General features: G+C 39.8%; 4 protein-coding genes across 6 annotated transcripts; 1 reads left to right on the top strand and 3 right to left on the bottom strand.

The window, feature by feature from the left end:
* The first annotated feature begins 8836 nt into the window (after window positions 1-8836).
* LOC138607265 (zinc finger BED domain-containing protein 4-like) lies at window positions 8837-9621 on the top strand. The gene is made up of 2 exons (XM_069679847.1): window positions 8837-9089; window positions 9361-9621. The coding sequence occupies exons 1-2, from the start codon at window positions 8838-8840 to the stop codon at window positions 9619-9621; spliced, it is 513 nt and encodes a 170-aa protein (XP_069535948.1). The 5' UTR covers window position 8837.
* Window positions 9622-12129: 2508 nt separating this feature from the next.
* On the bottom strand, window positions 12130-19076 carry rsph4a (radial spoke head component 4A). 2 transcript variants are annotated; one of them, XM_069680137.1, is made up of 8 exons: window positions 18077-19076; window positions 17693-17855; window positions 16746-16968; window positions 16037-16318; window positions 14639-15088; window positions 14397-14541; window positions 12856-12973; window positions 12130-12769 (listed from the first exon to the last, which is right to left on the bottom strand). In XM_069680137.1, the coding sequence occupies exons 2-8, from the start codon at window positions 17797-17799 to the stop codon at window positions 12544-12546; spliced, it is 1551 nt and encodes a 516-aa protein (XP_069536238.1). In that variant the 5' UTR covers window positions 17800-17855; window positions 18077-19076; the 3' UTR covers window positions 12130-12543. The 2 variants fall into 2 exon arrangements, with proteins under 2 accessions (XP_069536238.1, XP_069536239.1); XM_069680138.1 differs by having other exon boundaries at window positions 18602-19076.
* Window positions 19077-21948: 2872 nt separating this feature from the next.
* On the bottom strand, window positions 21949-51942 carry dohh (deoxyhypusine hydroxylase/monooxygenase). Its single transcript, XM_069680122.1, has 6 exons — window positions 51862-51942; window positions 34985-35094; window positions 34030-34197; window positions 32968-33044; window positions 25588-25843; window positions 21949-24536 (listed from the first exon to the last, which is right to left on the bottom strand). The coding sequence occupies exons 2-6, from the start codon at window positions 35088-35090 to the stop codon at window positions 24226-24228; spliced, it is 918 nt and encodes a 305-aa protein (XP_069536223.1). The 5' UTR covers window positions 35091-35094; window positions 51862-51942; the 3' UTR covers window positions 21949-24225.
* Window positions 51943-66884: 14942 nt separating this feature from the next.
* Window positions 66885-115210, bottom strand: cherp (calcium homeostasis endoplasmic reticulum protein). Of its 2 annotated transcripts, XM_069680176.1 has the most exons (20): window positions 115036-115210; window positions 114109-114282; window positions 110383-110421; window positions 109655-109824; window positions 108983-109120; window positions 108735-108886; window positions 88029-88140; window positions 87506-87595; window positions 86583-86778; window positions 84789-84946; window positions 79600-79854; window positions 79226-79421; window positions 78873-79114; window positions 78607-78740; window positions 75237-75323; window positions 74803-74955; window positions 69659-69772; window positions 69460-69554; window positions 69091-69276; window positions 66885-68824 (listed from the first exon to the last, which is right to left on the bottom strand). In XM_069680176.1, the coding sequence occupies exons 1-20, from the start codon at window positions 115058-115060 to the stop codon at window positions 68787-68789; spliced, it is 2754 nt and encodes a 917-aa protein (XP_069536277.1). In that variant the 5' UTR covers window positions 115061-115210; the 3' UTR covers window positions 66885-68786. The 2 variants fall into 2 exon arrangements, with proteins under 2 accessions (XP_069536277.1, XP_069536278.1); XM_069680177.1 differs by lacking the exon at window positions 110383-110421.
* Between the last annotated feature and the right edge of the window lie 12794 nt (window positions 115211-128004).

Below are 128004 nucleotides of genomic sequence, written 5' to 3'. Positions count from 1 at the left end.
ATTGTACAGATTATTACAAAGTTGAATTATTGCAGAAGTGGCTCAAGGTGGTTTTAACACCACCATCAGAGAGTCCAGCTCCACTCCACCCAAAGTCACTGGCCTTGCCTTAGCCTGCTGCCCCAGCACATAACAGCAAAAAGGATAGCACTAGCCACACAGACTCATAGAACACCCTCAGCATCGTCCTGCATATGTTAAAGGACCTCAGTCTCCTCAGGAAGTAGAGGCGGCTCAGGCCCTTCTTGTACATAGATATAGAAACATAGATACTGCGTTTGAGATTACGATGTATGTCTGCATGGGCGCCATATTGGGGCTGTCAACTGTAAGAGTCTAGGGAGAGTAGACCATATATATATATAGATGTTGGTTAGCTGCCTTTTATTCTTTTCTATTCCCAGAAACGCAGAGATTCTTGAAAGTTATGCGTTAGTGTTCATCTAGCAATGAATTAACTTGTCAAGCTTACACAAACATACTGTGTTCACTTACAAGCTGAGCAATAAAACATAATAGCAAGTCGTGTCATCTTAGAAATTATGACAAAAGTATCAAGAGTAATTATTAAAATCAACCTTAAAATGTTGTGATATGAGAATGATGTCTCTCATACTGCACACACAAACACACACTCACAATGGAGGGAGGGTCGAGAAGACACTGCTATTGAACAGGTTCTGTGTTATGATAACAGGGAGACACCATCAATAACAAAAAAAACTCGTCAATACTGACTCCGCTGATGCTGCAAATATTGTCAAGTACTATTGTAAATCTTTAATTCAGTTACACAGAGCCCAGTGTCTTCACAACCCTCCCATGTGAGTGTGTGTTTGGCAGTATGAGAGACAGACAGCGTTCTCATATCACAGCATTTTAAGGCTGATTTTAATAATTACTCTTGATACTTTTGTCATAATTTAAGATGTCACAACTTATTTTCCTTTATTGCTCAGCTTGTACGTGAACACAGTATGTTTCTTCATATATTTGATTAGAGTATTTAAAAAATATGTTTACAATGTTTATACCGTGAACTATTTACATCTTTGAATATTTTCTTCAGTATCTTTAGCTCTTGATCCTGTAGCTTTCCAGGTTTGTGCACACTGAACTAAAATTCACCCAATCGAGTGTCTAACTCGAGCCCCCCACCTCTGATATATATATACTCACAACAGAAGAGGATTACATTGTTTTATTCTTCACTGTTAAAAAGGCAAAATGACCTTTTGAGACTTTTTAATTTCTTATATTATTGCAACAGTAAAACCCCATCAGGCTTCACAAGGTCAAATTTCAGATGGGTGGACTTCTCGCAGGCAAACCAATAGGAAGGTTCAGTTTATGCCCATTTCCCTCCTACTAATTAGCATTAACTGCAACTAGTGTAACTAGTGAGTATTTTGGCTTTCTCTAGTTATCTAGTAAACATTTTGAGCCTTACTAGTCAACTAGTACAGTCAATAAGACCCTGACTAGTATTAGTAATGACATTTTTGCCCCTACTAGTTAACTACTGTCTCATTTTGAACCTCAGTAAAGTAAAAAAAAAAGACTTACTAGTTGACTAGTAAAGGTTAAATTGTTTACTAGTTAACTAGTTAGGTCCATAAAGTCACCACTAGTGTAACTAGTGAAGATTCGGCTCTTACTACACTGCTCAAAAAAATTAAGGGAACACTTAATTGTCACAGTATAACACCGAGTCAGTTAAACTTCAGGGATATCAATCTGTCCATTTAGGAAGCACAAGTGATTGTGAATCAATTGCAAATTAAAGGGACAACAGGTGCAAGGGAGAGGCAAAAGCAAGACAACCCCCAAAAAGGGAATGGTTTTGCATGTGGTGGCCACAGACAGTTGCTCTCTCCCGATACTTCCTGACTGATTCTTCTTTAGTTTTTTTGCTCTGCTAGTGTCCTTGTCACTACTGGTAGCATGAGGCCGCACCTGCAGCCTAATCAGGTTGCACAGGTAGTCCAGCTCCTCAAGGATAGCACATCCATACGTGCGGTCCCAAGACGGTTTGCTGTGTCTCCCAGCACAGTCTCAAGAGCATGGAGGAGGTACCAGGAGACCAGTTGTTACACAAGGAGAGCTGGACAGGGCCGTAGAAGGGCATCAACCCAGCAGCAGGATCGATATTTGCTACTTTGAGGCGAGGAGGAACAGGAGGAGCAACAGGAGGAGCACTGCCAGAGCCCTACAGAGTGACCTCCAGCAGGCTACTAGCTTGCATGTTTCTGACCAAACTGTCAGAAACAGACTCCACGAAGGTGGCATGAGGGTAAACATTTTTAACCTCACCAGTGAACTACACTGCTCAAAAAAATAAAGGGAACACATAAACAGTACAATGTAACTCCAAGTCAATCACACTTCTGGGATATCAACCTGTCCAGTTAGGAAGCAACACTGATCAACTGTGAATCAATTCCACCTGCTGTTGTGCAAATGGAACATACAACAGGTGGACATGAGAGGCAATTAGCAAGACAACCCCTATAAAGGAATGGTTCTGCAGGTGGTGGCCACAGACCATTTCCCTGTCCTCATCCTTTCTGGCTGATCTTTGGTCACTTTTGCATTTTGCCAGTGCCCTCACCCCTAGAGGCAGTATGAGGCGGTGTCTGCAACTCACAGAAGTTGCTTAGGTAGTGCAACTCATCCAGGATGGCACATCAATGCACGCTTTGGCAAGAAGGTTTGCTGTGCCTCCCAGCACAGTGTCAAGAGCATGGAGGAGATACCAGGAGACAGGCCAGTACACCAGGAGGCGTGGAAGGGGCCATAGGAGGACAACAACCCAACAGCAGGACCGCTATCTGCTCCTTTGTGAAAGGAGGAACAGGAGGAGCACTGCCAGAACCCTACAAAATGACCTCCAGAAGGCCACGAATGTGCATGTTTCTGCTCAAACTGTCAGAAAAAGACTCCATGAGGGTGGTATGAGGGCTCGACGTCCACAAGTGGGGCCTGTGCTCACAGCCCAGCACCTTGCAGTCCGATTGGCATTTGCCAGAGAACACAAGGATTGGCGCCCTGTGCTCTTCACGGACGAGAGCAGGTTCACAATGAGCACATGTCACAGACGTGACAGAGTCTGGAGACACCATGGAGAACGTTCTGCTGCCTGTAACATCCTTCAGCATGACCAGTTTGGCGGTTGGTCACTGATGGTCTGGGGAGGCATATCCTTGGAGGGCCGCACAGACCTCCATGTGCTAGCCAGAGGTACCCTGACTGCCATTAGGTACCAGGATGAGATCCTCAGACCTATTGTCAGACCATATGCTGGTGCAGTGGGCCCTGGGTTCCTTCTGATGCATGACAATGCTCTGCCTCATGTGGCTGGAGTGTGTCAGCATTTCCTGCATGACGAGGGCATTGATGGTATGGACTGGCCTGCCCGTTCCCCAGACCTGAATCCAATCGAGCACCTCTGGGACATCATGTCTCGTTCCATCTACCGACGCCACGTCGCACCACAGACTGTCCAGGAGTTGACTGATGCCTTGATCCAGGTCTGGGAGGAGATCCCTCAGGAGAACATCCGTCGTCTCATCAGGAGCATGCCCAGACGTTGTAGGGAGTGCATACAGGCAGGTGGAGGCCACACACACTACTGAGCCTAATTTTGAATTGTCTTGAGGAATTTCCAAAGAAGTTGGATCAGCCTGTGATCTGATTTTTCCACTTTTATTTTGAGTATGATTCTGAATCCAGACCTCCATGGGTTGATGATTTTGATTTCCATTAATCATTCTTATGTTACTTTGTTCTCATCGCATTCCTCTATGTAATGAATAAATATGTGTTTCCTTTATTTTTCTGAGCAGTGTAGTAAAGTCAAAAAGACCCTAACTAGTGTTACCAGTAAACATTTAAAACCTCACAAGTTAACTAGTAAGGTCAAAAGGTCTTCCACTGGTATAACTAATGGATATTTTGGCCCTTACTTTGGCTATTTTCATTTCCAAACAAAATGAAAATAGCCAAAGTCATTCCGCTGTACAAAACTGGTAACAAACATAATTTCACCAACTACAGACCTGTCTCCTTACTTCCACAATTTTCAAAAATATTAGAAAAACTCTTCAATAATAGACTGCATACCTTCATAGCATAACTACTCTCTGATAGTCAAATGGTTTCAGACCAAACAGGTCAACATCACTAGCAATAAAAGAAGCAATTGCAGAAATTACAAATGCTATGGAGCAAAATAAATTTGCAATTGGAATTTTTATTGATATTAAGAAAACCTTTGATACGATCAACCATGACATATTACTAAAAAAGCTGGAAAGATACGGCATCAGAGGTATTGTGTCAGACTGAATTAAAAGCTATCCACAGAAGAGACAGCAGTTTGTTGTGCTGGGTGATGCTTGTTCTTCATGTTTAGATATTGTTTGTGGTGTCCCCCAGGGGTCAGTGTTGGGCCCTAAACTATTTATTTTGTATATAAATGATATTTGTAGGGTGTCACAGGTATTGAAGCTGGTATTATTTGCTGATGATACAACATTTTCTGTTCTGGGGAGAATTTGAAATAAATACTGGAGGAAGTCACTAAAGAAATGAGTAAATTGAAAATATGACAGAAACAAATGATCATTAAACTTAAATAAAACAAAAATAATGTTATTTGGGAATTGCAGAATTAACGAACAAGTACAAATACAGATAGATTGGGTACAGATTGAAAGGGTTCGTGAGAATAAATTCCTTGGGGTGATAATAGATGAGAACATTAGTTGGAAACCACACATCAAATATGTTCAAAGTAAACTATCAAGCATTTCAGTTCTAAATAAAGCAAAACAGGTTCTGGATCATAAATCACTATACATCCTGTACTGTTCCATTGTCTTACCATATTTCAATTACTGTGTAGAGATCTGGGGCAATAATTACATGAGTTCAATCAATTCACCAACTATTCTAGAAAAAAGGGCAATACGGGTCATTCATAATGTCGGCTATCAGGATCATACTCACTCACTCTTCATACAGTCAAAATTATTAAAATTTATAGCGAAATTTCAAACGGCACAAATCATGTACAAAGCTAATAACTTTTTGCCACAAAATATACAAAAATTGTTTAAGAATCGTGAGGGGGGATATCAATTAAGAGGAAAATAAAACTTCAAAATTAACAAAATCTGTACAAATAGAAAAAGATTTTGCATTTCATTCTGTGGGGTGAGACTGTGGAACAGTATAGGTGAGGAGATTAAGCAATGTCCAAACATGCAACAGTTTAAAACAAAATATAAAGAAAATGTTTTCACGGGATACAGGGATGAAGTGGGGGTGTGACAGTCACTAGGTGTGCACAGGATACTGTTATTGATTATTTATTTCTTTAATTATTGTTTTTTATACTTATTTATGTTCATTATTAGTTGGTTCTTTTCTTTTATGTTGTGTTTTGTTATCATTAGGTCCTTTTGTCTTAGTCTTTTTCTATTAATGTAGATGGATATATTGTTGTATATTTAGTATAAATCATGTTTATTATTATTATTGTTGTTATTATTATGATTGTTATAAATAGTAGTATTTCTAAGGAAAGATAGATTTATAAATCATTGTGCAGGGAGAAGGGCTGCGATTAGATAAGTTTCGACTTCTTCCCCCTTTTTATCATATCACTAGTTCACCTAATTGCACACACCTGCCAACTGGTAAGCAGTTTTGTTAGTACCTAGTAAACTTGTGAGACACAATGTCTTGAACTAGTTAACTAGTTTAGTCAAAAATGCTCTCACTAGCGTTACTAGTTGACATTTTGGCTCTTAGTTTTGAGCCTCACTAGTGAACTAGTAAGGCCAAATATGCCTTTACTAGTGCAAAAAGTGGTAGTCTGGGTTCTTGCTAGTTAACTAGTCAACATTTTTGATCCTCACTAGTTAACTAATATGGTTAAAAAGACCCCAACTATTGTAACTAGTGGTTATTTTGGTCCTCACTAGTGTCACTAGTGAACATCTTGTCTCCAACTAGTTAACTATGGCTTACTAGGACAACACCACCTTGGGAATTGCACCCAAGGAATTAAAACAGGCACTCAGGTACGTTAAACTAAGGGGCAAGAGACATGGTTCCAGTTGAAAAAAGGTAAAACAACGTTTATTAAGCAATATAAAATTGACAACCAATAAAATCTATAAAAATAGGGGGACTTGAGAAAAGAGGGGAAGGGAACCAATCAGTTGCTGAGGCTTACCACTAGTGAGGAGCTGATGCCAGGTGAGGGGGAAATCCCAGGGAACCAAGGAAAACAAAAAGTAAATCAACCCCAATCACACGTGCCAGTGCCATGCACACATTCGTGAGGTAGCCCAAACCAGACACAGCACACAGAAGGGGACACCGCCACCAGGACACCAACACCTCCAACCGTTGCTCTCAGCAACTGAAATGACAAAAAGGAAAATTAGTGGGGTCACACTCAAAACAACAAAACTATCATGTACCAAAAAGAACATAACAAAGATATCGAAACTGGCAGCCACCAATACACAAACTAAACTAATGAACCAATGTTACATGCTGCCAAAATGAGTTATAAAGAAAGGAAACAAAACTAAAGAGAACAAATTATATTAATTAAGGGGACTAACTGATCACCTCAACTAAGTACCAAATTTAATTAAACCAAAAAAAGAAATATCAGTTGCGGAAAAGAAGACATAACTTAAGGCAACTGATAACTAACAATCAATAAATTGATAAAGAAAATTCAAAAGGCAAATCACTAGGGATGCACAATATTATCGGCACGTTGTCGGTATCGGCCGATATTGGCTTAAAAATGAACTATCGGACATCGGCCAATATGCCGATATCCGCCGATATAATTAACCAATAAAATAATGGGGTGCTGCATACTTGATTAAATACCCGACCTCGGCGCAATGTCCCCTGCGCGAAGAATACCTGTGCGGCGCAGCGTGATGACGTCACGTGTGTCTGTCTACCTGCAGCATGAGAGAGTAGAAGCCAAAATGTCCGTGGTGTGGAAGTTTTTCAAAGTGTCCGAAATAGATAGCAAAACTGCTATTTGCAATGACTGCTCAGCTTCGGTGATGCGAGGAGGAGCCAAGGCAAAGTCTTTCAACACTTCAAACTTGATTAACCATCTCAAGACCCGTCACCCCAACCGTTACGACCAGTTTGTGGCAGCAAATAAGGAAAAGGTGAAACAAGTAACCGGTGTGCAAGATTAACTGGTGGTTGGATTGACTGGTGATAGTACGGCAGATGTGTTGTGGGCGTGGCCTTTTAGGACCCCACGTCTACTAACCAGGAAATAAAGGTATTGATAACTACAGTCTTTTCGCTGTATCTTTAGACATGAAAGGATTTATTTCAACATTCATGGTGGTCTCGACCAGAATACATGAACCATCAGCTGTATTCATTTCGACAATAACCGTCATCAGTCCGCATAGAAAAGCAAAACTACGAACGCTGGAGTCGTACTCGGAAACGCCAGAATTCAGCTGTCACTATTAATTTCAATACTCATTTTTCACAAAACCACCACAGAGACATCGGGGACACAAGAGAATACGATTCCCAGTGCCAGAATTTGTCTTTTGTAAATGCTTCAATAAAACCCTTCTGCATCTAAGGTGAGCGATTCGTAGCATTTTACATTGTAGCCAAACAATAAAGTAGCTTTACAATATATTGACAAAACAGGCTACTTTTTCTACCCATCATCATTTAGACCCACAGAAAATATTGCAGATACTGTGACATATATTATGTGATAGATTTGACTTTATTTGTCGCAGGCTTTGCTTTGCTTCCTCTGTAGATAAAGTGTGTGGTACCACATGTTGGCGGGTTCACGTCGCTCATCCAAAGTACGATGCACAATGAAATAGTAATTAAAAATATTGTTTGGCTTTGTGTCTGGTATTTTTCTGATGTGGCCTTACCTGAGTTGCAAGCAGTCATTTACAAAAACATTGAGAAGCCCACTGCCGATGTCACTTGGGTGAGTTGTACCACAGACATTTGGACGTCAAGTGTTAGCCCTGTTAGCATGCTCAGTCTCACGGCACAATGGGTGACGAAAACTTTGAGCTTAAAAAAGGCTGTCATTCACAAGATTGCCGAGGATCTCACACTGCAGTTGTAATCGCAACTGCTTTTGACGGCATGTTTGGAAAGTGGAAAATCCCAAAGGGCAAAGCGCATGTCGTGGTGAGAGACAACGCACGCAACATGGCCAAAGCTGTGATGGAGTTAGGCGTGCCAAGTTTGCCGTGCATGGCGCACAGCTTGCAGCTTGCAGTCAATGAAGGTGTGCTGTCTCAGCGCAGCGTCGCAGATGTTGTGGCCGTGGGAAAGAAAATAATCGGACACTTCAAACATTCGCAACTTGCATGCAGTCGACTTTAAGATGTACAGAATGAGCTCGGGATGCCCATTAAAAGGCTACAACAAGATATCTCAACCAGGTGGAATTCAACTTTCTATATGATGCAGAGCCTGGTGGAGCAGAAGAGGGCTTTGGGTGCTTATGCTGCTGATTTTGATCTCCCAGTGACACTGACAGCAAATCAATGGGGAATTCTTGAAAATATGATCACCCTTCTCGCCCCCTTCGAGCAGCTGACCAGAGAAATCAGTTTTGCACAGGCCTCTGCTGCAGATGTCATCCCAGCGGTGGTGGCACTGACACGGCTGCTTAGCAGGAGAAGCGAATCAGACAGCGGTGTGCAAACTGCCAAATTACCTTACAGGAAGCTGTCCGTACTCGCTTTAACGGTGTGCAAAGCGAAGCTCTTTATTCAATTGCAACCATGCTTGATGCACGCTACAAAGATCATTATTTCGACACAGATAAGAAGGAGGGAGCACGCAACCTGCTCCTGAATGCCGTCAATGAAATGGCCAGCGGCATCAGCAATGATGGTGAGCACGCAGATGCCAATACGGTAGATCAACCACCAAAGAAGAAAGCCCGTAGTGGAACACTGCTGGACATGTATCACGAAATCATAGAGGAGAATGTTTTCCCGGAACATGCATCCACAAGCGAGACAGCATCACAGGTGAGTAATAATAATAAACGTTATTTGTATAGTACCATTCAAGAAATGCAACTTTAAGTGCCTTATAAAACAGTTACTGGATGTAAGTCACTAGTTCTATCAGCAGTGCATGCACCTACTGCTTAACATTAAACACATATTCAAAATAAGATTTATATAAATAAAAACGGGTCCAAGGCAGAATAAGAAAGCTTTGCTGTCTGTTGTGCTGTTAGAGCTTACAGGGAAATTTCATATGCTACTGTTTTGTTTTTGATGTTTGTTTTTTTAGGTACACGTATACCTAGGTGAAGCCACCATTCCCCGAGCTGCCAGTCCTTTGGAGTACTGGAAGTCTAACCAGGCCCGCTTCCCTGCTCTTGCCCGTGTAGCACGCAAGTACCTCAGTGCGCCTAGCAATAGTGTTGACAGCGAACGGCTGTTCAGTGCTGTCGCCCATGTCATAGACAAGAAGAAAAACCGCATAGATTGCAAAAAGGCAGAGATGCTAATTTTTGTCCAAAAAAACCTGCCTCTCACACTGGACTTATAGGCAAGGCCTGTATCTGTCAGTCTTTCAGCCTTGTTCATTGGACTTTAAAAAGAGGCTGTGTTCTCACTGAGAACTGAAGCTGCTGCTAATATGTGTTGTACTTTTTTTATTGTTTGCACATCACCTCTCTGTTACATATTGTTTGTAGCTCATAGAATTGTGCAGTGTGGACTGAGCCCACCTATTTATTTATGTTCTGATTATGGACTGAAGCTGCATATATTTTTTGCACTTTTTGTGATTTTGTTTGCACAGTGCAGATTGAGTAGTCATGTTGGGCTCATGTTTTAAGTTAAATTTGAATTTAAGCAGCAGTCTGTAAGGTACATGTAGCTGACTAATTTAGGCCCATTTACTGTCAAAGAGTAAACCATTTTATTTAATTTGGGTTTAATTGTTGTACAGTTGCACTTTTCACATGTACCCTGTGAACAGAGGTGTGTATGTTTACTGACTATGTCAATTGTGAAATTGGCCAAATTTGCCCTGGTTGTGGGTATTGTTATGATTGTCTCAGGGAGAGCATCATCCAAGTTTTAAGTAGGATGTATCTTTTTTTATGAATTTTGTTTGTTTGAAAGCAGTTAACAAATAAATATGCTGTTTTACAGAAGTATTAAGTATTTCTCTTATTTTGCACAATAAATTAATATTACATAACAAATGTGATAAAAGTATCACCATTATACTGTACGCTAATTCCAATACAGAAGAGAGTTGATGATCTCTGCAATTAGGTGTGCGTAAAAATATCGGTATTGGTAATCGGCTAAATGAGTTGTCAAATATCGGCATATCGGATATCGGCAAAAAATCCAATATCATGCATCCCTACAAATCACAAAACAATTGCTAATTCCATTTTTTTTTTAAAAACTACAAAGGAAACAATTGCTATTACAAGTAATGAATAAATAGACAATTGCTGTTACAAAGAAATAGACTAGCTATTAAAGAGAACTCAAAGCAATCAACAAATTCAAAGTAATAAACCAAAATACAAATAATCACCAACTCAAGGAAATAAACAGCAAAAGGAGAAAAAGACAAGAAACTCAAACAAACAGATCAACGAAATGCAAATCTACACCAAATTAAGCCCAACAGATCTCCCAATCCCCATGCAGTCATTAAAAGTTAACCCAGTGCTAATGGGAGGCTGGTGGTTAACAAAGGATACACACCAAAAAAAGAAATTAAGATGCAAAGCCACACAAAGCAGAGCGAGGCGAAATCACATGGGGCGAAGCAAGCAGTAGGTCAAATTTTCAAACAGAAATTAAAAAATATGGCGCTTTATGGGATATGTGATGTTAACAAGAAGGTTCAGAGACATCATAAAGGGAGCAGTTTTAAACTTTCCCCACAGAAGAAGAATAAATTAATACTACACATGCCCAGGTACTTGGGCTTTGCAGCTCTGACTATGAAGGCAGAACCAGTAATATGTGTGCGACTGTGTGATGAATCTAGTAATAGAAGCAGGTGAAATCTGGTCTAAACATAAACTTTTAATCAACATCTTCAAATAGTCAGTAAAAAAAACTTTCACTTTTGAACCAGTTTTGAATGTCTTTTCAACAGTGGCCATAGTCATCTTTTAAACGGAAAAATGCTCACTGGGTAATGTGACGATTAAGTATTGACCTTGTTGATGTTGTTGATGATGATTTAAAAAAAACCAAACACACATCCCCTGTCCTGTTGGCGCCTGTGTCTGATTGCACTTGAAGCTGTTAGTTAGCACTTACTGACACTTTGTTCCTTCCTGCCTTGATCGTTGCTTGTGTTGTATTAACTCTCAGATGAACTTCGCTTTGGACAAAAGCGTCTGCTAAATGAAATTGTAACATTGCAATTGTAGTGACTAAATCCCACATTTGGTCACTACTGGCTGCTAATCAGAGGTGGCAAAATTACACACATTCTATACTAAAGTAGAAGTACAGATGTAAAAAAAGATTTTGGTAAAAGTAGAAGTACTGATTCAACTCCTTTACTCAAGGAAAAGTAAGAAAGTACAGGCTCTAAAATGTACTTCAGTAAAAAAGTTAAAAGTATTCCTCTGTTGGGATTCACTGCATCTCCAATATTGGAATGTGTTCATTTATGGACTTTAAACTGACTCTTCAAAATGGCAGCTGAACTTAACACTCAAACTCCCAGCAGCCTCTAGGTTTTCACACCTTCATGTGAAAACCCCTCCCCCTGGCCAGGTCTGTAAAACCTGAAGACCTCCATTGTTTAGTCCGGTCCCAACACCCCTGAAGGACATTTTAACGACCATTTCTGTGCAAAGCTAACTAAACCTCACAATAACAATAATAATGATAATAATTCAAAGACGATTAAACTTAAACATTCTAGCTTACAATAAAATAAAACTATATACTGCCAATAATGAACATTAACTTTGTTCTAGAGTTGTAACAACACTAGAATTTTTAACTTCAGCAATACATGATACCTCTTTTGATAACTGGGCAAAACAAAAAACGTCCTTGGCACACTAGTATAGTTTTCTTTGTTTATTATCATTGCACACTGTCAGGTTTTGCTGCAAGCCAAATTTCAGACTAATAAAGACTGAACCGAACTGAGGTCCCAAATGAGTACCTAATGTTGGGAAGGCAGCATGCAGAGATCAAAATAAAAATAACCGATAATTCCCCTCACATGCATTAAAACTAAAGTAACGAGCGTGTTTCGAGAATATAAGGAGTCGAATGTACAGATTTTTGTGTTCAAATGTAGGGAGTAAATGCCCCCTGGTGGTCAGAGAAACAAAACACAAACACAACCGATACATGGCTCCTACACCTACAGTATCTTGACAAGTTGCTGACTTAAACTGATTTATTTGGATATTGAATTAAAAATAAATACTAAAAAGATTAAACAAAGAGATTAAGTGGGGTTTTTTCAGTCATCTTCCTCCTCTTCATCTGAGTCCCCCATCTCCTCCTGGGCAGCTTGCTGTTCCTCAAAAGCTTCTTTCAGTGCCTGTTCTTCCTCCAGTGATGGGTCCATGGCCTCAGTGATTTCTGGTCCACTTGGATATTCTTTCTGTGGTAGTGAGGGAACAGGTGGGCTGTACCCTTCCCCTGCATACTTCAGACCCCATCCAACATATATGTTGTCAAACTTCCTAAATAAGGAGACAGCAGGTTACTTTCAGGATACTGTGACAAAATTAAACAGAAAGTCATAATACTTCTAGATCTATTTACTTACTTTCCACAAGCATATGCATATGCCCCTGGCCAGAGATTAGAACGCAGAACAGCTATTGCATGCTGACTGGTAAGAGTGGACGACACCTTGGAGCTCCAGGGAGGTGTATTGAACATTTCTGAGACACAGATATTAAAAAGACTTAGCTGCCTTTAAGGACACAGGTTTGGTTTCAGAATTAGGGGCACAACCATGTCATGGATTCATCAACCAAAAAAGAAACTGTGCACATTATGTATCTTATATACATTTGTATAATTACAGCAAATACTGCATTATGATGAAATTAGTTAGGTTTTTGTAATAAAAGTTATTGTACTTTCCCTAATAGTGTTGATACAAACAAATATGCAAATTGCTGTATTGTTTTAGTGCATCAACCCTACCTAAAATGTCACTAACAATGTTATATTTTAACTTTTTTTTTTTTACAAAGAGCACTCTCGTTTGCTTTAGGACAAGAAGTGGTTGCCACAGCTGACATTGTCTCAAATTTAAACATGACTTCAGTAAGCAGATAGAGGGCAGACACCACTCTTGAATTCACACAGCTATTTGCCACTTATGCCTGAGATGTTAATGTTTATCCTTTTGTAAAGTTCCACTTCATGATGACAGCAATAGAAGCTACACTGCTCTATTTGGCTGCATGGTAACAGGAGAGAGGTGGGCAGCAGCCTGTAATGTATGGTACATGTTGTTCATGGACAAGAGCCTCTTATCAGAATCAGAATCAAGTTTATTGCCAAGTAGGTTTACACCAATGACTGTATATTTAGATGGATGACGCGTCTCATTCTGCTCCCATTGTACAAAAGTGATGCCAAAATAGCCCAGTGATTGGTGCTGCCATCTTGCGATGGTGACGTCATTTGGAGCCAGAGTCTGCGCAGTAGAGATGGCGGGTGAAGCGGCCGTAGCCACTTCCGCTAACCAAAACTTGCTGAAAAAACAGCAAGGATCCTGCATGCCGTCGTGTTTAACAGCAGAAACAGCTTATTTGTGTTGGTCTGAGGTTAATGTTCACAGGTATGGAAACTTCAATGACTATAGTGATTGTTTTAGCTACGTCTCCTCCCGCCGTTGGTCCTCCACTCTGCTAATCCGGAACTGATCGGCTGCAGGAGCCGTATTTGTCAACAGAGCTGTCAATCATCATTTTGACAGCATCAAATAACTAATTAAAAATAATCTTGTCAGAAAAATGAACACTTGGACGTAAATCAGCATGATAATAACCAGCTATAATAACAGAAACCATGTTTGAGAAAAATGTATTTGGTGTGTATTTTGATTTTAGAATTTGACTCATGTCCCACCTGTTAACATGGAGGAGGCGGGCTATTTTATCTGCATTTTGTCAGCTGAACACAGAGATTTAATCAAGTTTATATCATGATCACAAAAAGCATGGATTTTTTAAAATTTCAAACACAAAAAGTGAAAGCAACAAATCCCCTCCCACAGGAAACTAAATCCTAGGTTATCTTTCAAGCCCATTACTGTTGTAAGTAGTAAATTGTCCAAAATCAAAGACTGACCTGCATCTTGGGAGAGGGGAGCGAGCAGAGGGGGTCCAACTTCTGGCTCAGGCTCATCAGGCTCCTCTTCCCTGTCCTCAGCCTCTTCTCCCTCGTGAGATTCTTCTTCTGGTTTCACAGCCAGGTTCACCCAAGTGCAGCGGCCCTAAAACAGTGCATATTCATTGTGTTCACATTCAAACATTTAATAATCACATTTACCCATCAGCTGAGAATAGGTCAATCACCTGCTTGATTTGTACCTGCTGCAGGATGTGCTGAACATGATGAACCCAAGTGGACAAAGACTCAGCCATCTCAGCAACTGGAATGCCCTCATAGTCAGGATTTATTTCATAGCTGTTTCGGGGTGCCTCTTCCTCCTCATCACCCTCCTCCTCCCCCACCTGGAAGTAGCCCTGGGGGCTGACTTGTGTTCCAGAAGAGATTCGAGCAATCTGTGCTCTCAGATAGTTGGTTTCATTGCCTGGAAAAGGTGGGTAGCTCACAACTGGAGTGTCCAACCTCCCAGTGAAAAATTTACAGATCTTGCGTGCAACAGTGATCTGTGCAGGACTGACTGAAGGGAGCTTTACCCAGGGAAGACCAGGTGCATTGGACACATAGTACACAAACTTGTTAGAACCTGTTCCTATGGCCTCCTTTGGAACTACTGGTGGGGGGCTATTGGTCAGCTGAGGTAGTGGATCCACCTGTTAACAAAATAAGAAAAAGTGTTGTGCTGCTCAATAAATTAGATGTACAAATTTAATTACATTAATTTCAAATTAATTTTAGTTTAATTTAAACAAGTGTATGAACTGTGGTTCATAGAAAATGGACAAATATGATGGACAAAAAATATTTGTAAACAAATATAATTCATTAAAAAAAGAAAAGCTAGATAGATAGACCAGACAGTTATGTCATTCTAACTTTATGTTGGACCCCTTCCCAGGAAAGGCAGGCATTATTTCATCTGAAACACGTGTTAGAAATGGTGGGTTTCATTTACAGTAGATGCGACTGGAAATAATCACTGAATAAGAACAGGGTTTGTGTTAAAAAGAAAAAATGAAATAGGCAAGTACTGGTAGAATTTATGCATTTTAGATCAACATTTAACTGAGTTTATCAGTATGATGGTTTTCCGAATTCAGGACAAGCTGCACTCCCTTGCGAAGTTGGTTTGGTAATGGAAACAGCTACTTCATTGAAAGAATCAAATAAAAACAGACAACGGGAGTGCTGTAGGGCAGATATGTAGATCATCTATTTAGAGCACCAAACTTTTGGCCCCAAGAACCCAGTTTTGTAAGGAAATGTAGTTTATTAATTTTAAATTTAAGATGAAACCATTCCTAATGTCATTGCAATTTCCCATTACACATAAACATAATACCTTGAAAGTTGTGATATTTTGTTTTTGTGGTTGTTGCAGATGTTGTAAAATGGACATTATGTACTGTCTTGCAATAGTGTTTTTATAACAAAGTGTTTCTTAACAGAAATCGTTTCTTTTTTATTCCTATTCCTAGTATTCCTACTAGTATTCCTAGTATTTTTGGTATTTAATTGTATTAACATGCTTTGCCACCATCTATTAAACCAAACAAAAAAATACCAAGAAAAACTAATTGAAAAACTATATGCTTCCTAACCACATTCTCCTGAGTCCTGGCCTCTCTCTCCTCTTCCTCAGCTGCATTCTCAGTGCTCTGCTCTTCTTCTTCCTCTCCCTCTTGGTACTCAGCTTCAGCAATGATATAGCTGCTCTCTGTTCCCAGAATCTTGCCCCAGAGTCGGCAACGCAGCAGTGCCTGCGAGTCAGCAAGCTGCTTGAGTGAAAGGAAGACTCTCTGCATCTCCTCTCTGCCCAGACCCACTCCAGCCTGCTCCAGGCAGAAGCCAATCTCATTCAAATTGGGAAAAGGTGTTTCCACCTGATGGAGAAAAAAAAGAAAAGAAAAATTATTCTGAAAATAATGTAACTCCCTCCCCCAGTATATAAATAATACCAAGAACATTTTGTTTTTTGTTTAAGATAAAGGGCCATGTAGGCAATGGTTTAAAGATTTTATAAAAAATCTCTTCTGGTACACTAAATGAGTGTATATAATGAATGATCAAAACAAAAGACTGAATGCATTATGTCATGATCTGTCCATATACAAATAGCAGTACAAGAATTTTGCCTATAAAATGGGGTCTACAGTCAGTTAACTGCTGTTTAAATAACAGAAAAATATAAAATGGCTGCATTAGATAATGAAAGAGAGCCGTTTTAATTTTAAATCAAAATACCCATATGCCTTTTCCCCTACAAATCACAGAAACAAAATGTATTGTGTTGGTCTATGTGGCCAATACCAGTTCCTCCTCCTGTTCAGCCCCTTCTAGCCAAGAAAACAGCAGGCACTGCTGATCAGCAAGCAGCTCAGCAGCTGTGGTCTGTGGAAGGTCTCGCAGGGTGCTCTGATAGTCTTCAAATAAACCACGTTTCATATCATGGCTCATATCTTCAAATAAATCCACCACATTCTTTGGACGTTCATCCATCACCTTTATCAGCAACCGAGTGAGGTAGTCATAGCTGGAACATTTTAGAACACTGTTATATTAAAAATAATACACCCTGTGTATTCTTACATATGAGCAGATGCCTTAAATACCAATTTACCCAGCACAAGTTATTTTCCTTAAGTGGAAGCATTTGTTCTTTTTAATAGGTATATTATTGTTGAATGATTTTGTATTATGACTGTTTTTGTTTTAATGTGTGGTAAAAACCGAGTAAACAAAATGGTGAATAAGATACAATGCTGGCATCGCTTATTTGTCAAGTCTATTTATGTTTACAGCCTAACTTTAATGAAAATATTTACTTATAATTAGAAGGCAAAAAATAATACATTAAAAAATCAATTCTTACTTATGAGAAAATAAACAATGTTGTTATTAATCTTTTGAAGCCATTGAATTTGAACAATGTCTCTGTTTTCAATGTTAGGAGTTTAAGTTAAGTAGGTTTAAGTAAATTTACTCAGCATAGTAGCTAATCGAGTTACCTCAGTAAACTCAGGAGGGCATAAACTTGCATCTTGGAACAGGCTATTTGCTAAATTTATATTAGTGGTGTGGGCTGAACTAAATCAGTTGTTCAGGCATTTATTGCTTCTTATCTCTCGTTTTGAATTGATGAGCAAACGTGAACGTTTCTCTTTTGCTTTGTTTGGAAGCTTAATTAGACCACATATTATACTTAATTAGACCATTTAACATGATTCTGCAGCCATGTATCATCACAGGTTACTCACAGGTTCAGGTTGCTTTCCGTGCTGTTTTTCAACATGAAGGCCTTAAACGAGGCAGCTGACTGCAGTCTTTGTTCATTTCTGTCTTGGTTTCCATCCATTCTGTTCATCTTTACTCACCTCGGCTTTTTTCATTCGACTTTTTAACTTTCAGGATCCTGTCAATCTGAGAAAGACAGAGGAGAGGCAGCTACAATACGTTTAAAACTTATAAATAGCTAGAATTAAAAGATGTCGGTCAAACAGTGTCGGTGTTGACCAAAACTTCACTTGTTGCTATGATAACTGTAACTACGCCCGCGGCCGCACCGCGCCTCCTGGAGGACAAATATGGGAGAATATTTTTTAAAACAGAAAAGAATAATTATCTTTACCGTTCTTACATACCTGCGGTGAATGGGTTACATTGGATGTGCTATAACCTTTCATCTACCAGTCACGTCTAAGAAAAAACGAATAAGTTATACATCATCAAACCATCAAATAGTCGTGTGTGTAGGTATTGGCATTGAAAGTTTGATCCCCAGGGTGTCACTCAGAAAATATCAGGTCATTCTGATGTGAAACTTCAAAATTAAAGCCCTCTGAAATGGCTTACATGAACTAATTTGCCCCTGATTTCAGATGAGGATTAAAAGGAAACCTTCTGTTATCACACACTAATTTCACTTCAGAGTGATAGCACAACACCCCAGCGGGTCACTCAGATATCAGATAAATATCAGAATATTGTCATGTCTCGTCATTTTTATTCAGTTAAGCTACCATTTTTGTCTGTTTTTTTTCATGTTTTGTCATTTCCTGTTTTATTTTGAAAGTAACCCTGTTCCCTCTCGTTTCAGACTGCTTTACTTCCTGCCCCTGTGTTTCCCACGTCTGGTGATTGTCTGGCCCCTCTCTAATCGTTTTCACCTGTGATCCCCTTCCTCATGTTTAAATAGTGGCGTCTCCCTTTGTCCTGTGCCAGTTCGTACTTGTCTCCATGTCAGTTGTTCCAGCGTTTTCCATGTTCCATGTTCCTCGTTCCTACTTCAAGTTCCAAGTAAGAATAGTGAGAGTTTAGTTTAGAAAGGATTTTGTTTTTGCATTCTTTAGATAGTTTTTCTTGTTTCTTTGTTCAGATCAGGTTTCCTTGTTTAGAGTGATTTTCTTTTCTAGTTCAGGTTTTGACCTTTTTGTTTCTAGTTTTCAGGTTCCTCTTGTAGAGTGATTTTTCTTTTCTTATTATTCTCTGAGAATAATAACTGAGAATATAGTCTGAGTAGATAGGCTTTTCGGGTTAGTATAAGTTAGGAGGGTGTTCAGGGTAAGTTCAGGGATTTCCTCTTGCCCTTTTTGTTTATTGAATTGTTGGATTTATTTCTTAAATAAATCGTACTTATTTACTTTGTATCCTTGTCTGTTGTCGTGCTTTTGGGTTCAACTGTCCAGGCAGATCGTTACAAATATCACTCATAGAAAATCCCTTCAATCCATTATCAGTGATATGATAGATATCAGTGACCTGACGTAAGCTCTCCCGCCGACCTCCCTCACTGACTGCGTCTCTGAAATAAAAACCTGGTTCACCCTAAACTTTTCTTAAATTAAACAGTGACAAAACCAAGGTTCTCCTCATTGGCACCAAATCTACTCTATCCAAAACCAACAGCTTCTCCCTCACTATTGATAACTCCTCCGTTACCCCCTCCACCCAGGTTAAGAGTCTGGGTGTCATCCTTGACAGCACACTATCCTTTCAATCCCACATCAATAACATTACCCGGTCTGCCTACTTCCACCTACGAAACATCAATCGTCTTCGCCCCTCCCTCACCCCTCACACTGCCGCCATCCTTGTCCACAGTCTCGTCACTTCCCGTCTGGATTACTGTAACTCCCTCCTCTTTGGCCTCCCTCACAAATCCATCCATAAACTTCAACTGGTCCAGAATTCAGCTGCCCGTATCATCACTTGGACCCCCTCCATCCACCACATCACTCCTGTCCTGCAACAGCTCCTGCACTATGGGCCCATCACAAAACGGAGAGGAGAGAAAATAGAGAGTTTCAGTGTGTTATGTTTGTTTTTAAATGAATGAAGCGCGCGTTTGTCTGTGTAAACGGACACCAATCTACACTAATCTAACTTCCTGTAATTAATCACGTGAGCTACACAAGCTGCAGCATTGGCTGGCTGCCCACAGTGACGTTTTCACAGCACATGCCATGCATCATAACGGAGACCCAACTAATCGATGATGAAATTCGTTGACAACTATTTTAATCATTGATTTTAATCGATTAATTGTTGCAGCCATGTCATCATCACTGTCATCATCTCTGTATATATATATAAATACCATAGACTGCATAAAAAGATGGATGACATGACAGCTCCCTAAAAGTGAAGCCAAAACATTTTGGGCGCACCCTGCTGACTGGCTGCAGTATAGGTCATAAAGCCCGCCTCCTCCATGTTAACAGGTGGGACATGGGTCAAACTATAAAATCAAAATACACGCCCGATAATTTTTTCTCAAACATCGTCTCTGTCATTATAGCTAGTTATTATCATGCTGATTTACGTCCAAGTGTTCATTTTTCTGACAAGTTTATTTTTAATTAGTTATTTGATGCTGTCAAAATGATGATTGACAGCTCTGTTGACAAATTTGTCTCCTGCATCCAATCAGTTCCGGGTGAGCAGAGTGGAGGACAATCCGCGAGTGAAAACGTAACTAAAACACTCACTACAGTCATTAAAGTTTCCATACCTGTGAACGTTAACCTAAGACCAACACAGAGAAGCTGTTCTGCTGTTAAACATGCCAGTGTGCAGGATCCTTGCTGTTTTTTCGGTTAGTTAAGTGTGTGTTTGGGTTAGCGGAAGTGGCTACGGCCGCTTTACTCGCCGATTTCTACTGCGCAGACTCTGGCTCCATATGACGTCATCATCGCAAGATGGCAGGGGCTATTTTGGCATCAATCACGTACAATGGGAGCAGATGGAGACGCGTTGTCCATCTATATATACAGTCATTGATAAATACCCACACACACATAGTGAGAGAGAAAGAGAGAGAGAGAGAGAGACACAGAACAAGCAAGTTGTCACTGTTCCTTTTAGTCAAAACAATAAAATGGGGTAAGATTTTGAATGTAAATTAATCTGACATTTTCACATTTTTCAAGTTTTAATACACCAAACTTAAAAACACTCTCAGTCAATTCCTGATGCCAATTAATTTTGTCAGAAATCCTAGATGGCTGCAAAAATGGCTGCCAAACGGACCCTTGGGACAATATTTCGAGTTGGGAACATCTAAATTAGTTTACTAGACACCATGAGGATTACAACAAACTAAGTAAGAAAAATATATCCATGGGGTGCATGGAGACCCTATCTTCCTACTAGACTAATAACTGTGGGAGTCTTTTTTTCCTACACTCCCTTTTACAAATATACTTTTTTTGTAGCTATCTTGTTTGACAGCCAAATTTGAAGTTTAGCAATGTAACCTAGGGTATTCTCAGTATTACGAAGGTTGTGCTTTTTTTAACCAGGGTACATCACCAAGGTAACTTAACAAGCCTAACAATTCCCCCATATAAACTCCAGAGCAGGCTGTTCAAGATAAGCCTCAACCTTCCTAAAAGTACCACCTACTGACTGACTATCGTGATCCTGGTACCCCTGGAATGAAAGATTCAATTGTGCGCTGGTTTAAGTCAGTGGTTAGATCAGAGGATAATTTATTAACAGAGGTCTGAGACCTTCATGCGGTTGATCCTGGTTCGATTCCTGCTATCCCCACTTTCTGCCCCGTTTCATTATAAAGAAATTTAAAACTCTGTGATGTCATTTGAGGTTTTTGCTCAACAGCCATCATCATCATATTACACCCCTCCTTTCCTTGCTCCTGAGGTAATGTGTTGATTGGCTTGGAAAGTGTAGGCCAGTGGTCCCCAAACGGCTGACCTATTTACAGTTTTGACAAGCGCATCTATTTAAACCTGCGCAGCTTTTTTTGTCTTTGCGGTAGTGATTTGGGGGTCCAAGAAACTCACAGACCAATGCATTCTTGGTGCTCCCCGGCTAAATGTTGCAATTGATTGGTTGAAATTGTTTGGTGCCAACTTCCGTAAGCATGCTTGAAATTTTTTTTGGCCTATATTGTCAAATAGATGCACAATTTTACCGGGGATGTGATCTAAAAGGATTAAAATGACATTTTTCATTTCACCCCGACTTTAAACATTTTTAATGAATCCCCGATGTTAAATTCAAGCCTCCTGCAGGACTGACACCTTCACTCCCTACCTTTCTCTCTGCTCCGCTCGCATGTACAGTCACTCTGCCGCTCTCTTTCTCTCTTACTTTCTTGACCACTCACTCAGTGCGCACTTCCTAATTGTTCCTGACACAAGCTGCAAGAGAGGAGAGGAAAGCGTTCAGGTCCATTTTGAAAAACTCAAACTCGATCTTTCAATAGAGGAGGGTAAGAGATGTTCTTTTGACATACATATAATGTACATCTGCTGTTTAATTAGCTGTTTAATGTTCCTGTTGTAGTTTTACAAAAAATGGTAAGATTCACCGCTTCCATACACAGATCGCCCATAACATTTATGACCTAATGTGTAGGTCCCCCCTTTTCCTGTAATTTGTGAGGTAGTGCCTCCATGGATTGGACTTGTTTGTCCCGCATATCCCATTTGGGGGTCAAGTCAACACCTTGAATTCATATTACTAAAACCATTGCAGGACCATTTTTGCAGTGTGGCAGGGCACATTATCCTGCTGAAAGAGGCCACTGCCATTGTTCTGTTGTCTGCAACAATGTTTAGGTAGGCGTTACGTATAAAATAACATCCACATGAATGGCAGGACCCAAGGTTTCCCAGCAGAACATTGCCCAAAGCATCACCGCTGCCACATTTTCCCCAGGTAAGCGATGCACTTGCACTCAGCCATCCACATGACCAGGCCACCTTTTTCCATTGCTCCGCGGTCCAGTTCTGATGCTTGTGTGCCCATTGTAGGTACTTTCGGCAGTGGACAGGGGTCAGCATGGGCACCCTGACTGGTCTGTGGCTATGCTGTGACACCTTTCTATCAGAATCAGCATCAATGTTTTCAGCAATTCGTGCTACAGAAGCTCTTCTGTTTAACTGGACCACACGGGCCTGCCTTTGCTCCCCAAGCACATCAGTGAGCCTTGGTCGCTAGTTCACCAGTTTTCCTTCCTTGGAACACTCTTGGTAGGTACTGAACAGTGCAGACCAGGAAGACCCCACATGAGCCGCAGTTTTGGAAATGCTCTTACCCAGTCATCTAGCTGTCAACATTTGGCCCCCCACAAAGTCACTCACATCCTTTACACCTTTACATCCTACATGTTATGGCTGATCGGTGTATCGTTATTCTTCCAAATGATATTCTCATTTGGTGTTTCGATGGTAATGGTGGAAAGCTCTCTCTTTATCCGTGGCTAAAATCAAACAGGGGTTCAAATTGGCTTTGATCTGTTGGCTGTGAATGCTATAGAATCAAATGTTTATTCAATGTTGATATTCGTATCAAAAGGTAATGCAGGTATACTGCATCTTAATTCTATTAATTCTCCACCAATTTATTCAGGTTTTTCCTGAATGAGACACCTCTCTAAGTAAATGTACAGAATTAATTCAATATAAACAGTTACCTCAGGTAAGAAAAGAATAATTGCCATTGTAAAAAATAAAATCTTTGCTGAATTAAGTTCTCTGAGTAGCAATGCGGCAAACATTGTATACCTGGATATGAAAGATAAAAGATACATTATATTTATGATCTGTCTGTCAATAGTAACTTAGTGACATAGAAACCACAAACGCATGGGAGATTAGGTCTTGTAATTATAACTCTACATACATGTTAATCTCTAAAGCAGATTACAGTTTGGAGGGGACATTCCCTACAATAAATGCTCTCTGCTTCCCTACATACTGTAAATGTAAAACAGAGAATCTGATAGATCTTTGGTCTTGTCTTTTTCTATTAGTTACAGCAGAATTTACTGAAATGAGGCCTGATAGACTTTGGTCAGAACAAATGCATTACTTCAGAACCAGTTCTTACAGCGCTGTCCAAGCCTCCTTCCATTGGCATCCATGACAACACAGCTCCCAGGCACAAAAAAACAAGCAGCAATAAGAGAAAACAAATAAATACCCCTGCAGAGTAGAAGCCCTTAAGATAAAATTGTCACACCCATCTCTCAGACCTTTATCCCCTCAGCTAAAAACAAAGATTTCAATTTGTGTCTTGGAAGGGGAAAAGAAATTAAGAGCTCACCAAATCCTGTCCGGTTTGTTTGGACTTTTAAAGTTTTGTTTTGTATTTTATGTGTCAGTAGCTTTGTAGTGTAAAGCTTTTTCCCCACAAGACTCAATTTTGTTTTATTGAAGCAGCACAGCGTTGTCCAGCTGTCTCTGCTTTATGAGGTCATAAAATAGTAAGCGAGTACTGAATGAGCGTAAAAGTGTCAAAGAGATTTGTGTGACAGTGGCCTTTAACCTTGTAACCTGACTAATCCATCTGCATATTGGAACTGGTCATTGTTTTCATACTCCAGCATGTCCAGAGCAACCTCACAGCTCTCCTTTACCACACGTTCTGTGTCTTCACGGTAAAGCTGTAGTACAGCCAGACACTCCTCTTTGCCGATGGACCCAAGAGCCTCCGCTGCCTCGTGTCGGACCATGGGGTTCTCACCAGAACGCTCCAAAGCTGCACGTAGGGCTGGGACTGCTGCAGGGTGTTGCATCTGGCCAAGGACATAGCCTATCTCATGACGGAACAGAGCACTGGAGCACTGCAGACCTGGAGAACAAGACATGAAAAGGTTTATGCAGTTGTCAAACTAGCAAAACACTGCTCTTCTCTTCACAGAGCTGCTTCAATGAGAAGCTGATGCCATCATCTGTCCACTAGTGCACTCAAAGTCAGAAAATTAGACCCAGTTGAAAGTAATTTGTCAGAGAGTCATGAAGGAGTTATTTTCAGCGTGTAATTCTTCTTCTCACTGTCTGGTGAACAAATTAGGAGAAAATGAAACAGTTTTTTAAAGTATATTTCGGACATTTGTACCGCTTGTACAATGACTCTGCGTGAATGCTACATGCTTCACCTGGTGAATCAGCAGCAAACCCCTTCAACTGTATAAGTGCATTAGCTCATACAGACTGATTTAATGTCGGCCCAATTAATCACTCAAGCTCTAAACCTAATTCAAATTTTAATGAACCTTTTCTTAATGAACTGCATTCAGGCACCCATTATTTTCACAATTTTAAGCAAAACTTCAAGACAAAATTAATGATGACAATTATTTACACATGCTAATTTACTTTTTAAATCATAGGCTTTTTTTTTTTTACGAAGGATGTATGATTGATGGAATAGTCCTCTAGTGCAAAGTAACAAAGAACATTCCCTTCCACTCGAGCTGGAAGATCTACAGGGAGAACTACTTTACAGTATAGTGCTAGCTTCTATATATAATATAGCATCCCAGAAAGTAAAGTGCATCATCGTTATTTCCACATGGTTTGATCTGGCTTTTCTTAGTAAACGTTTTTGCGCCGGCTAGGCAAGTTTTTTACTTTAATTATTTTTCGAATGATGAGTTGCTCAGAAAATGAAATAGATGTCAGCCCAGGACCCAGGAGGATGTGTAGAATCATTGTATTATTTGTCAATGTTGTGTGAAAATAACAAATGATAAAATGTATTTGAAAACTTGTGTTTCAATTCACATAGAAATTAAACCTGAGGTAAAGACATGAGCATGACCATAGATAACCAGATCTTGAGTTCCTATTGACTACAGTGATAGATAGATAAAACAATATGCTACAGTTTTATATCCTACCGTCACCCAGTGCCAGCACAGCCTCCTCGGTGCCTAGGTTACGCAGAGCAAACATGGCACGGTAACGTTCAAAGAGTGGCAGGCCCTCATCCAACAGAATGGAGCGCAGCTCGGATACACTCTTCCTCTCTGCTGGAGGGGCCGGATCTACAGAGCAGTATGGGTTTTTATCTGTACTTGGATCATCCAAATGCTTCTCTTCTCGACTCTGCAGCCACTCCATCCGACGAACAGCCAACTGACATGTCTCTGCAACCTGCAGGGAGGCAGGGGGGAGTTGAAATTTAAAACAGGTATTATGCTTTATACACAATTCGTTACTAATGACAGACACGTGTCTTGGATTCAGTGTAAGGTCCTCATGGCAACAAAGTCCAAAGTACACACCACCCAAAGGAAGGGGATGATGATATGCATCTGGCTATATCGTTGGTGCAGCATTGAATTGCATTTTTTATATTAAAATTGTGATTTTGATACAAGCTGTGATCTTAACAAGGGTTTAGCACTGAGGTCAAAATACCTAAAGCACAACTCCAACAGACTACAACAGGGGTGTCAAAGATGTGACAGGAACCCTTAGGCAAATTGGAGTGTATCGCAGTCGCAGAGCAACATGCAGCCCTGGTATGATTTTCAAACACAGAACGGTGAAAACGGCTCTAAATTCTCATGTCTTCTGTAGAAGTGTTGGCAATACATTGTAAATTCTATAGTAAGTGGAGGAAATTTTGCTCCAGCCATGGTGTGTTTAACAGACACAAAAAAGTGAAAACAACTCTGAATTCTTATGTGAGTTGAACACAACATCAGGTGTAGACAAAACAGTGACAATACCAGTCAAACAAAGGATGCATGTCACACTACCTTGTACCAGTGGGTGGCGCTCTGACAAAGGCTGATTTTCAACATGTGTTCAGGCAGGGACATATATCAAACATAAAGTTTAAGGCAGATAAGACCCTGTATGATTGGCTTAAAGCAACTTCCTGTTTCATGGCGAGACATGGAATTTTCAAAGCCGCCATGGCCACGCAGTTTGAGCTTTGTACTAAGCATTCATTGTTAATATCTCCTCTGTATACTGGACAAATTTGAGGTGGATCGGATGACAGCCCTAGGATTAGTTTGTTAAAGTATGAGCCCTGGAAATGGCACAAAATACACAGATTTTAAATGGCAGACTTCCTGTTGGTTTTACAGTATGGTTGCGAAAGGCTTTTTTGTAGTTCTAGGCATGATGCATATGTGTAGCAAATTTCATAAATCTTTGTTAAACGTGTTGGGGGGCAAGGAAAGACGGAGCGAAGGAAGGAAAGAAACAAGATATAAAGGAAACAAGGAAGGATGGAAGGAAACGAGGACAAATGGAAAGAAAATACAAACAACTTAAAATAAAATTAGAGAGGATGTAAGGAAAGAATCAAGAAAAGAAAAAAGAATGGAGAAAAAGAAGGAATACGAGAGTGAATGATGCATGGAAGGAAAGAATGCATGAAGAAAAGAAGGAAGAATGGAAGGAAAGATGGAAGGAATCAAGGAATAACTGAAGGAAGTATTCAAGGGAACAAGGAATAAAGGAAACAAACAAGAATAGAAGAAAACTAGGAATAAAGGAAACAAGGAAGGGTGGAGGAAAATATAGGAAATAAAAGGAAGGAGGAAGGAAGGAAACAAGGAATAAACAAAACAAGTAAAGAAGAAAGGAAGGAAGAAAACAAGGCGGGATGGAAGGAAACTAGAAATAAAGGAAACAAGGAAGGACAGAGGGAAAAAAGGAATAAACCAGTGATTCCCAAACCAGTCAAATCTTAGACTTTTCTTTTCTTCTTAAGTTTTGCCCTGCAAGAAAGCCCAGAGCCTGTGTGCGCCTTGCGAATAGACATTGCTCCAGCATTAAACTCAGAGCTGTTCAAACTGAAGAAAACAGCTCTTTTTGCTCCAATCCTTGCGCTCTGACAAGCCTTAAACTCAGAGCCCAGAAGACGCACTCAGTCATCCATCCAGCTCCGGTCACAACACAGAGTGACCTGCACAACGCCATCAAGAGACCGAACCTGCTGTGCGGTGGCGCCCCGAGGGATTTTACCCGTTACCAGGAGGTCCGTGTCCGACAAATATTTCAAGGGTAAAAAAAAAATATAATTTGCGAGTACTCGAATACTCGTTCATAAGGTAATTAGATTACTTGAATATTGAGACTGGAATTGCCCATCCCTAATCTATACCAAACGTCACAACTACTAAAACAAAGACAATGAAATATGAAGAATCATCTCTCTCCCTCGGCTTCACCGTCCCACACTGGCTGTGAGTGCGCCGTAGGTGAAGCTGTTAAAAGTAAACACTCGGCGGCACGTCCGCCCCGTGAATCCTCTGTTCCAGTGGCCACAGTGTTGACCAGCACCAGGACATGTGTTGCTGATAACGGGAATACACTCACTGAAAAGCAACCTAGCGTAACTGAAAGCCTCGATCATCCAGCCAACATTGCGTGTGACAGTAGCAGCAGCATTGGGCGCTTGTTTACAGTTTACAGGCAGGTGACACACAGAATGCTGTACAGTGGTCAGTTCTCTGTGTATTCTGGTGAAGACTGAATTTTTTGGATAATCAACCTCTATTTTATGCACTCTGGACACCTTATTTACATTCAAAGCACATGCCTTAATCATGTAAAATAATTTGAGATGTGTAGGCTACCTCAAATTTGATGCACAGCTGCTATCATTAAACTCTTATTGATTTGGAGAATAAGTTAAATGCATTTATGTTTCCCTGACTGTATTATTCTCTCTCTCTCAGTCTAACTCTTATCCTTACTACTGAATGCAGACATGATCGCTGCGACATCTCTCTTCTCATCGTGCTTTAACTTGTGTGTGTGTGTGTGTGTGTGGGGGGGGGGGCATATTGATTGAGTGGTTAAGCGAGAGAGAGAGAGAGATTGTTAATGTGAAGCTGCACCGGGCGGAGCAGAGGAAAAGGGGAAGGGAAGTTAACAATATTCTTCTTTGAGGTTTTTATGCCAGTTGGCGTCCACAATGTTGCATTACTGCCACCATCAGTGTTTAACCTATCAGTTTCTGTACATTGAAAGCCCTATTTTCAGTTAAAAATCCACACTCATTAGACAAACAAATGTCTCCCGAGTAAGTAGAAGTAACGAGTAACGAAGATTCTTTCAAGAAATGTATTGGAGTAAAAGTACACATTTTACTCAGGAAATTTAGTGGAGTAAAAGTAGAAGTTGTCAGAAATGTTAAAAATTCAAGTATAGTACAGATACTGCCAGAAAATACTTACCGAAGTACTAATATTTTGTTACTTTACACCACTGGTTTCAGCCCTATACTCAACTGTCATGCCAAACAGTGGCTTTACTAAAGTTGCATCTGTGCCCTCAAATGCTCAACTTACCTCTTATAAAGTAGCTTACAGAGTTGCTTCATGTAAAAAGCTGCACACCATAGCTGAGGAATTAATAGCCTAATACCCTTGGCTTATGTTATATGGTAAGAAACAGCTTTTGTTAAGTAAAATTACCTTGGCAAAGTTAGGCTAAAGTTACCATAACTGATAGCGGTGCTGTGGTGTCACGTTACTCGGTGCGCCCTTTTTCCCCATTGCCCAACATTATCTAGCTGTCCTATGAGGTCTGTCAATAGGCTTGTAAAGTGATGAATATATCAATTATTAGGCTGTGCCGTAATGTTTTTCAGGAGAGTTGGTAATATGCTTGGTTTGCGCAACTGCGCCTGATCAAAGTACGTCCACTAAAAGTGCTTGATTTTGCCACTGACAGGCTCACATTGTTACTCCAGGTGTCCGACAACATTACGGAAATTATCCCTACAAAGATCGTCCTTTTTTGTTTAACCATCAATCAATCAATCAATCAAATTTTATTGTTAAAGCGCCAAATCATAACCAGAGTTATCTCTTTACAAAAAGAGCAGGTCTAGACCGACTCTTTGTTATGTTATTTAAAGAGAGGCCCAACATGAATCCCCATGAGTAGCACCTAGTGGTACACTAGTGTGAAAATTAGCAAAAAATAAATTAGCACGAGAATCAGAGTGACCAGAGTAATCAGAAACAGAAGTCTCGCTCAAAGACAAGTCTTGCTCTAAAATCCCGCGTGAGTTTTAGTTGGAGAGAGGCCGCGAAACCCAATAGATGTCTGTGACATTCCAAACATACACGGAGTCAGAGCCGTTGCATGGGTTGTGTTAAGTGTGCAACCGCACAGGGCCTCGCGGCTCTAAAGACACTTCAAAAGTAGCCCAATTCAGCTGGAAAAACTACAGACCTGACAACCATGGCTTCGCACCCCATCAAACTTTGATCATGAAGCCTGATGCCCTTCTAAAGCTCTGTGTTTATCAGTGAAATACAATTGCAAATAAAAGTATGTGAACCCTTGGGAATTACCTGGACTTCTGCATAAATTGGTCAAAAAATGTGTTCTGAGCTTCATCTAAGTCACGACAATAGACAAACACAGTCTGCTTAAACTAATACCACACAAACAATTATATGTGTTCATGTTTTTATTGAACACACCATGTAAGCATTCACATTGCAATGTGGAAAAAGTATGTGAACCCTTGGATCTAATAACTGGTTGACCCTCCTTTGGGAGCAATAACCTTTCCTATAGTTGCATATCAGACCTGAACAACGGTCAATTCTGGACCATTCCTCTTTACAAAACTGTTTCAGTTCAGCAATATTCTTGGGATGACTGGTGTGAATCGCTCTCTTGAGGTCATGCCACAGTATCTTAATCGGGTTGAGGTCAGGACTCTGACTGTGCCACTCCAGAAGGCGTATTTTCTTCTGTTGAAGATTTACTTTGATAATTTTTTGCCGTTGTCCTGCTGCATCACGCATCTTCTGTTGAGCTTCAATTGGTGGACAGATGGCCATAAGTTCCCCTACAAAATGTCTTGATAAACTTGCGAATTCAGAGATTTCTGTAAGTCTTTAGCTGATCCTCTTGGATTCTTCTTCACCTCATTGCAAGAGCACAGCGCAGAATGCTCAGTCATCTTTACAGGACGGCCACTCCTAGGGAGAGTAGCAACAGTGCTGAACTTTCTCCATTTATACACAATTTGTCTTACCGTGGACTGATTAACATCAAGGCTTTTAGAGATACTTTTGTAACCCTTTCCAGCTTTATCCAAGTCAACAATTCTTAATCGTAGGTCTTCTGAGAGCTCTTTTGTGCAAGGCATGGTTCACATCAGGCAATGCTTCTTGAGAATAGCAAACTCAAAACTGGTGTGTTTTTTATAGGGCAGGGCATCTTTAACCAACACCTCCAATCTCGTCTCATTGATTGGACTCCAGGTAGGCTGACTCCTTACTCCAATTAGGTCTTGGAGAAGTCATTAGCCAAGGGGTTCACATACTTTTTCCACCCTGCACAGTGATTGTTTACATGGCTTGTTCAACAAAAACATGAAAACATATAATTGTTTGTGTGGTATTAGTTTCAGCAGACTGTGTTTGTCTATTGTTGTGACTTAGATGAAGTTTAGAATACATTTTATGACCAATTTATGCAGAAATGCAGGTAATTCCAAAGGGTTCACATACTTTTTCTTCCAATTGTATATAAACTACACAGCATATGGGCATCTGACAGCCTGTGGAGACAAAGTTTATACTTTAACTGTGTGCAGAAATACGGACGGATTGCAACATTATTGATTCAGGTATGAGCAGCAAAACACACAGGTCCGCGTCATATATGCTCCTCTCCTAACGTCTTTCTCCTCGCCACGCGGCATGATAACTCTGATAAACCGAGTGTGGATCACCTCCGGCTCATCTCAATCACAGCGTATGAAGACATATTTTATGCTTTATAAAAGGTTTTCACGGAAATACGGGACCGAACGCTACTAAGTCAGGAGCACAGCGAGAAACACACAGATCAGTTTGCTGCATGATTATAAACTGCTCACTGCTGGATCACATTATAAATTCAGATAAACTGCTAGGATCACACTATGGATCATCCATCTCTTACCCGTGCCGTCCCTCTTGTCGTCCTGTATTAAAAACTTAGATGCAGTCTCCTCACTGAATAAATACAGACACAATCTGTCTGTATTTTCGTGTGTGTGACTGTGATTTATGAGCATGCATGTCAGTGAGCAGAGCTGATTCCCAAGGATCAGTAAGAATACCTAGAACTTGCCTCAAGATATTGATTTGTTGCCAAACTTTTTACACTTCAGTTCTTAAGTGTCCATCGGATATAACATTAGTGCAGCTCCTCATCAGAGAATAGAGTCTGTGTGTCACCTGCCTGTAAACTGTAAACAAGCATGCAACGTAATGTTGGAGGGATGATCAGGCTTGCTTTTGAAGTGGGCTTTTAATAACGCGTTACCGTCACCGTGCTGAAGACGCTGATTAATATTGATTTAAACATGGTAGACGACATAATGTATACGTAACACAACTGCAGGCCACACGTCTATTTGTATACTTTTACAGCCTAAAGAAACGTGTCGATCCACCCAAACTCTCTCTACTTTTTAATGGGGGTGTCAGAGTCACCGAACCAAATGTGATAAAGGGGGAGGGGGGGTTGTTAGAGGAAAATAGACTTTAAAAAAAATAGACGTTTGCTATGTCATTGCATTGATATCTATACAACCAATTGATTTACAAGAGCACACATTTCTAGCCTTTTGGTCTCAAAGTGCACCATATTGTTCGATTTCACTTGCTTCTGGGGGACCATGCCCCTGGACCCCCCTACAAGGTTCGGAGTCCACCCACCATAGTTTCAAAGAATCCTGTGGGAAACACTGCAACCCTTAAACATCAAGTTGGCTTGAAGCTATTGCCACTGTTAACAGACCCTCCAGTGTGCAGTTTAATGTGTAATCTTCCCTGATAAACAGAATTAAAGTGTAATGTCATGGTTCATTTCTACAGCTTCTGACAGCTGTGCAAAGAGAATAAAATTGAGACTGAGCTGCAGCACATTCTTACACAATACACAAAACTCAAACCAGTCAAAACAAAATATCAACCTTCATTTGACAACAAGCATCCTGAATTTGAACACAAAAACAACATTAACAAAAGACCTACTCTGTTGGGAGAGCACAGAGAGCAGCAGTGTAGCAGCAGAGTATGTCTTTCCTGGCCACAATTGGAGGAACAGTGAGTCAACCTCTCCTACTTTACATAACGATTCCATAAGTTGGCTTATGTGAAAGCTTGCATGAGGTACTCTTCTCCAGGTGGCTCATCTGCTGTTGCGCAAATGGAATCACAAGTCACCCAACACCACAAGTAATTTCTCAGTCTGTTGGAAACACTGATGAGGTATAAGTGTTTTTTTCCTACCTCTATGACAGGATCCTGACTGTACTCTTTCAGAAGGTCCAGAACCACAGGATCACCAATGGCTCCAAGAGCCTCCCCTGAAGACAAAGATATAGACAAGATATATTCTTATTTTTAGCCTTTAGTTTTCAATTGTTAGCATGAGTGCTACTAAACTCAAATTCGGTTGTAGTAATGAAGACACAGATAGCGGACCATTACTCCTAGTTCTGGTGAAGTATTTTTATCCTATGCTGTTGAATTTGAATTTGAAACATTTGATACAATACTGGTATAAAAAAAAAAAATCTCTACCTCTTCCAATACCATGGCAAAAAAGTCTAAGGCTAACCAAATACTGCACACATGTGGTTGTACAGAACAGATCATTGAAGACAATAGAAGATAAAAGAAATATACAGAGCAATAGAAAAAAAAAAAAATCACTCAATCATCACTAATGACCACTTATGAAGTGTGTGGTTGTCTGTTTATGCAAAGAATTTACCCACTATCTGCCTTATTAATGAGAATTGTTTGTTGTGTCATGGCTGTATAAAGAACTGCAGGTGTGACAGAGCAGAGCGGGGGACACACACAGCTGGCAGGATGAAGGGAGGCTTTAGCTGAATCCAAACTAAATCTTGCAGGGTTTTTCCAGACGTGTAGATCGGTTGATTTGATCTTAAAAATGCGAACACTGTGAAACTATCCAGAATTAACATTACATTTCGCGGTTTCACCTCTTTGTTCACAATAATGCAGCTCACTCTCCTCAATATCTCTATCTGTCGGTCTACCTACATTCCTCTCTGTCTTTGGCTCACGGAAGCTTTGGGTTCAAATCTGATTTAAGGTCTGTTCATTTAATAGATTTGGTACTTTTCGATTCAATCGATAATAGAATTAACAGAGATTTTAAAATATTGGAAAAAGTATTAGTATTAGGTGTCCTAGGAGTATTGCAAGAAACATGAGCATATACAGGCATGTTTACTTTTAGTACACGGACAAATGTTTGTGTGTTTGGTAGTGAGCTGGCTCTTTTCACCTTCCGTAGTGTGCACTTGAATACATGTTTACCTGCTTCATGCCTGACCATCGGTTCCTGCTGTGTATCTTTCAGTACAGAAGTCAGAGTTGGTATGGCCCGTCTGTCCTGCATCTGTCCCAGGCAGTAGGCTAGCTCATGCTTCAGCAGGGCAGATTCATCGCTGAAGGCCTTACTGATCCATTCTACAGCCTCAGCACCTGTCACAAGTTTCAACTAAAGTCGAGTCACCCAAAACAAGAGGAGCAATACACAAGCACATGCAAACTATTACAGTCAGTCATACACTGTGGCTCAGAGGTAGAGTCGGTCGTCTTTCAATCTGAGGGTCGGATGTTCGATCCTCAGCTCCCTCAGTCAACATGTCAAAGTGTCCTTGGGCAAGACACCGAACCCCAAACACTTTAGGTAGCAGCCTCTGCCATCAGTGTGTGAATGTGACATGTAGTGAAAAAGCAGCTTTGAGTGGTTGCAAAGACTAGAAAAGCACTATATAAAGTACAGTCCATTTACCACTTACACATAAAGAATGAGTTATCAATATATTAATTGTTTAACTGCCACAATGCCTGAACTTACTTGTCTCAACTCGTAAACAGGCACCACAGATGGTTTACCACTGATATGTTGAACAGAACAAAGTTAAAAATATTAAGAACGCTAGAAACGATTTAGAAAATCTTACGGTGCAGCGCTTTTCATAAGCTCCAGCTTCCGGCCAAACAGCCAAAATTATACATTATAGTCAGCTCCTTTTTTCTATTGTTTATTCTAATAAAATAGTTTTGACCAACAAGTTGTGCTTCACTTTTCTTGTACATTTTAGAAACACTCACCTCCGCTTCAAATCAACACAAGCATGAGAATGATGCATGTCTGTGTCAACCTCGCCCCTGCATGCTCTGAGTACTTGAGTGTAGGGAGGCGAGGGCTTTTAATTTGTATTATATTTCTTATTTTTCTGTGTCTGTGATAAATGTGTTTTACCTCCAATGTTCTTCAGTGTGAATAAGGCTCTGAACCGCCGGGTAAGGTCCAATCCTGGGTCCACCAAAACATTTCCTACTGCTTCCACCTGCTCGCCACTGGCCATAATGCTAAACAGAGAGACAGACAGCTGTATTAGGTTAACTGATGTAAATAGGTCAATATCAAACTGGTGTGCTGATTAAAAAACTATAGTTGCAAAAATAGGTATATATTAAAAAAGAGAAAAAAAATCAGCAGCTATTTTGATAATGATTTATCATTACTTATTTTCAAATTATTCAAATACATTTTCTGCAGATCATTTGCATTCTGCACTATTGTCTTTTGTAGGCTTGTAGATACTGGTTTAATATTTAATGTGTAATGTAGGCTTGTACATATTGGTTAATACTTAATGTTTAAGTGTACATAGAGACTAAAGTTAAACCGGAGTCAAATTCCTTGTATGTGTATATACCTGGCAAATTAATTAATTAATTGAAGCTGTCTGCTGAATTGAGCATCTACACTGCTAAAAGAGCTGATGCTAAACTGCTAATATAATGCTGTGCTTGAAAGTTACATGAATATAAGTATGAAAGATAAGGAATATGTTGTTGAAGAGCTTTTGCTTAACTGCGAATGCTGTGGTTAAATGTTGAATGAATATAAGCAATGTATGAAAGGGGTTGAAAGAAGCTGAAGCTGACTGAATTGCTGTGTTGAATAACAGATGCTGAATAATTCTTTGTATGTTGAACAGCTGAGGCTAAACTTAATAGACATGTTTAATGTCTTGGGAGCAGATGGATGAAATGATGAAGATGACCGAGGAGGAGGAGTTTAAAATGGAAGACCAGCCTTTAAAAATGCTTGAGATATGCCGTGTTCGAAATGCCATACTTTACTGGCAGTATGTACTGACTTGACCAAAATGTAGTATGTATTATGCAGTATGCAAACAAAAGCAAAATGTGCAGAATGCCAAAAATACCCGTAGGCATCGGACCAGTCTACCTCGCCAATTGCACAATAGCTAAAGAAGCGGCGGTTATTGTTTACTTCCGCATGGTGTAGCATACTGCAAAATGAATTTGAAAAGCTCCTCCATACTACCACCGAACGCAATATGCAGTATATAGAATGTAATATATAGTATGTAGTATATAGTACGGCATTTCGAACACAGCTTTAGTGTTAAAATGTCTGTCCTGTGTGTGTGTGTGTGTGTGTGTGTGTGTGTGTCAGTTGAGCTCCAACTGAACTCAGATGTTGTCGTGGTGATGTAATTCATAACAGCCGTGCGACTCCTTGGCTCCGTGGTTGATTTAAACTGAGATTTTAGCTGAAAACACCCTCTATCACTTCTGGCGTTGTGCCAAGACCGTAAATGCTATCAACATGCTACACGCCAAGGCGGTGAAATACAAAAGGGCATCTATTTGGAGTTCTCCAGAAATGTTTAACATTACAAGTTGATAAAATGATGAAGATGACTGAGGAGGTAATAAAGGTTAGGTTACCGGTGATGAGAGTCAGTCTGGAGGTGAGGAAGATGACTGAGGAGGTGATGAGGACGATGGAGGAGTTTAAAATGGAAGACCAGCATTGAAAAATGCTTGAGAGTGTTTAAATGTATATCCTGTGTGTATGAGTGTCAACTGAGCTGCAGCTGAACTCAAGTGACCTCCTGCTGAACTCAGCTGTTGAAGTGGTGATGGTTAATTCATAACAGCTGTGTGACTCTTTGGCTGGGCAGTTGATTTTAACTGAGATTTTAGCTGAAAGCACCCTCTATAACTTCTGCCATAGTGCCAAGACTGTAAATGCTATCAACACACAAAAGTTCTCCAGAAATGTTTAACATGAGAGCTGGTCTATTTTTTGCAGGAGCCGCGAGCGTCACACATGAAACAACGACAGAATCCGGTCAATTTTCAAAATTAAAACAATTTTCAAAATAAAATACCGCGATTGACAAATGCGGTTATATTTGTGTGCTTTTATATATTTTTCAGTATCTAAACAGAGCGCGAGAGAGATGAAGATACACACAGACACAGTCACACAGACACACAGACATAGACACAAACAGACATAGACACACACACAGACACACAGGCACACACAAGAAAGAGAGAGACACAAAGTGGACTGGCTATAGGGGGTGCGGGCGGGGTGTCAAAACACAGACGCAAACAGAGAGAGATCATGATGAAAACATGAAAACAGCTCCAAATGTGAGTAAACGACAGCTGAGGAGCAGAGTCGCTTGTCGACCGGCGTGGAGAAATGCGCGTCTGGTGTGAACGGAAGTGCTCCGGCTCGCACACGATTTTCGTTGCACGGCGCTTCGCAGCGCTTCGGCATCCGGTGTGTTCCCGGCGTTAGCCGGCACGATCCATTCAGCTACCTGGGCGCTGTGTTCACTCCAATTTCGCTTCATTACAGCAGTGTGGTATGACTGGGAGCTGTCCCGTGGAGTCTGTGTGGGCACAGTGCGTTTCCTGCAGGTAAGGCGCTAAGTTGTCTGCCTTTTTTTTTTTTTTTTTTACATTCAGCTGTTGATGGTCTGGTGGGGGAATTCATTATTATTCTCTCTCAGCCATCACTAGCAGAGTCTGGACTGCATGCTTTCCTCCTGCTGCTGCCTGACACCGAAGCGCCGCGAATGGCCGCAGAGTGGAGCCCTTTTCCTTTCGGCGCCCCTGTTAACCGATTGTGTCGTTCACACCAGAGGCGCCGTGGCGCGCACCTCCGCGGCCGGCTCGCGCCCTGCAGCGATCGTTTCGGCGTCTGGTCTATTTTTTGCGCGAGCCGCGAGCGATCGCGTCAATCCTGGCAGGAAGTCACACATGAAACAATGAGAGAATCCAGTCAATTTTCAAAATTAGAACAATTTTCAAAATAAAACACCGCGATTGACAAATGCGATTTTATATTTGTGTGCTTTTTATACATTTGTCAGTATCTAAACAGAGCGCGAGAGAGATGAAGATACACACAGACACAGTCACACAGACACACAGGCACACACAAGAAAGAGAGAGAGACACAAAGTGTGTTAGTTCTGGTTAATTTGTTTATTTTCAGGATTAGATGTTGATTGATTTATTTGTTTATTTTCCAGTGTGCGGCCGCCATCTGCCACTGTTTCTGAGCCCATGCTGCTGTCTTGGCTCTCTTTTGTAAAAATACTACTCGGCGAAACTTTGCCAAAGTTGGCTGGACAAGCGTGTCCTGGCCTCCTCGTGGACACTGTGCCCGCTGTATTTTATCTGGTTCCGGTTTTAAATGTACAGATGATTAATTAGTTACTTTGTTTAGTTTTAGTTCATTTTCTTTTCTTTCGCTTTTTCATTTCCTGAATTATTATTGAGTTTATATTTTGATTATATTTGCCTTATTGTTTATAAATTGTTTTGTTTCCCATTGTGATAATTTGTTGCTTAGTGACTGGTTATTTTGGTTTGGGCGAGTGTTTTACAATTTGTTTATAAAATGCTGTGTTTCCTCTTGTGATCATTTGTTGTTTAGTTATGGGTTCTTTTGCTTTGGGTGAGTGTGTTTTATATTTTGTTTATAGTGGTATGAGGGCTGCCATCATTGCATGTTTTTCATTGTGTTTTTTCCTTTTGTTTGACAGGTGCTGGTGCAGCGGTTCCCTGGTGGTGGTGTTCCTTTTTTCACTTTTGGTTTGCCGTTTCACGGGTGCTGTGTAGTTTTGGATCCTCCCCCCTTTGTTACCGCATGGTAACAAAGGGGTACCGTCATGGTAAGCCCCAGCCCTGTCCTTGTTTTCCTTTTAGCAGGCCCCATACCACTGTTTACTCTTTATTTAGTCTGCTGTTAATTTTAATCATATTTGTTTAATAAAGTATTGCAACATTTTGAAATCACGTTCTCTCGTCCCGTGGATTTTATAATTCGAACTGCGTGCCCCTTTTGTTGTGTATTTAATTTAATTAGCTTACTTATATCCTGGGGTCTAAGTCCCCAGGTGGCGTTGCCTTTTTTACACTCCACTGCTTGCCTTGCCACAGTATGAATGGTTTGAAAAAGGTGAAATGATCTGAAGATAGACATATGAATATTTTAAAAGTAGAATGGAGTTTCTGGGTGAATGTATGAATGAGCTGTGAAGTCTTGAAAAAGGTTGAAATATGCTGAAAAAGGTTGAAAATGTTGAATTTTTGAACATTCCACCATTCATTTGAATAGGAAAAATGGCCTGGAAAAACGGCAACGATCTCTCGGAAGCGATGAATGGTATGAATGACAAAAGTCATAGCACACCGATCCCGAATGCGCTGAATGTTTTGATGCTTGAATGGTTTGATGCTTGAATGGTTTGTATCGGTTGAAAAATGTGGAAGGAGAAGCAGCGGGAAAAAATGTGGCGGAATAATAAGGAAAAGTATAACATTAAAGAATTCCGTGAATAGAAGAACATATGCCTTCAGCATTCACACCAATGAATTGCAGCCCCATTAATTGTAGCATAGGGTTAAGATACAGTTCAAACTGTCGATAGTCCACAGCTCCAACTTACATAACAGCAGCAAGGAGGGATAGGCCATGAATTTTAAATTTTTTAATACTCAATTTATAAATAATTGTAACATTATTGCGACTATTCTCATCTTAAAAATGTATTTTTTCCATTGTTTTTACCAGCTCCTGGTTGAAATGCACCACACAGTGGCTGTAGCACATCTGCAAGCCTATTGCCATAAAATAACAAGAAGAAAGCGTTAGTGCGAGGCACCAGTAAAACGGGTGTGGCACAGTGAGATTCGGAAACGAAGAAAAATGCAGAGACTTCTGCAGCCTTCAAAGGGTACTGCATGGAACTCCTTGGAAAAAATAAACAAAAATGAAGTGCAAACTTTTAAAGGGTAAAACTAGCATTTTTTAAGTCTACAACAACCATGGACAGTATGACTGATTCTCACTGTTAGAGAAATGATCAATGTCTGTGAAGATACATGGTTTATTATGCAGAGTTTTTTTGATACACATCTGAACATGAAAATAAAATAAACAGTTGTGAAAATGTAAATAGGTGTCTCTCTCTCCCTATGTCAGAGTGTGTTTGCGTCGGGGGGGGGGGGGATTTTTGAATAATCATTGAATAGTTCACAGTGAATATGGAGTAGTATTTTGCTTGAAATGCTCAACCCTAGCAGCAAGGGCTGGCTCATTTGTGGTAGCGGTAGCTTGCTGCAGCGCATCTGTGGCTACCAGAAGCTGGTAGCTACCGTGACCTTCCAGCACTGCCACAGCAGTTATGGTAGCTTCTGCCAGAGGACCAGTAGCTACCAAGATTTGCCAGTGGAACCGGCAGTAGCTACAGAGACCTGCCAGTGGAACTGTTGGTACTGCCTGTGGAACTTCTGGTAGCTACAGTGACCTGCCAGAGCTGCTGCGGCATTTCTGGTAACTAACAGTCTATGTATTTGATACACATGCCTTCCAACCTACTATGGAAGAATTACTAAAGATGAAGAAAAACGAAATGAGACTGTGGGAAGCTGAAGCAGATTCAAGCAGCCATTGTCTAGCATGGAAAACAAAGTCATGTTTGTTCCAGCAAGCTACAGGTACAACAAGGTATGTAAAACAAATAATGAAATGATTTTATTTTTTAAAGCATGAAGTCATAAAACAGCTAGCAAGGTCAATTAAAATTAAGTACCTCATTGATCATAGGAAAAAAAAACACATTTGGCAAAATCTGAAACGGACAAACTTGATAGTAGGCACGTTTGAAAAATACACTGCTAAAAAAAAAATAAAGGGAACACATAATCATTACAATTTAACTCCAAGTCAATTACACTCCTGGGATATCAACCTGTCCAGTTAGGAAGCAACACTGATTGTGAATCAATTTCACCTGCTGTTGTGCAAATGGAACATACAACAGGTGGAAATGGGAGGCAATTTGCAAGACAACCCCTTTAAAAGGAATGGTTCTGCAGGTGGTGGCCACAGAAAAAATCTGCCAGAAAGGATGAGGACAGGGAAATGCCCTGTCCTTGACCAAGACGTGTAAGAGTAGGCTAATCTCATACCTGGCCAGTAGCTGCCAATGCAATCAAAGTGGTATTTGTTACAGTTGTGTTGGATAAAAATGACTTGGGGAAATTTCCCTTAAAATATCTGACCATTTTCAGTGCCTTTACCTTTAATTTTTAACTTATCTTGATTTAGAGTTCATGTAGTAGGCATCGTTACTAAAAAACAAACACAAAATTAATAAATTAGTAAATGAATAAATAGATTTGACTTGGTGTTGTCAAAGTAAAAAAAATTAATGACTTTGCTCCTACTCAGGCAATGCTTTTGTCTGACACAGAGATTTCAATTTATTCAAAGGATAGCCCCTTGAGATGCAGCATCTCATTTCCGAGGGGGTCCTATAAACACAAATACAAAATTATAAAACATGTACAAACGTGAATGTGAAGATCTATATGGAACCAGAAACTGTTTTAAATAGGAGGGGCAATTAAACTGAACCCAGTGAAATTGCCGTCTAGATTTAAGCTGCAGCCAATTAAGTGATTCATAGACGAGACAATGGTGAGTTCTGTATGGACACCTCAAGATAAATCTACAAAGGGAAATATAAACAACATTAAGGAGCTTAATATTAGTGTCCGAGGTGTTCTGATAAACAATATCAACATAACCAATAATCGGAAAAATCAACTGAGAAGTTATTCTTTTTCTGACTTGAAATGTAAAGCAACTAATTGAGCGAGTAAGTGAGTTCAGACAGCTTTTTTTGCTTTTTTTGCAACAAAATATATGGACTGTACTTATAAAGCGCTTTTCTAGTCTTTGCGACCACTAAAAGCTGCTTTTACACTACATGTCACGTTCACCCATTCACACACACATTTATACACTGATGGCAGAGGCCCAACTGTCAATCAGATATCACATTCATACCCATTGGCTATGCCACCGGGAGCAATTTGGGGTTCAGTGTCTTGCCCAAGGACACTTTGACAGCCTGATGGAGCTGGGGATCGAACCTCCGACCTTCCAATTGAAGGACGACCAACTCTACCACTGAGCCACAGCCGCCCATTTGGGGTACAAAGGAGAGTTCAGGGTCAACCTAAAGTCCCAAATATTGAAGGGTATTAACTTTCTCAAGGGGTGACCATCATCAAAATGAATGGGTAATTCAAAGGGATATGAACGGTTTTGTTATGTACCACACACCATGCTGCAGGACTTCTTTTTCAGAATAAAACAGTATTAGGGCTGTCAATCGATTAAAACATTTAATTGTGATTAATCGTATGGTTGTCCATAGTTAATCGCGATTAATCGCAAATTAATCACACATTTTTTACCTGTTGTAAATGTACCTTAGAGATATTTTTTAAAGTTTTTAATACTCTTATCAACATGGGAATGAACAAATATGCTTCCTTTATGCAAATGTATGTTTATTATTACTGCAACATTCCAAAACAATGACAAATACTGTCCAGAATATTCTACAGAATAACCTCAAAGGTACTGCACGCTCAAAAAATATGCTGAAAGCATATCATGGCAATCGTCGCATATATCAATGATTTCTGAGAGAAGCACATCACATGTAGACTAACTCAGTCTGGATTACCCTCTGTCTAGATGCTTATTTCTTACATCCACAGTTTAATTGTACTCTCTTCAGATCACTTTGCGTTGCTTCAGTCCCCCCAACACACCTGCATCTCTGCATAGCTTCTGGCCCCGCCCCCTCTTTCTGTCCATCTCTCTGTCTGCTTTGTTGACTGTCTTCATCAGCAGTCTGTTTAATTAAATCACAATTCAGTTCTCACAGCACGTGAACAGCGTGTGCACGTGGGACGTTATTAATGACGTAGCGATGAAAACGATCGAACGTTGCCGAATGACATTTGCACCTTTTATAAGCTTTATAAACAGCGACAATAGGGAGATACAGAGATATATAGTAGGAATGTTTATATTGCGTTACAGAACTGCATGATTGTGTGCGGACAGAGAGCGTCCTGAAGTCCTGTGACTCCTGTCACAGTTTCAGTGCTCTTCCTCAACAAGGACAGCGGGCGATCGACCGTTCATTTGGAGCTTAGTCGTTTAATTGCACAGAAATCTGAAGCAGTGGCGGCGCAGCGGCAAAATGTATGTAGCGGAAACACTGCCGGTGGTAACTCAATTCACATCGACAGTAAATACAAATAACTTCAGTCTTGTCCAGAGAACCATCTAGCAGGGTTTTGAGGCTGAACTTGCCATTCACACAACATTGCGGCTGCATCGCTTCCTGATTTCTCAAACTACAGGGTGGGCGGAGGGTCATAATAATAGAACGCACATGCGTTAATCGCGCGTTAAAATAATTAGTGGTGTTAAAGGGAATGTGTGTCAACACGTTAACTTTAACAGCCCTAAACAGAATGATTGCTCAAACAATCAGACATAACCCCAGATTTAATTATCGGATTAATTATAGGATTAGTTACAAGTATTCAGTCCAACAAAGATGAAGACCTTTGGTCTACTCGAATTGGTTCATTGATTAATTGAGTGAGATTTACACTGGAGGAGAAACGATCAAGCAAGTTACGATTGAAGTCACCCAAGATAATCATTTCATTATGCCTCTCAAGAGAATTAATAGTTGACAAAATACACTTGGTAGAGTCAGTTGAGGCAGAGGGAGGCCTATAAATGTTAGCAATAGTTAAATGTTTGTTCTCATGAAGTACAAAATAAATAAATTCAATACATACATTCAAAATTAACTGGCTCACCTCCTCTAGAAGGCCTATCAGCTCTATACAAAACAAAATTATCAATTTTCATTTAATCATCTGTGATTTTATTGTGTAGCCTTGTTTCCGATATAGTGATAATACAAAGTTTGTAAAGACTAACCCATGCTCTAAAGAGATCATTTTTTGAAACAAAGCTCCTAATATTGAGATGAATAATGTCTAAACCTTTTACTGAATCAATTATGTCTTACTGAAGAAATAATACAACAGGTCAAAAAAGAAAAAAAAAAAAAGTTGGGAGAGAGCAGGCAATGGGGGTGGAGAGAGCGAGAGCAGCTAACAGGACGGACAGACAAACACGCGCACGCGCACAAACACAAGCATACGCAACATAAGAGGAACTAAACAGCAGGTGAACTAAAAAAGATAGAGCAAATAACCTGCTACATAGTTAACAAATGGGCACGAGGCGGGGGGCCTGCTTATTCAGTCAAAAAATATAGATCCATAAAAATTGTATACATGGCCTCCAATACTCACAATAATATATATAAAAATTTCAAACATTCAGTATTAGATGGTTTTACGACAAATCAAAGTTACGATAGTCTAGACTGGAACACAGCCAGCCTCACATTGCACGGCAAACAACTGGATCACACACACCACGGCGTTATCAAGTCGTAACTTAGCCAAAATAAAGTTAAGGTTTGCCAAAAAGTGATCTTTTGCACAGAACGGCACAGAAAGAGTCCACTGAAGGTGCTTAATTAATGTAGTCATTAATAATGTTCAAGTTTTTCGATGTCATCCAGTAAAGAAGAACGGTAAAAAGCACAGACAAGCAGGTTACAGAATATCTACTCACGGTGCTGACAGTCACGGGGAGGAGAGGGAAAGGTCTCGGTAAAAAGTCTCTGCTTCTTTGGGACATCGAAACAGTTTAGGCTTTCCATCCACTATCACTCTCAGTGTACAGAGATACAGCAGAGTGTATTTGATATCAGCAGAGTTTCTTTTTGACAGCATAAAACTGCCGACGTTTATTGCTCAGAGCAGCACTAAAGTCAGGATAAATATGGACTCAAGCGCCCATGTAGGTGAGCTCCCTTTTGGCCAGATGTAGAATCCACACTTTGTCCTGGAAATGTAAAAACTTGACCAGGATGGGTCTGGGAGCAGATCGGGTGCTGGTCCTGGAGCTGAAGGGGGGAGAAGCTGTAGCTGAGATTATTATATTTTGTACGCCACCGCCATCTACTGGAAAGCACTGGGACTTCCCTGTGTGTGGGGATTTTTTGTTTGACACATGCAGCAGTCTCAAAAGGACTTGCATGAAAAAGTTGAGATTTCCAAGCTATTTCCATTTAAAAATGCTAAGTTGAGGTCCAAAGTGTGATATACAAGTGGTAAATTAGAGGCACAGATACAAATCTAGATTTACAGACATAAATTATGTTGTACGAGACAGGTGATGCTGGCAACTGTACGCTTTTGAGTGAAACAGCACAGTAGAACGTCTCAAAAGAATCCGCACAAATAGGTGGAGATTAGCAAATATATTTCCATTTAAAAATACTAAGTTGACGTACAAAATATGATATACGGGTTGTTAATTAGAAGCACAGCGAAAAATTCTGATTTATGGAGACACGAATCACACTGCACAGATACAGATATAGAATTACAGATACATATCACACTGCATTTTCTGTGCATTGTGTTTTACGCGGTACAAATATGTTTTACGAGTATTACGAATACTTATGAGACTGTTTTAGTCCCATACTGCTGTGGAACAATGTTAGCGCTCCCCCATGTGTCAATTTCAGCATTCTACAAGCAGAGGTCAGTGGGTGCTGTGAAACAGTGCCTGATGTAAAACGTTACCAGAGAGACAACATTAAGACTAAAATTCCTAGTTTTCAAAGCTCAATATATTTCATTGGCCACTCTTAATAACATACAATGTTAATGTTTACTGTCTGTATAATTACGTTGGTTGCGGTATTTTAGTAAGAAAATGCATGTTGGTTGGGTGTAACGGAAACAAGCATCATGAGTTTGTTGCTTCAATATAGTTACTTCATTAACCTTCTCATTCAGGGTTTTTCCTGGCTCAGAATGGGCCTTTGGGGGGTTGCGACACTAATAGAGAGCTTGAATCTAAACTGACAGCAGAACAAGCCCTGATCTTGAAGATAGGAAGGTTTTGCAGTCAGCTTAAGACAAAACGGCCGGTCGTTGTCAGGCTTTGTTAGGGCCGAGTTTCACTCTCTGAGCATCAATAGGTGAGGTCAGCTGACGCGAGTCACACCCTCTATTGCTAAGCTAAACTGTAGCGTTAGCCCTTAAGTGTCAGCCCAAATTGGGAAAAGACCAGCAAGTCTACCTGCGCGAGTCCACTGAGCAAAGTCGCCGGCTGGTAAGGCCCTTTCCTCCATTTTCTTTGTTGCCTGCCTAAGGCAACATGTGCTACAAACAAATTCCTGTCATGGCCTTTGGAACTGCCAGTCTGCTGTAAATAAAACAGAATTTTTTCCAAGCACTTACAACTGAGCACTGGCACTGACTGAAACCTGGATCTGTCCAGAAAACACTGCCACACCAACTGCGCTCTCTGTTGACAAAGTGTTCTCACACACAATCCGCTCTTTTGGATGTGGAGGTGGTACTGCTGTCCTCCTTTCCAAAAACTGGAAATTCAGTAAGCTCAACCCACTAAGCAACAACTCATCATTTGAATACCATGCAATCATCAGTGTTTCTGCTACATACATTTTGCAGCCCGCTGCTGCAAAATTATTGCCACCGCTACTTCAGATTTCTATAATGTGTCCCGAAGTTGCAATTTAACAACCCCACGAAGATGTCTGCTCGAAATGAACGGCTGTTACCTGCTCCCCTCCTTGGGGAAGAGCCTTGAAACAGTGACGGGAGTCACAGGACATCAATCACATGTGAAGTCGTGGCAACGAAATAAACAACAGCGGGACCAGTTTACTCCTCACACAGTGTTCTAACGGCAAAAGAGGGTCCGACATCGGACACTCTCTGTCCACACCCAGCAGAGTGCACCAGCTGGGCATACTCCTGGGTGTAACATTACATCCAACTTAGAGCTGAAGGCTACTACAGACTTTAAATTACGCCCTTGTGCTTAGACTTAGATTAGACTTAAATAAAAGGGAATTAAAACGAGAGAGAGTCATTGGTGATCGGACAGTAAGTTGATCGAAAGGTTTCGTTTTGACAGACAAGTCCTGTTTGAATTAAATAAAGAGCTCTCCCCTCAGCTACAGAAACGCAACGCTGTCCCCGCCCTGCAGGTGCAGATTGAGCTCAGATTTTGTGCAAGTAGGTCCTTTCAGAACAGACAGAGGGAGGCATGATAAATGTACATCTGACAACGGCATGCTTGATCATTTATTTTTCCTCATTTCACTATCTGTAAAATGTATTTTTCTTTACTTTTTTTATTATCCATATCTTCTGTCTTTCATGAGTGAAGTTAGTGAGTGGAGACGTGTGTTGCTTGGCAACAGTCACCGTTGTTCATGTGGATGCGCTCTGTGATCATGTTGCGCATCACCGAGCGGAGCTACGACCTTGTTTACAGTGACAGACAGTGTGATCGCTGTCTCCTACACGACTCCTCCGCAGGTTAAAAGTGCAATATTACGCGAATCATATATTCATTTTTGGACAAAATTATTGTAGGGACAATTAACTAATTTCCATACCCAATTCTGCGCCCTTGATACAGCCTGCCTATCAATTGTTTTTAAGCTAAATAAATGCAAATAATATTTGACCATAATTTCACCCATTTGTCCGGAACATTGAAAGCTTCCAGGACATGTGGACCAGCAGATTTTTTACAGAAACCCTGCTCATACCACCGAAACATCCGATCCCTTACACCAACCAAGTTTTCTAATGAGGTCTTGGCTACCATGCCTCCTCATAAGGATTTCACCACACTCTCTGTAAATAAGGCGACAGACACACTGTCACACCTCACTACCCTCCTCTCTAAACAAACTCTGCCCTCTAATGTCCAAACCCCCCCTGACCTAGGATGAAGTCTCTAAGTTTCTGCTCGACTCTCGGCCCACTACCTGTCAACTGGACCCAATACCAACAAACCTCCTACAGACCATTTCCCCCACACTTAATCATGCAGTCACGCAACTACTTACGCACATTATCAACTCTTCACTGTCAACCTGTGTGTTCCCCACTGCATTTAGCAAGCTCAGGTCACCCCACTGCTCAAAAACCCAACCTCAACCCAAACCAGGTTGAAAACTACAGACCAGTTTCACTTCTACCCTTCCTGTCAAAAATACTTCAGTGCAGAGTTCTTAATCAAGTCTCTGGCTTCCTATCCAAGAACAATCTGTTGGACCCAAATCGGTCTGGCTTTAAGCAAGGCCACTCTACCGAAACGGCACTACTGGAATCAGAAAAGGGGTTTATTGACAAGAAGGTTATACAAGGAATTTGTTTAGGTGATTTTGGTGCAGAACAATTAACATCGAATTTGAATAAAAATAAGAAAAACAGAATAAGATAAGGAAAAATGGCAATAACAATAAAAATATAAAAAGCAATACATATAATGCAAAATATAATATACAGTATACAGGACAGAATATATATAATATACAGTACAATATACAATATGTATACTGTCTGTAATGGAACCACTGTGTGGGGCTAAAGCTGCTGGACAGTCCACAGCTCCATTGCTGCTTGATCTTTCAGCTGCTTTGACACAGTGAACCACCAAATCCTCCTCTCGACTCTGAGCTTGGCATATCAGGATCTGCCCTCAACTGCTTCATGTCCTACCTCTCAGGGAGATCTTTTAGTGTATCTTGGAAAGGAGAAGTGTCCAAACCACACAACTTGTCCACAGGGGTGCCTCAAGGGTCAGTGCTCGGTCCTCTTCTCATACCATTGCCATGCGGACGATACCAAGCTCTCCCGTCATTCCCACCAGACGACACTACAGCCTCGGCACCGATCTCGTCATGCCTTGCCGATATCTCTAAATTAAGTAAAGAACGCCACCTTCAGCTCAACCTATCCAAGACTGAGCTCCTTGTCTTCCCAGTCCCTTTATGCAACCACAGGCCAATATTCAGCTTGGACAAACTGAACTCACACCCACTAAGTCTGCCCGGAACCTGGGTGTCATAATCGACGACCAGCTAACCTTTAAAGTTCATGTGGCCTCAATTGCTCGGTCATGTAGATTTGCCCTGTACAACATCAGACCCTACCTTTCAGAGCATGCAACACAACTGCTGGTACAGGCTCTCATGATATAACGCAGTGACTACTGCAACTCCCTACTAGCAGGCCTTCCTGCACGCACATTCAAACATCTACAGATGATCCAGAATGGAGCAGCGTGACTGGTCTTCAATCAACCCAAAATGGCACGTCACTCCGCCGTTCATCTCCCTCCACTGGCTCCCAGTTGTCGCTCGCATCAAATTTAAAACCTTGTTGCTTGCTTAAAAAACAGCAACAAAAACGGCTCCTGCCTACCTGAACGCCCTCATCCAGGTCTACACTCCCTCCCGCCCACTACCCTCTGCCAGTGAAAGGCGCCTGGTACTCCCATCAAAACAGGGCCCTAAGTCGCAACCTAGACTCTTCTCCTATGTAGTCCCCCAGTGGTGGAATGAGTTACCAAACTCCATTTGGTCCGCAGAGTCCCTTTCCACCTTTAAGAAGAAGCTAAAGACCCGGTTTCATTAAACCATCATGAAATGGAGAAAAAAATTGACGGAAAGCACTTCTGTCCGTCATGTTCTATTTATATTAACTTGTAATCGTGTGTTTGTCTGTCAGAACAGACACAAATCTCTTGCTAATTAGCTGAAATTCAGTCAGACAGACACTGGAGAATAACATTATGTGATGGAGTTTTTAAATATTTCATGCCTTTTGGGCGGCTGTGGCTCAGTTGTAGAGTCGGTCGTCTTCCAATCGGAAGGTCGGAGGTTCGACCTCCAGCTCCCTCAGGCTACACGTCGAAGTGTCCTTGGGCAAGACACTGAACCCCAAATTGCTACCGGTGGCATAGCCAACGGGTATGAATATGATATCTGATTGACAGTTGGGCACTGTACGTAGCAGCCTCTGCCATCAGTGTGTGAATGAGTGAATGTGATATGTAGTGTAAAAGCAGCTTTGAGTGGTTGCAAAGACTAGAAAAGCGCTAGTCCATTTACCATTTACTTTAGTCAGAGACAGACTAAAGTGAATATTTTATTTATTCACAACTTTTTTTTAATTTTTTTATAAATAATTGTAGTGGCCTTGTCTGTACTTTCCTTTTTCATACGAAATTATTAAGTAAATCAACAAGATATTAACTGAGTTATATAACTGATATATTAACATTGCATTGTACAAGAAAACAAGATATATTTTTTGTGTTTTGAATATAATGCTAATACTTAAATTGAGCTTTTTTTCTTTTTATCCGATTAATAAATCGATTAATCGTAGAAATAATCAACAGATTAATCGATTATCAAAACACTTGTTAGTAGCTCTAAATAATATTTTCAGTATACTTTCTGTAGATTTTATTAAAGTGGCTGCAAATCAAAACCAATACTTGCCTATATCTGGCTGAATCTGTGCTTCCGACGAGCACATCACAAGCACAGAAAAACAACACCCTTGGTGCTAGGGCCTTAATAAACATTAACAACCTTCTTAATGTAATTTAGCCTTTAACATAAGATATAGCTCTACTGAATGTTATGAAGGTAATGTCTATTGCTTGATCATCAGAAAATAAATCTTCACCTCTGTACATGAAGCTGCCTTTGTGCAATCCCACAACTCAGTTTATAAGAATGGTACTTACTAATTCATATTTGTGAAATTTTGGCAAGAGCTCCCTTTCAACGCTTTGTTTTAAACATTAGTATACTTTAACAACAAAGATGAATTTGTTGGGGCATTTTGTTTGGAAGGCACTCTAGGAAACCTATTAGGTGTTAATCATTCCTACACAATCTCAGATTCTCCATATTTGACTTGATGAATAACACAAACGTTAATGAAGACAGCATTTGTAGTTACACAATATGCATTGTAAATTCTCTAAGTTTAGGGCATTAATTGGTAACAACATCACAATGCCAAAATATGTTGACCATACCTTCTTGTTTTCTGCAGAAAAACATTATTGTGAGATACAATATGGCTGCAGCTGAGTGGTGCAGAAGAGCACATTTTGAGGGACAATTAAATCTTTCTCCTGTCCTCTCAATGGACAGTGGGGAGCAAACTGAAACCGCAGGTCCTGAACAGCTGGGAAGAGGAACATGATCAGAGTTCTCCAGCGGAACTTTTCATGATTGTTTTTCCAAAAAAGGGGACTATGATAAGTTCCTCTCAAGAAATGGTGGGGAAAAAAACTACAACGTTTTTTGCCTGATTTGAGGAGGACTGAAATTCTCTTGGACCCATGCAGCTGAGAGAAGTCGAATGAAGGGGGTAAATAAACATACTTGAACACCACCACCCGAACAGTGTCTTGATTACTGAGACCTTTTGTTCCCATTTAGTGTTGTAAGTAAAGTCATGACTGTATCAAGTGATAAACAGATCTAAAATATATTTTTATAACATAGGCTAAATTCACTAATAGAAATCACTTGGTACATGATTTTAAATTAGATGTGTCGACGAGAAATGTAGAGATCACCTGGAGTCTATATCTTTGATTACTCAAGTTTTAAGTGATCAGGTTGGCTCCTGCCAATTGATCTGTTCAGCTAGGAGCAGAGTCTGTCTTTGCTGTCTAGTAACATAAAAAAAACCTTTCCGGTAGCTAGTTTTCTGATGTTTTGTCCACCGGTAGCTACCAGAACTGCCGCAGCATAACAGGGCCACCAGCCGTTTTGGGGTTTTCGTAACGTCACCACGATAAAGGGTATCGTTACATTACCAGCTGTGGTTACAAAATGCTGACCGGACCGAAGCTAACTCTTAGCTTTTCGAGTTAAAGAAGTCTAGCTAAACATTCCTTAAAATCTTAAAACACAGAATTCACAGAAACTAACACAATTTTGTGACGAAACCTACCTTCAGAGTTTACAGACTGGTCTCGGGCAGCTTTGACCATTAGACAGTGCTATGGGTCTAACACATGGATCGGCTTGCAACTTCCGCTTGGAGGAGTTCTTCTTCTTGTAATGTATTTCCGGCAGGCTGTACGCTAGAAAATGTAATCCTGCCCTCCATAGACTAGAATTTCAGAATCAGAATCAGCTTTATTGGTCAGGTATGGGTCCAGTTAGGTTTAAAATATAAATAAATAAATAAATAAATAAAAGCCCTGTCAGTACCCGATCCGTCCCGGCTTTTTTTAATTTTATTTTTTTATTGTGCGTCATACAATACCATACATACAGACAAAATCCCATACATACTTGCACAAACATACAGGGGTTGCAGGGATACTTCAAGATACAAAAAAAAACAGGAGTAAAAAACAAAAAAAACAGAGACAACAAAAAAACGTTACAGATCACTTCCACAGAGTTTCTCCATAATAGAATAAGTTTTGGCCGCTTTCTTATTTCTAATGTCCTTGATTGTGGCAGCATAGCGGTGCAGTTCTTGTCGGAAGAGTACGATGTTAGGTTTAGATTTGGCCCATTTGTTTTTATGGATGTGAAATGTCCCCAAACTTATAATCAACTGACAGAAAAAGCACAGATCTTTGTCTTCCGTCCGGTCATCAAAATAAATAAAAATGTTTTTTTCCTGGAAACTGATCGTCCTTCCTGTTTTCTCTCGAACAAAATGCTGAACATCTCTCCAAAACGTTCTACTGTAAATAAATTATTGATCGTTTCTTATTCAAGTCCACAGAAATCGCACAGATATTCAATGTCCATTTTAAACCGTTAAAGTGTTTTCTTTGCAGGGTAGATTTGATGTAAAATTTTAAATGAGACTTCCTTTACCTTGTTATTAAGACACCAACCAGCCACGCTTTATGCCAGTCAACCTCTCCGAATTGTGTAGTCCAGTAAATTTGACCTCTCGGCCGAATCGTTGAATGTAAGCAGCTTCTCAAATATCTGTTAGAGCAGGATTTTTTTGTAATGTCCACATTGCCAACAAAAATCTCACAACTATAATTCTCTGCAACAGCAGTATTTCTTTCAGTCCCTTTAAGGAGTTGCAGCACACCCTGTGGTAATGCATCCAAAATCACAGCATATATTTTCGGCGTCACCGGCAACTGAAATTTTAACAAAACTTCTTCATAAGAAAGTAAAAAACCTTGGTCATTAAAAAGTTGGTTAACTAATACAATTCCATGCTCCATCCACTCCTTATAAAACAGTGATTTGTTTTTATATAGGATGTCTTGGTTATTCCAAATATAATAACTGGTTGGTGAGAAGTTATGCTTGTAGATCAGTTTCCAGGTCGGCAGAGCTTGTTTATGAAAGTTTGACAGTTTGACAGGAAGCAAACTTTGTAGTTACATTTCAACAAAAACCGTATCCCACCTGTTAAATTAAATACATGTGTAGCAAAAGAGTTCCAGAAGTTGTTCTTCGGTCTGCTTAGGTTAATTAACCAATTAATCTTAAAAGAGCTATTTAAAGTTTCAAAGGTTAATATATCCAAGCCACCATTCCTCTTGGCGTTACACAAAGTATCTTTTTTTAAGTAGTGACATCTGTTCTTCCAGATAGTTAAATACATTTTGATCTAGTTTCTTAGAAACTTCAGCGGGCATTTCTTGTGCTAGAGACAAATATACAGACCTTGATATTCCTTCAGCTTTAGATAACAGCGTTCGGCCATTTACGGATAGATCCCTCATTAACCACATATTGAATTTTGTTTCTATTTGTTGAATTATTGGTTCAATATTTGCCTCTGAGCGCCTGTTTTCATTTTTGTCAAGCACTACACCCAGGTATGTCACAGTTTCTTTAATAGGAATCTCATTCATTTCTACCAGATCACAGTGTTTAAGGGGGAACAGCACTGACTTGCTGAGGTTCATTGTCAAACCAGAGGCCTCAGAAAACTCCCTGACGCAACGCACAGCTGCGTCAAGTTCATTTAGATTGGACAGAAAAATTGTTGTGTCATCCACTAATTGAGCTAATTTGAATTCTCTACCTAAAGCCCTTATACCCTGAAAGTCGCTTCTTTTAATATGTCTTGCCATGACCTGTGTGACCAGCAGGAACAAAAATGGACTTAGTGGGCATCCTTGTCTGATTCCACGACTGATGTTAAACCTGGGCGTTGTACCATTTGTTACCTTAATTGAACTATTACTTCCTTTAAGAGTTTGAACTAACCCTCAGAAACCTATTTCCAAAGCCAAAGCACTGAATGGCTTTAAACATAAACTGGTGACTGACTGTGTCAAATGCTATAAAAAAAAAAAGGGGGAAATATCAACACATAGAATAAAACTCTCATCTGGAATAAATTCGTTATAATCTATCATATCTAATATCAGACGAAGATTATTTACAATGTTCCTTCCTGGCATAAACCCAGATTGTTCGTCATCAATAATATCAGCTAATCCTAGTTTTAACCTTTTAGCAAGATGAGAGCGAAAAGTTTTGCATCATTATTTAATAGACTAATCGGTCTCTAGTTTTCAATGATTAACTTGTCTTTCTTTGGCTTTGGAATCTGTTTTATCAATCCCTGTCTCAGAGTGTGGGGCAGTTCCTCTTTTCTAGAGCCTCTTCAAACAGTCCCGCTAAAAATGGAGCAATTGATTGTTTAAAGCAATTATAAAATTCCGCTATTATCCCATCATTCCCGGGAGCTTTGTTATCCTTAAGGGCATCAATACATTTTTGCACCTCTGTTATAGTTATTTTCTGGTCACATATTGATTGGAAATCTTGACGTTTTACTAAAGTCATGTGGTGATCCATACAGACACGCATGCGTGGAACAAATCGGGCAGTGTCGTAAAACAGGTTCAGGGCAGACGGGACTGTCAGTGTCCGATCCGTCCCGATCCATCCCGGCTGCCAAACCCCTTGTCAATACCCCATCCATCCCGGCTGCCCGATCAGATCTGTTCCACGCATGCATCGCTCGACTCGAGAGAGTTGTTTTAAAAAAAAAAAAAAAAATGTTTTGGAACTTTATTTATAACAAAAAAGAAAAACATTTACAATTTTATCTGTATACAATACAGGGACCAACAATTAACGAACAGGAAATTAAGTATACAGATATTATGAAAGTATATATTATCTGCCTTTAAAGCAAAATAAATAAAAGACAAAGTAAAGGCCTTAAACAAAATAAAAAGATACCAAAAATATCACAGATTATGCTGGGGGGTCACAGTCTATGTAAATATTTTTTTTAAGTATTACAAGCTGAAACAGTTTTAATTGCTCTTGGTTTCTCAGATTTTTTAATTAACTGGATGTATTGCTTGAACTTGTTACAAAGGGTAATGAAGCATGGTTTTTTACCTGTGAATTGGTATTTATGGATGTGAAATTTGCCATTATAATAATACGATTTATCATGTACACACAGGTGTTATTTTGGGTATCATTTACTACGAGACCAAACAATACATTCTTCCAATACAAAGCAAAATGTCCATCAATTCTATCCTAAACGAAGCCACAAAGTTTTTGCCAGAACAGCTTAACAGTAGGGCAATACCAAAATAGATGCACAGCAGTTTCAGAGAATTCTTTACAAAAACTACAATTTACATCAATATCTAGCTGGATAAAATTTATTAATGAGTTTAAAGGAAATTTCCTTGACTTTGTTCGTAATCAAATATTTGTTTGGTATGAGCCAAGCCTTCTTCCATGCCACACATGAAATGACACAGGGTAAAGTTGTGACATTTTTTTGAAACAGTGCTCTTATTGTTATTAATAGGATGTCTAGACAAACAAACTTTCCCTATTGGCGTGTCTGTTGGAGATAACAAGGGAAATGGTTGGTCATCAAGCCTCGGTTGACATTTAAAGAGCGTACACACTCCAGAGGGTATGACCCAAACACTTTTGTATAATCCCCAGGTGTTACAGGGATCTTATATTCTCAGAGAAACTCTTCATATGTAAAAAGAAGACCCTCCCTACTAAATAACTGATCAACCAACATAATATTGTTTTGAAACCAATATTCCACGAAGAGGGATTAATGGTTATACAAAATGTCCTTGTTATTCCATATAAAATAGTTATGAGGTGAATGGTTGTGTTTGTAGATTAGAGACCATGATAAGAAGGCCTGGCGATGAAAAGCAGACAATGTAACAGGAATCTTTTCAATATTATAGTTACAAACAAGGAAAAAATGTATGCCACCAAGCTTAGACAATATAGACAAGAGAGAGGTATAATATTCCAAATTGAGGTTGGGTATTTAAAAAGTTGTTTTAACCAATTTATCTTAAATGTATTATTCAGAGTGTGAAAATCCAAAAAGTTAAGCCCACCATTTTCATATGCATTCATCAGAACTGTTTTCTTTACAAAATTTAACAGCATTTTGTCAATCGCTTTTAGTAGTTTGTCATCAAGATCTTGAGCCAAAGCTGCATATGTCAGTCGAGAGATTCCCTCTGCCTTAGTAAGTAAGATTCTACCTCTTAGTGACAAATCCCAGAGCCACTGGTCTAGTTTTCTTTGAGTTTTTTGTATAATAGGATTAAAGTTTAAGGTGCTTCTCTTATATTGATCTTTAGTGATTTGTATTCCTAAGTATTGCACCTAATTTTTTAATGGAATGTTGTAAAGTGCAGATGTAGCGCATACTTTGATCGCCATAAGTTCACATTTTTTAATATTCAAGCACAGACCAGACGCCTTTGAGAACTCCCCGATTACTTTAATGGCTACAGATACTTGGTTTTCATTTTGTAAAAATAGTGTGGTGTCCTCCGCCAGCTGAGTTATGATTAATTCTTTACCAAGAAGAGAAATACCGTACTAGATTTGATATGGTCTGCCAAGAGCTGAGCCACTATAAGAAAGATATATGGGGCAGGACAGCCTTGCCTAATGCCTCTAGACAGGTTAAATCTAGGGTGTGTACCTCCCAATAGTTTAATGGAACTATTACTATTGATATAAAGTGTTTTTATAGCTGAAGAGAAATATTCACCGAAGCCAAATTTCTTTAAAGATTGTAAAATAAACTGATGCTCCACTGTATCAAAGGCCTTGTAGAAGTCTAAAAATAAAATAAAGCCATCATCATTAATAATTTCGGAGTAATCCAAAATGTCCATTACTAGCCTAATGTTGTTTATTATGTCTTGTGGGGATGAACCCTGACTGCGTTTCTTAAATGATTGAGTCCAGAACCATCTTAAGTCTCTTGGCCAATATTAGAGCATATATCTTGTAATCATTGTTGAGCAAAGATATTGGCCGCCAATTATCAATAAATAAAGTGTCTTTGTTGGGTTTGGGAATTAAAGTTGTCAATCCTTGAGTCATGGTGGTTGGGAGATGTTCTTTTTTTATGCTTTCTAAAAAGACTTCAAATAAAAAAGGGGCCAGTTCATCAGCAAAAGACTGATAACTAGTTCTGAATTCTGAAACTAGTCCATCAGTACCGGGTGACTTATTGTTTTTCAAAAGATTAATTGCATTCTTTACCTCCTCAAGTGTGAAAGAATTATCACACATCGGCAATAGTTTTGACTGTTAGAGAGTTCAAAAAGCGACCACTGATGCCTGGCAATACTCAGATCTATATAGCTTTTAGTAGAAGTTGCTGCAGTAGCTAGATATTACTTTATAGTCCTCTGTAACAACCCCATCCACATTTAGCTTATTAATATTATTCATACTGAAGTGATGTTTTTCTAGATTAAAAAAATAGTGGGAATTTTGTTCACCTTCTTCCAGCCATCTCGTTCTGGACCTTATTAATGCACCCTTTGCCTTTGTTTGTAAAGTTCATCTAGTTTAATTTGCACATGTTTTAGAGGTGGATAGATTAATCGTAATATGTATAGCCTTATGATCTGTAAGAGGGGTGGGGCACATCTCCACATCTATATAATTTCTGTTAAAGCTCTTTGAAATCAGCCAAAAATAAATTCTTGATTGATTTGACCCTGTTTTATTACTCCATGTAAATGCTCTATTATTGGGATGTTTTTCTCTCCAGATATCTTCAAGATTAAACCTATCCATAAATGCTTTGAGATTGGTGTTTTTTCAATTTGGTAGACCAGGAGGCTATTTATCAATAGTGCTATCCAGAATAATATTAAAGTCACCTCCTAACAATAATATGGCATTTAGAAATTTATCTAACCAACGTAACAATGTGTTCTCTATTGATAAGATAAGATTATCATTCTCCTTTTTTGTGTTGAATCCATATATATTACTCAAGAGAGTTGTGTTTGTGTGCTGGCGGTCGAATTGGCGTGTAACATTAGATTAGAGAGTTGTGTCATTGGGTTGGCTGTCAAATTAGCTAGTTTTACCAAATTAGCTTATAGTATGTATGATACAAATTTCTTTTAACAATCAATGTTAATAAAACAAGCAGTTGTGCAACTTTTCTATGCTTTTTTGTTGGCTAATAATGGCCACGTACTGTTATTTGTATTGCAGTGTAGTGTATTTGTCTAGTATTGTGTTGTTAATAAAGTAATTTAAAAAAAAGACTTGCTGCAGTCAAACGTTCACACGTGAGGTACAAATCGGGCAGGAATAAGAGCGGATCGGGTGGACGGATGGGGTAGCAGACAGATAAAGAGATAGATGGATGGATGGATGGATAGATTTATATTTATTTTGTGAATTTATATTGTCCATATTTCATACTACATACTACATATTAATTTCACAAACACGAATCACTACCGCAACTACTACTACTACTACTACTACTACTAGTACTATTACCACCAATATTAATTCTAGTAGACTACTACAAATACTGATAATAATAATAATATTAGTTTTGAAATTACAGTTTAACTTAAATCTGCGTTCTTATATCATTGCTTTCTCTTTTTTTTTTTTAAATCAAAGAGTCCACAACATTTTTTGCAACACTGCAAGACATTTGTAACATATTTTGTCTCACCTTAACCCCAAATTAACCTTTAAAGGAAGATTGGGTAGTTAAAAAAAAATCTAATTTCTTTCAGACAAATTTGGGCTAAATTTCAAATCTCTACATCACAGATTTTGGTTTACTTATTTCCTTTTTATTAATTTTCTTTCCACAATTGAAGATTTTTTGTGAATTTTTTTTTTAATTAAGTGATATAACTTTAGGTTGTGTTTAGTTGACATAGTCCAGCCAAATAGAGGATCTTCAAAGTCACCAGCAGAGGTCCCAATCCTCCACCCTGAAGGTTATAGCGCATACAGCGACATGGCTTAGGATGACAACAGCAAAATAATGATAACAATTATACAACATATTACAATTGAACTCATAAGTACATTGCTCTATCATTTCATTTGGCCTGAGTGACTCATTTTACGCCCAGGTATATATTCCAAATGTGTATAATAATAGGCAACAAACAGTAACATGTCATTTTCAGCTGCCAAAAAAAGGATTGTGCCCAAAAATAACTAGATCTAAATTTATACACATGATCATTTTCAGCAATCAAATATACTTTGTAACCACATAATCATATAGAAATTAGAAAATAACACTTTATGTGTCATCTTCCTTGTTTCAGTGGGCAAATGCACATTATAAATCTAAGTATTGCTTTCTTGTGTATCCCACAGACCCCAAAGACATTTCGAGAAACATAAAGTCAGAACTCAAAGACACTAAGGATATACCGTTAAAGACATTCCTATTAACCAGAGGATCTAAATTTGCAGTGGGGCGTTAAAGATCTCACTGGCATGCTTTACAAATATGGTTTTCCTTTCTACGTGCTGGAGGCCTCTTGAGGCAGCTCTTGTGCCACAGTGGGCAAATGGGTCTTACAGGGTAAAGGCTCAACCTTCAATGATCTCCCATCATTGCACCTGCGCTTCTCATCTGTACATGTAAGACCTGGTTTTAGTCTGACCACTGCATTCTGCACCTGCAATGAAGTGAATAACTGTACACTTTCTACAAGTACTCTCACTTTTATCTTTGTCCCACCATAACCAAAGAAGCCAGGGATTGATGGAGGAAGAGAGAAATACAAAGGCTACTATCAGACTTCACAGAGTTCTCCTAGGAGACACACAGGGCTTATTGGGATTTTTCCACACAACATACTCCCTAAGACCTGTAAACTGACTTTCACGTGTATAAAAGACTTCAGGGCGATTCGTCATTTTTGTACCTAACAAAAAATCTGTCTACACATAAATAGTTACCAAATTACTGTCGACATCCTAAGACACAAAGAAATTACACAGGTTAGTCAGTCTATGGACACAAGTGAAAATGTCCCATTAATGAAGTTTCTATTTAAAATGTGAAATTGAAATGTCTTTAATATCTCATTGACTTCAAGGTAGCCTAATGAATTAATTAAAAAGAATGACTATTCCCTCGTGGGTTTCACACTCTTCACTGTTACAGCGCTAAAATATATTTTACCACCTGTTCATATAATTGATTTAACCAAGTCTTCAACTTGAATACAACTAAATAAATATCCATAGGCATAGTTAAAGTAGTTTTATTTTGTTCAAATATGTAATGTTTAACATAGTAACCAAAATGTATTGTAAAAGGTATAAATAATATATCCGTATATAAAGAGAAAAAAAAAAAGTAATCAAAACACATATTATAATAACTAAAATGGGAGCAATTACAACATGTTTAACAAAAATATAATGTTTTAATCCATAACAAAAATGAATTGCATATGATATTAATACTATTGTATAACTATTTACAAAAACAGGACCAAAAAATCATTAAAAGAACTCATCCTGTTATAAAAAAAAAAACTAAAATAGGAACAATGTAAACATATATGTTGCTCTTAAATTGAACATGCCAACAAACAACAAAGAACAGCAAAACAAAATACAAAAAGAAACACTAAGCAATTCATTATTTACGAATTGTGTCCCTCAAAGTAGATCACTTCCTCCATTGCTGTTATTTCAAACATGTTGATGGCAAAAGACTCCTTGCGACACTTTGGACAGTGTCCAACATTTTGTGTCCATTGGGACACACAGAGCCGGCAGCCAATCAGGCTCCTGCAGCATGGTGCCACCACAGGGTTATCCATCACATCTGAAAGATTCTGGTATAGAGGTTAATGTCAGTGTCAGTTTTATGTGTTTTATTGATGCTTTAAAAGCTTTTGGTCGTGTTACTCATAGATTTCTATTTACACTTTGTGAGAACTTTTGTCTTATAGCTATGGCCACCAGACTATGCAGGTACAATGGGGAAATAGTGCTTCAGCTCCATTTTACTGTCTATGACTATATGTTCCGCATATGCTGGTAAAAGTGCAGTCTTGATTTGTTGCTCCAAAGAGGACAAAAGGCTGACATTTCCTGAATTCACATTGTCTGTTTATAATCTTGGTGTCTGTAACAGGGTGAGATATATACTTGCTATACTGCACACCTGTGGATAAACTACAAAAAAGCAAGCTAGCACAGACTACAGGTAGCTTTTACTGATATTATGAGAATACCTAGATGGTGTACCGCAAGTGAAATGTTTTACCTATAAATGTCCCTTGTATCCCCCTATATACAGTATCTATAGATAATAAAACACATCTTCCATATATTAAGACAGTGTCAGAGACATTTGTCTTACTGTTGGCTGCAGAATGGCTCAACATCACCCTTTTATTGTGTAAAATATTCAAATCCAAGATACTGTTGTTTGATGGTTGCAACATTACATCAAACAGAACATGTTTTCATATAATTTGTGAACATTTCCCTGTAGTTAAGCAGAACATACTGTATATGCTACTCTGAAACCCTGGTATATTCCATAGAATCTAAAATTCATGTTTTGGCCTTAAATCAAAGCTGGGCAGTGCACTCTGCATTGAAATGATACATCTGTGCATATTATATATCCTATTTTATAATGTGAAGTGTATTTGCAATACAGGTTCAAGTTGGGAATTCACAAAAAGGCTACTAACCTTTGCATATCATGCATTGAAATTCTCACTGCCACCACCTGCTGTGCATTTAGGGCCACAGTATTTATTATATTCGCCCTTGCAAGTAGAGAGGTCCTGTAGGGCTTTCTTTATTGCTGCAAGCTCCTCAGCCGCTAGCACCAGTTCCTCCACCCTCTCCAAAGTCTCCTCATCAGCTCGACTGTGAGGATCGGGGATATCCAAAAAGTTAGTTAGGTCAATACAGGCTTGACTTCACCTGCATATTAGAAAATTACACGTTTCTATTTTCACTCTCCCTAAAAACAAAAACAAGGAAGGCCATTTTATTATCACTCAATATTCTTTTCTTCAATTGACAGATTAATGACTGGCTTATTAATTGTCTTGTCAAACAACAACATTACTATACATCTGTCAGTTTCATCCATTTGAAACAACACATTAAGATGTACATGGATAGACTCGTCTGTTTATTGAAACAGAAGGTTGGTGCCTTCAGAGTGGGTTGCATTCGAAAATTGTTACAGGCTTGGATAAACACTATACTCATTACCTGGTCCTCCTTCTCTTCCTCCGAGCTATCTCTTGATGTTGGCTCTCATGTAGTGCTACAATTTTGCGGCCATTTTGGCGCCAAAACCCTAGACCTTAAGGCTAGACGGTCGAGTTAGTTCAAATGTTCTGATTCACTGGCACTACTTTTGAATCAAATTAAACAAAAAAAGGGTAATTGGTCTTAAAGGTCTTTGGGGATCAATAAATTATTGTTGTTATTTGTTATTATTGTAACAAAGAAACCACTGAGAGGGTGAGCCAATTCCTGGCAACAAGGAATGCAGTAGGGTCTGACCATGTACATTATGGGATCAAATGAAAGTACGCAGAGAAGGCATTTGATTATATAGAATGGAAATTCATGTTATCCACCTTAAAGCCCTTGGGCTTTGGCAATATATTTATAAAAAGGATTCACATCATCTACACTCAACCCCAAGCCTCTAATATCACCAACGGGGAGATATCAAAGCCATTTGGGAGTTCAACAAGGCTGTTCTTGCTTGCCGCATTTATTCAATCTATGCATCGTAGTTGCTAGTCAAATTAGAATAAACCCAGAATATAATCATTCAAATTCAAATACATGACACAAACCACCACCTGTCACTTTCTGCAGATGATATAACATTGTCTGTGTCACGCCCTTGATAAAATGTCTCTTCCACCTCTTCTGCGTTTAATTAATACTTTAGGAAACCTTTTGGGGTACATTAATAATTGGGAAAAGAGTGAATTGCTTCCAATATCTGATAAGGTAGACCTAGTGTTCCTACATACAATGCCCTTTAAGATTGTAAATAATCAAATTAAGTGTTTAGGTATTATTGCTACTCGGAAATATGGCGATATCTTAAAGTCCAATTGGGCATGTAAAACCAGACAATTGCGCCATAATATTGAATTCTGGAATACATTACCAATCTCTCTAGATGGCCGCATTAACACCATAACAATGATCACTCTCCCTAGATTCCTGTACATATTTCAATGCCTACCAGTCTATATACCATTATTTTATTTTAAGAAACTGGATTCCATCATCTCATCATTTATTTGGAACAATAAGAGGGCCAGAATATCCAAAAAACATCTCCATAAAGATAAGTCAAAGGGTGCATTTGGCCTCCCTCAATTTCAGTTTTATCTCTTTGGTGCAATAACTTACCAGCAGACCCCACTCAAACAGCTCAAACAAAAAACTCAAACCCAACTCATATATCTACAGCTTCTTGGCTTCAAATTGAACAGGGGACCTGTAGACAAACATCTCCTCCTGCGCTTCTGAATAATCCAATCAAGGTAAAAATTCCATTGTACATAACCAGCCCTGTCATACTAAACTCTTTAAAAACATGGAGACAAATTCGATCCTTTCTGAAGCTACCCAAAGTGTATTTGGATAGTCCCATCTGCAAAAACTATGCTTTCCTCCCAGGCTTAGATGATCCCATCTTCCCTGTCTGGAAAGATAAGAACATAGTCACACTTGGAAACTTATACAGTGAGGGTAAACTGTCATCCTTCCATTCGACTATATATCCAAGGCCTTTAGTAAAAAACAATAACATCAGACCCTTTTCTTGCCATATTTGGGCTTCCTGTGAACTCTGACATGGATAATCATATTGCTCAGGCCATGTCACTCTGCACTCTCCTAGCGCAACGCCTCATCGTGCAACAATGGAAGTCTGAGTCTAGCCCTACATTCCACCAATGGCTGAGGGAGCTTGTAAACGTGATTCGTATGGAAGGCCTTCGATATAAACTTGCCAATAAGGACAATGTCTTTCTTAAAATCTGGAAACCGCTTCTCGATAAATGGTCGACGTACAAACAGAATTTAAGTGCCCCATTTACCCAATGTGCTTGACAGGATGTAATATGGTCCTATTAGCTGGGTATCACACTCACACACACCCCTGATATCACCGTGGTTGCCACTGTTTGTTTGTTTATTCTTCCTCCCCCACTTTGCATGCCATCTCAGTTACTGTTGCCTCACACTCACTGAAGTCCACAAAAAGCAAAGCTCCATCAATGAGAACTAATACTATTAATATGCTCCTTTTTAGAGAGAAAAACAGAGACAGAGATGGAGAGCGAATTAGTAAAGCAGGGAGTAATGCAGTTGCAGTCTTGCAACATAAAATATTTGGATGTTTTCAAGAATAATTTTGGAATCTTGTTAAAAAAAAAAAAATCTTTGGTTCAGTTGTTTTCCTCCATAAATATTATACATTTAAAGTTATTACAAGGTAAGTTCAGGAACAGGACCATGCATCTCTCACTAATTCTATCACCCATTCTCATTCACCTAAGCCTCCCTAATGTCATTACCTGTGTGTACATATAGTATATGAGCCTGCCTTGCCCCTTCTCTCCTGTTCGTCTCAGTTCTCAAGACCCTCCCTGCCAAAACCCCATTCCTCTCCTCTTAAAAGAGTAACCACAGGGGATGCTGAACCTGAAAGTGCATTGAGACGTGCCCCCACCCTGAGTTTAGTCCCCCAGGTTCCTGGCAACTCAAGCTACTTCAACCCCACCTCGACCCCAACTCATCCCTTAATAACTTTACCCTGCAGAATTTTCCAAATACCTCCTTTTTATACCGTACAATGGCCTGGTTTTATTAGTAAAAACTAGAACAAACCTGGAAAACCTTCCTTGGATCATTTGTTGTGGTGGCGGTGCAGGTCGCCCAGCTGAGGCCACAGGCCTTATCCTAAATTGGAAGGGGTTGCTTGGCTGTACTGTGGGTGAAGCAGCAGGTAGAGTTGAGGTGGTTGGGGCCTTTTCTCCGCACACGTCATATCTGTCCTCCATTTGAATTTCAATGATGTAGCAGGACCACATTGTCTTCAGAGACAACATATATGCTGGAGGGAACCAGCTGCAAAAACAAAGATGACATCTTATTCTAATTTCCATAGATGTTTATGTACACCTTTATGTGTTACTGTATTATTTCTCTCCGTCACATACACACAAATAAGCCCTGGTGCTGCAGACTGATGAGTCAGAATTGGAAATATTTGGCTGTGGCAGAAGGTTTGTTTGCCGTAGGGCTGGAGAGCGGTACAATAGTGAGTGTCTACAGGCAACAGTAAAGCATGAAGGTTCCCCACAAGTTTGGGGCTGCATTTCTGCAAATGGAGTTGGAGATTTGGTCAGGATTAATTGTGTCCTCAATGCTGAGAAATACAGGCAGATACTCATCCATCATGCAATACTATCAGGGAGGCGTATGTTTGGCCCCAAATGTTTTCTGCAGCAGGCCAACGATGCCAAACATACAACCAATGTCATTAAGAACTATCTTTAGCATAAAGAAGAACAAGAAGTCCTGGAAGTGGTATGGACCCCACAGAGCCCTGATCTCGACATCATCGAGTCTGTCTGGGATTACATGAAGAGACTGGAGGATTGAGAAAGCCTACATCCACAGAAGATCTGTGGTTAGTTCGCCAAGATGTTTGGAACAACCTACCAGCCGAGTTCCTTCAAAAACTGTGTGCCTAGAAGAATTGATGCTGTTTTGAAGGCAAAGGGTGGTCACACCAAATATTGATTCGATTAGATTTCTATTTTGTTAATTCACTGCATTTTGTTAATTGATGAAAACATTCTAGCATTCTTAGTTTACAGCATTTTTTCCACACCTGCCTATAACTTTTGCACAGTACTGTATATGTGTACCAAATTGGGTATATGTAGGTGAAAACTGATGGATGGGCTGAATTTTCTCCACTTTGGGAGGGCACTGTAGAGCTATTTTGCCACGCCCATGAACAAGAGCATGATCATAAGTGTATTTCCCTCACATCTGAGGCGCTTGCAAATTTTGGTGAGTTTTGGGGCATGTTAAATCCCCAAATGAGCAATTAATTTAGCGCAAGAATGAAATCCGGTAGCAGATTTCCTTTTGCAGGGCAATCCTTCTCCAGTGGAGTGGAGGCTCCATCCGGAGGTGGTGGTCAACATGCGGACCTCTTCAGCAGGGCCGAGGCGGACCTCTTTGCTTCTGAAGAGACAACCCATTGCCTCCTGTGGTTTTCCTTTATGGAGGAGACCAGCCCTCTGGGGCAGGACGCCCTGGCACATGATTGGCCAGAGGGTCTCCTCTATGCCTTTTCACCATTCCCTTTGATTCAGGCAGGGCTACAGAGTAAAACAAAATTCTATTAGTTTCCAGTACCTGTTTAAGTATTCTATACCATGATCTACATCACCTTTTAACATATGGAAACTGACTGGAAAACTACAGCATTTATTCTAACCAATGTTGAGGTTGCGGCAAATTGAATTAATAGTTCAAATAGCGCCATATTCAAACAATAACAACCCTGTTATTGGGGAAGAGCAAATAATGGTTAAACAAAATCACAGTAGAGAGTTAGAAAGTCACCGAAACTGGATGGACATGCAGAATTTTAAATAAAAAATACCATCATTTTTAATTGGCCATAAGTATGATATTGCTATCATTTCATTCTTTTGTTTTCTTTTTCTGGCAGAACAACATAACACATTTAAGGAAATGCACATCTTCACTTTTTCAATTCAAGAAATAGGGAAGAAAAATCTACACATTGTGGAAGATACGTTAATACTACAACACTACTTATTGGTGGCAGAACAAAATAACAGTTCCCTGAACACAGCACTTTACTTGAGTATTCACAGTTGTGTTTATTTATGTTATGTCTCTACAGTTTGTGGGGAAAAATACAACTGATTTCATATTCATACTACTGTTTTGTGTGTGTACAATTAAATGACAGATATATCTCCCAAGTCATAACATGAACACATTTCAAAATATCAACAGCAAAAAAATAAACAAGATCCTTTAGTCGGTTTACACCAATTTCAAAAATTTTTGAACTTTTCCTTCTAATATCTACCCATATACACAGACAATGTTATTTGCAGATGTTTTGAGTTGTCAAACAATGATATTTCTCCATAGTGAGCAGTTTTCATTACTTTTCATTATTTATTCAGCAGAAAATACTTAAAGAGTAATGCCTGTTTACTTAGTAGGCTGTGTTTCTGGAAGAGAAGCTCTACTGTTTATTTTCCTGCAAAGGTAATTTTTCAAAAGTATACTTATTTTTAAAATCATCTGCAAATAAAACTTTTTATAGGAGATACCATAAGGGACAAATTATTTTTGTTTACAAAGATGAGTGAACTAAGCGTGAACTAAGCAACTTAAAGATTCAATCTCGAAGATTTCAGTTTCGTTCTCTTTGGTGCCATCTAATGGAGATAAGCGGTAATTGCGGGGAGTGCACTTCCCAATTTAGTCAGGCGTCCATGGTTGGCCCCTTTGTTAAGGTTGTCACTCTTGATTTTCCTTTTTAGACTGTTCGCCTTCATCTGAGTGTCAAATTTGTTTCTTTTTCTTTGGATTTTCACATATGTTTTAAGTTGTATCTGTAGTCATTGATCTTTTTATTGTTTGTTCAGCCATAGTCGATTACTCGCAACACTTGCAGAGATTGGAAAAGCAGTAGCATAGCTCTGTCTACCCTCTCTGGCAGACCAACCACTGCTCAGTGATGGAAAATGTGTAACTGACTGGGCGACACTTATGTATTTTTTCTGCGAATGTCGCCACAGACACCCAGTCCATAATAATACTATATTCTGCAAATGCAAAGGCTTTTATCAGTGGGCCAAAGGCTCAGTCACCATTGTGTTACCTCATTTGGTGATAGATTGTGATTTAACAGACATTTATTTACATAAAAATCTTCGAGATTATACCTTTAAGACAAGAATGAAGACATCTGTGTAAAATCCAGATTAAAATACTTTTGCATACTCCCTATTTCAACTGTGTAAATGTACATCTGGTGAAAAGCACTGCCTTGGGCATTTTGTTTTTTTTCTGTTCTCGTATTTCATTTTGCTTAACCATTGACATTTATTTTCTGCAGCTATTTTTGATGTCGAGTCTAAGTCAGCACAATAGTGAGAGTGGTTTGATACTCTTTTTAGAGACTAAAATCTAGAACCTAAAGATTCAAATTAAGTGATGCTATCCATGTCTATCATTAGACTGTATTTCAAGAAAAAATCATGTTCAAATTCTTCTGTGTTACTGGTGTTAGTCCTGACCATTTAATCTGCAAATCTTATTCTTTCTGCTTGGACAAGCTCATTCACGATCTTAATGAACAGACTTGACTTGCACTCTATCACAGGCTTTACATGTGTTAAAGAACTTAACATCATTAGTGTGGTTTCTGAGAAAAGGAGGAGGGATTTGGGACTGCAGAATCTAGAATGGAAAAGCGACAGTTGCAGAAGTGTACACGAGGTGATTGTTTGATGCCATTTGATGATATCAGTCAGTTGAAGGGGCCTCCTGAGGTTCCCGATTGACTGCATCAGGGAAAAAAAGAAGAGAACAGTTAGGTATTTTCTTGTATAAATAGCATTATTATCTTATCAACTTTCATAAAAATGAAATCTGTTTTCATGGTATAAAGGTAAGGTGCAATCCTAAACTCTTTTCCAAGTTCTTGCTTTGATGATGAGGATGTGCTGTTGTTAAAATGGTACTGTCTAGACCTTGAATATAATCTCACCAAAAACAAAATAGTTACAAAAATGGTTCATCTTTGCAACATAAAAGAATGTTTATCTACCTTCTTCTCTTGCCTTCATGCGGGCGACAAAGTTGTAGCTCTTGTTCCTGCGATAGTTCTCATATGGGTCATCCAGTGACACCCCCACACCTTTATACTGGTCCCATTTATCCCTGACATCTCCTCCTTTGATGGGGTCCTGAATGCCCTGTTCTTTGGCCCCCAAACCACCTGAGCCACTCCAGCCTATAGCAGCAACAGAAAATACAACACAAGAAGAATATAAGGAATGCTTGAAAACAATGTATACAGCACATGGATCACTTAACTTAAGTATTAAGAAGGAAAACAAACATCAAAAATATACATACTGGAAAATAGAATATGCAGTTTAAATTATGAATTCAAAAAAGAAAAGAAAGAGAATACCCATCTTCATCAGCAGCTGATGGCCCTTATTCTCCTCCCCTAGTCTGTTATCTGCAGATGGTTTGGAGGGAGTGGCACCCATCACTGATGTAGAGCTGTAGAGAACAAGAGATGCTCATCTTTACTACAATAATGCATAAAGTCTAACAATCTTCTTTTAAATACCATATAAAACAGAATAGAAGTAAATGGGACTTGCGGAGGGGAGGAGCTCCGGGATTTTTGGCCATGGCGTCTCTTGGTGGGTGAACGTGAACGGGATCTTGATCTGGAGTGAGACCGACTCCGAGATGACATAGACCTACTCCTGGACCTAAAGAGAGGCATGTTAGAGCAAGTTAGGCAAAGTTCTTCAGGTTTAATACACGTGTGAAGAAGAAAGATTTCACAAAAGCCAGAACTGAAACACGGCTAGAGCCCGACCGATATTGGATTTTTGTGGCGGATGCTGATTCCGATATTACGGAGTAAAAAAAATTCCGATATCGATATATCGGCAGATATATTCACAAATGTTCAAAATGTATCTGAAATTAAAATATTAAAATTCCAAATCTGATAAGTTATTGTCACATTTGCATGACATACAAAATTCAAATAAAATAGTGTTTCTGTAGCAACTTTAATAGCACCAAAATAAAAATTTAAATAGAATTGAGTATAACACAAAAACACACAAAAGTAGGAACAAAATTGATTTTCTTGTTCCAGTTGTACCAGCTCATTTGACATATACTGTTAATAATAGTAATAAAAGGCTTAATGAGCAGGATTTTCATATGAAATATTCCCTCTTAATCAACATTATAATCCAGGAGAAGTGTGAGCTGGTGTCTGTATCTGCAGAGGATCTGCCCTTTGTCTGTGTTTCTATTCTTATTATTCTGCTCTGTTTGGGGCATTTTGGACTATCTATGGACTGTCTATCGAGGGGGAATGGTCTGGAGCTCAGACAACATTCCACAGGTCGAGTAGCATGTGTCTGCAGAGCCGGAGGCTGCAGATTCAGGACCGCAATTCTGGGACCGCATTTCTACGACCCTTGCTGTTTGCAGCAGCACCACCTAGTGCATTGGATAGCTAAAGACCACATTTTATCAACAACATGGCTGATGACTGTAGTGTGAGTATTGAATGTTAATCAAATTATTTGTTTAATGTCATAAAACAATTCTATTGTCTTGAATTTGACAGTGAAATTAATGTTTTACTATGATACGTTGCTCAGCCTGAACGAGCAACGTGGAGCCGCCGCCTTGTGGGCCCACCACCTGCAAGGATAGGCATAGGGGTCGGGTGCATTGCAAACCGGGCAGCAGGCAAAGGCGGGGGCCTTGGCGTGTTGATCCCCGGCAGCATAGATAGGTTGTTGGCATGTGGAATGTCATCTCTCTGGTGGGGAAGGAACCGGAGCTGGTGCGGGAGGTGGAGCGATTCCAACTAGAGATAGTTGGGCTCACCTCCACGCACAGCTCTGGCTCTGGAACCAATACCTTGGCTGAGCGCCGCTGTGTTGGAGTTTCCTCGGTGAATGAGAGGGTCATGTCTCTGCAACTCAAATTGAGTGGATACTTCTTTGAGTCACTGGGTGGGGTCCTGGAACGGGTCCCATCTGGGGACTCCATAGTTCCACTGGGGGACTTTAATGCTCATGTGGGCAATGATGGAGAAACCTGGAGGGGGGTGATTGGGAGGAACGGCCTGCCCCATCTGAACTCGAGTGGTGTCTTGTTATTGGACTTCTGTACTTCTCATGGATTGGCCATAACAAACACCATGTTCGAAGATAGGGCTGCTCATAAGTGGCACCCTAGGCCGTAGATCAATGATCGACTTTGTGGTCGTTTCATCAGACCTACGGCCGCATGTTTTGGACACTCGGGAGCAGAGCTGTCAACTGATCACCACCTGGTGGAGAATTGGATCAGATGGCGGGGGAGGCTGTGGGACAGACCTGGTAAACCTAAACTTGTAGTGAGGGTGAAATGGGGACGTCTGGCGGAGGCCCCTGTCTGCGAGGTCTTCAACTCCCACCTCCGGAAGAATTTCTCTTGCATCCCGGGGGAGGTTGGGGACATGGAATCCGAATAGGCCGTGTTCAAAGCCTCCATTGTGGAAGCGGCTACAAGGAGTTGTGGCCAAAGGGCTGTCGGTGCCTGTCGTGGCGGCAACCTGAAAACCAGTTGGTGGACACCGATGGTGAGGGAAGCCGTCAGGCTGAAGAAGGAGGCCTTTTCGGAGTGGCCAGAAGGGCTGCAGTTTCTGTGGTTGCGGAAACAAAAATCCAGGTGTGGGAGGAGTTTGGGGAGGCATTGGAGAAGGACTTTTGGTTGGCCTCAAAGAAGTTCTGGCAAACCGTTAGACGACTCAGGAAGGGGAAGCAGGGATTAGCGCAAGTTGTTTTTAGCAGGGGTGGAGAACTGCCGACCTGGACTGAAGATATTGTCGGGCGGTGGAAGGAACACTTTGAGGAACGCCTGAACCCAGCCAAAACGTCCTCTGATGAGGAGGCAGTGTCTGAAGACTGCGGAAGAATCTATACCTTGTTAGATTATGTAATTTACTGTATAGCTTAGCCTATATGAAGTGATTTTGTGGACACAAATTAACAATACAATCTTAATAAGCTATCTACCAATATAAGTTCAATTAAGAAGTAGTAATGTTTTTTAAGTGTTACTGATATTTCTGTTATCCCAGTATTGATTATGTTGTCTGTTTACTGTTCTAGTGAAGTGGAGATATTTTTTAGGTAATTAAGGAAGGAAAGGAAAGCATTAAAAAAGTAGTACTGTTACCTACTTCACAATTTGAACTTTGAATGTTAATGGTTCTGGAAAAGTCAGACATCAATAACATGTTTTTTCTCTTCCTTCCTTACAGTCTCTGCGTCTTTGTCTCTCTGCCTGTTTGTTGGGGTGACAGAGAAGAACGCCTGATGTCTGCTTAGTGTGTATGTTATGCCGTTTGATTTTCCTGTTCAGAAAAATGGTTTTCATTGTTTGTTCTGTTTTTGTACTTTAATAAAGATTCTATTTCATTTTCATCTGTGAATGTTATATTTACATTTATACAAAAAATATATATTTGGGTGTAAAAACTTTAAACTGTTGTTATAATTAGTATTTGGGTGAAATAAACCTTTAAACTGTTGTTATTATTAGTATTCGGGTGTAATAAACATTTAAACTGTTGTTAGAATTAGTAATTCGGTGTTATAAAACTTTAAACTGTTTATAGAATGAGTATTTGGGTGTAACAAACCTTTAAACTGTTTATAAAATTAGTATTTGGGTGTAATAAACTTTTAAAACTATAAGTTGTTCGACAAAAAAGTGGCGGAAAACGGCATTAGTTGCTTTTTACAGTCGTCCAAAAGGTGGCACTGTTGCAAAAACACAAGGGTCCTAGAAATGCGGTCCCAGAATTGTGTCCTGAATCTGCAGCCTCTGGCTCTGCAGACACATAGTATTGCGCAGGTCGGGACTCAATCAAAACGTAGCATTAAGGTGACATGGTTATCTCTCTGCTCTGCTCTCTGTCTGTCTGTAACACCATAACATCGTAACTGTAACATCTTTATGAGACGTGAAAGGGACTTCACAAAACGTCTTCATTTACCGTTCTGTGAATGAGAGCAGTCAGCACGCATGTCTCGCTGCTGTAAGAAGCTGCAGGTGTGACTGAGGGCGGAGTAGACAGACTCACACACTTGGCAGCAGCGTGACGGTGGCTTATTAAAACAAAATCCTGTACCTTCCTGCGGGGTTATCCAGAGGTGTAGACATGAAAACTTGTTTAGAGTGTAACTGCTGTGAAACTAGCAGACAATGAATCTTAAAGCTCCTGTACCTTTGTTACTTTCGAACTTAAAACTAACTGAGAGCCAGACTGTGCACACGGGATCTCATCTGCGCAGTTTAGATGCGCAGAGGGTAGAAACAGCGGTGCTCTGACATTTCTACATGAGTTTGTTGTTCACAGTGTTTTGTTCTGTATGGGAAAGATAATGCTTCCCTTCACTGTGTGTGCTGCTCTGCTCAGCTGTTACGCTCACTCTGGCAGCGATAGGGACGTCCTCATTTCCCATCATGCCTGCCGCCTAGTGCTGACTGAGTAGTTTAAGTTGTAAAGTTTGCTATTTATGTTCCAAAAGGCAAAAGATAATTTTGTTTATAATGTGTCTGTTCAGAACATATGTTCTGCATATGTGGGTAATTGTCATGTTTGTGCTGGTTTATAGTTGTGACCATGAGTGAGGTGGCTGTTTCAATTTTTCTAACAAAATAAAGCTTAAGTCAAGAAATATGATTGTGGCTCTCATGCTGTCTAAATGATCACTGTGCCCTCTGCATATAGGAGGTGTAAGGACTTTCTCCCACAGCATTGTTGAAATTAAAGTCATTTATATTGGTGTATATCGGAGGACATATACGCCAATGTATCTGCGAAAGGAGAATGTCGGCAGACTGATAAATCGGTCTGGCCCTAAAAACAGCAGGAGGGAAGCTTGACCAGCTGAGAAACCTTGTAGATAGTTGGTTTCCCTTATGAACAAGAAGCAGTATTCTGCATTTTTAGTAAAGAAAATGTACTTCATTTACAGTGTTGCCAACTCCTCAGTAAGGAAAGTAGCTATTGGCTGTCCAATAGTCGCTAGTAGTCACTAAATGACGCCATCGCCTAATTTGCATAATTGGCCATTTGCATGTAATTGTAATGGACGCTGTAGGAGAGAGGAATAACGTCGTGGGAGAGACAGAAGTGAGAGTGTGAGTACAAAACACACTAAATATGTCTAGAACTATAAATGAACTTTCTTCTTTTGATTCTTGATTTGTTTATTTCTTTATTTTGCCATTGAAATAGGCCATCACTTCTCAAAATAACTTCATAATGCTTTGTCTGGACCCATATTACATAAATACATTTTAACCTGTATTGTTAAATGTTAGAATATCAAATTTAATAAAATCATTTACATTACTCCTCTCCGCTCTGACTGCTGCTGGGACTGCTGTGCGAGGCTACTGTGAGACTGACCGCCTGTGAGTGCTTTGGGACGAGGGAGGGGCTCATGGCAGCATCTGCTGCTTGTTGAGGACAGTAACTGCAGAACAATACGTGCTTTCACATCAGAGTCTCCAAAACACCAGAAAAGTCTCCAATAACACCAGAAAAAGTCGCTAGATTTGTCGCTAGTCACTTTTGACAAAAAAGTCACTAAGAGGATTTGGAAAGTCACTTGATTTAGCGAGAAAGTCGCCAAGTTGGCAACACTGTTCATGTACATATTAGCATTGGTATCAGAGAAATTTCAGTATGAAATGTGTGTTTACACACCTGGACCGTGAGTAGGAGTGTGAATGGCTGCGGGAGTGGGAACGGGATGAGCGGGACCGTGACCTGGAGGATTTTGAGGAACGAGAGCTGGAGCGAGAAGTGGACCTCCCTCTGCTGCGAGAATGACTCCTGGAACGACTGTCTCCACGACCACTTAAAAGAGTGAGCCATACAGAGAGGGGAAAGGTTAGTAGTTACAGGAAAATTGAGGGTTACATTTTTTACCAAACATGTCGGTCAGGTTTCTCCATCGCATACACCAACAATGACATCCTCCCCAAGAGGGGTTTGGAAGACTTCAGGAATAATGAGTAACTACCATGACTTTTTAAATCAAAACTACCGACTGCAATTTGAAAAGAATACAAAAAGCCAAAACACAGGCCATAAGAGCTAAAACAAGAGCGAAAGATCCAAATGAAGAGGAAGGTCACCTGTTGCGTTTCTCCTGTCCCTTTTTCCTCCTGGCTCTCATCTTGGCTCTGAAGAACTCATACAGGCCGTTCTGCTCCCAGCCTTCACTAGTGGTGGAAAAAACACAGCCAGCTGTAAACTATATGCCGAGGAAATCAGAGTTGTGGAACTACAAATTAGAGAACCTGACAAGAGGAAATAAAGGGGTTTGAAGCAAACAGATCAGCCAAAAGCAGCCGTGGAGTGACTACCTGCACTCACTTTCATCAGTGTCAAATTGGTAACATCTCTCGGTAACAAAGGCTTGAAAACGGCTAAGAAAATATTGTATTTAAGTGTTATTTTTTCCTAAAAATTTAATTAATGTGTCAAACAGAAATTAATCCACATCAGTGTTAACAGCCTTCCACAGCAAAATTTCCAAATAACAGAAAGGCCGTCAAATCATCTCTAGGGGTATGGGTATCAAAATTAGATTTTTTTGTTGCGTGATAGTTCAGTACCATAAGTCCCGATAAGCTCATTTGACAAACGGTGCTCCTATTGGCATTTAATGTTAACATTCCGTCCAATTTAATGTTATTTTCTTTCAATCGTTTCAGTCTAACTTAGCTTGCATCCGTCCCCGAGTGATGACAAAGCTGTCGGCATTAGGCAACAACGTTGCATTGTTGTGGTCTCATGCTGGAGAAAGTCCTGTAGGTCTATATGGCAGACAGAGCCAAGTGTTCGAAAGGTCGGGCTCACTTTACCAAATTTAACTCGGGTGCATCTTCTTGCAATTTATGTAAAAAGGTAGTTGCGTCTAAAGGGGTTATCACTAGCAACCGGATTAAACACTCCGCAACCACATAATGTCACAGAGCTGTCACCAAGTTTATTGTTATAGATTTGCTTCCCTTCACTACAGTGAAGTCCAGTTGGTTTAAGTATGCTAGTAACTGATAGCTGGCCTCAGTGTGAATTTTGAGTTGCCATGACAGCCAGAAAACTATTTTTTGTATTGATTGTTACTGTTACTACATTTACTATTAATGTTAACTGTTGTTACTATAGGGAGATGAACACAGCCCTTAACCCCAGTTACAACCCCCTTTACAGAGGCACATTATAAGGTATAATAATAATAATAATAATAATAATAATATATATATTATAATAATATAATAATAATAGACATGTCTTCATTTTTTGCATCAAATAATGGAGAGTAGTATCGATAAGAGTATCCATAAGCAGTATCGGTATTGATACCGGTATCAATAAAATCCTAACAATACCCATTCCTATTCATCTCTTCCTTTTTTTTTAATAGGCTAGGAATAGAAAACTGGACCATCATTGCCAGCCCCGACCCCGCAAGTTTGTGAACTAGACCCTCCACTCTGTGCCGTACTAGTGCCAGATAACCCCCACTGCTCTTCCATGCAGGCTTTCCACACTGCACTTTCTAACCTGGCGATGCTCCCACACTGACAGCTCGTTAGTGAGTGTGGGGGCTACTGCTAACTGGACCATCATTGCCAGCTCCGACAGTGCAAGGTGGATGGACTGAAAGCTCCACTCTGCTCCAGACTGGTGCTGTCTCCATTGATGGATTGAGTATGCCTGTCTGCTTAGTGAACCTCTCCTCCTGTCTACTGCTACAATGATGTGATTTCCTCTGTTCTCTGCTGTGCCATGGTATGGAGTTTTAGCGGTTATGCTATCATTTACCCAGACTCTTTACGCCTGCAGCTGATTGCCTCAGGTGGTGTTACTTCCTCACTTGGCCATGAACATAATGAATGGTTGTTATATGAACTTAAAGAAATTTAAGCAAAAATGCCTACTTATTATGCTTCTACTGTTGTCTGGTATCCAACCTAATCCCGGTCTTTCAATTGGATGCAATATGCCTGAGAATTTTAAGAATATGTCTGGGTTACCTATCATACATATAAGTGCTCACAGTCTGCTCCCTAAAATGGATATGCTGCGAATCGGGGATGGGTCGACCAGTGCTGATTGAATTATTGTCTCAGAGACTTGGCTTTCCAGTGGTGGTGGCGTAGCAATGTGGTTAATCAAATCTTACTTGCTTTCCAAATACGCTATTAAGCAGTTTAAAATCTTAGCTATAGGCATTAATCTGTTTGGTGGTCAGAATCTTGCTGTTGTAGTTTATTATAGGCCTCCTTTTGGAACTACTGACACCTTACCCTCCTTAAATGCAGTTCTTACCTCAGTTACGTCTTATGGAAATCACCCTTGTAGGTGATTTTCATTGGATTCAGGGTGAAGGGCTGTGATAGCTCCCGATTCACTTCTGAAGGACTGGCAGGACTCTTAAATAAGAAGAATCAGCCTTGGGCCACAGCGAGGAATTCTGGCTCAGAGGCTGACTTGCTACTTTTCCGTCAACTGCATAATTGCTGCACTGCTTCCATTAAAAAAACCAAAAGCCATTATTTATCACAGACAGCCTAAATGACCTGAGGAGTTTTTAGCAAACCATAAAATCTCTCTCTGCCAAATTTTGCTCCTCAGAGCTGTCCCACTATATTGTTGTTCCCCCGTACATGGATCAGATAAAGCTGTTAAAATAATTAAGCATTTAAACATTTCATAGCCTCCAGCTCTTTGTTTGGCACATTATCTGATGGTAAATCATCCACTTATCCACATCCACTCAGAGCTGCTTTTACACTACGTGTCACAGTCACCCATTCACACACACATTCACACAGTGATGGCAATAATCTAAGTGCCAATCAAAGTGACTGTAGAAGTCAGGGATCGAACCCCCAACCGATTGAGACGACCGACTCTACCACTGAGCCACAGCTGCCCCAAGTGGTGATCCCATTGTGTTGAATAACTACAGACCCATTTCCAAGCTCTCTATTTTAGTAAAGGCTGGTAAATGATGAAGGAATATCTAAGCCAACAACATTTATCTCGTCACCAGTCTGGTTTTAGGAAGCAGCACAGTACAGTAACCACTGCCATGAAAGTAGTAAATGATATTGCTGAGGCCTTCTCCTACTCTGCCTAATTACCTGGAACACACTGCAGTAGAATTTAAAGCTGTCCAGCTTAATTCCCCTAGAGAATTTTAAAATCCTTTAAAAAACCTGGAGAGAGAATCTGTGGGAACTTGCTCATGTACCATGTAAGTTTATTGACACTTTCTGCATTTATATTTTTTGTTTTGTGTCTCTGTATTGAATGTCCTGTCTGTAACTCTGTGTTCTTGCTGCTGTCTGAGCAGGTCTCTCTTGAGAATTAGATCATGTGTCTCAGTGAGATTACCTGAGGCTAATATAAATGATTGATTTTTTTCCAGTGAATAACACTAATTAAATATACTTTTTAGATCTTGTAGACAGAGCTGTGGTATGTTTGTACCTGTTTCTAGGCCGATCATGGGATGGAGGGCTGTAGAAAGCTTCAACAGCAGCTAGCAACCGATCACTAGGTGGCATTGGAGGGGGCAGCCGGATGTCTTTTGGGTCCAGAGGTTTATAATCGCAGTCTTCAAGCTGAGCAGTTGATAGTGAAGGGAGGATCGTTGGATATGCAGGATAGTCTGTTTTTGCTAAATGCATCAATTCTAAAAATAACTTTTCATTATTAAAATCAATTTATTTTTGGCCTAAAATTAGGTGACTTACTTTGACCAATGGAGCCATGAGACCAGCTGGCAAGTCAAAATAGGGTACATTGGGCACCAGACTAGGGTCATCTTGGACTGGGTGCTGCCGATGACGCATGTGGGGTGAATGGCCATTGAAACCGTGTGGGGGTGGGCCAAAATCAGGGTGTTGCCCTCCTCCCCATGGAGTGTGATCAGCCCCCATACCTGGGGGAGGGAGCCTCTGATTGGGATGGTGATGTGGAGGCGGACCAGGCATGTCTGTCAAATGGATGTAGATGTTAAAATACACAAAATGAATTAAACACAATGAGAAGTGCAAAAACAGGTAGGTTTTCCGATGTATTTAGGTGCTGATCAATAACTTCACACCTCCAGGAAAATCCCCCTGAGCGTAGTCAAAGCGGTGTTGGTTGTATGGCGCCCTGTCGTAGTGGTGTCTGGGAGGAAAGTCGTCCTGCATGAAGCGTGGTGGGAAGCGTCCAAAATTGTGTGGTGGTGGAGGCGGTTGGTTGAAAGGAGGTGGCTGTTGGTGAGGAGGGAAGGGTCCTCTGAAATGGGGAGGTCTCTGTAAAATTTAGTTAGACATACAGTCATTCACGTAAATGAGCACCAAAACTGGAGCCTTTGTTGAAAGCCATATTCAGATTAGGATATATTTTAATTTCAGATGGTAGATTCAGAGCATACAGTGGTATACAATAAAAACTGGTGAAAGATGTCAAACCATAGTAATCATCACATGCCTGCATTCGTGGAGGAAATGGAGGCTCCCTCTGGCCCCATGGAGGCTGGTCAGGCTGGTTCCCCCAGGGTGGCTGTTGGTCAAATGAGTTCCAAGATGGAGGGCCCTGGTCAGGCCCAGCTGGACCAGTCCAGGGACCTCCTTCTCTAGGTGGAGCTCCACTCCAGTTCCCAGAGTCTCTCTGGTCGTTCCACATCCCCTCATGGCTGTTCCAGGGAGGGCAAGGAGGGGGGGGCTGATTTGGGTCAAAAGGAGGCTAGAGAAGGATAAAAGACAGAAAAGACATGAAGTTTGCCTTATTCTTGAGGTCCGACAAGCACTGCACAGAGCAGGGAATTCTGAAGGCAGAGAAGGAACAGGAGCCTTCTGGAAATACAAGGGGAAGGGTCAGGAACACTGCTACTGCTTCAAACAAACAATCTGTGTTCGTTCCAATTCCCTCATGGAGTGAGAGCCTACTGCATACACTTACACTGCTCAAGGTAAGTGTAGGAAGAGAGTCTAGATTAGGGATACCCCCTGAATCTGACAAGTCCCACAAGCCTTACATTACATTTTTCAAGTGAAATCACTGTTCTTTTGCTTAATTGTTCACAGTTAAGCAGGATAATAGCCTAGGAGGCAAGTGTCATTTCAAAACCTGTGCAAATGATACAAAAATACTCAGGTGCCGTTTGTGCATATTTAAATGAGTCATTATGCCAACATTTCGGGCAAATGAGCCTCATGGCAAAAAACACCTAATTCACAAACGCCAGCGCTAACAGCACCTTGCAGTTAGAAGGAAAAATTATTTGTCTGTAAAGTACAGTCTGTTAATAATACATTGTCATTATTATTATAATCGGGACACCAATCAGTCCAGGGCTGTGCGAGGCTTAACCCCGGCACACGGACACAGACAAGGGCAGATCTGGAGCTGTTACGCATGACGGAGATTATTGAAGCTAACACACAATTGGACCTTGAGCGGCAGCAATTCATTCTTCCCTTAGTGATTTTAATCTTTTTAGATCACATCCCCGGTAGTATTGTGCATCTATTTAAGAATATAGGCAGGGGTCGACAATGAGCACAATTTTCCACTGGCACTCCGGGCCAGTAACTTTACAAATTCAATGGCCCTTCCTTTAAAACCACTGGCCCTAAAATAATTTGTTATTTCGGTATTATTTTTACATCAAATTTTGTTTCTCTGTAGGGGTTCTTATTAATGAATATGTGTTCAATTGTGGAACTATTATAAACTCATAAAAATAGACCAACATAATCATATGGGTTTAAAGAGGCTTCATTTACCAATCTTTGTTCAGCAACTCTGACACCCGCATGAATAAGTAGTAATAGATTGAGTATGTTACCTACCATTACTGACGCTGTTGAAATGTAAGTTTAATTAGCGTGATCAGCCCGTGAGAGTAACTTTTTGAAACAAAATCTTACCGTCTCCTACTTCCTGTAGCTGTTTAACGTAAACAGTCCGCGGCACGTCCACTCTGTGAACGGTCTGTTTATGTAGCCACAGCGCTAACGTGCAATGGGACGAGGTGCCGCTGATAACAGGAATACACACACTTATTGCCACCTCACATAACTGCCCATCTGCCTCGATCATCCCGCAGGCGCATCTTTGATGGCCGGAGCGTCGCGTGCATGTTTACAGTTTACAGGCAGGTGACTGACACACAGACTCTGCATGCACAGCGGTAAGTTTACTATGTGCTCTCATTAAGGGCTGCACTATGTGATATCAGACAGACTGGTCCTGTTTTTCTATGTGTGGGAAACACTGCTATGGGTGTTAAGTGGCTCACCAGCGTTGGGGGAAGTAAATCTCCCTTGTGTGTGTATGAAAACTAAAATGTGTGTTTATACTAGTCCGCAGTAGCTTTCTAACGTCAATTAGCGTGTTCTGGAATGACAGCTGATCTGTCGCGGGTGCAGCGAGTAGTACGTGTTGTTGACAGGATAGAGATTACCGCGGGATTCTGCGTAGAAAGTAATTAGTCCCGTTCATCAGAACTGTGAATGTCGGGAGGGCTACTATATTGTTTACATTGTGGGCTTGTAAATCCTACGGGCACACGGGGCCAGTTAAATAGTTAACCTACTGGCCCAGGGGGTTACAAACATACCGTCGGGCCAGCGGGCCAGTGCTTATGTCAAGCCCTGATAGGCCAAAAAAAATACAGAAAATCTATTTCTTCGTATTCTTCTATCAAAATCTGATTATTTTTTCTTCCTGTAAAACAAAATATCACATGTGCTTACGTAAGCTAGTACAAACCCCTTTCAACTAATAATATCATGGCATCCACCTCAATCAATCTGCTACATTTAGCCGCAGAGCATCAAGAACGCTCAGTCAGTTAGCTAGCTACTGTGCTGTGGAGAACGTCTGTCTACGCCCACTTCTCAAAGATCAAATCAAATCCCTTTAATGATATGTCCCGCCTGCACGTCCTGTTTCACTCGGAAATACGTCACGATACGGAAGCTAGATACTTTCGAAATGCCGTTTCATCTTGACTTTAACAAGGTTAATTTGCAATTGTAACTTCAGGGTGGGCTAACAGCAAAATAATAAACAAAGGACACCAAAGTTTATCAACCTAAGCTTACCTACTGAAATAATAGAAACGAAAACACAATTCACTAAAATACCTCCTAACCGAAAAGAGGAGAAAAAGAGTTCATCAGAAATGCTACCCGCCCCTAGCAAACCTATTATTATAGCAGTTAGCAGATTTATCACATTTCATATAACAATTTTGATGGCTGGTAGTCTGGTTGGAAGCGCAGAGAGGAGAGCCTTCAGCAGCTGCAGGAGGCCAGCCTTTAACTAGTCATCTCCTTCTACCCCATTTTCGGCCCATCCAGTCGAGGCAGATGGCTGTTCAACATGAGTCTGGTTCTGCTCGAGGTTTCTGCCTGTTAAAAGGAAGTTTTTCCTTGCCAATGTGCCGAATTACTAAGTGCTACTCATGGTGGATTCATGTTGGGCCTCTCTTTAAATAACTAAACAAAGAGTCGGTCTAGACCTGCTCTTTCTATAAAGTGTCTCGAGATAACCCTGGTTATGATTTGGCGCTATACAAATAAAATGTGATTGATTGATTGATTGAACTACAAGCTAGGAGACTGGAGCCAATCAGCTACTCGGGACCTACACGCTCACTCACTCACACACACACACACACACACACACACACACACACACACACACACACACACACACACACACACACACACACACACACACACACACACACACACACACACACACAGCCAATCAGCTACACTCACCTGCAGCCCATCACACACACCACAGAGATCCACAACACACGCAGATGAGACCATAACACATACACTAGTATAATGACAAATATTCATACGACTTCAGGGTCTTAACATCAGCCAAATTCAATTTTTATCCCATATGGCATGAAATTTATCAGAGGTTTGCATTTTTATAAACATTTTGGAATTTTAACTTAATCTATAGTTATAATATGCCTTTAATACTCTGTGTAATCTAAAAAGTGACACTCATCAACTTAAGGACAAAAATGTCCCCATCTACTTCCATTATAACATCAATTTTTGATCCTTTTGCCATTACAACATAAAAGCATGCATTCTGGTATTACAGGCTTCCAATCTAGAGCTAAGGCTTCAAATTTTTGATTTTTATTATTTTACACTATTTTCCGTCTTTTTTTGTCCTATGGGGCAAATACATGCTAATTTCCTAGTGACCACTATGTACGTTGTTCAGGCTCCTGAAGGCCAGTGTAACAAATTTAAACAACTCAAATGGTCTCTTTGTGTTGATATGGATGTCAAAGAGTGGTACGTGTGTGAAAGGTGAAACTAATTTGTATGCCTGTGCACGTGGCTAGTGTGTATTTGTATCAGCTTGAGTAATAGACATGTTATTATAGACTTCTGCAGGTCTGAATTTTCATCTCCTTGTCTCTGTCCCTTTCTCTCTCTTACTCACAAACAAAAGTTACACCCACCCAACCACTCACAAAAACACACATGCATGCACAAGTCTTCAAACTAAATAAAAATATAATATATTATGCCACCTAGATTTCTATATATGAGTTGCAGTATAGAAAATAGATCAGTGAAGATGTAATTGTGTTTGTTTGTGTGTGTTAAATGGTAAATAGACTGTACTTATATATAGCGCTTTTCTAGTCTTTGCGACCACTCAAAGCTGCTTTTATACTACATATCACATTCACCCATTCACACTCACATTTATACACTGATTGCAGAGGCTCCTGCCTAAAGTGCCCAACTGTCAATCAGCCAATCCATACCCATTGGCTATGCCACCAGGAGCAATTTGGGGTTCAGTGTCTTGCCCAAGGACACTTCGACATGTAGCCTGAGGGAGCTGGGGATTGAACCTCCGACATTCCAATTGAAAGACGACCGACTCCACCACTGAGCCACAGCCAACAACCTGCCTGTTGTTGGGGGTGTATGCACCATTGTGTTGTGTGACACTTATATTATAGTCCCATACACACCCACACGTGCACTCCTTCAAGATAATAAAAAACATCAGGTAACTTGCAAAGATGCCGCTGCAGGGCAACCCAAACAAACCCTCGATATATTTTGAGACCATCAGTTTGTTTATGCAGCTAAAACTATATGTACATACAACACATAGATCAAAAGTGAAATTTTTCATCCAATTCAAAAAACTTGGATAACTTATTCTTTTGTTTTACGCACGCACGCACGCACACACACACACACACACACACACACACACACACACACACACACACACACACACACACACACACACACACACACACACACACACACACACACACACACACACACATTTAAACTATTTAAATGTTGTTGCTAATCATTCACATAAATACTTTCATAATACAAAAACAACTTTGTCGTATGACTTTAGTTGATTGACTATATTTCTATTTTGCATGTTTTCTTTTAATTTGAGGTACCATCAAAAACCTGGAATTTAGGGTTAACGTTCTGAAAATGTATAACTTTTTGGTATTTATGAACAGGACTGAAGCTGGTGAAAAGATTTCATTCTGTGAATGTGGTGCTGCATGTCAAAGCACCTTCAACAGACATTCTGAAGAAGTATGTATGCAGGAACACACAGAGAAACAAATAGGTATGTACCGGTTGGTTGGGGTTCCAGGGTCCCATGTGCTGTGGGTCAAACCAAGAAGGCTTGTTGGAAGGGATATCTGAGGGTCCACCGCTAGGGTCCTGTGGTCTGGATGAAGCTCCATCAAACTCCCCTGGAGGTGGACCTGCCATAGGAGGTTTCACATCCCCTGCACACAGCACACAGAGAGACACAAAACAGTACAAAGATAGACACATGTACATATGCAACATGAGAGCAGGTCATGTTGAAGATTTTCTCGATGACAATGATGATAAATGAGACTTAACACAGGATCATAACCGCAGCCTTTGCGGGTTTATTGAAGATGCAACACACAGTTCAGACACCTCACATCTCTCACATTATCAAACAGACAGACCCCAACTCCCCATTCCCTCATCTAGTTATAGCCCTTCAATGACGTCAACCTCTGTAAGTGTGTGTGTGAACACTTTTGGCCAAGGGTGCTATTTTTACTGGAACCCCTGAGTTCTTGCCAGGTCGCCCTGACATGATCTTTCGCTTATTGTGCTTTCAGCCTAGCTTTTCCCAAGTGTAAAATTTCCAGATAAACACTCAAAGTGTTTATCAACCTTACCGCCCGAGTATATTGTTCCCAGACCACCATATATGGTTTTACTTGGCAACTGAGCTTCCAGACCTTCCAGACCTTCCAGACCTTCCTCTGCTTGATTGGGTTGGTGGGAACACAGTGAAACTTAAGAGAAGATGAATACTAATGGACAATTAAATGATGGTGTATGCAACAGGTTTATTTTTTCTTAAAAAGCAAGTTCATAATGAGAATTCGTAGTGTTAAGGTATGGTACCATAACATTGTGTTTTTAATTGTTAAGTAAGGGATAATATGATAGGATGTTTTCGCGAAATGGAACCCCGACAGAATGAGCAGGACAGGTCTCACCCTGAAGGGGTTCCTCCTTGATAACATATCAAACTTATCCCGCTTATTACACAGCTTTTTCTTTACAAAATGAATTATTTGACACAATATATTGATTCGGAAATTATTTTATTAATTCTTATAAAAATGATTATCTTTCCATTCTCCGTTAAAAAATATTCAGGTACACTCATAGTGACAGCTGTGTCCATAGCAATGGTTAACTTTGTAGCCTTCTTAAAATGAGCTAACCAAGCTGTTTTACCTCACATTAAAATGAGCTAGCTGAGCTCTTTTTACTCTCATTAAAATAAGCTAGCTGAGCTGTTGTTACTCACATTAAATGAAACATGTCCACTAATGGTTAAGTAAGACAAGTTGAACCTGACCACAGGAATCAGCAGAGCACCTGATTGAGGTTTTCTGTCTCGTCACTGTCAGAGTCTGTTGACATTTTCTTTTCCATTCACCGTCTTGAAACATCGCCATATCCCGTACTGTTCCACTTCTCTCTTTACTTCATGTACCGTCTTCAATTTTACAGATCTCTCTATGATAGCCTACACTTTTTGCATCGTTTAACCTTTATTGCCTTCGCTGCTTTCGTCTAATTTATTTTTTTCCCAATGTAAACAAACCAACGTCAAATTTACCAGACTTCTTTCTGTGGATTGATATGATTACAGTTGGTCCTCCGGATTGTGTGATTAGAACTGCATCCCTAGCAATGGTCTGGTCTTTATAACAACGGTCTGTTATCGAGAAATTACAGACCTTGTAAAGCCATAAATGGAAGCAAGTATTTAACACAGCCGTGTAAGTAAATAATAACTGTTGTTCCATGCACTCTATCAGACTGTGTCTCCTTTTTTTGGTCAGTGTGCGTATGTCTTCTTACCAGCTTGTGCCGTCAGAGGTGAGGCTTTTTCAGGCTCCACAGGTGTAGCTAGCTGTGCCACAGGAGCAGGCTGCAGCTGCTGCTGCTTCAGGCTGGCAATAAACTCTTCATGCTGAGTCTTCAAAGCAGCAATTTGCTGCTGGAATGCCAGCTGGATTGGCTGCACCACTGCAGCATATTCTGTTATCAGAGATGCCTGAGAGAGGACAATGGGTTGTAAAAGCTGAGACTGTCACACTGTTATCAGTAAATGAAAACCACTAAGGCGTGTAAAAGCAAGCAAAATCTAGGTGAGCTGAGGTCCTTGATCCTGGCTAGAACTGAACTAAACATGTCACAGTCTGGCTGAGAGTGATTCAATCACATGACTATTTCAGGCAGACAGTAGTGGGAAAACCATTTTTTGGATGAGAGCAGGGTGGTAAAACTAGGTAAGGTCAACAAATACCGAACTGCCATTGTGTTAGGTCCACATGGTCGAATGTCACTTTGGACAAAGGGCTAGAGTAATAAACATCATCTAACAATTTTACTGTAACATTTAAGTAGATCTTCCAATAAAATGTAAAACCAAAAATCTAAATTTATGAGTCTGTTAAAACCCTCATAAATCCTGTTGCTGTGTTTCGTGATGTATATAAGTAATGAAGATGCCACTGCTGTGTCATCAGTATGTAAAATTACACACAACCCCTTTTCTGAATCTGTGACTGAAGGTGAAACACATGGATCAGTTCTGCTGCTGTGTGATGACTTAAGATATTTAGAAAACTGATTTAAGAAGATTTCTGTTGAGCTCCAGAAAACACTCTTGTGGATTATATTATTGCTACTACTTACTAAGGACATTAAATACTTATTAATCTTAATGCAAACAAAGACACAAAGAAGTAAACCAGCCCCTGAGCTCGTAATTGACTCACTTGGTACTGGCCAAGGCCCAGTGCTGGATTCTGGAGCTGCTGAATGGTCTCGTCATCAAAGTACCCATTTTTTTCCCAAAGCTGCAACAACTTTAAAGAAGGAGGGGTTGCAAATATAACTTTAGGAAACACAGATTTAAGTTTCTAAGCTTTCCGATTTAATACAAGAAGAGCAGAACACACAGAAAGTGATACGAAATCTTAACATAAAAAGCTATTTGTGTCTTCATGCATTTGTAAAATGTTAGTATTGCACAGACAGCAGAATAATTTGTGGTAATAAGCAAATGGATGACATCCGTCCTATTGACAATGAAACTCAGTACAATGGTATTGATTATATTGTTAACTTTGTCATTAACTATTAAATAACAATATACTCTTGTGACTGAAATTAAGAAATTAACAAAGATCAAGTTTATGTCAATACGTTTTGTTACAATTAATCCGTGTCCCGGGGTGTTTACATTTCTCCCAAAAATATAAGTACCCTATATAAAAGTGTGTGTGCTTTTAAAATTACCCTGGTAATCTTCTGTTGCTTCTCTTCCTCTACAGCCAGGAAGCTGGTACAATAGATGGGAACAACAACTTTCTGCAGCGCCGCCAACAAGTCCTTTTGCTGTTTCCGCTGGCTAAGAAGACACATTGAAACAAACATCACATAGTGAAAGGATGATACTTTGTTATCTTGAGGATAAAGTCAAACATCTATGGAGCAGTCTGTCTCTGCTATTTAAAGGGTGCATTAGTAAGATGGGCATACATAGGCCAGTTCACAATGCGCATTTCTCTGCTTTTTACTCCTCCTCTTAAGAAAATAGTGCATTTGCTGACAGTGAAATTAAGTTGTTTTTGGGACAGAGGACTGTGAGACAGCAAGTTTTTATTTCCCTTGTCACCTAACATCATGAAACTGCTTTTGGTTTGGTGCTGATCTGGGGTCTCATTTATAATAGAGTGCGTAGAATCCTGACTAAAACTGTACATAAGGAGAAAAAAATGGCGTGCACCAAACATAATTCAGAACTATAACACCGTGTGTATGCATACCTGCACACAATGTTCCCTTTATAAATCACAATCCACCTGGAAATGTGCGCTTGTGAATTAGCCTCTTATTCAGCACTCTACACACCCACATTACAATGTTACCATGTTACAGTGTTACAATTTCATTTAACGGACGCTTTTTTCCAAAGCGACTTACATCTGACAGTTAATACAACACTAGCAAGGATCAAGACAGGAGGGATCAAAGTCAGTAAGCGCTGACAAACAGCTTTAAGTGCGATCATCAACAACATCAACAAGGTCAATATCATAATCATCATCATCATGAATATCCTATTCAACACCACTATCACCATAATCAATATCATCAATATCGTTGATAAGTGTTCATGAAAGAGCTAGGCCTTTAGCTTTTTCTTAAAAGTTAGAAAGGGACTCTGCGGACCAAATGCAGTTCGGTAATTCATTTCACCACCAGGAGACCACAGAGGATAAGAGTCTAGCTTGCAACCTAGAGCCCTGTTTTGATGGGAGTACCAGGCGCTCACATTGCCAGAGCATAGGGGGCGGGAGGGAATGTAAGACCTGGATCAGAGAGTTCAGGTAGGCAGGACCTGTTTTGTTGCTGCTTTGTAAGCAAGCAACAGGGTTTGGACCTGAGCAGCAACTGGGAGTCAGATATGAACAGTGGAGTGACATGCCGTTTTGGGTTGGTTGAAGACCAGTTGCGCTGCTGTGTTCTGGGTCTTCTGCAAAGGTTTGATTGTGCATGCAGGAAGGTCTGCCAGTAGGGAGCTGCAGTAGTCAATGTACAGTATTACAAGAGCCTGTACCAGCACTTGTGTTGCATGCTCTGACAGGTAGGGTATGATCTTCCTGATGTTGTACAGGGCAAATAGACATGACCGAGCAATTATGGCTACCTGACCCTTAAAGGTTAGCTGGTTGTCAATTATGACTAGAGGTAGACCGACAGTGGATTTTTAAAGGCCGATATAATAATGATAGTTTGTAGCAGGAAAAAGCTGATAGCAGAGTAATCGGCCGATATCTCCCTATCCCACGAAAACGAAAATGAAACCGATGTAAATGAACAATCTTTATCTTTATTAAATATCCTTACACATAACTGTTACACTGAAAGTCTATGTCAAAGAAATAACAAAATAAAAACATAAATCTGGAACAGAACATGAATCTCAAAGATTAATCAATACCTAAATAAATAAACTAAGTAGTTAAGAAAGTATTATCTGGAAATTAACATCAAACTCAAATTGTTGTGCCCACATTGTGCCCTTCCTCAGCAAAATTGTCCCATACAGGGACTCTGTTTCCTCCAGCTGCCATCTAATGTAAGAAACAAGAAACATGTAAATCAATTCAATATAGCTATTAACTAAATAGGCAGATCATTAATCAAATAGATAGTGTATATAAATATATATACAATTTTATTATTAACTTATTTAAATTGAAATGATACTGCAGTTGTTTTCTTAAAGTTGCTGGTTTAATAAAACCTTTCTGATAAAGTAAAGTTTTACTAAAGTTACACATTAATCGTTATTATCATCTTTCTGGCATATATTTGGGAGAAAAAAAACAGAAACACAATATAATTCAGCAGACACAACTCAAGTAGCATCAAAGAAGTTACCATAGGAATCTTTTTTAAAAAGCGAATGCACTGTCCGTGTCAGTCTCTCTCCCTTTTCCTTTAACTTTACCTACACATTGTTGTTCATAACAGTTTGTGTTGACATCGTGACATGCTTTACTCCTACAGCAGCCTTATGCAAACGCCGTTTTTTAATAAACCCGTTTTTGCCATTCCGACTTTGATAATAAGTTAGGAGAGTATCCTGAAGTGTGATCTGCTGGATTACATCATTGGAAATATGTTGGATTTGTTTACATGTTGAATCGCTGTGTGTATCAGGCCACATGCTGCGCGTCCTGTTACATTTTTAAATACCACTGTTACAAACAATTAGTGTTTCTGCACATCATAAAAAGTGTGATTTCATGTCATGAATGGACAGTTGACCTTACGTGGTTGGATTAATTAGACGAGAGAACGCCAAATTGGTAAGTAATTTAAGTAACAGTTAAATGATTTATCTTCCTCCCTGTCTGCCTGGCTTGTATTGATGGATTATATTCCAGAGCTAACTGTAGCGGGGAGAAATAAACTGAAACAAGTCACATATAATATGAATCATGTACCACTTGTCAGTTGTTCTCCGGTGCAACAAAGGTTTAGCCCCCACCCGCCCCTCTCACGGTCTCCAAGTACGAATGGCATTTCATGGCAGTTGTTAAGAGTATCCTCTGAAGTTGCACACTCAAACTTAAATTTTCAGCAAAGTGCCCCTCAAATGATCAAATATGATCGTATTAGTTAGGCTTGCATTCACTGCTAGCTACACCTGTATGTCATGTATGGAGACTCCATTAAAAAAAGGCGAAAGCACGCAATGTACGTCCCCCGCCTGAGGCTGCACAGCCATCAGCCACTATCGGAGGCCAGATCAGTCGACGAGGATAGTTTTTAATAAGTCCTATCGGAGCTGATTAATCGGCCAAAACAATCAATCGGTCGACCTCTAATTATGACACCTAGGTTCCTGGGAAATTCTTGAGAACCCAGAAAAGGAAGCAGACACAGAAGACACAGATGGCTTAAGTTGAACATTTTCTATATCTTGATCAAGAGGAAGTGACAGGAACAATACACTTGGAGATGCAGTGAAATTCCAAGTCAACTCTAACAGACCATTCCTCATGCTCAGTATTTATCATTTTAGATGCGGTTGTGTCTATGTATAGGGCTCGTTTTAAAAAATATATTTTTCCGATACGAATCGATTCTCGTTTGAATGGCCCAATATCGATTCATAAATCCTGAGATTGATCTTTAAAAATATGTAAAAACGTGTCTGATCACTAATATTTCTGAGCGCTCCTGAACGCAACACAACTCAGCACATCCCCTCGAAACACAGCAGTGAGGGAGACATGCCTGGACTTGTTTACTGCAGCTACTATGAGACATCAGTGATCGCTGTCGGACTCTTTTTATCGTGTTTGCTGCTATGAATATGTAAGTTAGTTTTGCACTAATGTTTATGTTACTCTGTTAGCATCGGCTTTGGCCGCCAGTGTATTTTCGGTATGTTGTTATACAGTATGCCTTTCCCTATAACTCTCGTGTGGCTTTGTTGTTCGCGCTATGAGATCTCGAGCCAAATCTCGCGCAAGTTGAAGCCCAGTTCGTTTAATGAAAACTATGAGCCTGATGTACAAACTAAAAATCTGAACTGGAAAAAAGTTCATAAGCTGTCCAATTCATACAATCTTTAATATTGTGTTGACTGCTGTGTGTTGGTCATGTTAAATAAAAAGTACATGATGTGACTTCTTTGGGGTCAATTCTTATTGTAAACATTAAACATTTTGATAATGTACCAGGTTAGAGGTGCACTGATATTATAACTGAAATACCCCTAACACAAATCAATATCGAATCAAATCAAATAGGATCGGAAATCGAATCGAATCGGGACCCTGTGAATCGGAATCGAAATCTAATCAAGAAATCTGTATCGATACTCAGCCCTATCTATGTATTCTATTCTATAAAAGGATATTCCTGACGCTAATAGGTCCAAACTTAGGATTGCAATGTAAGCAGTCTTAGCTACATTTCAATAAGAAAGACAGTCACAAGTGTACAGAAGACAGGCGTGTGTGTGTCTAAAACTGCCACTCTGTCCATAACAGCAGATAAGTCAAAGGTCGAACGAAGGATAGTGAGTATCTTCGTTAGACACAAAATGAATTTATGACTAAGAGTGTTCGGAGGTCACTCTGTCCCTGGGGAAGCCTATCACCCTAAACCTGACCTCTGAGTCCATCTGGGCCTCAGTGCCTAAGGAATCCCTTCATCCATTTAGAGTTATCGGTTATAGTGGTGCACCCATCAGGATTTTTAGCGCCGATGTGGATTACCAAATTTTTAATTGTGAGATCGGCCAATCACAAATCCGATCACCTATTTAAATGCATTTTTCCAACCTTTCTAAGATTATACAAATCATAACACAGAGAGAGAAATCAAAACATTATGACCTTAGTGTTAATTAGCCATTGCACTTTTTTTTCTTTTTCTCTGTATTATTCTTCACCCCTTTTACGTTATCAGACAAGATTTCACCATTCCAAGAACCAAGATGTATATACAGCAAACAAAAAGCAATAACCCCAAAACAGACACCCCATAATAAGATGACAGACAACAGATGGATGGACGGACGGCTGGACAGACGGACACAGACAGCCAGACAGACCTAACACAATTGCTTTGTAGCTAATTCCACTAGATGTTGATGTATAGCTAGAGTATAGTTGAATATGTTCATATGGTGAGAGAAAATAATTTAAAATAAATAAAAAGTAATAATAATAAACACCAAAAACAAAAAGGTAACCAATGAAAACTTATCTGTCTACATACACATACCCATACACACACACATACAGTATATACATATATACTAATTTAGTATACATAGACCCATAAATGTATACACACATTCAAAAAATAAAAAGGTGATTATATAATAAATTAGTTCGACAAAAGGAATTTAACTTACAGCAATATTAACATTACTGCAAAATAAGAACAAAAAAATATATATATCTATATATATATATCACAATTAAGAAGGTAAGAAAATGAGTTGTAATTTTGTAAAATTGCAAATAGCTCTTTTGTTAATGGTGGTGTTCGCAGGTTGTTATTTATGATATTGTTTTTCCTGAGTGCGTTTTTGAGTTGTGGATATTGAATTAAATGTTCTTGCATAAAAATCATACTTATGGGTTAATTCATTAAGTGATAATAGAGAGTTGTTATCAAACAGGTGATCTAAGTGAGTTATTCCTTGGGTTTTTCCACGAGTTGAAAGAGAAAGTGCGTTAGTCGATAACGAAGTCAGGGTTGTTGTTGGGGTGAGTTTACTTGGTGAGAGAGTGTGATTGGTGATCTTATTGATATTCCACCCAGCTTCCAGAGTCGCTGCAATGACTGTGTTCTTATAGCAGTTACGTTTTACGTTTTTTTTTGTTACTGAGAGAAATGGTCAAGTCTTTGATGGAGAGTTTGCTGCATTCTGATTTCTAGCCATGGGTCTTGGTGTGTACTTGAGTGAATCCATTTCATGATGTATTGAAATTGATTGGCTAAGTAATAGTGGAGGAAATTTGGGGCATTTAAACCATCAAGTTGTTTGGTTTTGGTTTTTGGTTTGATTCTAGGTTGTTTGTTTTTCTAGTAGAGTTGTGTAATTAATGAATCAGGGGTGGTGAATCAGTAAGGAGTTGGTTTGACAGGAGTCATTGAAAAGAGGTAGTTGATTCTGGGTAATATTGACATTTTGATAGTTGCAGTTCGGCCTGGAAGGGAGAGTGGTAAATTATTCCAGCGGTTTAACTGCTCTTCATTGGATTTAAGGATAGGGGTAAAGTTGAGGTGGAACAGCTCTGGAAGCTTGGAGGAAATATCAATGCCAAGAGAGCGAATGTGACCAATTGGGATGTTGGAGGGTAATTTGGGGATTGTAGTCTTACATTGGTGGTGATTTAGTGGTAGGATGGTAGATTTGGACCAAATAATGGAGTAATCAAAGATGGAGAATTTCTCTATGAGTTAAAACAATGCAGGTAGAGATGTTGATGGGTTTTGTATATATAATAATAAATCATCTGTGTGTGTGGCAACAGTGATTCCAGTGATTTGTGAATCTTGGCGCAAATGTTGCAAATAAAAGGGTCCAGTTTATACGGTCAAATGCTTTCTCTGCGTCTAATGATAGGATGGATGTGTTAATCTTTTTATTTGTGGATATATTTATTAGGTTGAATAGACGGCGCATGTTATTTGATGTGTGTCTACCTTTAATGAATCGCATTTGTTCGGGGTGAATTAAGGTACGAATGTTTTTTTCCAGTCTCATAGCTAGTACTTTACTGATAATCTTGATGCCTGTGTTGATGAGTGATAAAGGGCGGTAGCCTGAGCAGAGATTAGGATCCTTGTTAGGTTTGAGGATAACTGAGATGAGTGCTGAATTCATATGTGGGGGCAAGTTGGATGATTTGTAAATTTCTGTTATCAGCTTAATGAATAATGGCGAAATTGAGCTGAACTGAAAGTTCTAAAACTTTTTCTATGTACACAAAAGGCCTATTTTTGTCAAATATTGTTTACAAATTTGTCTAAATCTGTGTTAGTGAGCACTTCTTCTTTGCTGAGATAATCCATCCACCTCACAGGTGTGGCATATCAAGATGCTGATTAGACAGCATGATTATTGCACAGGTGTGCCATAGGCTGGCAACAATAAAAGGCCACTCTAAAATGTGCAGTTTTACTGTATTGGGGGGGTCCGGGGGGGTCAGAAAACCAGTCAGTATCTGGTGTGACCACCATTTGCCTCACACAGTGCAAAAACCCTTCCTTCGCATAGAGTTGATCAGGTTGTTGATTGTGGCCTGTGGAATGTTGGTCCACTCCTCTTCAATGGCTGTGCGAAGTTGCTGGATATTGGCAGGAACTGGAACATGCTGTCATATACGCCGATCCAGAGCATCCCAAACATGCTCAATGGGTGACATGTCCGGTGAGCATGCTGGCCATGCAAGAACTGGGATGTTTTCAACTTCCAGGAATTGTGTACAGATCCTTGCAACATGGGACCGTGCATTATCGTGCTGCAACATGAGGTTATGGTCGTGGATGAATGGCACAACAATGGGCCTCAGGATCTGGTGCATTCAAAATGCCATCAATAAGCTGCACCTGTGTTCGTTGTCCATAACATACACCTGCCCATACCATAACCCCACCGCCACCATGGGCCACTCGATTCACACCGTTTACATCAGCAAACCACTCACTCTGACAGTTTGTGAAGAAATTCTTTGGTTATGCAAACTGATGGTTGCAGCCGCTGTCTGGGTGGCTGGTCTCAGACGATCTTGGAGGTGAAGATGCAGGATGTGGAGGTCCTGGGCTGGTGTCGTTACGTGGTCTGCAGTTGTGAGGCCGGTTGGATGTACTGCCAGATTCTCTGAAATGCCTTTGGAGACAGCTTATGGTAGAGAAATGAACATTCAATTCACGGGAAACAGCTCTGGTGGACGTTCCTGCAGTCAGCATGCCAATTGCACACTCCCTCAAGACTTGCGACATCTGCGGCATTGTGCTGTGTGATAAAACTGCACATTTTAGAGAGGCCTTTTATTGTGGCACAACTGCGCAATAATCATGCTGTCTAATCAGCATCTTGATATGCCACACCTGTGAGGTGGATGGATTTTCTCGGCAAAGGAGAAGTGCTCACTAACACAGATTTAGACAAATTTGTAAACAATATTTGAGAGAGATCTTTGAGTTCAGCTCATGAAAAATGGGAGCAAAAACGAAAGTGTTGCGTTTATATTTTTGTTCAGTGTATATGATCAAAAAATGTGTTTATTGTAGTTAAATTTGGGGTGCATTCTGGTTTATAAAGGTTACCATAGAAAGTTTGAAATGTTTTAGATATATCATTTGGGGTGTACATATTAGTTCCTTCTGAGTTTTTAATGGTTTGTATAATAGTTTTTTCCTGTTGTCGCTTGAGTTGGCTTGCCAGATATTTTCCTGATTTGTCACTGTGTTCAAAGTGGTTATGTTTTAGCTTTTGTATAAGAAACTGGGTTCCTCTTGTTTATGATATTCTTAAATTTGTACTTAGTCTCAGTTAGTTAGTTAGTAATGGTAAATGGACTGTACTTTTATTGCGCTTTTCTAGTCTTTGCGACCACTCATAGCTGCTTTTACACTACATATCACATTCACCCATTCACACACTGATGGCAGAGGCTGCTACGTAAAGTGCCCAACTGTCAATCAGATTTCACATTCATACCCGTTGGCTATGCCACCGGGAGCAATTTGGGGTTCAGTGTCTTGCCCAAGGACACTTCGACATGTAGCCTGAGGGAGCTGGGGATCGAACCTCCGACCCACCGATTGAAAGACGACCGACGTGAGTGATATGTATATTCTCGTTTGGTAGGGTTCTCAAGTCTCTAGATATCACCAAGACCAAAGTCTGACATATATTGTTCTACTGTCTGAGATGATTGCCACGGTCTGGTAGATTTGGCGATATTTGATCTGTCAAGTTTTGGATAAATGGTTGTGTTGAAGTTGCCTCCGATAATAATGATTCTATCAGATAAGGTCATTAGTTTTGTAAAGAAATTAACTTCTCTAATGGATCCATTCATTATTATATATCGTCCCTTGGGATCTGTTGTGGTTGAGTTATTGCTATATGGTATTTTTCTGTTGATCAACACTGCAACACCTCTTAGAGTTTTAAAAAGCAGTGAATATCTGGTCGGCCCAATTTGGTTTTAATTGATCAAGATTATTATCATTATTATATTATACTATTATTGGCATTGTAACCATAAGTATGTATTACCTGTTGTTGTTGATGTAACAAGGACATATGTTGTTGTTGCTCTCTTTGCCTGTCTCTATCCTGCATCTCCTTCTATCCCATTTTCCAGCCCATCCAGTCAAGGCAGATGGCTGTTCAACATGAGTCTGGTTCTGCTCGAGGTTTCTGCCTGTTAAAAGGAAGTTTTTCCTTGCCAATGTGCCGAATTGCTAAGTGCTACTCATGGTGGATTCATGTTGGGCCTTTCTTTAAATAACTTAACAAAGAGTCGGTCTAGACCTGCTCTTTCTGTAAAGTGTCTCGAGATAACCCTGGTTATGATTTGGCGCTATACAAATAAAATTTGATTGATTGATTGAATTAAGGAAAGAAAAAGGTAGTGCTGTTACCTACTTCACAATTTGTGACAAAACAAGTTTTTCCTTGCCAATGTGCCAAATGTTGCTAAAGGGCTACTTATCGTGATTCATGCTGGGTTTCTCTTTAAATAACATAACAAAGAGTACGGTCTAGACTAGAGGTCAACCGATTGATCGTTTTGGCCGATTAATCGGCTCCGATAGGACTTATTAAAAACTATCCTCATCGGCGGAGCTGGGCTCCGATAGTGGCCCATGGCTGTGCAGCCTCAGGCGGGGACATACATCGCGTGCATTCGCCTTTTTAATGGAGACTCCATACGTGACATACAGGTACCTGGGATAATTAATGAAAGTTAACTTTGTAACAAAGCTCTATTCACAAATCATGATCATGATAAGGTTGTTGTTTATAGTACTGCATTATTAATGAATTAGACTATCGTTAACTTTAACTGCTTTTCAGTTGATCTCATGCTGCCGTCTCTGTTTACCTAGCAGGCTTGCTACAATTTGACTAGCAGTGAATGCAAGCCTAGCACAACTGATGGGATCATATCTGATCATTTGAGGGGCACTTTTGCTGAAAATCTAAGTTTGCGTGTGCAACTCCAGAGGATACTCTTAACAACTGTTAGAAAACCGTGAAATGCCATTCGTACTTGGAGACCGTGAGAGGGGCGGGTGGGGGCTAAACCTTTGCTGTACCAGAGATCAACTGACAAGTGGTACGTGATTCATATTATATCTGACTCGTTTCAGTTTATTTCTCCCCGCTAGTTAGCTCTGGAATATAACGCAACAATATCAGCTCTCCATGTTATAAGCCAGGCAGACAGGGAGGAAAATAAATCATTTAACTGTTACTTAAATTACTTACCAATTTGGCGTTCTCTCGTCTAATTAATCCAACCACGTAACGTCAACTGTCCATTCATGACATGAAATCACACTTTTTATGATGTGCAGAAACACTAATGGTTTGTAAGAGTGGTATTTAAAAATGTAACGGGACGCGCAGCATGTGGCCTGATACACATAGCAAATCAACATGTAAACAAATCCAACATATTTCCAATGATGTAATCCAGCAGATCACACTTCAGGATACTCTCCTTACTTATTATCAAAGTCGAAGTGGCAAAAACAGGTTTACTAAAAAACGGCGTTTGCATAAGGCTGCTGTTGGAGTAAAGCACGTTACGACGTTAACACAAACTGTTATGAACAATGTGTAGGTAAAGTTAAAGGAAAAGCGAGAGAGACTGACGCAGGGGCAGTGCATTCGCTTTTTAAGAAGATTCCTATGGTAAATTCTTTGATACTACTTGAGTTGTGTCTGCTGAATTATATTGTGTTTGTTTTTTTTCTCCCAAATATATGCCAGAAAGATGATAACCATTTATGTGTAACTTTAGTAAAACTTTACTTTATCAGAAAGGTTTTATTAAACCAGCAACTTTAAGAAAACAACCGCAGTATCATCAATTTAAAAATTATTAATTAAGTGCAACTTAAATCATTCATTTAGATTTAAATAAATATTAAATATATAAAAAGTAAATAATAAAGTTTTATATATATTTATATACACTATCTATTTGATAGCATATTTAGTAAATAGCTATATTGAATTGATTTACATATTTCTTGTTTCTTACATTAGATACAATTTGAGTTTGATGTTCATTTCCAGATTATATTTTCTTAACTACTTAGTTTATTTATTTAGGTATTGATTAATCTTTGAGATTCATGTTCTGTTCCAGATTTATGTTTTTATTTTGTTATTTCTTTGACATAGACTTTCAGTTCAACAGTTATGTGTAAGGATATGTCATAAAGATTGTTCATTTACATCAGTTTCATTTTTGTTTTTGTGGGGTTCTTTCTGTAAAGTGTCTTGAGATAACTTTGGTTATGATTTGTCGCTATACAAATAACATTTGATTTGATTTGAAGATTTAAATTGATGAGATGACCTTTTTGCCAGTGAATTAAGACCCTGGACCTTCCAGTTCATAAACTTAATCGGTGTTATTGGTGGTTTAAGGGGGGTTATCACTTATAGGAGTTATTTTATTCTTAATGGTATTTCTATTATCAAATGGTGTTTAACAATAATAATAATAATGAAGTCAAACATTATAGCAGTAATTATAATAATAATTATAGTAAAATTATTATTAATAATAATAATGATAATGATGATAACAATAATAATAGTAATAACAATAACAAAGTAATTTCCGTTACACTCAATATAAGTTACAACAATCATAGTGTATTTGGTGCTGCTAAACAGAGAAACTATGGTTCATCGGAGATGGCTTCAGCATAATGAACAATAATCCTTGTGTCTGTATAGTCAAATATGTGTTGATTTGGGATATGTAACACATAATAGCAAAGACGACATGTAGCAAAACATTCATAGACAGACATAGAGACAGTGGAGACAGACAGATACACAAATCACCCCCACCCCATGTGTACCACCCCCGAGAGAGAGCGAGCAGATGACAAATGGACTAACAAATGGGCCACATACCCCCAGCCTCCCCACCCCAGCTTTACATGTAATGGCGCTCTGTGTGTGTGTGTGTGTGTGTGTGTGTGTGTGTGTGTGTGTGTGTGTGTGCGTGCGTGTACGTAAGCATGTGTATGTGTGTGTGTGTGTGTGTGTGTGTGTGTGTCAGAGAGAGAGAGAGACAGAGAGAGAGGGAAACAGAGAGAGAAAGAGAAAGAAAAAACAAAAAAGAAGAGAGAGACTCGTACGCAAGTACAACACAACAGTACACTTTCTCAGTGTGCGTGAGCTTAATAAGTGTCATTAGGTACGATACTTCATGAGACAAGCCGATTGTCTTCACATAGGCATGGCTGCATTGTTAACGTTAATAAACACAACGTTTATTCCGTTCAGAGACTTTTATTTCACGGTTAACACACACACTGTTACCTTTCAAAGTCCCACCGCAACAAAAACTGCACATGCGTCACTCCCAGTTCAGGGATCACCTCCAAAACATATTTACCATAAAGAACATGGTAGAACAGAGATCCATGTTAACAATCTCCTTATACTTGAAACAAAAAAAATTGAAGATAAATTCCAAGTCTTAAAGAAATGAAATGACTGTAAACAAAACAGTTCTTGAGTCCCTGATGTAACTAATTTTACTAAGTCTTCATCACAGAGTCCATAGCCCTACACTTAGTGCTTTCAAAAGCACCAGAGGAGATGCTCCGTTTTTTGTTAGACAATCAGCAAGTTGGGCTTTTGAGTCCGACCAGAGCACCTTCTTGATTTTCTTGCTTTCTATGAGCTCTTTAATGCTGCTTATGTCCAATTGGAGTCTTTTCTCTGTGACCTGTTTTGTTGACTTGAGAGCATCGAACAAGGAGTGATTGTCCGGCACACAGACCAGAAAAATTGCATTGTCTATTCCGTCTGACATAGCAAGAGTTTCCCATGCAAAGGGTGCTCCGCACAACACGTCTAATGCTTTTTGATTGCCAACAGCGCAAGGAAAATGTCCCCCCTTTCTCCCATTACAGCAATTAAAGCTCCTCCCTGTGTACCTCCATCTGGAAGGTTTCCCAGAGAGGCGTCACTGAAAACAATCAAGCTTAGAGCATCATTGTTCCCCAAAAGCTGAAACCTACAGAACAGACTGCACCGTAGCATTATTTGTATTAGATGCAAGACTACAAGCATCAAACATAACATCAGGCCTGGTCTGTTTGGCAACCCATAGCACCTGTCCTATTTATTATTTCAGCTGCTCTTTCTCAGTTTCATTAAGGGGGCATCCCTCTGTGTGGCACGTGCTGCGTGTATGTGAAGAGGTTGTAAGTTCTCAATGTAGCTTTGTTGATGCACCTGTACTGCACCATCAATAGAAACAAAATCTATTCCCACATAGCAGAAATTTTCATGCTCCTCCCAGCCAACAAGGAACATAGATCTCAGCTGGGGAATAACATTTGTTGTTAAGTTTTGTGAGCCTGCCCAAAGAAAATCATCTACATGGCATGCAAGTACTCCAGTAACCTTGCACTGCTCATCTAACCAATAGAAGACTGCCGGATCCACCTGCGACACTCTACCACCTGTACTCAGCATGATTTCTTTAACTTTGTGGTACCAATAAAGTGATGTCTCAGCAAGACCATATACAAATTTTTTTAGTTTCCATAGGACACCTTCACTTTTTGCTTCTGGAGGAGGGCGGATATAAATATCCCTGGATAGTGCCATTCCCTTTTATTTCACAGTTAACACACACACCGTTATCTTCCCACCACACCGACAATTGCGCATGCTTCACCCCCAGTTCAGGGACCACCTCCAAAACATATTTACCGTAAAGAACGTGGTAGAACAGAGACACATGTTAGCGGCATCATCCACATTCAAAGAAGCCAGGGTGTAACTTTACTGTCCCGAAACAGTTGGCCCTCGATGTATAGTTTATCCACAACTAATGCAACTCGTCACCCATTATTTCAGTGTTCTTTGAAGAGCAGGTACAGTTTTTTACGCCTTTCAGAGATTTCTTTGGGTAACTGGTCGTTCATCCGAATGGTGTACCTTTCAGCTCTCTGTCTCTGCTCTTGATCAGTTCTGTTTGCTTGTAATTAGAGCCCGACCGATTTATCGGTCAACCGATTTTATCGGCCGATATTCGCACTTCGCAGATATATCGGTATCAGCGTATATGTCCTCCGATTTGCTCCGATATTAATTAATTTAATTTTTTGCAGTGCTGTGGGAAAAAGCCATTGCACCTCCTGACAAGCAGAGAGCGCAATTTTAATTTGATAATTATTAATTAATTGATTTGACAATGTAAGAGCCAGGCTGTCAGTGTTTTTAACAAAAATACAGCTGAAGTCAAGAAATGAAACAGCCATCTCACTCATGGTAACTATAAACCACCACAGAAATGACACTTACCAACATATGCAGAACATATGTTCTAAACAGACACATTAAAAAACGCTAACAAAATATTTTTTTGCAATTTGGAACATAAATAGCAAACTTAATAACTTAAACTACTCAGTCAGCACTAGGCGGCAGGCATGATGGGAAAAGAGGACATCCCTATCGCTGCCAGAGTGCGCGTCACAGCTGAGCAGAGCAGCACACACAGCGAAGGGAAGCATTAGGAAGCAATATCTTTCCCATACAGAACAAAACATTGTGAACAAACTCATTTTAAAATCACAGTAATCAGCCAAAGAAAGCTTGTTTTCAGAGCACCGCTGTTTCTACCCTCTGCGCATCTAAACTGCACAGACAAAATCCTGTGTGTACAGTATGGCTCTCAGTTAGTTTTAAAGTCTATAATAACGAAGGCACAGGAGCTTTAAGCTTTATTGTCTGCTAGTTTCACAGTGGTTATGCTATAAACAACAAACTTACAGGTCTACACCTCCGTACAAACCCGCAGGAAAATACAGGGGTTTTTTTTATAAGCTATCGTCGCGCTGCTGCCAGGTCTGTCTGTCTACTCCGCCCTCTGTCACACCTGCAGCTCCAGTGAGACACACGCGTGGACTGTTCTGATTCACAGAACGTCAAATGAAGACGTTTTGTGAAGTCCCTTTCAGGTCTCATAAAGATGTTGAAGTTACTATGTTACAGTGCTACAGACAGACAGAGAGCAGAGCAGAGAGACAGCCATGTCACCGTCATCTTACGTTTTGAGTCCCGACCTGCGGACTGTTGGCTGAGCTCCAGACCACTGCCCCGCGATTGACAGTCCATAGACAGTCCAAAATGCCCCAAACAGAGCAGAATAATAATAGAAACACAGACGAAGGGCAGATCCTCTGCAGATACAGACACCATCTCACACTTCCTCCTGGATTATAATGTTGATTAAGAGGGAATATTTAATATGGAAAATCCTGCTCATTTAGCCTTTTATTACTATTATTAACGTATACGTCAAATGAGCTGGTCGGTGTTTAGTAACTTTTATCTTCAGCAGCACTGTGTGAAGGTGGGAAAAACAAGAAAATCATTTTTGCTCCTACTTTTGTGTGTTTTTGTGTTATACTCACTTCTATTTAATTTGATATTTTATTTTAGTGCTATTTAAGTTGCTACAGAAACACTATTTTATTTGAATTTCGTATGTCATGCAAATGTGACAATAACTTTTCAAATTTGGAATTTTAATATTTTAATTTCAGATACATTTTGAACATATGTGAATATATCGGCCGATATATCGATATCGGAATTTTTTTACTCCCTAATATTGGAATCGGCATCGGCCCCTAAAATCCAATATCGGTCGGGCTCTACTTGTAATGTTAGAATTTAGCTATTATTGGCTTCGGCCCCCTATTACTTTTATTGCCAAGGCGTTGTGTGCGGTGAAATGAAATGCAACAACCGATTCAGGTGGCAGTTTTAATCAGTTCAGAAAAAAACTCATTCAGAGCTTGTTCTGGGTTGTCCAGATTATTTTCTTTAATGCCGAGGGTGTATTGTGATTGTCGCTCATGCTGCGTGTCTGAATGTCAAGCACAGTTTCTTTTAAGACTTTATTTTCTTTGATTACTTTATCCATAATGGTTTGCAATTCACTGACAGTCCCTTTTAGTTGTTTGTTGTCCTTGAGCCATTGCACTTGATAACTGCACTGTTCAGAACAACTGCACATATGTAGACCATTAATGCAAACAAACAAAAGGCAATATTCAGTCAGGCCTGTGTCGCAACATGGTCGACCTTCAAGTGCAAACAAGGAACTTCAACAACTTTAAAAACAGGCTCACGTGTTAAATGCCTGCAGTGGGCGATCTCATCTAGTTGTACTTCCTTCAATGACGGATGTATTGTTATTATGACTGTTGTTTTTAATAATGTAAAGTGACTTTCGGTTCCATGAAAAGCGCTATATAAATTAAAACTATTATTATTATTAACAACAACGGAAAAATATTAAGTCGTCCTTTGGTTTAATAAATTAGAAAATTGAGTGCGATCTAATAATTTTAAGACATTCACAGCCCCGTCCCTTTGGTTGAGAGTGTGAACATCTCTATTTTTTATAGAGGATTAAGCAGACTGCCGTCTTTGGAGTGCGTCTGTGTCTGTGATCACTGCGGGTCAAAGCTGCACCTCTGGAGCAGGAGGATCGCATGCTGCGGGATTTCTTCCTGGTAAAGCAAGTGCATGCATGTGTTGAGTGAATCTTGCTAACTTCTGATCACTTCCCTTGGACAAATGTTGACTTCTAAACTTTGGTTGAAGTGGCTCTGTTAATTCAAGCAGAGCACGGGTTCAGCCTCAGAACATGAGACGTTTTCTGTCCGAGGCAAAGACACAAAACCCAATGACAATCGCCCCTGCAGCCATCTCCCCTGATTATGCACAGTGAGTGTTTTATTGGTCTCCCCTGTCACTGCAGAAAAAAAACATTAATCGGTGTGGTGGGCGAACGTGGCTCATAATAAGAGCTGTCTATGAGAAACCATGTGAAGTGGTATATATTGACAAGAGAAGGTGGCCGAGTACTGGCCCTTTAAAATTACTCCACATCATGAGGAAAATAAATTTCATCCCAAGCTTCCTTGGTGGCTTTCCTTATTTGTAGATATATTTTTCAAACTCATGTCAATGACCTGCTAAGTTTTTACAACACTTTAAACTTTTCACTTGTATTGTTTCTAGAAAAGAAAACAATTATTAAATCCTGAATATAATGTTAACTTTAAGACGCTGATATCAGTATATTATTTCATGTTTATCTTAATTAAAGCAGTTCTTGTTTGTACGGGTAATAACAGAGAATTTTAATTCATGTATATCATGTCATGATGAACATATCACAACTGCTTTTTGATTTTATTTTGGATTTCTACTTGTGACGATTCAGGAGACTCTCCTCTGCGCTCCGGGGGGAGTGTGAAGGTGAGACAGTGCTGATCAAATATTAAGTGGACTTTTATGTAATATTTGCTTATATCTTTACAAATTGAAAGGTGCTTATGGAATATTGCTCAGTACAGGCATGGGTAAATATAGCACTGCCTCGTTTTGTGTGTATGCAACAGCTATAAATGAGAGTCCTGGTGATGCTAGAAGACATGGACAAGCTCAGCACTGCCTCCACACATGCCTGCTTCACCTCAGGGAGATTCCTGCTGGAGCCATCACGGGCCAAATACTTAAGTCTTTCACACATCCATCCATTCAACATACAGCCATGTGATCCAGCAGCAAAAATAAGTAAATAAATATTTACAGCCTACATTTCTTTGATGGTAAGCACGCTGAACTTGAATAACATAAGATCCTGTCCGATCCTGATGAATGAACTTCCTAATGAAGTTACACTGCTGTGCCTCATGCGTAAATGTATACAATGTCTCTTAATTTTCATTTCTGCGGGGCAGTGGGATTGCTTGGTGGTTTCAACATCAATCCATGCATCAACATATATTGTACAATGACCTGTGTGTGTTCTGCATGTACAGGGGTACAGTGGAAGGAAAGAAGTTCAATATGCCAGCCCAAGCTCATTTTATGCAGGAATGAAATCTGCCATGTAAATAGCAACACCAGGCGCACCTGGCTCTTTAAGGGAATGAGAACTGACATTGAGATTCATGTTAAGCCCAAAACACACCTATAAATAATCAAGGGACTGAAGCAACCCACAATCTGGGTGCAAAATGAGGCCCCCAATGAGGCGCAAAGAGGTTGGCTTAACTAGCAAAAGTGGGTCGGACACGCTCTAAATTAGACTGTGCCCCTTAGATAGTGTAAACAGGGCCCAATAGCTAATACATTATGCACACTTAGTATAGTTGGCGACTAATTCTGTCGTGTGTCATTTATAATCTGTCAAAAAGGTCGTCATCCACGATCGATTAACTCGCTGGACACTTGGTCCTCGGACATGACCGATGTCACTCAATTAAGAAAATTTTTTCACAGTGTGGATGCATCTGCAACCATTACTGAGGAGTTTGAGATGCCTGTGCCAATGACACTGCAGGTGTGGTTGTGAAACAGACATCTCAGTGACATAAGGAAAATCGCCACTGCTCAGAAACTTGTTCATAATGTTGACAGGCTTGTAAAAGCCAAAAAATTTGCGAGTGTTCCTTTTCCACTATCAGTTTCACATATACTGTCAGCCACAAATCTGATCAAAGCAGATTTCTGATCTCTCGTCACTGCACACTGGATTTCACATGCCCTGATCCCAGGCAGCTGGTTTAAACCCCGATATGAGGTCGGACTTTCTAGACAATGGGTGGCTGTTTTATATCCTTAATCAGCAATATTTCAAATGAATAATTAATTAATCATAAAGCAATTTAAACACAAAATGTAATTACTGTTGTTTAGACTGGTGTAAATAGTAAAAAAGGCTACGTGTTAGCACACGTCGTTGTGATGATACCAGAGCGGAGAAGATGGGTCTGCTAATAACGAAAATGATGACTGGAGATATGCTCCCATCAAGTGCTGTGGAAGGAGAAGGTTTCCGTGAGCTGATGGCGTTTGTTGAGTCGGAGTACAAGCCACCATCACGCAGGACAACAGCAATGAGTGGAAAAAATGTATGAGGAAGCGTTAGTTTGCTCAGTAAGCCCATTTTTGTTATCATTATCATCATTTAGTTGAACGTATTATTCACGGCTCATCATTGCGTGATGTCATTTCTTTTATTTTTCAAGGGAAACAAACTGCCGTAAATTAAGTTAATTTAATTTTTATTTTAACTTGGAATGTACGACTAGGCTGTTGATTTAGTGACGTTTAACAACGGAATGTTACAACCACGTTTATTTAAGGTAAAACATTTTTGTCCCAGATAGTTTGATTTTACATACTTGTCATTAAACTGATATAGCCTACTAAAATGCTTCATTGCCAACCAAAAAAAAATGTTTAGGCCTTAATAATACTAAGCCCTTCTCCTATGTGTTTCTCTTCATTACTGCCCTAAAGAAATGATGAGGTTTTGTACACCTCTTTTCCTCTATGTTCTGTACTTAGCTGTTGATAAGTTGCTAACTGGTGCTTGCAGACTACTGATTGTTAACTTAGTAGGGGTTGGTTGCATTAGCTTATTCACTGGAAATCATGCGAGCGAGTGCTCCTCCATCAAGTAAACTCGAGAGCTGTCTGCAGCAGCAGAGACGTCGTAGGCATCTGCTAAAGGATTAGACAGTGATGTCACTGTTATACAGAAGTACCGCTGTCCACTACTAATACACCACCGTGTATGCCATGAAGTCTTTAACTGATCTGATTAATAGTCATACTTCGTGAGCTGCAACTTTGTAATAGGTGATTGTAAATTGTCTGGACGCTACTGCCCTTCTTAATAAATAAAAGAGCAAAGCTACAGGGTAGTTAAACTACCAACACTGCAACGTTACTGCCCAACACTGCAATTGTTTTACTTGTTATTGTTGTATTTGCCACCTGCCACCGTGGATGGTAAATGAAGTAAATTCAGGCGGGTGCTTAATTTCCAACCCTGGTACAAATGTGGCATGTAGTGTAAAAGCAGCTTTGAGTGGTCGGAAGACTAGAAAAGTGCTATATCAGTACAGTTAATTTACTGTGCATAGCACACTTAATATTGTAAGTACTTCATACAACCCCAATTAAAAAAGCCAAACTATCCCTATCCCACAATATTCAGTTTTTTTTTAATTTGCTGTGAAAAAGACTTAACACAAGATTTGTTCCAAAGTCAGCCTAAGACTAGCCTGATAGACTGAAATAGATGTAGTAGCTGATTCAAAAGTATTAACGCAGGCAAGACTACGGCAACTATGGGATATACTGACTCTTGGTCAATAACTACATAGTTTTTTTCAAATAATCAATTGAGAATTTAGTCTTTGATGATAAGTGAACAAAGGGTAAAAAAATTAAAAATATATTACCACACGAGTCCCCAGAGCTCAAGCTGGTGTTTCCAAATGTCAAAACCAAAAACCAAAAAAGTTATTCAGTTTACAGTGACATAAAATAGAAGCAGCAAATTAGAGAAGCTGCAACAAGAGACTTTTTTAATGATGTATGATTTCAAAAATGTATCTATTAGCAAAATTGTACGTGCAAGGGTATTTATACTTAAAACCTGCATTTGTCAATATTTACAACCACCTTACACAAAGGGCTTGTGTAAAATGGTTGTAAGGTATAGGTGTGTTTTTTTTTGTAATGAGGGATCAGGTTACTGAAGACATTAAACTCTCTAGAAGTCTATCTACAATATTGTTCTCATGTAGTGTAGGAGTAAAGTGATCCACATGCATGTATTTAGGTAGCTCTACCAGTGATGGAGGACGTCATTGGTTAAATAGATGAGATGTAGGCGAAGCTCAAAATGCGCTCCATCAACTGTGATGCGGTTGCGAAGATGTGTCGTCATCAGTTCACAGTGCTGTGGAGTCTTGGCATTGTTGAACATCCAGTTCTTACCAGCCTGTGAGAAAAAAATATTTAAGCCTTGTGGGAATCTTCATACATAAGCATTTCTTAAAAATTTTTTTTTAAAAAGAGTATGTTTTGGTGGGCTTACAGAGATGGCATCTTTGGTGCAGGTGTCAATAATGGGCTGCAGAAGGTTATCAAACTCTGTGATGTCTAACTGAGTTTCCAGCAGCAGTTTTTGGGTCTGCTGCTCCATAGCCAAGGCTATGGCTGCTGTCACTTGTTCCTTCATAGAGAAAGGAAGTAAAATAGATTAGAAATGCTATTAAGCATTCTTCTTCAGACTCCCAGTGTTCTCATTATGTCACCTAAAATGTTACAGGAGTTAACAGGAAAGGCACAAGAAAAAGAAGTATTAGGAGCAGAGTTTTTTTTCTCAACGGGGTAGACTACAGAATAAAGGAAAACGATACAAGATACTTGTTTATGGAGAGATAAAGTGAGGCTAGAATAAAACTCTATTTCACAGTTCTTAGTATGTTGGATATTTATATACGTTTTAACGGGTAGTGCATATAGAAAATGTCGGATACAAGTTTTGTTGTTGAAAAAGGATTACTTTATTGTATAGATGCAAATTAATAAGGATTTGGCCCCTTGATGATGTTTATTAATTCTATTAAGCAGTCATTGCTCTGCAAAAATCCCTTTATTAGCTACTTCTCTGGCTGGCCACGTTGAAATCTGGGAAGTCCACAGGACCACTGCTCTTTAGTAGAATCATACTAGCCAGATGAATAATTTCTTTCTTGCTGTGTACCTGTCTGAGTGTGTGCAGATGCTGCTCCTGCTGCTGCAGATTCCATTGGCTCTGTTGGACAAGCTCATCAATAGAGGGTGCAGAAGGCAGAGGAATCGTAGGTGGAGCAATTATCGGCATTGGTGGAGGAGGGATATCAACCATGTCTTGAGCGCCTGGGTTGTACATGTCTGCAAAAAGAATACAAAGATTGTGGAGGTCTGGTAAAAATTTTGATCTCTGAGCTGAGGCTTGGAAGGTAAAGGCTGTATGACTGCTGATGTGATGCAGAAGCCTAAAGAGAAAGATGTATTCCTTAAATTATATGCAAGGCAGTTGTTGTGTTGTTTAACTTGTTTTTCATTCAAAATGATCAAAGGTCAAGGAATGTGTAATAGCTTTCAAATAGCAAGCAGATGAAATGTTCCACCAACTAAGAGGAGTAGAAATGTCACCACACTCCTTCAGTGTGTCTGAGCAAATCTAAGAACTTAAACATAAAGGACAAACACATTTAAATTAGTGCCATCAAGAGGATATGATGAGATATCTTCTTGATGATCAAGCTTCATTACTGCAATTAAGCAAAAATTCAAAAAAGAAAAAACAAACACATGAAAAATGCAACTGAAAACAAGGCAAAATACTTTCAAGCACAGTTGGGATAATATTAAGCAAAAATGTGTAAAAACAAGACCTTCCAACTGGAACTTTGAATTTGTTGGACAAATCTGGCTTCAAATAAATACCTTCAGAATTATATTCCTCCCCATCTTGGGTAGAGGGATCTAAGTGGAGAAAAGCAAACTTTAATGCATTTCAGGGATATAACAGTCTCTTTCTGAAAAATGAACTCTATGCAATCCTGCACAACACTATGCTATTAATACCAGGCTGTCCTTGAGCTGAACATCATTTATTGATCAAAACATTACTGTAGGAGATATAAAAGCTCTGAGTACCATTACCTAAGCAAGAAGTGGCTTATATGGTCTGGTGACTCAATACTTTGACTATACAGTACTAGATTTAAATAATTTCATTGAATATAAAGAACCATATAATTGAGTCAATTTAAAAAGCCAATAAAGTAATTTACTGCTGACAAACTGTTACATTGTTCAGTGTTTCCTTTTATTCCCCTTTCCCTTAATCATTGGTTTTAATATGCATTGATATTTTCCTATTATTCTTTTTGCTAGGCGAGCAATTTCCAGGCTTTTTTTCTTCTTCAAAGTACTGTGGGGGGGAGTTTTTCAATAAAAAGAAATATAGGACTGTATAGGACAAGGACTCGTTTGAGGGACGTTTTTTGTAATTCGACTTGCTTGCTTAGCGGTAGGTTGAGGAGTAAAGTTGCAAATACAAAGCAGGATGAGGCATGCCATCTGTTAACCTGTAGCACTTTACATATTGTTATCAGGGTGTTATCATTGAGTTTACCAGATTTGTTTATTAATACATTTATTTATTATTCTAAACAGGAGATATTAGAGATTTTTAAAACTTTTTATGATTGCCAGACACCATGTATTAACATTTCTATATTGATGTCTGATTCAGACAAGAAAAGCCCTTTGAGCTACTGTGTTTGATAGTCTTCATAGTCCATATAGTTACCAATGCTGTGGGTTCAAATTGTACTTTGTTTAAATACCGCACAAACATGGTATACATGCATACTGTGCCCCATTTCAGCTGCATCATACTTGGAAGGGCTTGGCCTCTGTGTATGTGTCCTGCAGAGGACAGAAGGAATGCCGTTTCTCCCTAAATGGCACAATCTTTAGAAAATTCATGCCCCACTCTAAGCCACACAGAGACAAATTTAAAGGAGAGTTCTGGGTTTGTCAAGACAAAAAGTCTTAAAAGTTCTATAATAGGAGAGTTTCCAGGACAAACTGTCAGCTTATAGTTAAATGCATAACTGGCACCTGTTGACCAAATGTATTGAAGAAAAGGTACCAAAAATAAACAGAATGTCTAGGATGTTAACAAAAGTCTACATATCTACCACATCAAATCCACACCTTATGTGGCTTTGATCAGTAAGTAAAATCAGAGACAGACGACTCTGAGAACTTGGAATGTGTACTTTCACCGGTTAACCGTTACCAACCATTAAGAATTTTAACGGGTTAATACTACCAGTTCAACGGTTATATAATAAGGACTGGTGTAGGCCTGGTCTTTTTATTTTAAGTTTCCATAACCTGTTGTAAACATACTGACTGTTTTAGAGCAGAAACGAAACTTAAGTAATGCTGCTGTGCATCATGTGTAAATGTTATTAACTCAAACTCCAGACACGCCACTGTCAGGATTGGACAGGATCTTTTGTTTATTAAAGTTCTGTGTGCTTATCAAAGAAAGGTAGGCTGTAAATGTTTACTTATTATTGCTGCTGGATCACATGGCGGTATTCTCCAGTGAGTGCGTAAATGAACAATGGACAGTGTATTCATCTGTGGGCACGATTGTCGGTGCCACAGGTAGTTAATAATGGATTAAGGATAATAATACATTTACCTCTTAGTTGCGTGTGTTAGTGTGTTTTTTTGCGAGCATTAGAGAGAGCACACATCAGAATGAGCGTGCATGATGGAGAGCTTGTTGTCGGTCTCCAGCTGTTCTTTCTAAAAATAATCTGTAATTCTGATTGTTAACGATTAATGACTATAAACGGGGTCAGTTATTGATCAGAAAAAAAAATCTAAATTAGCATTCCTAGTCCCACACTTTTATCCAATCCAAAAAGTACATTCTAATGTTGTTGGTAAACCGGTTATTAACCGTTAAGAGTGTCAGTTAACCGGTCAAAAAAAAAATTCTGAATGCACATCCCTACTAACACCCTAACCAAGAATATACAACTTTTTTTGTATTTTTAAATTCTACTAATATTATTTGACTTTTTTTTTTATATTTGACTCATCAGATATCAAAGGCACATTGAATACATTTTGTGTCTTCTTACACTTTTTACAATTAGAAAGATTTTACAAGGCCAAAATCTTTTTTTTTTTTTTTAAATTTTGTTTCCTAAATGTATGCTTCTGCCAAAAAGCAAGTCCTCTTTAGTACACAAGAATGCATTTAGCTCTGGCCTGCTTATTTACTTACTGTCGCGATGAGTAGACAAAAGCACACAACATTATATTATGTGCAGACGATACAGAATAAAAATGACCAAATAAAGCACAAATCAAACATTGATGAAAAATACTTGCTCATCACAAACTGGTTGTTCTTTTCACCATTATTTCCATCAGTGATGATACCAGTGTACTGTAACTGTTGGATTTCTCAATAAGACAAAGTTTGTATGAAATCAGAATTTTCCTTCAAAGTGAGGGGTAGGCCAGCAATTTGCCACCACAGGTAAAACTTGGTCTCCACTACAAGGCCAAAAATCAATCACTCAATCAAATGATATTTGTATAGCACCATATCATAACCAAACCATACCATAACCATAATATTTTAAGAGAGAGACCCAACATGAATCCAGCATGAGTAGCACTTAGCAACATTTGGCAGCAGTGGCAGGAAAAACTTCATTTTAATAGACAGCACCAGACTCATGTTTAACAGCCATCTGCCTCGACCAGATGGGCCGAAAAGTGGGATAGAGGGAGATGTAGAATAGAGACAGGCAAAGAGAGCAACAACAACAACTGTTCTTGTTACATCTTGTTACAGATAAAGACTGAGTTCATGTCACCAAGTTATAGTTTTTAGTTTTCAAAGGGTTTAGGATATCAATTTGGGGCATTTAAGCACTTTGCTTAAATAAAATTAACTGTAAAAGAGACAAGATGATGATATGACACCATTATAAGATCAAATCAAAACAGTATTAAGAAATACAGTTTAGCATTGGTTGTCAACTCTTTTTTTGTGCTAAGGGAACAATTCAATTTGTGCACATAACCTATTAAGTTATCATACCCAGACCTAATCCTTTTTAAATAAAGAGCGAGTTCCATGTTTGACTCTTTTCAATTTTTCAGCTCCATAAAATGCTAATTTATGGCTTTGAAGATGGACACAGCTTTTGCCAGTGCTGCTTCTCTACTATGAAAAAACAGTTGGCAGGACAGAAGACATTATGAGCTACCTTTTAAGCCTAATTAAGTAGGTAAGTGTGAGTAGATAATGTATTTGCTTAGGAAAAGAAAAAATGGACTGTAAAAGAATACAGAATACACATACTTAGTGTGTAGTGCGTTCAATCAACAGTTTCTTTCAAAATAGAAAATAAGTTGGTCCAGACTTTATATTTATAGAGTACATTGTGTATTATTTGGATTATATCACTTAAATACAAGTTGAAATACAGCTGTCTTTTATTTTCAATTCAAATCTTCTATGGTATGATAATACCCAATTGTCTTAAATATTGAATGAGCTGAACATTTCAACTTCATACAAAAATCAATGTGGAAATTGTTTGTATTCCTTTAACTACATACGTTGTTGTTGCTCCATAGAAAGCTTGCACTTGTAGTAGCTGAAGTAGTCCCCCCCAAAGAGAAAGGAGAATTTTGGGTTGTCCTTCTGTTTCTCCATCGTCATCTTTTCAAACTCTGGCCCGTTTCGAGCTACAAATTGGGCTAGCTTGTCGATGACATTCCTGAGTTCTTGATCTGCACCAGGAAAGAAAAGAAGAAAAAACAAATACAGTCAAAACGATAACAACTGATGATTCTGTTAAAAAGTGTGAAACTGTATTAACAGGTAGGATGAAATGGCTTTGACCTGTGCAGTTTTAACACGTTTAGAACATTTATTCTGACTTGGCCACAATTTGGCCTCCGTTTTTTAACAAAAATCAACGTATGAAAATAAAACTAATCATAACACTTTTTGTTAGTTTTTTAACAGATAACTAGTTAAATCTCTTTTTATTGTGCAGGAGACTAAATTGATTTACATGCAGACTGTTAAAAGCTTAGATATAAATTCTATAACTAAAATTAGAAGAGTCTTTGGAGTTTCTGCTGTTGCTTAACGAATTCTGTGGTTTTCAAATACTGCTGCGATGGTACTTATATTTCAGAAAAAACTAAAGAGGCACAAACCAGGGCATTAACATCTGATCTTGTACTTCTAATTTTAAACACCCACACACCTACTTAAGACACATCAGAAACTGTTACGTTACAAACACCTCACGATTTAGAACAAATAGTTAACATAGCTGTAACCATCCCATTAGAATGTTATTTTAAATCATTGCTTAAGCTGCTTGCAAAAGTCTCCAGAAAACCTTCTTTCGGGACACATTTAGTTATTAACGTTACTAAAGTTAGCCATAGGGCTAAACGCAGAAGCTATCAGTAGCATGTGTGCTATCTAACGTTCATGTAAATCATGCAGCGCTGCAGCGTACTGCTCACCTTCGGGGGGATTGGGGATATCCATATTTAAGGCAGTTACAGCGAGCCTTGTGGACCTTTACAGATAATACCGAAATCCCTAAAATTGTTCTGTATCTTACTGAAAGGTTTATTAAAATGTGTAATAAAAAAACCATCAACAAAAGACCATTAGCCTTGCCGCCGACATTTACACCGGAAGTAGCAGCGCTTTGAATAATAGCAGTCTGATTTGTCGACAGCGCCACGCAGAGGTTGGAGGATTGCTTCTTCTTCTTTGGTGTTTTATGGCGGTTGGCAAACCGGCTTAAAGGTGCATTACCGCCACCAATTGGACTGGAGTGTGGAACAGGAGCGCAGAAAAGACAAAAAAAAACTAGATTCGTTTATTAAATCCGTTTCATTTAAATATATAATGATCTCACAATATATATTAGCTGCTACGTTACCCAAAAGACCTGACAACTGATGTTTTGCCTTACTTAGTGACTGAAAAAGGTGATTCCTCTGAATCAGGGGTCTCCAACCCTGCTCCTGGAGAGCTCCCTTCCTGCATGTTTTAGGCAGTGGTGGATAAAGTACCTGAAAGCCATACTTGAGTAAAAGTACAGGTATCAAATCAATCACCTTCAAAATTGGATTCACTTGAAGAAAAACAAGGTAAATGTATCTGTTTTTGATTGAAAGACTCTACATTTAAGTAAAAAAAACTTGCTTAAGGAACTCGCCAGGATCGCCGTTCACGGGAACAGCTGATCGATTGGACGTCATCGCTGGATTTCTGTGTTTGGAGCTGGATCGTTTGGACAATGTGGGACAATCACGACATCGCCTGCTAGCCGAGCGGCAAGGACCACGAACTGAACCGGGACCACAGACCACAACCAGGACACTTTTGTCAACACATGAATGGACCGGAGGTATGTGTAGGGCTACCAACTATATGGCCATTTAAACGTTGTGTGCACACATAGTGACTGAAAATCCAATGCATCGGTTCGAACTGGTATTTAAATGAACTGTGGGGTGGTCTATCTGTGAAAGGTATTTGTTGAAAGAGTGTTTCTGATTGTGTTTAATTGATTATGGATTCTGATACAAGGGTACAAAATGAAGGTATTAATGTTGATGAGTCCGCCATGGCGGACACGCAGCCCAGTGGGGGCGCGGCCGGTAGTGAAATTGAAACGCAATCTGTCACTAAACGTCCCATTAAACTAACACAAGAAGCATTGCTGGATAAACTGGAACGCTGCAAAAAAACAAGAAAGTCCAAACTAAACAAAGCATCTAATCTAAAAAATAACAATTCAAGAGTTAATGCAGGACAGAGAATATGAAACGGAGGTGCATTGTGCTTTTGATAAATACAAAACTCTGTGCAATGAAGCAAAGGAAACGCATGAATCTCTGTTAATATATATATATATATATAATAATACTTACCCCCTGCAGAAAAGGAGAAACATGAAATATGGTTCAAAGCAAAATTGCTGAATGTAAGTGAATTTACTGATGATGAACAAGTGGTTTGCAAATGCAGGCATTCCCAAACCTGCTGAAAATGTGAACAATGAGGATTGTGATGAGAGTGAAGTGAAACCCAGTGACAGCATTTCCAATGTTGAAACAAATGTTTCTGGTAAAAAGTCAAGCCGGAAAAGTCATGCCAGCTCAAGAAGTGGTAAATCTTCCACTGCGTCAGCACGCATTCAGGCTGAGGCAGAGAGAGCTGTGCTTGAAGTTCGCGCTGCAGCTTTAAAGGAGAAACACGCTCTGGAGGAGCAAACAGAGGAGCTGAGGAGGAGAAAGGAAAGGCTGGAGCTTGATACTGAAATGGCCGCTTCAGCTGCTAAATTAGCAGTACTATCAGCTTCCAGTCACCAAGCTCTCTCAAATACACAATCAAATGGAATGGAATCTTATTTTGAAAAAGGAGAAAAGTTAAAGGACACTTCCACCACTTTCAACCCTTGTGAAAAAGGAGCAAGGTTAAAGGAAACATCCATCACTTTCAACCCACAGGTGAAAAAATATCAACCTACCTTTGTGGACTCACAACCACCACTTCTGCAACAACAACAACCACCACTTATGCAACAACAACATGCATATAGGAATGCACCACAAAACAACAGTCAGGACGTTCAACTAAATGAAACAACAAAGCATGGAAAAACATTAAGCAAACCTCTTTTGGACCCTCATGTGCAACTAACAAATCCAAATATCATTCAGTCTCAACTACCTCTTCAAATAAATGATGAAACATCAGCGCTCTGCCACTTACTGCAAAGGCAAAATGAAATATCAATATTGCTAATACAACAACAAACTGCTCATTTACTACCACCAAGAGAAATTCCATTTTTTGATGGGGATCCTCTGCAATATAGAACATTTGTCAGAGCCTTTGAACATTGTGTGGAGTGCAATGCCAGCAACAAAGGGGATTGTTTGTATTTCCTGGACAAATACATGAGAGGTCAGCCAAAAGAGCTAGTGTGTAGCTGTCAACATATGGCTCCAGACAGAGGCTACACTATGGCTAAGCATCTGATAGAGCTACACTTTGGGAATGAACACAAGATCACTGCAGCATACATGGAGAAAGCCCTCAGCTGGCCAGTATTAAAGCCTGAGGACGTCAAATCTCTTCAAGCGTATGCATTGTTTTTGCGTGAATGTTGTAATGCTATGGAGGATGTGCAATACCTGAGAGAATTGGATATGACGGCAAATATGAGAACAGTGATTCTGAAGCTTCCATACAAGCTAAGAGAAAAATGGAGAGTTTCTGCATGAGAGATACTAGAAAGATTCAACCGCAGGGCACGGTTCATTGATATTGTCACATTCATCGAGCATCAAGTCAAAATAGTGTCTGACCCAATCTTTGGAGACATTCAGAATACACAACTCTCTACAGCAAGCAAAAATGTGAACAGGACGAAATCACAGTCAAAGCCAAGATTTAAAGGAGACAGTTTTGCAACCCCTGGTACTACCATTGAAACCCCTGCATTTGAAGAATCCAGAAAGTCTTACCAGGTTCAACGGCAAAGTAGTTCATCTGCAAAGAAGCAACATTTGTGTGTGTTGCTCTCAAGGTCACTCACTGGAGCAGTGTCCACGATTGGAGGAGAAAACGCACAGGGACAAGATAGACTTTCTAAAAGAGAAAGGAGTCTGCTTTGGCTGCCTTCGCATTGGGCATAGGAGCAAGGACTGCGATAAGCGCTTGACTTGTAAGGTGTGCAGCCAAAACCACCCCAGCGTTCTTCACATCAAGCAAAAAGTGAGAGCAAGCCACACAGACCCTAAACAGCCCAAGGAAACATCGGTGAGCAGCGCACTGGTCTCTCTGCAAACATGTGGTCATACAGGGGCCGGGAACAGTGACAGGATTCTATCCATCCTACTGGTTCAGGTGAAGTCCAGCAAAGGAGACAAAGTCATACAAACGTATGCATTTCTTGATCCAGGCAGTACAGCCACATTTCGTTCAGAAAACCTGATGAGGAAGCTGAATATGAATGGAAGGAAAGCTCAAATCAGTCTACGAACCATGGGCTCAAGAGCATCAGTTTCTAGCTACAGGTTGACAGTTTTGGAGGTTTCAAGTCTCACTGGAAAACAGTTCTACGATCTACCAGAGGTCTACACCCAGAAGAGGATGCCTGTAAGCACAGATAACATCATCAAAGAAGAGTAACTGGCTAAGTGGCCATACTTGGATGGTGTTGATGTTCCTCACATCCAAGGTGATGTGGAGTTGTTGATAGGCACCAATGCCTCCAAAATGCTTGAACCCTGGGAAGTAGTCAACAGTCATGGAAACGGACCCTACGCCATTAGGACCCTATTGGGGTGGGTTATTAATGGACCCCTTCAAGGATGCACTGATGAGCGGTGTGAGAGTGGCCACCCCGCTGCTACTGTTAACAGGATCTCCTTAGAAAGGCTGGAGAAGTTATTGAATAATCAGTACAACCACGATTTTAATGAACATACATCAGGAGACAAAGAGGAGATGTCGAGGGATGATGTCAAGTTCATGGAAATCATGAAAGATTCAGTGAAGCTTCAAGATGGACATTACAGCTTGAAACTTCCCTTTAAGAGAGAAGAGGTCTCTTTGCCAAACAATCCTTGTGTTTCCAAGCAGCGAATACTTGGATTGAAGAGGAGGTTTGAGCCACCTGGACTGTTTGAGAAGGCAGATCTCTACATTAAAAGGAGGTGGAGACAAGTACAATACATCTCTGACCTTTTTTTGGAAGCGTTGGCTAAGAGAATAGTTACCTTTGCTACAGGAGCGTCAAAGATGGAGTAAGGAGAGACAAAGTCTTGTGCCTGGAGACAATGGCCCTCATTTATCAATCTTGCGTGAAAACGGGTGCAGATCTGAGCACAGATTTGGTCTTACGACAGGACACACGTGCGATTTATGAAACGTTCGTATCTGACCAATCCCAGCGTACGATTGATCTGGTCTTGATAAATGCAGCGGCTGAATTCGATCGTCATGAACATGTTACGCCCTTAAATATTCCTGGTTCGGAGGCCTCGCCCACTGAGGTCAAACATGGAGAGAAGAAACACTGGCAAGAAAAGAAACTTTTCCAAGATGGAAATCGATATCCTCACATCTGAGGTGGAGCAAAACAAAGATGTGCTTTTTGGCAGTCTGAAAACTGGAATTAAAGGAGCTTATAAAACGCTGTGTGGAAGAGGATAACGGAGGCAGTCAACAGCGTTGCCGTACAGGAACGGACTCCGGCTGAGGTTTGATTAAAATTCTCAATAACTTACAAATTTCGTACAAATAATTAGGCTTACACATGTTACATGGGTATACATTTTTATTGTATGTTTAAATCTTTCAGAGCCAGGCACCAGCAGTATGTCGGCCAGGTCTCCTCCCCAGAGCGGTCCCACTGAGCCAGACCCACCAAGTCAGGCTGCCGAGAGCGAGCGCGTGCCCTCTGCCCCCCGTGCTGCGCTGCCTCAGTTGTCGGCACACTTGAGGCAATAAATAACACATTAAAAGAAATTAACGAAACCCTAAAAAAGCCTTATAAAATGTTTAAATGATTAAATGTTGTCCATTGTCTGTGTTTAGTATGCCTTTAGCCAATTTCACCTAGGATACTTCATCACATTACTGATTAAATACTGCAGCGCGTTTGCAAAAGTTTAAGGTATACTTTACCTTTTACCTTTACTTTGCTTTTAAAAGCGATTAATGAGGTCCTGTCTCCTCCGTATAGCCCTCAGTGGAGGCAGTGCTGCCACGGTTCCCTGGGCATTGGCTCCTCTGGCTGCGCCGGCACATCTAAAGGCACTCCATTTACTAATGTTGTGATAAACGGAACAGGCCAAAATAATGTTGCACACTTTCTCTGGGGTATACAGCAGCGTTCCCCCCGCTGGTCCAAGACAGAGCCTCCTGCCCTTGAGCAACCCGAAGCAGCGCTCCACTGTGACCCATGTGCGTGTGTGCGCACTGTTGAACCTGCGCTCAAAAACAATTGCACAATTTTACCATAGGCTATTTTGAGTTCATTTGCAAACACAGATTTCTGCTTGTATTTATTATTATTTCAAATTTTAATGTGCAATAATTAGTTGTCATGTTTAGGCTATTTAGCCATCATATTTTTTTTATTTTACAAAAAAAGTGGTATCAGTAAAAACGTGGGCTTTTAAAAAAAATCATTTTGTTTTATTCGTTTTAAGAATCCGTTTTGATCTGTTTTGAATTTCTGGCTGCTTATGCTTAGATGACAGCGGAGGTTTGTTTAATAATTACTTTCAGACTCAGCCAGATTTTGCTGTGCTGCACCGCAAATCCACAGACTCAGATTTGCATACACGAGCTCAGACCTGACGTGAGATCTGATCGTAGCTTCCACTCACGTCCAAATTGATAAATGCCGAAGCTTGCGTGGAAATGGTCGTACGCACGGTTTTCTGCCGTACGTTCGTTTGATAAATGAGGGCCATTGTGCTTATTGCAGATCCTACAGCTTTGGTTACTCGGAAGAGTTCTACAGACTTATCCAGACAGGAAAGGACTGGTGCGTTCTGCACGAGTGCAAACCAAAACCAGCATACTGGACAGGCCAGTGAGCAAACTTTGTCTTCTGCAAGAAGCTGCAACATGAGTTGTAATTACACACATATTACTGGTGACCTCTGACCTATAGTTTTTGGTTTATTGATACATTTTCAAATGATTTGTTGGCTCCATTAAGTAAATATGTATTGAATTGTTTATGCCCTCCTGCCATTAACAATTAGGGGCCGGTGTGTTGGAGCCATAATGTAATTTTTGTTTTGTGTTTTGTTTCATGTTTATATAGTACACGGGTGATCATATGCATGTATATGCAGTTTTTGTGTTCAATCTCTGTGTGGAGCATTATCACCGGAAATGCATATAGGTAAGCTCCAGTTGATGAGCAGCAGGGGTGTGAAGGGGACGCAAACAATTTTTTGACCGTGTCAGTGTGGCAGCGTGGCAGCCTTTGTACGGTGTTGAACCGGAAATTGTTGAATGGAAACTTGCCTGTAACGATCTATGGACTAAGCTGTTGTTTTTCTACCTGTGCTAAGGTGAGCATGTGCACCAATGGTGAATAAATGGGTCACCGCACTCAAAGATACACAGCGTATTGGACATTGGTTTATTGTTTTGCCCAGATCACGCGTCCGAACCAGTTCTCCCTGTTTACCCCTCAGTGGCTGAAAGTAAATGTATCCGTTTTTGATTGAAAGACTCTACACTACTCTTAAAAGAAGAGAGGGTGTCTGCCTCCCGGACATTGACTGGTAGATTGTTCCAGAGGAGGGGGGCCTGGTAATTGAAGGCTCTACCTCCCACACTACTCTTAGAGACTTTAGGTACCACAAGCAGGCCTGCATCCTGGGAGCGCAATGTTCTAGAGGGGTAATATGGCACTATGAGCTCTTTAAGATATGATGGTGCCTGACCATTAAGAGCTTTGTAAGTAAGAAGAAGGATTTTAAATTCTATTCTAGGTTTTACAGGAAGCCAGTGCAGAGAGGCTAATAGAGGAGAGATGTGATCTCTTTTCCTAGTTCTTGTCAGCACACATGCTGCAGCATTTTGTACCAGCTGAAGAGTTTTTAGTGACTTATTAGGGCAGCCTGATAGTAACGAGTTACAATAATCCAGCCTGGAAGTAACGAATGCATGAACTAGTTTTTCTGCATCATTTTGAGACAAGATGTGTCTGATTTTTGCTATGTTGCGAAGATGAAAGAAGGCTTTCTTTGATATTTGTTTTATGTGGGAGATGAAGGACATATCCTGATCAAATAGAACTCCCAGATTCCTAACAGTAGTGCTGGATGCCAGGCTGATGCCATCTCGGGCAGTTATATCATTAGAGAAAGAATCTCTAAGGTGTTTGGGGCCGAGCACAATAACTTCAGTTTTGGCTGAATTAAGTAGCAGAAAGTTTCTAGTCATCCAGATCTTTATGTCCTTAAGGCATGCTTCTAGTTTAGATAGCTGATTGGTTTCGTCTGGCTTCATTGATAAGTATAATTGAGTATCATCTGCATAACAATGAAAATTAATGGAGTGTTTCCTCATGATATTACCCAGAGGAAGCATTTATAAGGTAAAAAGAATCGGTCCGAGCACAGAACCTTGAAGAACTCCATGACTAACTTTGGTGTGCATAGAGGACACATCATGAACATTAACAAACTGAGATCGATCTGATAAATAAGATTTAAACCTACTTAATGCAGATCCTGTAATGCCAATTAAATGTTCTAGTCTCTGTAACAGGATGTGATGGTCTATCGTGTCGAAAGCGGCACTAAGATCTAACAAGACGAGTACAGCGAGAAGTCCTCTGTCTGAAGCAGAAAGTAGATCATTTGAAACTCGCACTAGGGCTGTCTCAGTGCATGGTGGACTCTAAATCCTGACTGAAAGTCCTCAAATAAACTGTTGTTATGAAGAAAGTCACATAATTGATTAGCGACTGCTTTCTCAAGGATCTTTGAAATAAAAGGAAGGTTAGATATAGGTCTATAGTTAGTTAGGGTGCATGAATCAAGGGTAGGCTTTTTAAGAGTGGTTTAATTACAGCTAGACTTGGGTACATAGCCAGTCGATAAAGACATATTGATCATATCTTGTAAAGAAGTGCTAATTAAAGGAAAGACTTCCTTAAGCAGCTTGGTTGGAATTGGGTCTAAAAGACACTTTGATGGTTTAGACAAAGATATCAGACAATTTAGCTCAGGAAGGTCAATTGGAGAAAAACAGTCAAGGTAAACATCAGGTTTTTGAGCAGTTTCCCAAGATAAATCTGCACCAGTTAACGGCAGGAGGTTACAAATTTTGTCTCTAATCTCTAGGATTTTGTCATTAAATAAGCTCATGAAATCATCACTGCTGAGGGCTATAGGAATACATGGCTCAATTGAGCTCTGACTCTCTGTCAGCCTGGCTACAGTGCTGAAAAGGTACCTGAGATTGTTTTTATTTTCTTCTATGAGAGAGGAGTAGTAGACACCTCAAGCATGCCGTAGGGCCTTCCTGTATTTATTAAGACTATTTTGCCAGAGTAAACGAGACTCTTCTGTTTTGGTGGATCGCCACATTCTTTCAAATTTACGCAACATTTGCTTCAGGTTACAATTTTTTCTGAGTCATACCATGGAGCTAGCCTCTGTCGTTTGATAATCTTCTTTTTTAAGGGGGCAATCGAGTCTAGAGTACTTCTCAGCGAACCTGCAGTACTATCAACAAACTGAAGAGCTTTCTGTAGTTAACAGATGTGGTAAAGAATTAAAAGCAGCTGGAATTTCCTCCTTAAATTTAGCTACAGCCCTATCAGACAAACATCTTGTGAGTACATTTTTGTTAACTGGAGAGTAGTCGGTTAACAGGACATCGAATGTTACGAAATAGTGTTCTGATAAAAGAGGATTTTGTGGAAAGACAATTAAGTTTTCGGTTTCAAGGCCATAAGCTAGAACAAGGTCGAGGGTGTGGTTAAAGCGCTGAGTAGGCTGGTTTACACTTTGAGTGAAACCAATAGAGTCCAAAAGGGACATAAATGCCATGCTAAGACTATCATTATCAACATCTACATGAATATTGAAGTCCCCTACAATAATTATTTTATCTGAACTCAGGACTAAATCTGATAAAAACTCTGAGAATTCAGTTAGAAAATCAGAGTATGGGCCAGGAGGGCGGTATACTATCACAAATAAAAAAGGCTGTAAAGTTTTCCAAGCTGGGTGTGTGTTACGCAGGAAAAGGAACTTGAACCCAAGAAGCAGAACACAGACACTGAGGCTGGTTTCAAAGCAAAAGGGTGTATTACAAACTCAAAAAAAGGTACGAAGGCGAAGGCAGGGCTGAGGTAGGGGGAGCCAAGGTTCTTTTCCTGAGGGAGTGGGTCAAAAAAGGATTCCAGGAGTAGGCCGGTGGTGTGAGCAGGTCAAGGCCATGTAGGCAGAAGAAATAAGGGTAAGTGAAACAGGAATGCAAAATCTGGAGAGCAAAAAGGCCGAAGCGTACTGACTGTCGAACTGAGTCTACGATCTGGCAGTGTGGTGGTGAAGAAGCCGGGTACTTGTAGCAGAGTTGATTAGATGATTAGCAGCTGCACACGGGCTCCCACACACCTGAACTCACTCCTGTAATTAGGCAGAGACAGACACACTGCAACAGGGAGGGAGAGAGACCTGCTAGGAGGCTGCAGTGGGAGTGACAGTGTGAAAAACTCAGAACAAGGCTTTCAAAAGAGCTGAAACTAAGTTTTGGTCTAGGGTTGATTTGAACACTAGAACTGAAGATAGCTGCCACTCCACCACCTCGACCAGTGTCTCGAGGAATATGAGTATTAAGATGACTGGGAGGAGTGGATTAATTTAAGCTAACATATTCTTCCTGACACAGTCAAGTCTCGGTTAAAGAGAGTAAAACAATATGATAATCTGATATCAGATCATTCACTAATAGAGCTTTAGATGACAGGGATCTGATATTTAACAGACCATATTTAATTCTCATATTTTTTGGCATAACTTCGGTTGTTGTTTTAATTTTTATTAAATTTTTTTGATTTACTCCTTTTTTATTGAAGTTTGAATTAACTGTAATAAAAGGCCTGGCTTGGGGGGCAGACACAGTCTCTATAACATCAACATTGTGGCTGGGAAACTGCTCACAGGGAAGCTCAGAGGAGTGTGTAGGACTACAGCTCTGCCTCCTGGTCTCAACTCTGGTTTGTCAGGTTTTACGACTAACAAACTTAGCCATTTTATGAGACAAAAGAGCTGCACCATCCAAAGTGGGATGAATGCTGTCTCTTCCGATCAGAGCAGGCTTTCCCCAAAATGTTTGCCAGTTATCTATGAAGCCCACATCGTTTGAAGACGGCATAAGAGCCGAAACGCGTTCATCCGTGACCCACATTAAAGTCAGTTTTACTTGATCCTGTGAGTGCCGGAGCTTTTTGTTTTTCTGGATTTCATTTTCTACCGTGCACCCGAAACTATATTTTGTAACTTATTTTTGGAGTTGTGGGCGCTGCCACTGCTGTATTCAATCGTCCACTAAGTGATGCACCTCCCGTGGGCACCATGTCTTATCAAGATATTGACAAACTTACCGAGGTGAGAGCTTCCACCCTGGTTTTTTTGGACTGATTCTGAAAGCTTGTTATTTCCCCCAGATGCCTCCTGACCTATGTTGGACTGTGAATTATCTACATCTAAGCATATTGAGCACCTTATGAAAAAAAAGACCCGTTTGAGTCTACATGGCAACAAACGCATTCCCAGAGGGCTCAGGATTAACAAAGAACCCACACTGGGTCGACAAAATAATGATTTCTGCAAGAAGTGGTGCGAGATACTTAACAAATGCTAATTGGACTTAATGTTGCTGGTGATTCAATTCACCAAAGATGAACTCTCTAAAACGCAATCTGAAATCAATACCTTAAAGAAGGAGATGGAATCCAAACTAAACACCCAACGTCTACACGATATTGAGAAGAGATGTTCGGAGATGATTTCTAATTATGAGAAAGACATTTCAGAAGTGTAAATGAGGAAGTACCGGAGACTCCTGACTTCAGATCAACAGTCGGTATTGTCTAGGGGTTTATCTTTTGTTCCTTTTAAGACTGCTGACTCCTTTCAAACCAGAGTACTGTAGAATTATTTTAGTTCTTCAGATCTGTTAAACTTAGAGCATTTTTTGACAAAATACCTCTTCCATCACCTTCCCATATGCAGAACATGCAAAATGCCCCTTCTTAGAAGCCGATACTTGTGTCAAATTAAAAACCTTAAAGTACTTTTATACCCCCAGCGAACAATTCTTCTGTTGCTGCTTTTTGTAGATTAGTAGACCAGGGCATAGCGTCCCTTTTCAAAACTGATAAAAATAAAGGTTTTTTCGAATTTATCCTCTAAAGAGCGTCATGCACTTGTCAGTTTGAACTCAAAAAACTTTGATTTTTACACTCCCCTGAGTTATGACCCCACTATTAAATTTTCTCTGGAGATAATTGTTTTCTGAATAAAGCTCTAAAAGATCTATTAATCTCTAAAAAATTGATTTCATGTTGCAGCAACACCCAATACACCCTATTTTTTATACTCTGCCCAAAATTCACGCCCAAAAATCATGCATTGAACCAGTCCCTGGACGTCCCATTGTGGCTGGCAACCAGTCCCTCGTGGAACCTATTTCGCAATATATTGTCACATATTAAACAATTGGTATTTATGCTTCCTTCTTACTTGAAAGACACCACCAACTTCCTTAACAAGAGCTCTTCCATTCAGGATCTTCAGGATACAGACTTACTGTGCACTATGGATATTACTAGCCTGTACACTAATGTCTCACATATGGAAGGTTTAGAAGCTCTCTCTCACTTTCTTGATTTGAGAGAGAATAAAACCCCCCTACAGGCTTTTTGGTGGAACTCACCCAGCTGGTTCTTAATGTGAAGGAAATTTTTATGTTAACCTGTTTGCTCATGTGTTTAAATTTCTTTAATAATATGGAGTTAATAATCATGGTATAATCAGCTAAGGTTAATTTTAAGGATATGTATTGTCTACTCCTCTCCAGGGTCTTTTGCATGATTTACTGTTGCTCCTTTTGTCTTAGAGAGATAGTTAGTGACCTTGTCTGGGGCTGAGAGCTCCGGGGCAAGGGGTAAACTCTAGATAGTCAGGCGCCTCAGCTAAAGTCATAACTATAACACCTTACTTTGTCTCTGTGAGAGGGAGTTCTTTCTGTAATGTATAACATACACAGTGAACCTTGATTCTGTGTCAGTCAGCTATACAGCTGCGTTCTGCGTAGTACTGGTCTGACCCAGCTCGAGTTGTTAATTGCTTTTAATCATCTTTTAATATTCCTCAATTAAATGACATCAAAAGACATCTGTAGGAGGCTAGGATTGTATTGTACATTTTTCGAATAGTTTTCTTATTTCCTGTTCCTAGAATGTGTACATTTACATAAAGTTTGAATTTTTGAACATTAGGAGTTAACTGATAATAACTAATCAGTATGTTTTTATTATACTTGCCTTTAAGTTTAATATTTCATGTTAAGGTGAAGAATAGCCAATTTTGTTCATTTTTTGATAAATATGTACTGTCACTTTAAGAGAGCGCACCCCAGCGCATGTACTTCTGTGACGCTGTTGTACGGTGGCAACAAGCGGCAACCTCCGGTGTTGAAAAATTAAGCCAATGAGGAAGTGCAAAAAACTGCAGTTTCTGAGTGGCCACTTGAGGCTGGCTCCAGAAAATTTTTCAGCAGAAATAAACATGCTTACAGCCTGGTACAAAAAACGGTTTTGTTATAAATAGCTAATTTTATTGTTCAAGTTAACTGTACGGGGGGAGATATTTTTTATAACACACCCGTTTTAATTATATTAAGCCTTAAATCAT

Source organism: Semicossyphus pulcher, unplaced genomic scaffold, assembly GCF_022749685.1.
Source record: "Semicossyphus pulcher isolate SPU_LCO1_2020_fin unplaced genomic scaffold, fSemPul1.0.p SCAF_4, whole genome shotgun sequence".
NCBI classification, from domain to species: domain Eukaryota; kingdom Metazoa; phylum Chordata; class Actinopteri; order Labriformes; family Labridae; genus Semicossyphus; species Semicossyphus pulcher.
Note: the sequence above shows the minus strand (reverse complement) of the source record. Positions and strands in the feature narration are given on the sequence as shown.

Bases quoted from the DNA above. Each gene is read 5' to 3' on its own strand.
- LOC138607265 (XM_069679847.1), top strand. From the start codon at position 8,838: ATGCTTGATGCACGCTACAAAGATCATTATTTCGACACAGATAAGAAG. The intron at 9,090-9,360 runs GTGAGTAATAAT...TTGTTTTTTTAG, and splicing joins CAAGCGAGACAGCATCACAG to GTACACGTATACCTAGGTGA.
- rsph4a (XM_069680137.1), bottom strand. From the start codon at position 17,799: ATGAACAGAATGGATGGAAACCAAGACAGAAATGAACAAAGACTGCAG. The intron at 16,319-16,745 runs GTATTGGCCACA...TTTCTCCATCAG, and splicing joins CTGAACAGGAGGAGGAACTG to GTGGAAACACCTTTTCCCAA. The intron at 12,770-12,855 runs GTAAGTAAATAG...CTCCTTATTTAG, and splicing joins TATGCATATGCTTGTGGAAA to GAAGTTTGACAACATATATG.
- dohh (XM_069680122.1), bottom strand. From the start codon at position 35,090: ATGGCCAGTGGCGAGCAGGTGGAAGCAGTAGGAAATGTTTTGGTGGAC. The intron at 33,045-34,029 runs GTAAACATGTAT...CTTTGTCTTCAG, and splicing joins GATGGTCAGGCATGAAGCAG to GGGAGGCTCTTGGAGCCATT. The intron at 25,844-32,967 runs GTAGGAAAAAAA...GCCTCCCTGCAG, and splicing joins GTCAGGATCCTGTCATAGAG to GTTGCAGAGACATGTCAGTT.
- cherp (XM_069680176.1), bottom strand. From the start codon at position 115,060: ATGGATATCCCCAATCCCCCCGAAG. The intron at 108,887-108,982 runs GTAAGCCCACCA...TTTTTCTCACAG, and splicing joins GCACCAAAGATGCCATCTCT to GCTGGTAAGAACTGGATGTT. The intron at 86,779-87,505 runs GTGAGTCAATTA...GTCCTCTCTCAG, and splicing joins TGGGCCTTGGCCAGTACCAA to GCATCTCTGATAACAGAATA.